Source organism: Numenius arquata, chromosome 1 (assembly GCF_964106895.1).
Source record: "Numenius arquata chromosome 1, bNumArq3.hap1.1, whole genome shotgun sequence".
Lineage (NCBI taxonomy): Eukaryota > Metazoa > Chordata > Aves > Charadriiformes > Scolopacidae > Numenius > Numenius arquata.
The window spans coordinates 62,687,404-62,831,582 of record NC_133576.1 but is presented as its reverse complement, the minus strand read 5'-3'; the positions used below and the strand labels follow the sequence as shown (position 1 = coordinate 62,831,582).

Below are 144,179 nucleotides of genomic sequence, written 5' to 3'. Positions count from 1 at the left end.
CATAACAACTGTACTTATTCACAAAAAAGCGACATCAGTCCAGTATCTTGAGTCAGTGTTCTAATTGGAGAAAAGCATAAGTATTTTGATCACAACTCCACCTTCCCTTCCCCCTCCCCAAAAGGGGAGATACTTAATGTTTTTAACATGTAAACTAACAGTTGATCTCATAAAAAAAAGGCTTATGCAAAACTTCTGAGTATTTAAAGTGCAAACCCTAAAGACAATGTCCTTGGAAAAAAAACCCCACAAAATTAAAGTGTAATAGACCAGATGAACCTTTTTAGGGTTAAGTGGTCTGTGATACAAATGTTATTGTGCACATTTCAAGACAGTCAGTTACCTGACATGCTGAGACCTCAATTTGCTTTGCTTTATTCTGGCTCATCAGTGATAATCAACATAATGTTAGCTTACTTGATTCTTCAAAGCTACATTCAAACAATGGAAAATCTTCCCAATATAGACAAACTGTTTAGGTTTATTCAGTGTGACTAAGTCTTCTCTAACAGAATGAAATGGGATGAAAGTCCAAGCAGAACTTTAAATTCATGGTGGACTATAGTTTTCTAGATGCAAAAAAGAAGTGAAAATGCTGACCAAAGTTTTATTCAAGTGCTCTTAAATACTTGGCTCAAACATCTCAGCAGGTAGTATCATTTATTTTTTTAAAGAAGGAGTGAAAAGAAATTGAGATTGAGAATTGTGCAGTTGATTTTTTTGCATGCTACTTATTTTTTTCTTATTTATTTTAAGTCTGTTTCAAGTGAAGAAGACTTTATTTTAATAACTTTTGAGTTGTGGGAAGCATACTGTGGTGGAGGTACAGTAAGCGTGAAAACCTGTAGTTAATTCTGTGCTTACTAACCTGATATCTCCTTATTGAGAAGGGTGAACTTGGGTTACTGAGGTGTAGTCATGCAGGTAGACTTGAATCCTGCAAAGTCTGAAGAACACAGTTAACTTTCGTGTACATATTTTAATGACTAACTTGCTATTTGTGCACATACCAAAGCAGACGAATAAGTCTTTGCCGAGTTTTACCTTTTATGTTTTTAATGGTACATATACAGGTTTTAAACAACTGTAAATTAGCTGCCTATAAGTGTTCTTTCTCACCACAAACAAGTCTATTTTCTCTGGCTTCGTAATCCAATGTTAAAATCACTTTGCTTTTACTGTTCTTCCATGTGAGATAAGGTGAAAATACTCAGGCGTGTATCCATGGGGTTATTAAGAATGAAACATAATGTTTTATGTACACAGTCCTCTTACCCTTTTTTAACCTTTGTATGTTTGAGTTTTCTTTACCTTGAAGCTAGAAAGTTTTCCACATCACTGAAATGTTTATGACTTAAGTTCTTTACCTGGTGAGTAAAAGCTTCAGAATATGCTTAAGTGTTTTCTTGAGTAACACGACTCAAAAATTGCAGTTTCCTATTTCACTACTGCCTATTGTGCTTGAAACATGAATTCACTTACAATATTTTTATAACACTGGTAGGAGCATCATGCACTATGGAAATGACTGACTTTATTTTTCTTGTTCCACAGGCGCCTTGGCAAAGAGGATAAACAGATTTTAATCCATTTTAGTTTGAATATTAAAAAAGAATCTAAAGACTTGAATAAATCCAGTAATTTAAAAGCTTTCACAATGATTCACATGAACAGCTGTTAAACCCACTATTAGTAACAAATTACTTGGAATGACTTAGAGTTAAATGTAATTTAATTCAGGTATCAGCTGAGATTCACAACAGTTGCTATAGTTGAGCCTATAAGCCCTCCGAAAGTGAAGACCCTCCCAGGGCTGGTTGTTACCAAACAAGAGCTTTTTACCCTAAGAATATGAATTAAATGAATTTTCTTGTTTCAGTTCATGTTTTTATGGTTGCAGAAGGGAAACTGAGCACACATGTCTTAAGGCAGTGAAATAATACCGTACACCTGCTGATCTAAGTCATGTTTTATTGATTACAGAAGTCAAAAGGGAGTGTACCTTCTTTAATGAATTGTATGGGTCATCTTACAGCCAAACAAGTAGGGGGAGGAGAGCCGTCCATTTTCTGGACTTTGATTTTTACCAGCAATTACAAGTGATTTAGTTACAAAGGTAAGAAAGATGATGTGCTATGCTTCAGGAGAACAAAGTGATGAAGATAAATGTCGGTCATCTGTAAATGTACATGAAGCACTATAAAAAGGTTCTTAAGCAGCAATGAGGGGTGAAATTTTTGCAAAGCCAACCAAGCACACAAGGGGGAACATGGGATCTAAGATATTTTTAGATGTCAATTGCTGTATTTATTGATGGGATTGTACAACAGAATGAACAGTTTCCGAAGCTGGGAAATGAAGGCTTAATGCCATGCTTCAGGGCCTTTTTCCTTTCCATTAAAGTCAGTGAGAATCATTTTCTTTCCTCTATGCTTTGTGAATTAGTTTTTTAACATCATTTTGGTCATCCAGTAAAATATTGGCTACAGGAAGCCGATGTGCTCAGGTGTTTAGCAGTATCATTGTAATTGAAATCCTGAAGTGCTTAGTGGGTGGGTCCCACTTAGCTTTAAACTATCAGAAAGATTAGGGCAGAAGGGAATGCATCCCCATATAAGACCTGAAGTGTTGTATCTTGTTTTGCTTTTCCTGTGTGATGTGGGCTTCCTCTGTAGGATCATTTGCAACTTTATTTATCTAGCTTTCCGTTATGGCAAGAGCATAAAATATTGTTTATGCTTTTGATTTTCTTGAATTTTATTACCGTATTTTTTCATTTTACTACAGTTCAATTGTTACAGATTATAAGAAAATTTTTGTATTTGTAGTGCTGTGTGGAATAAACGTTCTGTCAGCTTTCCTGAGCAAGACATCTTTCACTTGGTTGCCATGAATAAGTGTAGAACTGAATGCAGTTACCCTTCCAGCGGTCCCTTTCAGTCTTGTGTTCCTAAGCTCAACCTCTTCAAAGGCTGCAGTAATTACATCTTCCGATGGAAAAGAGAGAGGAGGAATTGCGATTCTCTGGGTCACAAGATCTCTAAACCACTGATCTATAATGCTCCAGATTCAAGTTTAATACGCGTGTTCCCCACTCAGCAAGCTGTGGAGAGTTGAATCTTTAGAGCTCAAACATTCTGCCTGCTTTCTGGGTGCATGCCCTTACAGTTTTGTATCTACCCAGAAGAGTGGAGCGGAGATAAACGAACTCGCTGACACTCAGCCCCGAATGTCTACAGAATCAGGGTAGAAGTGCTATCAGCCTAGGTAGTGCAGGGAAACGGTTGGAGGGCAGCTATTGTACGGTACCACAACCTCTCTGGTTTTGCAGTGATTCTAGGAGTCTGAGGGTCTAGATCTATGTAGCCAGGAAAGCCGTCACACTGTGCTGGAACATCTGAAGTAGCAACTCTGATCAGGAAGCAGAAAAGGTGGTAAGGGAGAAGAGAGGGTATGAGAACCGGGACCTAACAGAGGGGGCAGTACCAAGCAGAGTTAACGAGCTGCTTCTTCAGTCCCGGTTGCAGCTGAGTTAGATATATAGGCTGTTCTTGACTAGGGGAGTTAATACTTTTCCTTGGCTGCAGGAATTAGCGTACCTCCCAACCAAGTCATAATTCCCTTTTGGGAATTCTTCCCTCCTGAAACTGCTGCCCTCTTTTCCTCCCTAGATGTGCAGATGTGCAAACACACTGGTAGTATACTCCAGAACATGCTATTGTGGACAGCTAATGTCAAATATGTTTTGTGAGCATTAGCACGTAGGCCACTGATTAATTTTTGGGTGAGGAAATAGTCCCTTCATTAGGTTGTCCACCTAGTTTAAGTTAAGCATATGTTTACATGCCTTGGGGAATTAGGTTCAGTGTGTTGTAATAAAGTGTATGAGAACATAATGTAGCCTTATTTATTTTTTTATACTTTGGACTAAAATTTTCTTGGCAGAAGACCAGTAACAGATACTTGTTTTCATAAAACCTTTGTAAAACAAGAAACACCACTTGTAAATGCTGATACAATTATATATTAGGAAACATAGTAGTCCTAGTGCTGTCAAGTGACAGTGAGAGTCCTAGTGAGAATCCGATTATTATTTTTTCTCCTAAGCCAGCTAGCGCCATCTACTAAGTGCGTCTCAAACATTTCACCTTGAGTTCTGTAAGATAAGTGAGTGATCACAGTGATGCTGCGGGATTGGAAGATTCTTAAATTTCCATTTCATGTGCTTACATATAGGTAAGACCTCAAGACATGTTCAAGATCTAGATGAATTCTTTGCATTGAGACAGAACTGTATATGCTTAAAATGTCTGTCCAGAAATTATGCCTAAAATTTTCCAAATCTTTCAGTGAATCTTTTGCTCTACTAAGATATTCCATGTTTTTCCTCTACTTTTTTTTTTCTTTATTTAACAATATTCATTCCTTTAACTTTTCCTCATAAAGTTATGCTTTCTGAAGCTTTTAGCATTTTGATTGCTCTTCCAGATTAGCACTCAGGTAAATTTTTGCAGCTGTGGGTTTTATAAGTGACAAATTAGAAAGGCCATCTTCTACTAACAGACTGCCTTCTTAGTCCCAGATACAGAATTCCTTTGAACTAACATAAAAACTGAATTACTGGTTTTGCCAAAGTTGTATTTTGTTCACTAATGAATGATTTGTAATCCTTACAAATATTTTTTACTACTGCTGCTTAGTCAGGTCATTCTCCATTTTTGTACCAAGCCAAAAGCTGAAAGCTTTTGTTGCTACTTGTCCAATTGAAAATTGTCTTTATGGATCACTTCTAGCTGTATCCTCATTAATTAAGAATAGTCAGTGTTATACTTCACTGAAAGAGACAAGTTGCAACATATCTAGCCCATGAAGAGCGTAATACCTCTTCATACAATTTGAAAGATTTTTCTGCATTTTTAAAGTATGAAGAATGATTATCTTGCAAGCCTGATGAGGCAGCTATCTGCAAGAAGCTGTGTTGCAGAACGAATTGTTGTATCACTGTTTCTAAAGTGTTGCATGTATCATTTAGACCAGTGGCTGCTGCAAGCAATGGGGAATTAGTATTATATTAATAACCATGTTTGACAACCTGCCTTCATAATCTGTTTTTCACTGACTTTTCTTTTTTTTGGCCAACAATTATGTTCTCATCTGGAAAAATTAGACTAATGCAATTTTCCAAAAACTATTAACAAGACTTCTAATATTAAGATGGTTGTATATCCTAATTAAGTAGGACATGCCATCCAGAGACTAGCCACCTTGTGATGTGGTCGTGAAATGAGGTAGGTTTAGGCTGTATTCTTGAGTTGCAGAGCTCAGAGGAAGGCCTAGTTGCTTCAGGAAGCATAGAGCTTCACTCAGTAGGTGGCACTCTTGTCACTGAATCGCTACGAGCGTCTTCTGGGGTGGAGTCTGCATTGAGGCTTTTTAAAGTTGGTGGAAATATAGTAAACCCTTGCCCACTTGCAATTTTGGAATACGTTTAGCTGGGTGATAGTTGCTTCTTGAAGGACCTGACAAAAGGTGGAGACCTGCATGTTCATCTGCTTTTTCCAACTTCATCACGTAAAGAAATACAATAAAATACATTATCTAGAAGATCAAATTAGATACTTTTTTCCTGTGTGTTCAAGCCCATCTTTCTCTAAACATCCTGTTCTGTGTGTGACTTGAGGTACCTTAGAAAAGTATTATTTGATAGTCAGAAACTAAGGCTACAGCGACTACAAAATCTGGATCTTTACTCTTATATGGCATAGCTGATATGTTTTTCCAGCTGAACTCCTATATGTAACTCTTAACTAAAGTTAAGCACAACAATGATAAAAATATACCAAAATCATTAGACCATGTCACTGAGTTCCGTTTGTGAAAGCCATTGTGACTTCCTCAGAACTGTACAAAGTCCTCTGCAAGCCATGGATTTCACAAGTTCATATAATGATTCCCCTACATCCTTCAGAATAGCTACATGGCTACAGAATCTTTAGACTGAAACTTGTCACTGGTGGTTTTGGACTAAACTGAAGAATGAAGTATAAACATCTTTTTCACTGAAGATTTGTTGCAGAATAAATATCCTCAACCATCCAATAATCCAATTTGTACAAGGTCCCTAGGAATAGCAGAGCTGTATCTTTTAATTCTGGATATTTGTGACTTTCAAAAATATCTTCTGAAATTAGCGAAGTTCCTTGTTTTTTACTATGATAAGAGAAGTTAACAAATATCCTTTGTTCCATTTTTAGCTCTGTTATTGGTGTATTTCATTTGAATCCCTGTTAAATACAAGTTTGTATTAGCAGATTTATGTGGAAACATAAGCATTTAGATGTGCATCAACATTCAGCCAGCTTAAGACAGCAGTGTATCATGTTTTGGTTTTACAAAGATATATGTACTGGACCTGGTGGATGAGCACTTAGTGGTGTGATTAAGTTCAATCCTAAACTTTTAAAGCTTTGGCAGAGATGTTTTGATGAACTGAGACAAAACACCTGCCTCACCGCAGCTCTGCCCTTCCACTAGATTCTAACAAATCCAGTCATGCATCCTGCTATTTCCTTTTCTTCCCAAAACACTATTGAAAAAAATAATTTCCTTTACCAATTCAGTGAGTTCAACTCTGTGATACGTATGAATGTTCGTATATAAATGAGTCGATACTGTCCACTATTTGGTGACCAGAAGAGCAAAATATCTGAAAAAAAGTTTTTATCAAATGATGAAAGAAAAAAGCAAAGTTGGACTCTGTTCATGTCCATGTGGGAAAAACAAACAAACAAACAAACAAAAAACCCAGAAACAGATACTATAATTCATTAAAGAACATTCCATATCATTGGAGAATACATTATTAGGTAATGTTGTACCCTGTTTACCATAGCCTAAATGCAGCCTTCCTTTAGCATTTCAGTTTTCAGACCTACTTAAGCTTTGAAGTCATTGAGTAATTGTCACTTTAGCACCCTTTAATGATTTATAATCAAACATGGGGAAGAAGCCCAAACAAAGAAAACCCCTCCATTCAGTCTTCATTCAGTGCTCAGATTTGGATAGGAGAGGGGGAGGATGTTTGTTTTTTCACTCATTAACTCATCGAAATTTTCTGCATACTGGTTTAGTGAGAATGAATAGATCTTTTTATGCTGCATTTTGGTTTTCCATATCAAATGCTTCAAATTGTCACATTAATTAGCACAGACAAGCCTGCTTTTCATTCAATTCATCTATAGTTTGGCATACATATCCTTGTTTTATCACTACTTTCTTCTAATTTACATGATCACAAGTTTTTGAATTAATGTTGCTTAATAACAATTTGTTTTAAAAAAATTTATTGTAAGTAAATAGTTATTATTATACATTACTAAAGAGCTGCAGTGTGTGTACCTAAAAAGCTTGGTGAAGTACAAATATTTTTATGTTTTGCCAGGGGATGTTGGATCTCATCTCTTGTATCTCTTGTACTGCTGCTTATGGCTATATGATGGATTTTTTCTCCGTACCTTCTAAAATATGATTTATCTAAAAATATGAATTATCAAAGGGATTAAAAACTAGCTGGCTGGTTATTTTAGGGAGATTGACAAGGTTTTTAAAAATTGTCTGTATTTTCACTTGTTAATGCTTTCAACAACTGCAAGACAATAGGTGCAAAGTTTTTCAAATGTTTGAGGTAGAGCTAGCGTTTCCTATTTGTATTTGAGACAGAGAAAAGGTTGCTAATTTAAAACTGTTTCAAAATTGTTACAGTACAATATTCTTTTAAAGTAAAGGGAGAAAAAACACAGGAGAAAAGCTTTGAACAAGCTGTACTGATTTCTTGAACCACATGAAAATGTATTTTAAACTTTGCACTTAGCTGTTCAAAAACATTGGTTCAGTTTGATTTCTCCCAGTCATTGTTAGCTTCAATATTTTTTGCCTGGAAGAAAAATAAAATTTTATATTTAGAATGTAAGGCTTGGTTTCTGTTAATTTTCAGTGTCATCGGTTGTCACACATCTTTGGACATAAATCTTTCTCTTCCTGATTAAGTTTCCTTATGAAAAATACATAAATTGGGGTGGAGGAAGGAGAATCGTATGTAAACTTGCTAGCACTTTTCAAAGGTCAACGAATGATTTTCACATTAGGGTCCTTGGAGCAGTCATTTTCTGGGGTCATATACAGTTTCTAGGAGACTGCGAAGTGAGCAAACCAGGATAGGCTATGATGTACAGTATTTATGTAGAGAGAATTTCTAAATAGTTCTGTGCCTCAAATGGAAAAGTTTGAAAACCACTGATCTGAAATCATACTTTAAAAGGTGTTTTAATGCAGTTTCTCAGAAGTTGCTATGTGGATATTCTGCAGGAACGCTTACCATGTGTACCGAAGGCAGAAATGTACCAGAGATCCCGACACTGCCCTTGTTTTCCAAAAATATGATGCAAAGCCACTAGCACTTGAAAAGCCCAACTGGAGATCTTCAGCAACAACTAAATCAAGTGGCTTGGTTAGGCATGTGTATAGAGGCATCATGAAAATATGTTAAAATTTTTTCTTACCAGTGAAGTAGTGTCTTATCAAGAAATACTGTCGGTGTTGTATAACAAGAAGTTGTCTTTTTCAGTGTTGTCTTTTCTTCCCCTCCACCCTTCTATTTCAGTTCACGTGGCTGGACTTTGTACCCATTTACTGATAATAGGTGAGCAGCCATCTTTTTTGAAAACTAGAGGCAGAAACTGAAACAAATCCGTGCTGCAAGGTAAAATGCCCCTCCTGCCCCAAAGTATATAATTTATATATGATTTCATTGTAAACATTGAGGTCACATACAGTTGGAGTTCATGTTCTTTCACAGGTCAAAGCAAATTCTTTATTGCAGGAAATTAGCAATAAGCATAAGCTGCATAAGCAGTGTTGTCTTTTCCTCATTAACTTAATACATTGTCTTTTATATCAGAAAGAAAGAAAGGATTTTAATACTGTCTATTCTTGTCTGTAAAATCCTATGAACTATAGTGGCAAATTATTTTGTAACAAAATGTACTTTGTTATTAGGTATTGCAATGGAGTATAACATTCCCAGCTTACAATGGGTTAAGAAGGGTATAAGCTTTACTTGAATTGTGAAAGCATTGTGAACAAAAAAGCAAGCAGGGTGTTGGTGAACTAGAACATTTTCCAGCTATGCAACAGTGGTTTTTCTCTTACCACTTAAGATCTGGTTGTTTAAAAAGTAATGTTAAAAGTATGTGTAATTTTGATTACGGACTCTGTTTTAAGAATCAAATGGAAATGAATTGTTAAATAGTTTTGGAGGCGGTTAGGTTCTGAAATAAGCCTGTAGTTTTGAAGTGACTCTGGTTCGTGTGCAGTGTATGTAACCTGACAAAATCTTTGATTCAAAGGTGGAAGCGTGCAAGACAACTGTAACTTTTTAAGTGATATTAAATAAATCTAGTCTCTTCCTTTGTAATCTCATATACATCCAACCTGCTAAGTGGGGTAAACACGTCTACTGAGGGGATAGTCTTTATAAGAGGAATCACTGAGGCAGAGAGGTTGGCAAGTAATAATAAAGAGAAAAGGTAAGGAAAAAATCATCGCTTCTGAATAGGATGTGTCTGCCAGGCTTATACAGAAAGACTACATTTGGGCAACTACACTGAGACAAAAAGGAGGAAGATGAAAGAGGAGAAGCCTGTTTAACCAAGACAAGTGTTAAACAGAATCTGACCACACATAACGCTTGCTATGCAATTTTGTAATGACTTGTTAATAGTATGGATTCCATACATGCTGTTTTCTCACAAACATATTTTTTACTTCTGCCCTTAGGGTTGTCTATAGGTGGATTTTAGTAAATGCAGACCTGTGTTCAGTCCCTGTCAGACCTGACACTGAGGCTGCTTTAGTACCAGGAGAGTCACAGTCAGCAACAGGGAGCACTGCTGGCCAGAGGAAGAGCGTGTGTTGTGGGATGAGAAGAAGAGAGGAGGCAAGCAGTGAGATGAAGCAGCATCAAGAGTAGCAATGGTAGAGTGGCAGTGACAGTAGCAAGCCCTGGGCAAGCAGAATTGGAGGAGTTGAGCAGCTGCATCCAAGAGGTATTCAGCCCAAGTTTAGATCAATGGCATATTAATATGGGATTCTTGAGTTGGAAGGGATTTGGAATAGATAGGGCGTGGTTTAGAAACATATCTTCTTGATTCTATGGGAGAAAGTTTGGGGATGAGGAACAATGAAATAAAATTAGTTTAGAGTGAGAAGTTTAGGGTGAGAAGAGGGGAAGGAGGAAGAGAAGGCATTTGAGATGGATTGTTATGAAGTGCTTAACAAGAATTGTGGCTATGGCACTCTGCTGTGAAAGTACAAGTTTGAACTGCTTCACATTCACAGAGATAGTGAATTTCTCTCGTCCTGGACAAATGTTTTAAATTAAAAGGTCATGGTGTAAAAATGGTGTCTTCTTTCTTCTACCATGCTAAAGACTGAGTTGATCAGCCATTCTCATAAGGAAATCTTAGGGTGCAGGGATCAGTCAGACCTGTTTTCCTCTGATATTTGTCTTAAATTGGCCAGGTTGGCAGTTGTATGGTGTTCTATGCGAACATGTTTTCTGCAGGAATCTCTAGTATTACAAAATTTATTTAATTAGAAGTCAGTCAGTAAGCTAGAAGGCTACTTTACCCTCTTTCTTTGTTTCTTTTTTTTTTTTTTTTTTTTTTGTTAGTGTTTATACTCTGTGGTGCTGACTGAACTGGCAACTATGATGAAGAAAATTAAAAGCTGTTGACATGGATTAGTCATTTACAAAAGTTACTCTTAGCCACGTAAGAAGTGTCACGTCTCCATATAAGTTATTATAATTGGCAACTAGATATGTTGTCTATTATAGCAGATGTCTAATAATAGCAGTAAAGTATTAGTCCTGAAAAATGCGTGTTGGACAGAGAGAGCAATATGTTCTTTTTCACTGATGAACAGAATCCATTCTTTAAAAACTTATGGTGGTGTTGTACCTAAAGGCACAGAGTAAAGGAAAATGTCCGTTCTTAAAAACTTTTTGAAAGACATTATGATACGATTGAAAAAGCATGTTATTCACTTCATACTTGCAGCATGCTCCAGTCTAGGCCAAAAGATTATGAGATGCTTGGAGCTATAATAGAGAAACTGTTCAAATGTTAAAAGGAAGTTAATACTGGTATACCATAAGAAAATGGAAAAAATGCCTTTTTAGAATACTTTTTATATTTATTTATGCTCTTAAAATGTCATAGAAAATAAGGTGAAAATGAATGACTATGGTCTTGAGCTAATGATAATTTTCATTTTGTCTTGTTGGGATTTTGCCTCTTAGCTCCTATGTGCAAAGGGATGGTGTTGTGTTTTAACAGTAAGAATTTACAAGTTTCCTAGAGTCCCTATGAAAGAGAGAAAGAACAAACTAGAGAAAAAAAGAGAAGGGGAGGGAGAGGGAAGGAGGAGAAGAGGGAAGCAGCAGGAGTTTTCTACTCACAGGGCAGAAGGAACCTTGACACCTTGTGGCTTAAATTGCTGTTTTTCCTGTATTGCTGTAATATGATATATGCATTTCTACACTGTTTGTTCAAGACTTTTTTTTTTTTTTTTCTGTCAGACTCTAAGGACCCACTTCCTCTTCTTGTATTTTAGGCAGATATTTTTAGTCTTAGAATTATTTGCTGTTTCACATATCTTTCATTTTAAGACCTTCATTCTAACTGTGGTCTAATCCTATGATGTTTAAATTATGTCCATCAAATATTTTGCCAAGCTAAGTATATTCACGATTTTATTTTTTTTTCCTGATGGTGGAGTAAGTCAGTTATCCCTTTGTATGCTTACTGATATTAGTAAATTATCAAATCTTGGGAATTGGGATAAAAAGTTGGGTAATATGTATGCCTTATTTTGTAAATGTCTTTACCCTTTGGCTTGCACATGTTTTAGAAGATTCTGATATATGTAGTTTGTAGTCAGGCAGCTGTATAACCACTATGCAGTTCAGAATCCTTCTTTTCCTAATTGTACAAGTGTTCTTTCCACAATAAATATTTTCCTGGTTTGTAAGACCTCCTAATTTCATGATCCTTGCCTTTTGTTTTCAAATCTGTTTTCCAATAATTGTATTGGATTTTAAAGCTATTTTGTACTTTTAGTATTTACAGTGACTAATGATAGTGGAGTATGTCTGCATTAGAGCTGGTTAGAAAATGACTTACCATCTTACTTTCTGCCCCTCCTCCCCATTTCTGAAGCTTTTTTTTTTCACCATGTTAATTGGGGAAAAATAAAAATTATTGATCGATAATTATATTCCCTTTGTTCTAATTTTGTCTTAGGTCATTAAAAATGGGTGATTTTGGGGTGAATCTTTTAACCCTGTTCAAAATAACGAGTAAAAATGTCTCCTGGCTCAAAAGAACAACTTGGTTTGGTTTCACCTTGTGAATGATAAGCAGGCTACTTTTCTAGATGTAAAAGTAATGGAGAACAATTTCATTTTAAAAGTGCTACATTTAAAAAAGCTTTTTTTCTTTAAAATTCATTTTTTTCTCACTAGAAGGATTTTTTTCAAAAAAATTCCAAACAATTTGTCATGTGTTAATGACATATGTGCAGAATGAGAACATACCATTCCCTGAATATTAGTTGTACAACAGAAGTAATATAAACCCGTTCTCACTTTGTTTCAGAAACTGTAGAAAAGGAACTTGGTCTTCAATAAGCAGCTACACTCATTTATTTTAAGTGTCTGTTACTTGTACAAGTTAAGAGGAAGGGGAAGCTATTCATTTATGTCTTGTGAGCCTCCTTCTTACACCAGCAACACCATAAGTCAGCTGATCTCAAATTGAATTACTTTTTACTTAAAATGCTTTGTCATTTCTCTCCCTGGTAAAAGGTTCACTTTTAGAACTTAGATGGATTGGATCATAGCAAAGCAACTTTTGGCTATTGGTAATCAATGAAAGTAATTTGCTATTTCTCTCTTTTAATTTTAAATGTGGTGGGTTGGCCCTGGCTGACATCCAGGCACCCACACAGCTGCTTGCTCACTTTGTTCCCCTCCTCCCCAGTGAGATGGGGAGAGAAAACAGGAGGAACAGGAATGAGAAGACTCATGGGTTGAAATAAAGACAGGGAAATCACTTACTAGGTATTGTCATGGTCAAAACAACTTTGGAAATTAAACTTAAGTTATTGCCAGGTAGGATAAATATTTATTTTCTGCTTGCAATATTGGGAAACAACAGAAAAGGACAAACAATTAAATATGCAGAAAAACCACCTTTCCTCCCACTTTCACTGGCTCAACTTCAGATTCCTGTCTTTCACCTTCATTTCACACCTCCAATCCCGACATCTCCTCCTGCCGTGTTACTGCTGCAGATTGCACTCGGTCCCTTCAGTGAGGCAGTGAGTGGCACAGGAGGACAAAGTCAGCGGTCAGCCAGTTCCCTCTGCCACTCCTTGTTGCTCACTTTTTTCCTGTCCTCTGGTGTGGGGTTGCAGTCCCTTTGGGCACGTATCTGCTCCAGTGTGGAGCACCTCCTACTGCTCGGGCTTTGTTCCTGCCTCCTCCTCACTCTCTACCCGCCCCCCACCCCCTTCTCTCTGTGTTCCTTCTTCCCTAGTGTTTTTTGCCCTTTCTTAACTAAGTTTCCCCAAGGTGCCAGCAGCTTGGCTGATGGGCCCAGCTGGGTGCTGCCATAGGTCCATTGCAGAGCTGGCTGGAATGACTGTTTTTGGCCCAGGGCAGCCCCTGATCTCTTCCCACAGAGGCCCCCCCTTAAGCCCCCAGCTGCCAATACATTGACACCTGCATTCCAGTACATTACCATGAAAAAGTGGTGGTGTTTTCGGTAGCTTGGTAAATTGAGATAATCCGAATGCACATACAAGTGATACTTGGTTTTGATAAACATGGGAGGCATGTTTTTTTCTTATACTGTAATGCTTTTTCTAATACACCTTCTTTCTAATAGCGTTTCTGGGAAAGAATGCAAAGGTTGGACATAAGTAATAGTCCAGACACAACCATTTCCTCTCGATTAGTTTACTTACCTTCTAATACTGTGCTGTGCTCAGGCTCTGCAATGGGGCAGATCGAACAGCTCCTTATGGACAAATGAGAGGGCTGCTTGCAGTACCCATTTCTCCATCAAATGATCTGAGTATACCTATATCATATGATAAGTACACCATTACCCTCTCTTCTCCTACCCCTTATGTGACAGGACAAACGTGCATCACTGTCCTGTGATGAGAATGAATTTATCCCCTGTGGTGTGATGGGGGTCAGGAGAACAGGTGCACAGGAGAACAGGTAATACTTGAGCAGGTGCATTCCAGTGACATGACCAAAATGTACATGCACATTAACAGACTCTTGTCATATGTCAGGAGCTAAAGTGTTTTTTCTTCTGTGAAAAGGACCTCATGAAGGAAGGTAATAGGCTCTAGTAGTTACTGGCTGATCACAGGCTGTTTTGGTTGCCTTGTGTGTGTGTAGCCCTTAGGCAAGAGGGCAGCAGGGAGTATTCTGTGAACCACACAGTCAGGCTGAACTCACTGTCTGTTGGGTGGTCACCTCTGACAACACCTTCCTTGAAATATCATCTGGCTCAGGTAGCAGTGGGGAATGTAATTTCTATTCTGTCAGAACTCTGTCAGAGAGAAAGTTTATTCGTCTGATTGGACATGATTGTAACCTAGATACAGGGCTGGCTACAGCTGACTTCAATCAGAGAATTACCAATATTCCTATAAAATAATCCTTGCTGTTGTGTGTAATCACTCATATATCTTTTGTTTAAGAGTAATGAAAGAATAAAATATTTAAAATGGAATATTTGTCAGATTGCTATACAATCTAGAAAGGAAAAATACTTACATGCATCCCTTGGACCAAAATTTTGCAACTAAAACTCATGAAGAGTTGTCCATGGTTCTCAGATTTCAGTGGAATTACTTACAGACTAAGAAACTGTCACACAGTAGGGGTGGTAGCGCACATTATACTAATTGAAAAATGTAGTGGTTGTTCATTACACCAAGTTGGTTTTCATGTTTTATGCTGAACACATAAAACAAGCAACCCACCATCAAGGTGGGATTTATTTAATGTAAATTTATTCCTTTTGTATACATCTAGTCTAAACTAGGTGTTTAGGCTCTCTTTCTAGCCTGTGGAAAAAGATCATGAGCATCACTTCCAACATTTCATTATATCAATCTTAAGAAGAGATGAATCATCCTCTTGAGGTGCCTCTCTTCTTATTAATTAGAGAGGAAGCCTAGATAATTGTCTCTGACTAAATGCATAATTTTAAGATGAATAAATTCAGATGCATTGGTTTGACCATGAGTGCCTAGTTGATATGGGCCTTCTAGGCATTTAACTTCTACATGGGTAAAATTAATATTGGCTGAATGCAGCCTTTTCTCAAGTTTTGTATCTGATACGATCACCTGCATTGAGAGCCCTTGAGTGTTATCATAATGCAAGTATAAATCACAATAGAGGCGTTTTAAAAATAATAATCACACACTTTGAGAAAAAATTAATATAAATGCAACTTCTCTTTTCTTTAAATGAAACAACCCTTTGGAAATAGTATAACATACTGGATCATTTTATCGGTGTGCTACTTGCTAGCTTTATGTAGCAAAGACAAATTAACTAGCCATTTCACTGCAATTTCTCTGGTAAACCACTTTGACTAGAAAAGTGGTTGTAGATATAGGAAAATGCAATAATATTATGTTATAAAATGCAAAGCTTTGATCTTCACAGACTCCAGAGGATGCCAGTGGAGAGAAATGGGGTTTTGGGGGTTTTGAGGCATTTGGGGTTTTTTCCTGTTAGGTTAGATGTTTTCCTCTGATAGGCATTTTAAAACTACCTTTTCAGTGAAAAAGGCTTAGAAACTGCTTTCAAATTGAATGAAATTGAAATCTAGTGTTAAGTGGTTGGCCATTTGTCTTACTGTCCCTCAAAAGACTTAGATACTAACCTTCATAGCTGTGCACTATCCCTGTGAAGGCAGTGTATTGGCGGAGTTTAGAGTCTTATGTTCAGTGTTACACGTAATTAGACTTCTTTTTTTCCTTTTTAAACATTTTGTGGATTATGACTTCGAATATGAATGGAAACTCGGAAGTGTTTCCGAGTGTGGCTATAGTTAGGTGAAGGTGAAGAGTGTGCAACCAGTCACTGAGATGAAGCTATGCTTTATGTGTTGGTCCAATTCAAATGGACATAATGAAACTCTTCTGTTAATTCCATGTGTAAGACTCACTGTCCTGTAGAGCTATACAGTTTTTATCTGCTTGCTTATCACAAAAACAGAAGGACAAAGTTTTACTCTCACAAGTTCTTCTTCGTGTCCATATAACACTCTTGAAAAAGTATCAAAAATAGTCGTTTCACACATCATCCAGCTCTGGTATATCAAAAAAAAAAATCCTGATTTGACAGCTTTCAAAACTATTAATTAAGCTAGATATCATGGGTGGGTTTAGCTAAGCCCCCAAAGTATGTAAGCAAGTGTCATATTACATTGATCAATACAGCGATACAATGTTCTTATTCAAATAGGCATACACAGTAAAACAGAAACTTAATAATAGCATATGTCAACAGCTTTACACATGTCAATAAGCATCATGTAATATTTACTGAAGGTGGTATGGATTTCAGAAGTGAAGCTTTCTCATCTTTCTTTTCCATCAACATCTAATGCTAACTTATTATATATTTACACTAAACGCAAGAAGTATGCAGAGAGATACAGACCTAAAATCCTTGTGAAGTGGTGAACTGTAAAGACAGAGCAGACAGTGGCATCCTTCATACATGCTCACTGCATGTGCAATTACTGAACCTGAATGATTTCTTTTAATTGTTTAGAACACTTGCCTCTGATTTCAAGAAAGTGACACGACAGTCACTAGCAGTTACTCATGATTAGCTTTTCTTTTTTTTCATAGAATCAGTGAAATTCAGTGAAATCATAGAATTGTTTAAGTTGGGAGAGACCTTTAAGATCATCAAGTCCAACTGTTAACCTAACACTGGCAAGTCCACCACTATACCATGTCCTTCAGCACATCTACACACCTTTTAAACACCTCCAGGGATGGTGACTCAACCACTTCCCTGGGCAATCTGTTCCAATGCTTGACAACCCTTTCAGTGAAGAAATTTTTCCTAATATCCAATCTAAACCTTCCCTAGTGCAACTTGAGGCTGTTTCCTCTCATCTATTTTTTTTAAATGAAAAGATTTTTCTCTTTCAGTATGGTGCATAACAGGCAAATAGGATGACTGTCTGTGTATCTTGTGATTCTCCCTTATTATGTTGCTGACCCATATTCAAAATTAAATTCCTAATGAGCGTTTGGCTAACAGAAGGAATATTGTGAAACAGAAATAATGGAAAAGAGTATGTGCTCTAATATGTGTATGTAATTGTAATTGTAATATGTGTATGTAATTATACAGGGGTTTTATTACAAATAAAATAATGGCATTATATCACAAAAGATAATCTTATCTTGCATTCAGGTTATAACTTAGTACCGGAAATAATGTTTATTATTTATTTGTACTGCCATTAAGGTTTGTAATTTATTTGAGATGAAACTAGCAAGTTCTTGAGAGACCATTTTAAAAAGATGGTCTTGAACTTATGTCTGATGGAGGCTGTGTGGCTTCATCTCAATTTGATTCAGACCCTGTTATTAATCATACTTGAACAAGAAACATGATTATTTGTTCTGGTGTTTTCCCGGCTCGTGTTAAGTCAAATTTCTGTCTTAGAATGAGACAACTTTTAATAAATACATATTTTCATTTGTGTCCATAGTTACCCGAAGGTGCATATTGAAATCTAATGGCACTTTTCAGAAAAGCATTCTGGCTTTTTCACAGGCACAGATATCAGTTTACAGATACAGACAGACCCAGCCCTCTTTGCCCACACCATGAGAGGGCTGAATGCAAATCAGTTCCAACCTGGAAAACAAATAGTCATCCTAATCTGGCACTAAATCTGAAGTGCCTAACCAATAGGTAGGATGGAAGATTCCTGTGTCACTTGGGCTTTTCTAGACAAAAAAACCCCAACAACTAATAAGCATGTCAAATGTGCCTGGACCTGAGGAAACAGGAGGAGCACGTCTGACTCTGAGGGCTGGAGAGGACTCTGAGAAGGTATCTTAGCAGGGAGGAGGAGAAATAGCAAAATATTTTAAAATCAGCATTAAGAAATAGAGAGTTTACACTATTAATAAAAAATAAATATTAGAAGCAATCATATTACTGAGATTGAGCTACCAGCTACCAATTAGGATGCCATAACTGACTTTCTGCATGGTCTTAGCTTGTTGCAAATGCAAAGTAATGTTTGTTTATCTAAATGAATCAGCATTAGGAGCAGGCCAAAAGTGTATGGTTTTATTTCTCTTTTCATGGTCATATGACATGAAAGATGCAACAGACACAACGGACTCGTAAGAGAAGAATTAATTGAGATTTGAATGAATCTTAAGCTGATATCAGAAAATTATTAATAGTTTATTTAGTATATTAACATCTGTTAAATTTTAAAAACTTGCTTTTTTGTTTCTCATGATGAAAGCTGAGAAATTTTCTCTTTACAGAATCTTATGGAGGGCAGGGTTTTCTTCCAGTTTGTTTATTTAGAGTATGATTTTTATGACTCTTAGGAAAATTTTTTGAGTTCTGCCATTCAGTTAAGCAAAGTATATATTTTTATTTTCTTTTGCATACTGCTTAAGGATAGCACAGCATTTTTTAATGAGGTGAATATCTTTAAATGTTGCTTATTTCATCAGAAAATACTGTACCTTCAAGGATAAAGTATATTAAGCATTTTCTCAAAGGGTTCTATTATATTAAAAGAGTAAATAGCTTAATAGATATAAATAGCTTAATCAAACTGAATAAAAATGCTGGGATTATTGAGGGGTTTGAAAGAGTTTCATATCATCGTTCCTGTAAGAGAAGCACATGTCTGTAGTAATCAGGATAAGGATGAAATAACTAGCGATATCTTGAGCCAGTTGTCCCGGGGGGGATCCAACTCTGGCTTCTATATGATCTGCCAACCTTCTCTTAATGTAAAAAACTAAAAAGTGTTTGGTAAATCCATATGAAATATCAACAAATAGTAGATTATATCTATTATTTGTTTTCATCCATTTGTTCTTAAATAAAAAATATGTATTAGAATCCCAAGAATGTAATTTTATGGAATGTAGAAAAAGCAGGATATGTGTTTGTGTTCACCCACATGCATCTGCAGATGTGTGTATCGACACATCTATGTATGTATGCATGTATATATGTTCATATGCAGTGATTAAAGTACAGTAGTTTGAAATAACATGTATGAAATCCAAATTCTTACATGGCTCGCGGTAGCAGATTAAGCACTTTCTTAAATCTACTCAATTTAGCTGCAACTTTGGGAAGAATGGGGGTACTATTAGTCCTATTCTTTCACAGGGAAAGTGAAGCAGGAATTAAAGATTTCAGTTATGTGTCCTACAGGCAATTAAGAAAAAATGTTGCCACCTCCATCTAGAACATAAATCTTCAAAGCAAAAGCCTATTGCAGGGTGTTGTGGAAGTTAAAAAAAGAAAAGTAAATTGATTCAATGCAAAAAAAAAAAAATTAATTAGTTCAAAATGGACTAAAACAAATTCATGAAGCTAAAGAGGTCACGGGGACCTACTGAATGCAGTGTTCTCCTGTCTAAAATACCCTGAATACTGACTGCCAAAAGCTAGAAGGGCACACTAGGAGAAGAATATACTTGCCAAATTTCTTATGTTCTTTCCCTGAACATTTGGATTTGCTGCTGTTGGAGACGAAATACTAAGTTAAGTGAAAGCTTCATCTGATTTGGTGAAATCATTTTCATGTTAGGTCTGCATGCCTGTCTTTTCACTGTTAAAAACCCTGGAGTGACACAGACGAGCCTCGGCATTCTCAGAGCTTCATTCTTCTCACGTCCTTCCCTTTTTACTCCTCCGAATTTCTTTGCTGTTGTCCGTTCCACTCAATTTCATCCATCCAATTTTTCTTGCTTTCCAAGCACATCCCTTCAAGATGCATGAAAGTCTGCTGCAGAGAGAGAGTACACCAGAGAAATCAGAGTCATTGAGATGAATTTTTTTTTTCCTGTTTCCTTGTTGATTTCAATTCAGGGACATGATATCAGGTGGAGGCAAATTGCCCAATGTGTGAGAGTGTCTACAGATACTCCTTCAGACTGGAGGAGTATCTAACAATTGTGTGTCATAGTCATCTTTCAATAACATTTTTTTTTGTTGATTTGCAAAATGAGAAATAGAGCTACTAAATGAGACTAACTTCTTCAGGAGTAGATCCAGACAATAAGAGATTTTCAACCACTTTGCAAATGGCAATGATCCAGTTGATACTGGGCACAACTATTGTTAACTTTGCTGTATAGATTTATTTAAAAATATTATATGAAGAGGCTATATAATATATACAGAAGAAGATTTTAAATTTTGGCCAAGGTGATTAATTTTCTTAGGTATTTTGGTGAATAGGTTATTTTCCTGCTGATGTTATCTGTACACAGACTTGAAATTACTTTAAATTCAGATAAATTGTAGTCAGTTAATTTCTAAGATATTTCACTCATTCTTTTAGATTTCTTTCATTCTGGAAAATAAAATACAGCTACTACTCTGGTTTCCAACAGTAATTTTTCTCAGTAAAAGGAAAATTAATTTGCTTCATTCATTAGAGGCTAAAGACCTCACACATATTCAAAAGATGCTCTCCATAGCTCCATACTTTCTAATTAAAACACAGGATGTTTTGCTTGGACCAGTTGAATTAAACCTTGGAATTTCTGTTTGTAAAACTTACAAAACAGCCACTATTGTGCCTTTAAAATCATGGTTTTGTTAGTGGCAGGAGTATATATTTCTAGGTTTTAGTCAGACAACGTGAAGCCTACAGCAAAACTGAGGACACTCACTAATTCTGTGAAATAAATGTGCAGGTCTTGTGAGCATCCTTGCAACTCTAAATATAATGTCACCCTTTTCAACATCCCTATTAGCATGGGCCTTGAGACCCTCACACTCTGAACAGTGGAGGAGGCACATAAGATTCAGCAGCAGGTTGTTCCTATACTAAGGGGTCAGCGTGTTAGCTGTTCTCTTGCAATGCCTGGGAAGTAATTCACATGTATTTATCCTTTCAGGGAAGAAAGGTAGATCTACTGTGCAGATTAAAAGTCTGCACTGTGGGAGGTGCTACACAGGTTCATTAGTATGGTAATTTGATGAAGGGTTGGTTAGATGCATCCCACCAAGCAGAACTGTGTGTAGTGTTTCTGATACCCTCTACCTTTTCTCCTCATTTCAACCTACAATTCTCATTCCAGCTGGATCTCAAGCTTCCCTTTTTGCTCTTTATTCAAGTCAGTACAAGTTCTTCCAGTTCTGACTACTTCCTCTTATCTACGGATACTTTTACACACCACACCTCGCTAATTTATGAATCTGTTTCCCTTGATGTCTAGTCTCTTTGTACCAGCTCTTCCAGTTCTGGCTTCTTTATCTTCTCTCCACTTACTTTTATCTACCATAACTCACTGATTTACAAGTTTTTTTATTTCTTGACCTGCTGTCCTCATTCTCTCTGGAAATCCTAGTTTCTAGTTCCTTTTCCTACTCTTTCACTTTCAAATTTCTACATCAGACTTGGTTTTCTCCACTTTCCTTATTGTCCCAGCGAAATCCAGAATGCAGGTGTGACTCGTGCCTCATCTGCATTTGAAAAAGGCTCCCTTCACCCAGAAAAGATGGGAGTATTACCAGGGGCGAAAGAGACAGAGTCTCTGCTCTTTTTTGATGTGTATACCTGGCACAGTTCATCGCAGCCTAGAGGCACTCGATTTCAGCCAGAGCATAGTCAATGCAGTTTAAAACAGAGGTACAAGTCCTTCTTCAGGTAAAGTAACATTTATAGCATGCACATCTGCAAATAGACTGTGCTTTTATCATAAAAGTATCATATGTAGTATTGTGTACAATACATTCTTCCTGTTTTAAGTTGGATATAGCATGACCATTTTTTATAGAATATTGTGATATAATATCAAATATTTTTACATAATTTTGCTATAGCCCCTGATACTTAAAATGTTTGTGGAGAGCTTTTTTTTAAACAGTCCTTTGAATAATTTGGCAGTGCATCTCTTCACCCCCTTTGACACAATACTTATTCCTGTCATGAAACTTGAGCAGATTTTTTTTTCCCTTGCTGAAGAGAAATTCAGTGGCAGAATTGATTAACTTTTTTTTTTTTTGCAATGAACCTTGGAAGTTTTGGTCCTAAATGATTTCAATTTCTGTTCCTCAAATCACATTTATACCTAAAAAAAAAAAAAAAGTCCTTATTTGCTCTCGTGATTTATTGCTGCGTAGTGCATCTGTGTATGCAAAAACATTGTCACTGATGTTTTCACTAGTCCTTTGTTCGTCATTATTTAAAGGCTTCATCTGTATAAAGGTGTGGAAGGGAAGGTTAGCTATATACTAAAAGATGCATTTTTATTTTTAAAAAGTATGACAGAAAATAATGCAAAAAAAACCCTTTAAGAAAAAAACCAAATAAAAATATACAATCTAATTTTCCCTTCTACTATGCAATCCAGGGCAACAATAGGTCTAAATTAAATTAACAGTCAACTTAAAAAAAAAGGTCTTTGTCTATTATGTTTTCCACCTGTTCTTACACACCAGGAAGAAGATGCGACTCCTTTTATTTCTAATAATTTGCCAGTGTGCCATAAATAGTGTCAATACCCACCACGTTTCAAATCCCAATATGGTTTTACTGATGGCTGATGATCTTGGTATTGGAGACCTGGGATGTTATGGGAACAGAACTTTAAGGTATGATGATTTATTTGGGGGAGTCATAGTTTTATTTATTTGTTTGTTTGTTTGTATTTTAGGTTTTTAGATTTCTAAAGTTAAAAACCCCAAAAAAATTCAGTCTTTTGATTAACTTCTTTATAAGTAACCAAAGTTAGTAACCTTTCCAGAGAATAGGATGTTTGATCTTTGTTTTCTTTTCTTAATAAGAGAAAAAGACTTATCTGATGTATTTATCCTGCTGAAAAGTTGCATCATAAACAGAGAATTGAGCAACCAACCACATAAGGGTAGGTCTAGAGAAGCAAAGTATAATCAACAATTTTCTTTTAAAATATGCATGATGCAAATACTATGAATTAAGTGTATTTTGAAGCACTTGTGACTTAAGACAAGCTTGTCACTAACCAATTGTAGATAAAATGCTGATTTTTGCTCTTCATTTTTCTTTATGCTGTAGTCAATAAATTCATTAAAACAAATCATAGAATTGTAGAATCATAGAATGGTTTAGGTTGGAAGGGACCATAAAGATCATCTAGTTGCCTCCTACTAGAGCAGGTTGCTCAAAGTCCCATCCAGCCTGGCTTTGAACACTCCAAGGGGTGGGGCATCCACAACTTCTCTGGGCAACCTGTTCTAGTGCCTCACCACCCTCATAGTGAAAAATTTCTTCTTGATATCTAATCTAAATCTACCCTTTTCCAGTTTGAAGCTGGGTAATTCAGCAGTGTTCCCCAGTATTATCCTTACTACCAGCTTAGGTACAATGATTGTGTAAACAGCACAGGTTGTACCTAGTCATTGTGTTTCAGAGGTGCAAAGTCTTTGATCAAGTTAAATAAAATATTCCAACTAAAAGCACTGTTCTGTCAAATATTGTTCCTGCTGAAGTTAGTTGGAAGTAAAAACTCCTTGTAACTCAAACTCAACAAAAATCACTCAAGTTGCAGCTTCTAGTTTTAAACAGAAAAAAGTACATACAATACCAATGCTTGGATCAGTCCCCTTCCAAGGACCAGAACTGCTCCAGCAACTATGTTCTCAGATGCGACAATTCAGAATTAGCTCTTTGGAGTATGAAGAAATTTCATCATATTGCTGGTTATTAGTAGGTGATATTAGAGATAGCAAAGTAGTCTGTTGGAAAATTAATGTTTCTGACTATTCACACTTAGATGATGGGAGGACTACTATGCCTTGAGGTCATGGTCATTAATCTTCCAGGTCAGGGACGTATTAGAGCATGCTGCAGCTCCTGGCCAATCTGCATTCCTGGTTTTCTTTCTGCAGTACCACAGGCACAGAATTTCTTCCTGCAGGAACCAATTTTCATGTGCATGATGATCCAGGTCACAGACAAGTTTCTTATGCAGATACAGAAAATTGGATATGCCCCTGGATCTAATATTGCAGATATAGCCATGTCAGACACGTAAACATTGCTAATATAGAGCCTAACACAGTCATGACCATTGGAATCTCTCCTAATAACTGATACCGCTACACATTACCGGTAGCCAAAAAACTTTTGCTGGGGAAAGAGAGAAGTGACACCAAGTAGGGGGGAAGGCAGTGCAGCCTTTCTCCAGTCTCTCCTCTCCCCATTGCTGAAGGAGAAAAGCTATGTAATTAGCAGTTACAGTTCTGGGTCAAGGAATGTATTAAAAGGGATTGCAATACAACACATCCACATGTCACAGTTTAGTACTGGCCATGAAGAGTAAAGTGGGGAAAAAGATTTTTGGCACGATACCACAGTGTCTCAGTTCAGAGTTGACACCTAATGTAAATATATTTGACACGACAGAATTTAGACTTGCAACACCACCATGGTTTTGATAATTTGCATACAGTAAGTCTCAGCTTGATTTTCCTGATAGGAAAAAGGCTTCGGATGCCTTGATCTCACCATGCCCATTTCCAAATAATCATCTTTGTGTATACTTTTGTTTTTTCCCTGCATATATTTCTCTAGAACCCCTAATATTGACAGGCTTGCAGAGGAAGGAGTGACACTTACTCAGCATTTAGCAGCATCTCCACTTTGTACTCCAAGCAGGGCAGCTTTCCTGACAGGGCGATATCCTATCAGATCAGGTAAAATCTCATTACTTTATATATAAGTATCATCTTTTATTTGCAGTAAACCATATGCTTTTTTTCTCTTGCCTGTCTTGATATTTTATCATTACCAGGTTAGGTACTCATTTCAGTGATTAATCAAGCTCAGCATTTGAAATCTTCCATATATATGGGAAATTCTCACATTTCAGAAGTGTTAACACAAAAATAAAGTTTTTTATTGAGAAAAGTATTTTTTTTAAATACCAAAGAAAAAGTCTGAATGTGGTTATTTAATGGAAGGTGCAGCCAAATTCCATTGACTTCCTTCACTGTCCGAAAGACACAGTGGGCTCTTCGCCTGTCTCCCCAGTTACATTCAGGCTGCTCCTGGGGTTTTGGTAGGCAGCCTGAGTGTTGAACACCACAGAGATGCATCTAGAAAGACACAATTGAAGAACCAGTGTAAATTCTTCTGCTCAGATATTTCTGTTTCTACAAAACCTTTTGGTTTAGACAAATCGTTATTTTTTCGGGGGGGAGTGGGGGTGGGGGGTGGGGCGGTAAGGGGGGAGGACAGTTCATTAACATATTCCAGCAGCCCTTAAAGCTGGGAAGAAGAAAGCAAACAATCTCCCTTCTGTAAGTATTTTTATTCCAAATCTACCCATATACAGTGTTAAATATACTATGAATACATGCATTTAATAACTTCTCTTACTTTTAAAGTACCTGATCCAAAGCCCATTTGAGTCAGTAAAGATCCAGTCTGTTTATTTTAGTGTGCTGGGACTGAACCCCTCAGTGCTTAGCCATGCAACTTTAACATTCCCTTAACATCATTTTTAGCAAGGATCATTATACATTAATCAGATCACTTGTTCATTAGTGATAAAACATCCTGTCCTTGCTTCTGGGAATGAAAGCAAAGCAAGACTCTGGAGCCTACTTGATACGTTTGTGCTCATTCAAATCAAGTAACAAGCTTCTGCAAAAGTGCCAGCTAATATAACTTGCTAAATTTTCCATTACATTCAGCTGCAAAGGAAGATTTTATATACCTGTTACAGTTATATGGCTATTAATATTTACTGTAGGTAAAGCCACAGGTCATTTTCCATTATGATCCTTGTTCTTATTTCTGAAAAATTAGGATTTGAACTGATTTCTTTCTTAACTGGTCTGCTCTCAGTCATACTTAATCATTTCCATATAGGTTCAAAAATTGAGCTTTACTTAATTAAATTGTCAAATTGCTAAATAGAAACTTCTTAACAAACATCAGTGCAGCACTAGTAAAGGATTGTTATAGAGGATACTATAATCATGATGTGGAAAAAAATCTATTCCAAAATGCAATGTTTGATGAGACACAAACTCAGAGAAAGGTAACAATGAAAAAAAAATCATGGTACTGTACTTTCATTCTGGTAACTTAAGGGAATTGCATTGATTTCAGTTGCAATAGATCAAAGTACATTAAAATAAATATAAATAAATTTATAATAAATAAAATATAGATACACATAGATGAATAAAGCTACCTAACTGTTCATCAGTAAAGCTGGGGTAAAAAACTGAAGTCAACATTAGAAGGGTAGGTTAAGCTCTCTTTAATAAACCAGTCTAACGAGTCTTTTTCTCATGTAACCATAAGGGATACCTGAGGGGAGATTCTGGTTGTCTTCATCAGTCATGTAACTTTGGCACTGCAATCATCCAGTTGCATAATTCAGACTTCCTGGAGATACATCTGCACAGATTTGCATAGATATTCTGTGTTCTGTCTATCTATAGTTGGAGCCAGCTCTCATCTGGAATCCTAGTAATCTAATTTTCATGAACCTGAATTCTCAAGTTCCTCATCCTTAGTTTATAAGCTCAAGTTTGTGTTCCTCAGACTCTCAGTGCATGCTGTGCTTTATTTAGATGTTGTCTTGTTAGCTGATACCTGATGCTGCTTTAATCCAGTCTGTGTACATTGAGTCACATGTCTTCATGCCATTGGAGCACTGGTCTTCTCCCATCAAAGCTGAGTGCCTTAGCCACTCTGTTTCCAGAATCAGACTCTCTCTTGCTCTTTTTTGACCTCATGATATTTATATGCCCAACAGTAAAACTGCCCTACTTCAACTCCCTTCTCTCAAATAACCTTAAAGGCATGTAGAAAACTACATATGAAGAAAGTGCAAGTTCTGAGAGTAGAATTTGGGAGCGATCTTGCTTAGTCCACTGCTCCATTCCTTCCCTATGTACAAGAAAAATAAATTATGCAAGCTCAACTTTTTTCAGATATGCTATACCTTAGAACATCTACAGAAGGGTCTGCAGCTGTTTATGTGGTGGCTGGCCCCACAGTTATAAGCAGAAAATCTTTCCTCCACTTCTCAATTTCTAGTGTCAATACAGAAAAGACCTTGCTCAGCTATATGGGTGATTGTATCTGCCAGTTGCAACATTTAGTGTCTGGTGGCAATTATGTCACTGAAGTGATTCCACCTAAAGCAAAAAAAGTGCATGCAGAACGAATGAATGGAATTTTTTTCCCTATATTATCCAAATCTCATTCATTTTCATTGTATTTAGGAATGGCTGCCTTCTCACGAGTTGGTGTCTTCTTATTTTCTGCCTCTTCTGGAGGACTTCCTTCTGAAGAAATAACTTTTTCTGAACTCCTGAAGCAGAGAGGTTACGCAACAGCTCTAATAGGTAAAATTGCATACATACACAGCATTATTTTTCATTCATTTCAACAAAAGAACATTAGCTTTCCATGTAGGATACTAAGGGTCTGCATTAAGCTTTTTCCCCCAACAGCACAATGAGCTTATTTTTCCGGCACAAAGCTAAGCACGTTCCCATGCACATGTGGAACACTAATCAGGTAAGTATGTCTAATTCACTTGTGTAGTTATAGTCTCATTGTGCAACATACTGAAGAAACATGATGAACAAATTGAAAATCAGTCAAGCTCTTAAAAAGTTTTCAGTATAAGTAGTTTGATTGCAACAGAGAGACAATGAGGGATCAATTGCAGGGTACAAGTCAGCACAGTAATGGGATTCATTTCACCAGTTTTCAAATATCCATGAAGTAAGTAAAGTATTACCTGAGCTATCCATGTGAATTCTCTTCTTAGTCAACAGACAGAAATGGGCATTTCTAGGAAATTTTTCTCATCTAGTGGTAGATGTTTAATATAAAAATCTGTTTCTCTCTCATTATAAAGATAGTTCAGACAACTGAACTCCATCATAAATACCCAGTGATGGGTAAGATGAGTCTCACCAGATGAGTATTAAACAGAATTGGAATGAATATCATAAAGGTATAGCATTTAAATAATATGATTTTTTTGTTGTTGTTTTCCTGATTTGGCCACTGACTTATTCCACACTGCTTACATTTGAGATTTTTGTGAAATACAAATTGTACTACATAATGTACATTTCTGTACTGGAATTTCCAGCAGGTAGTTGTTTGTTTAGAGAACATCATACTGCAAAGTTACTACATTCTTTTAGAAGCTTGATGCACCCAATTTGATTTTAAATTGTAACAAAAGCTTGCAATTTAGAGAGTGATTTTTGTTTAAAAATGAAGCTGTTTAGCAAGGCTAACAATTCACACCACTTCAAAAAAAACCCCTGTATTATGGGTAACCAATGTTGATGTTCCTAACTAAAAAATCCTACTTGGCTATAGCCCAGTCTTAGAAAGTATAAAATACCTTCACACCCTGACAGATTCAAAATAGAAAAGAAGAAAATCTAACAGAAGTATATGTAGTGCAGGTGTATTTGAACCATAGTGCAAAAAAACTCATTCATAATTTGTCATTTTCATCATGAAGTTAATTCCTATTGCTCCATATTCAAGACTGCAAAAAAATCATTTTTCTGTTTTTAATAAGTACAGTAATACAAATACTCATTTTTTGGGGCTGACCTAGTTAATGTTCTTTTTTTAACTACTTTCACTGCAACATGACAGCTTGCCACTTACATCTCCAGAAGTTATCTCCATGATGCTTAATGAACTATTCTTCCAAGTGGCCTGAATGATAGCTATGAAACCATAAGATGTTATATTACCATATAATGAAGGCTTCCAAAAATCAAGAAGTGCATTAAAATTAAGGATAAAGTATATGTAAATGACAAAAAGAAAAATTATGTAGATTTGAAGACTAGATAGACAGACTCTGATTCCCAGCCAGCCCATTTGCTGCCTCTGCTGGTATTCTTATCACATCATATTGGTCTAGGTCAGGGAGTCTTTGCTTGGTTCAGTCTAACTCAGCAGTTCCCAAACAATTAATTGTCAAATGCTGCACCAGTGATGGATTGGCATAAGGGTAATTTGAAGTCTTTCAGTTCCTCAAGCCTGTACTGTCACTTTTTTTTTTTGCCAAGTTTCTTTCCTCTTTACTCTGTAAGGACATTTTTTTCTTTCCTAAATGCATTTTCCTTACTTTTTAATTTTTTTTTTCCCTCCTCTGAATATATGCTTCCTCTTGCTTGATACGTCCCTACATATATTTAGATATAAATCTATTTTATGTATACACTTTTTTACCTCATTTTTCTCTTTTGACACAAAGAAGGGGACATAAAATAGATCTGGCAGGAAGAGATGCAGTCAGAAGATCTGCAAGAAAACCAAGTTGTCTCAAAAAAGGCAGCTGCACTGAATATGTAATATTTCACCAGATAAGGATCCTGGAGAGTAGCAAGAAATGTTGATGTTTTGTAGGAAACAGCTATTCATAATACAAAATTCCACTGAAAGTAGATGGGTATTATTTTAACTACTGGTATATTCAATTACAATTGAGTAAAGATCAACTTTTCCTCACTACTGTTACCCAGAGTGTTGTCTGGCATCCACAGAAGTTTGAAGTCCACCTATGTAGCTTATCTCCAAAGTTTAAAATTCTAATGGATAAATCGGCACTGGTATCTTTCCTCCAGAATGAAGTGTTGTAGTATTTGGACACACCATCACAGTAGTGAGAAATACATGATTGGCTGAGTCTAGGAGGTAGGATTAATGGAACAGTTATTGATAGAACCACTTTAAATGTGACCTTATTAATAATAAATGTATCTATACTTTATATTATTATTGCTATATCTTATATAAATATGTTTCTTTGAGCACATAAAATATTTCTGTTTGCATCTTGCTCTGCATCCTGTATCTTACCATTTACCTGAAGAGCACAAAACCATACCAAAAGAAATATATGTCTATATAACTAAGTCTGCAGATTGCTCCTTTTTCAACTGTCTGAAGGAAAAGCAGAGGAAAAACATGGGTTTTTTCAGCCTTTCCAGCATTCTGGGTTCTGAAAAACTGAGTTCCAAACGAAGTTTCTTGGCAGAATAAGACTTACCTCTCACTTTCACTTGCCATTCATTGCTTTTGCTCTGCAGAAATCTTAATGGTGGCCAAAGGAGAGGGAAAAAGGCTAAGTCTCAAAATATTAAAGTACTCAAAATTTACAATTAGCAGCTTAAATTTCACTAAAAAGCTTGGTATAATCTGCCAAAATACATATGATGTTTGTATGAAACGTTCATACCACAAAGCTTCACTTGGCAAAGAGGTGAGAGCATTTTACACTGCTCTCAGATTCAGAAGGGCCCCAGAGTGTAAAGCACATTACAATAATGTGTTAAAATGGTAGCTCAAGGCGGGGGTTATTGTCACAAGGAATGAAAAAAAAACATGTATTGTGGTCTCAGTCATCACTTGCTTTTTCTGAGTAGCGCAGGATATATCAAATCCCTCAACCTCCTCAGCCTTTGAGTATAACAATTGTGCCTTTCAGTCACAGCTGCCAATATAATTTGAACCAGTACTTCTGTTGCTTTCTGTTGCACCAAACTAGGTGGGAGTGTTGATCTGCTTGAGGGTTGGAAGGCTCTACAGAGGGACCTGGACAGACTGGATCAATGGGCCAAGGCCAATGGGATGAGGTTTAATAAGGCCAAGTGCCCGGCCCTGCATTTCGGTCACAACAACGCCAGGCAACGCTACAGGCTTGGGGAAGAGTGGCTGGAAAGCTGCCCAGCAGAAAAGGACCTGGGGGTGTTGGTGGACAGCCGGCTTAACATGAGCCAGCAGTGTGCCCAGGTGGCCAAGAAGGCCAATGGCATCCTGGCCTGTATCAGGAATAGCGTGGCCAGCAGGAGTAGGGAAGTGATCGTGCCTCTGTACTTGGCGCTGGTGAGGCCTCACCTCGAGTGCTGTGTTCAGTTCTGGGCCCCTCACTACAGGAAGGACACTGAGCTGCTGCAGCATGTCCAGAGGAGAGCCACCAAGCTGATGAGGGGTCTAGAGAACAAGTCATATGAGGAGAGGCTGAGGGAACTGGGCATGTTTAGTTTGGAGGAGGCTGAGGGGGGACCTCATTGCCCTCTACAACTACCTGAAAGGAGGTTGTAGAGACGCGGGTGTTGGCCTCTTCTCCCAAGGGAATAATGACAGGACCAGAGGAAATGGTCTGAAGTTGCGGCAGCGGAGGATTAGATTAGCTATTAGGAAGAATTACTTTACTGAGAGAGTGGTCAGGCACTGGAACAGCCTGCCCAGGGAGGTGGTGGAGTCGCCATCCCTGGAAGTATTTAAGAAATGTGTAGACATGGTACTTCAGGGCATGCTCTAGTGCCCGAGATTGTTGGTTTGTGTCTGTTTGTGGGTGGTGTGGTGTGTGGTTGTGGGTGTTTGTTTTGGTTTGGTTTTGGTGTTTGGTGTTCTGGGATTTTTTGGTGGCTTTTTTTTTGTTTGTTTGTTTGTTTGGGGGTTTTTTGTGTGTTTTTGTTTGGTTGGTTGGTTTTTTTGTTGGTTGGACTCGATGATCTCAAAGGTCCCATCCAACCAAAAATATTCTGTGATTCTGTAATTTGTTGTGCTTGCTGAAACTCTTTCGATAAAAATAGATCCTATATTTTCCCCTGTCCTGATTTGTTGTTGTGAGATTCTTCTGTCCTGGCTTGAAATGTCTGGTTTTATTGAGATCCAGTTTGAACAAACTTCTTTATATCATGATAAATGACCTTGAAAGTATATTTAATTTGTTTGGGTTTCTTTTTCATATTTTTTTACTGAACTATAGGTGTATTAAGATTGACAAATAACAGCAAAAAATTAAAAATTAAAGTTTTAAGATCAGTTACATTCATGATTGTAAGCCTCTACCTTTATTTCAGTTATCTAACTTGATAAGAGTTGTTTCATGCTCACTTTGCTGCACATCTGGCTTTATGATTATTCCATAAAGACTGTCATGTAAACCTAAGAGAATACATTGAAGCTTTTATTTTCGAAAATCTGTGGGATTTACTGGGAATGAAATTCAGAGTTGCAGTCTTAGATAGCCCTTTATGGCACCATTTTAACATCTAAAAATTCAGTATAGGGGGCCTGCATTGCTCTTTTTGTAATTGGCCACAATAATGTTCACTGAACCATGTCAAAAGTTGTGAGTAGAGTCATTCTGCCCGTGGAAAGCAAAGTATACCACCTTGAGTGAGGGGACATCTGACAGTAAGAGGGGAAACTTCTGATGGGTTGAGAAAGCAGTAGTGGCCTTCATTTCTCTGGCATGTAAGCAGACCTGAAAATGCTTTTATACCTGATTCTGTGATACACAGAAGATATTTTTAACCTAAGACCATCAAGAGACATGTGAGGAGAACTGGACTCTTATCTAAGCATTCTATTAGGCTCAAGATTTCTGTGGTATTTTTCTCCACATTTGCTGGCAGGTGAACTCAGGCACATGACATTCCCATCCCATGCCCCAGTTCTGTCCTTTGTGAAAGAGAACTCATAACGAGCCTATTTTTTAGGTACTATTTCAAAAAATCAGAACTAACACCCATCTTCACCCTCCTTGGTACTCTAGTGCCCGCATTTGTCATTGCCAAAAGCAGAAATGCAGAATGAATATGCTGCTCTTTAGACCCAGGAGATGCTCAGAACTGCCTGCAAAGCTGGGATGGTTTGGGAAGGGGGAAAATACACACTACATATGTAGATAGTGAGGGAGATTGGCAACTTCAGAGATTTTGCAATCATTTACATAATAAATGCCTTCTTAATTTCACTATTGTTGACTAACTTCCTGCTTGTTACTCTTTTCTTTTTTTTTTTTTTAATTTAAACTTGTCAAAAGTGAATGATTTGCAAAAAATTTTCAGGAAGGATATTTCATAAGTCCATGTTGGCTCTTCATAAGAAAGGTGTAGATGCTACCAAATGGTATTTTCTTATGACTACTTAACTACACATGCATAAAGGCTTCATTTTCAAAATTAACTATCTGTTAGGGCTCTGTTGCTCTTCAGTGACCTGCTAGCCCACTCAGAATTTAATGGTCTCCATCAGGAGCTGTGCCAAACTATTTCTAACTAAAACGATGAGGCAGACATAAAGCAAAGTCTTTGATGATGGCATAAGAAAGATTAGTTAGAAAATAGGGATCCACACAATAAATGCTGGGGGTGGGGGGATATCAGTCAGATAGTGACAGTTTCATGTTTGAAATAGCACACATTATAAGTCTGATGATTTAACTACAAAAATACTCCCTGTCCTTTTCTCTTTGTAGGAAAGTGGCATCTTGGGATGAACTGTGAAAGCAGTAATGACTTCTGTCACCACCCCCTCAGTCATGGATTTGATTACTTTTATGGGCTTATTGTGACCAATTTTAGAGACTGCAAACCTGGCCAAGGCAGCGTATTTTTAAAAGGGGTTCAGAAATCCCTTGTCATCCCAATCCAAATCGCTGGAATCACCTTGGTCTCTTTGGCAATAGTACAGTACATCGGCCTCCTCAAAGTACCTTTCCAAGCATTGGGTTACTGCTTGTTAATAACTGCTATTTCACTTGCAGTTTTGATCTTTTTCTTTTATCATTTTCGACACATGAACTGCTTCTTAATGAGGGACTATCAGATCATCCAGCAACCACTATCCTATGAGAACCTTACTCACAGACTGACAAAGGAAGCCATACAGTTTATAGGAAGGTAGGTTTCTAACTGTGTTATAAGTTTATACTGGCATTTCACAATGACGATGCTTCTGAAAAAGTAGAAAAAAAAAAAGTGAACTTGTGGGTATGAGGAATATGTCATTATATGTAATTATCATTTTTTTTTTCCTTTAAAAGACCATTTAAGTTAATCTTTTTTTGTGAAAGTGACTTTTTTTTCTATCAGGTGTGTCATTATTTTCTCCATAAAAAATAAAATCCATTTATATTTACATGCTTAGGGAAAAAAATCAAAAATATCTAACTTTTTTAGGACTTCCATTCTTGAGAATTTCATGTCACTTGAAGTCTTTTGTGGTGTGACTAAATTATGTGAAAGTACAATGCAGAGTTATAATCTATGACTTGTCTAGAGTGGGAAACTGTTCTTCATCATTGATTTGAAGCATCTGTTATTTGGCATTCATAAGGACAATTTGTTTTCAGATACTGTCATTTTAGATGCCTTCACTTTTATTCCAGATTCACTTTGAAACTATATGATTTACAGAAGTTAGGAAATAAATGTGGGGGGTTTTTAAGTGATGATTTTGTAATAGATGTCACATTGGGTCACCTAAATATTGGATGTCCAAAATAATCCTAAGTCATTCTTCATTTTTGCAAAATTAGCTTTATTTTGGCATAATTGTCACCACAGGGCTTTTAATGGGATCAAAACCAAAAGTATACATTTGCATATTCTGAAATATAAATCAATATATTTGGAGCAAAAATATTTCATCCACTTAACTTCTTGAAAAAATATGCCAAGATATGTTTCCCAGTCATTTTTGAAACAGGTCACACCATTTCTAAAAATAGTTAATCATAAGTAAAAACATGTTCTAAGACATAAGTCATCCCTTAATTACTATTCTGAAAAGTATGTACCAGGTAGTTACTGTGAATACATTGACATGGTGTCATTGCTGAATGAAAACTTATACCAAAGAATCAGAAGCTAGGTTGTCTACAATTAACGACTGCATGAAATAGTCATCAGGACTGTTAGCAAGCAAAAATGTTTATCTAAAATCTTGATCTCATACTGCAATTTTTTTTATCCTTTCTATGATTATAAATATTTGATGTGGCCATCTCTACCCATCATACCAAAATAAAATGGTTTTTATAACAAATTTCTTTAAGTGAGTAAGTCTTCCCAACAATCAACATTCTCATGAGTATTTATAAATAAACTAAAACATCTTTATTTCCTCTTGGCAGTGGTGATGAAGATGCCTTCTCATCTACATTCAAATTAACATAGCAGTGAAGTACTTTGTTTACTACAAACATACACACATAATGCCCTATGAAAGTTGTTGAGCACTTATTTGCTTAGTGACCAAGCTTTTGGTGATTTTAAAAGGCTTTTGAGTACATTAACTATATGTTGGCAGATTCTTCCATGATTGTCAAGTATGTAATCTGCTTATAGTGATTCATAATTTTTTTTTATATCTCTGTATGTTTCATTGATTTCAGTGCAATGACAATAAATTGGTAGCCCCAAAACAGGTGAGTTCAAGATTGGAAATCAATGCCAGGAAACTAGTAGCTCTTTTAACTTTATTAATATTCATATTATGCACAATGTTATTATATAGCTTAGTCAGTGTTTAGAGCTGGCAAAACAATGTATCATCTAAGTCAGCATAGCTTTGTTGACTCAGCTGGAGGTAAGTGGCTTTACATCAGCTGAGCGCTTGGCCCCAGTCCTCAATGTAGTTTCCAGACAAAAGTCATGTTAAACTGAAGTCAAGGTTAATAACACATATTCGTAATTTACAATAAACTTTGCTACAGGAATGCTGCAATTATAGTGAGAATTATAATCCAGACAATTCAAAGTCAATGTTAAGTTAAAGAATATCCAAATGCATGAATGTATTGAGAAGCAATTAGGGCATTTGAGCAATCTTAACTGTGCCCTAAAGTGAATTCACATGTGAAGTATACGACCATAAAACTTGCTCCTGGGGATAGGAGTAATTAGATTATTATTCACTGAACTGATCTGTCCCATATATTAGTGTAAGCAACAAAATCAGTATTTGCTTTGACACACTGGTTCTGACATTATATAGTTCATACCTGTGAACTCCAGTGCACCAGTAGACCATAGCTTTTAAGACTAATCTACTGACTTTGGCCATTTGTATTTGAACAGCCGTCAAGAGGCAACCATGTTGCAGCAGCAAGGGCCACCAGGTATTTGGAAGCCATGGTTGCTCCTCAGCATCCTTGTTGTTCCACTTCTTTCAGCGAGCAGTCTCCCTCAACCCTCCTTTAGTTACATGTTTGACTCAACACTTGATTTGTCATACAGGCTTCTTTTGTTCAAATAATACAATAAGTAGCAAGCTCAGTCCTGTACACCAGTAATCCCTGTGCACAAGTATACCAGAGTACAATGCTGAATTTGAGAATTCAGAGTCATTCACCTTAACGGTTCTTAATACATTTTATCATCAAACTAAAAATCATCAGGAATCATACATGTTAATTGGTTAATTATCTTTACAATAAATATATGATGAAACTCCAATCTTCAACATCACTGGTACTTCCTATGTAGCCCTTTTATGCTATATTTATATAATATATATATGAATGTATGTATAGTTATATATATAAAACAATTAAAATGAAATTGTTTCGTCTATTTAAGTTTATTATACCTATTACCTATATTACCTTTATAAGTTCTTCAGAGTTCAGGCAATGGACTTCCTGACGTCATACTCTTTTCTAGCTATTTCTCAGTCATATTGTCAGCTTTATGACTTCTTGCCATGTGTATAGTAATTAGATTTTGTATTTTTCAAGTCTTCTTATAATCTATTCACAGCATATACTTATGTGCTGTTGTACTTACTTTGGTCTTTTTTTTGAGGGGTGGTATTATATTTGTTCTTCCTTAGCCTAGGATACGTGTATTACTTTTCATTTGTTCCTAGGTAGATTGAAAGAGAGTAAATACAATAGTCAATGCTCAAAAATGGCACTGGAGAAGAATATATACAATATACAAGTGTCAGATCCAGTGCTTGAAAACAAATACTAATATAGTTGCTCACCCTAATTGTAAGTGGGCAGGTAAGCTCCGTGTATGTTAATTCTAATTACTTTTTCCCAAGAGCAAATATGCAATATTGTAAACCCATCAGAACACTCCCTAGACATTACAGTATATTTGAAAGTCAAATAGATTCTAATTATTTCATGCTAAGTTCAGTGTGGTTGTCACTCATGTATCTTCAGCATGTCCTTTAATGACCAGCTGCACAGACAATCCAGATTTGGAAAATGCCAGAAACCTGTTTTTAGAACAAAAGTACTACTCTGTGATACCGAGTACTTCTCTGACAATTTTGGGTAGCTGATCACAATTAATAATTATTAAAAAAAAAAAATCCTAATGAAATCTAACTTCTGGAAAACAGTATTTGCATACAAACATGTTTATATTCAAAAGCTATGGTGAAGATGGTGTTGAACAATTTTCATGCAGATTTTTTTTTTTCAGTCATAGATTGCATAATCAGAATATTCAAAATTTTGTGATGATGGTTAATAATTTTTTTTAATTTTCTTTTTATCTAGTCTATTTCAGTCCTTGAATCACTGTTGCAACACATATTCAAATTTATTTCCATCTAATCTAGCAGACTGTGGTATAGAGTTTTTCCATTTATCACTAGATCTTAAGATCAGGCATTTGGCATGTACTGAATTTAGAGTTCTTAAATCAAGTATTTTTATGAATCCTGCAAGAAGATTCTTTGTATTTTACAGCAAAATACAAATTATAGAGAAGAGTTTGTGCATCTTTGTATACATATGATGTATATGTGCACGTATATTAAAAAAGGGTCATAACTTATAAGCCATAACAACTCTACTGGATCTTCATCCTTTTTTCTCAACCCTCTGCTTGTTCATTTTGAACAGAAGAGCTAACATATTTATTCCTATATTTTAGTATCATCTGAAAATGAAAGATTTTATTCATTTAAGAATGATTAAGGACCTAAATAGTTCTACGATAAGTGAAAGACTGCATTGTAAACGGAACATTTCTAAAAAGCAGTAGATGTGTAAACTGGCCTCCAAAGTTTTGTGGGGGAGAAGGACTTAGTAATGAATATAAACTGTAGTAGGCAAGAAAATATTTTCTTTTTCCCCATGCTTATGAGAATGTAATTTTTGAAGGGGAGAAAAAAGGTTATATACAAAGGACATAAAAGCACTTGTGAATTGTTTACCCTAAGCATTTAAAGGACGAAATAGGCATGACATTAGAGATGTCAAAAGTATCTTGGCTACTTGCATGGAAGAATCATTTCACAAATGCAACTATGGTAGAAACATATCCCACTTCTAATGTCTTCTAGAAAAGAGTAATATTTTCCATGTTTTTACATTTTTTCCCTTTCTCACTCCATTTGCAAAACCTTTTCTGATTTTGATAAGTTACTCTCAAGTGGTCTGGAGTCCTCTTTTCTGATTTTGAAAAATTTTGTAAATATGAGATTTGTGGTTTAAAGTGTGTCTTATAAAGAGTAAGAGAGAAATATTAATTAATGGATTCAGTCATGCTATCAAGAATTTTAGCACTGTTAATGGTTAGAACGAAAGAAAATCCAGCTTGTAGGACAAAGTCCTGCTTTGATAAAACTAAGCCATGGTTTACCTTTTCCTTCTGTAGGAACAAGGATTAATGAAGTACATTCAGCCAGTCCAGTCACAAAGAACACTAATTGCTGATCTAATTTGGTAGTAGAGGAAGGAGCCATGGGGAATAACCACTGAATTAATTTATCCACTGGGGGGGATATTGCATAAGAAGAATATTTTTATTAAGGGAGAGTTACAGGAGAGGAAAAGTTAGGTTTACATCTGACTGTATCAACACACTGTTACATATTTGTGCTGAAAATACATCTACAGATTATATACTTCAACATTTTTGTTTTCTTTCATTTTAGCTGTGTCTCTGGTGCACTGTGACTATGTGAAAATGACATATTCTCATTCAAGTCTTATTAAATCATATGTACTTATCCTTATAAGAAGTAATATATTTTACCCCTATATCTATATCAAATAGTTCTTTGCAGACTACTTCAATCTTATGAGTGAATTAGCTGGAATTTATAAGATTTTAGAGATTACAGAAACAATTCTTAACCAATTTTAACACAGCACACTGTTTGCCCAGCTCCGGCAAAGCCAAGTATATCTGCTTTCATAGTCAGCTGCTGTGAATCATAGTACCTTCACTGGTATATAGGGTGTAGTAGTCTAATGCGTTAAAAATATGTATTTAGGACAGACTGTGAGGATAATTTCATATCTAGCAAAAAAAAAATTGTTGTTCAGAAAGATCATACTTGTCCATTATGTTAAAGGTTAATTTAGAATTTATTGTGAAAAAATAAAACTGTGTCTGTGTTCCCATCTTATTTCCTGTATGGAATCATACTTGAAATCTTAGTTTGATTTGACAACGGCAGGCCATCAGATTCAGAGCCCACCTGTTTCTCTGGTGCAGTGTTCTTATATTGACATCACTGCACAGAAAAGCAAACAAAAGTACCCAAAGAGTCTTCAGTGCAATAAATGTTTAAAGCAAAATTGCAGGAAAAAAGTTAAAAGACCCATGTGTGAAGCACAAAGTCAGATTAGTTGTAATTTTCTTTCTTGCCCACTTTAAAGCTGTATTTGACAGCCCAAGCCTGAACTAAATCCTTGAGTAATGTAAAGACTCCTCACACTAAATAAGAAGAAAGTAGTACTATGCAATGCAGGGGAGTCACCAGCAAGGCAATGCATTTAGATGTTTTCAAGATCGGTTAAGCGCACATTCAAGAATGTCTTATGTCAAATGTGTGTAATCTCTCTGGCTACTCAGTAAATTGAAAAGACTGTGTGATTCATGTTGGATAAAATTTTTTACTATATTTGAGTGAGCGAACCTCAGATCTTTTGAAACTGAAGTTCCCTGTGTTTAAACTGTGTAAAAGATAGTGACAATGTATTTTTGAAGGAGCTGTTTACTGAAGTGGTTCAGGAGTTAAGCTGTTATTGTCAAATTTCTCTCCTACCTACTAGCTGATACTGTCATTCCATTTTCAAGGTCACGGTAAAGGTAGTCAGTTATGATTCTCCTCAAAGAGTTTTGGCAGGAGATAAATAGCTGCCCGTGATCTTTTATAGGATATTAATAGGTGAGACACTTCTCCACCTGACAGCAAGCTGTCAATCAGAACCTGTCAATTTGAGTTGTAAAGAAGAGAATGATGTAGTGCCCTTTCATATCAGTCATTGATTCAATGACTCTTCATGAAATTTAGATCTTTGTGTCAGTTCCATTTACAAAAAAAACCAAACAACACAACAACAAACCTGAGTTATTATCTCTTGAAAATAACATTTAAAGTGGAGGTTTTTGATACTCACTGGTAGCAATAGAGATAAACATTTAGAAGTATTTAGAAGTATGCACCATCTCTGTGATATTAGAACAAGGCAGTTTACATGATGAGTAAGTTGTGCCTGCACCATTATAAGTATAAAGTAGATTTTTGTGGTGTTTTCCCCTAGAATTTGTATATTACTCTAAATTCAGTGAACTGTGTTTAAGGAAAAAGTCAAAGATAATCCCATGCAGTAAAATATGCCGGTTGTAAACCAAAAATCAGCTGCCTTGAAGAAATGTTCTTTAATGAAAGGTCAGTGTTACGTTCATATATGTATGAAATATTGAACTTAAAAGTATACATCTTTTTTTTTATTTATTATTTGAAGTGCTGACATTTTCAGTCTTTTTAATTGACTTAGAAGCCTCATGTTATTTTTTGCTATAGTAATGAAAGGTTCTCACATATATGACCTCTCAAGTAGCAACAAACACAACTTCATGGAAAGTATCTTTTATCAAATATATTGTTTTCTCTTTATTTTTTTGAATCTGTGCTTTATAATACTAAGGTAATACAGGATACATGCACAAATATTTGAAGGCAATTCAAATAATTGTGTTTCCATTTTCCACATGAAAAACGTTTTATTTATTCTGTCATTTAAAAAAAAAAAAGGAGAAACTTTTTATGAAGATAAATTCCCAGTCAGAAACACACTTATCAAGTGAGTAATCTGGATAAATTTTTCCCATTTTGAGTTTATGTACTGCTGCCTATGCCAGTAAAAAAGAAAGCTTTAACCATGCAACTTGTGCAAAAACAGATCCAACCAAGGAGAGAGGAAAAATGGATCATAAATATATTAGATTAAACCTATTTATTTTTCTTTAAGAGTAAAATATTGATACCACATGAATCCCTTTTAATAAAAGACTTTATTTTCAGGTTCTAAAGGTTAAATTTTTATTTTTTTTTTCACTTTAAAGAAACAGTTTGTATGTGCATGTCTGTTTTGTTCCTTCCATTTTTAAAAAGTGGATGAATCAACTGCATGAGGAAATATATAGTCTCCCTTTGATGTTGATGTGAATCACAGGTATTATCCACCACAGATTGGTGAGGGAAAATATGGCAAATAAAACCAAAAATACTCTGTAATCAGCTATGTGCTTTAACATGAGATTCAGAGAAGTTTTCTGGGTAGTGCTTTTCTGATTCAACTGATATTTACAATATGCATCATGTACTACAAATGCTGTTACAGAGTATAGCAGTAAATTTGGCTAGTACTGCACAATTTTAAGTAAATTTCTTTAAATAATGCATAAGAAAAAGTTCTTACTTGAGCTGTGCTTTCACAGCCTGCTGGAATGTATCATAAATATCCTGTTGACAGATCACATGAACAGCAAAATTTGCAGAAAGTCTATTTATTGCAATCTTTCTTTTGTATCAGTTCAAGAAATAGACTGAAGATAATGGAGACTGTTCATTACTGTCAGAGGAAAAATATTTCTTTGTATTAGTATGTACTTTGAGATTACTTATATTTTGGTACAGCATGTTTGTAGTGTTATGTACTGATCACATGCATACACACACAGAGCATTAAACGGCAAGAGAATATTTGGTCATATACCTTAGTCCAGGATAAAGAAGGAGGAAAAGTACTAGTATACTTGATTTAACATAGTGAATGATAATATGGTATGTTTGACCCTGGTCCTCATAATAGTCTAATTGATCAGCTTCTATATGACCTTGTGAAGAAGATAGTTGTGTTTCACATATATGTGTAGTTATGAAGGTATAGTTTTGAACAACAATTTTATTCGGGCTTTTATATATGTACTAGTAAATTGAAGAGAGGTGCTTGTACCCAGAAACTGCTAGGTTCTTGGCTTTAACAAGTCCCCTTTCAATATATAACAAACAGTAATTAGATTTGGTTGATAATTTTTGCTTTCAATACAGCATACAGTTAAGGATGACACATACAAACTGTGTATGTGTATTCAGGATTACCCTGTAAATAGTTACAGTATTAGTTTTCCTCTTTTTTTTTTTTTTTTTTAGCTCTACTGTAGAAAGATTTCTTTGTATAAATTTTGTTACAAAATATACTAAGGGTTTGGGGTTTTGTTTTGTTTTGTTTTTTCCAGGAACACTGATGCACCATTTCTTCTTGTCCTTTCTTATCTCCATGTCCATACTGCTCTATATGCTTCAAAAAATTTCAGAGGAAAGAGCAAGCATGGTTTATATGGGGATGCAGTGGAAGAAATGGACTGGAGTGTAGGTATGTTACATGTATGTTACGTGTGCTTCTAACATCAGTGGAGGAAATTCATGTCCACCAAATGCAGCAATTTGGATGTCTACAGTATATCTGATGTGTACAGTGTGTCCTTTATACTTAGGGGAAAGAAACAGTAATTTCAAAAGCACAGTAATCTGATCTTTTGTAATATCTACTTTATGATTCAAATTATTGTGTCCTACAAATGCCTGCTCTCTTTGACTATGAAGGTAGTCCATACAGCATGGACTTAGCAGAGCTATGGACACCTTAACTATGGACATTTGAAGCAGAGTGGTTCAATCCAATTCCATGAGCTTCTGGGTGCCATCTGGGCTCTGCAGGTTGTCCTCATAAAAAAATATGCTAACTTGAAAAGTGACCACATGATACCGATAATTGATATGAAAATATTTTCAAATCAAGTGACTACAATATGCTCTATTAGCAAAAGTAATTTGCTAATTATTTTAGTGAGTTGTCTGAATTAGTGAAATCCCTCAGGTGAAGTCCACTTCTGTTCATGAAGAATAGTCAGACCCAAACAATTTGCCCTTCAGAGCCTTCTGTTCTCTCTGAGGATGGAGAGCAGTTGATCATTACATCTTTCCACAAGATTCCTTTATCTCTAGATGTATTGGAATGAATCTCTGATTCCAGAGATAGTCAGCCTGTGAAAACAACTAAGAGGTCATATATGAGAAGAATCATATTGGAGAATAGCAGTATTAGGAGCTAAAGATGAGCTTACATTCCTCTTTCCCATATACCCCAAGTCGATTGTGTTCCCAGTACAATTCAGTACAACTCAGTTCTTCAACAATTTTTCTTGAAGAATTGGCTTTCTTCAAGAAAATCTTGCTTCCTTATTAAATTGCTCTAAACAGATATTCAGCTTTGGTGCATACATATTTTTAAACCGTGCAGTGAAACATAATGTATATTCCTTTGCATATTTTGCATCAAGAGGTCTAGTTGCAGGAGAGAGGAAAAAAGGCATCACAGCACATTCAGTGATTTGTAATGTATTTAGTGCAGTATTTGTAAAAATGGGGAAAACCCTTGTGAGAAACTATGATACACCTATTAGGAAGGGTTTTCAATGTGGAAGGTAATTGGATTAAACAGAAAAAAACTCTTTTGTAAATCAGGTTTTGTAACGAAAGTGGATTTAATTCCAGTTGTATCACACCCTGTATCTTTATCACGTCTGTCAATTACACCCTGTATCTTTATCACGTCTGTCAATGGCCTCCAAGCATTTTGTCAATCAAGTGCTTGCATTAGATAAAAGTATGCATGTGTTGTCATTTCTGCTTGTATCCATGTTGTAGTAAGCTACTGAGCATTAGCTGGCCTTACTGTCTGTTTTTGATTTTACTGTTTCTTTTCTATTCCATGATAGTTAGCTTATCCCAGCCTTATTGGTCATTTGCTGCTGCGATTACATTTTGCTGCCTCCTTCAGGACAGTGGCTCCAGGGTTCAAACAGCAAGTTGGAAACCAAGGCAGCTGACATGCTGCTCATTCAGGCTATTTAATGATGCAGAGGTGGTAACAGATTGAAAACCACTATTCCCTTCCAGAATGAACACAGGCTTTTAGATGTGTCAAACAAACCAAACGGTAGGACAGAAGCATGTTGTTAAAAAAGCTTGGGATAAATCAGAAAGAAATTCAGCGGTGACAATTTCAAACAAACTCAGAGAGGAGATAGATGAGTTTCCTCATGTATTGTCCTTTAAAATCCATTGCAGGTGCATCAGGGGCAGCAGAGCTAGCTTAATCATGTCATAAACTAGTATACAAGTACCAAATTTTATTTCAGTTGGGGGTCTGGTTACGTGGTTTCACTTATGTCTTGTGAGACTTCTCTGTTGACAGATTTTATATTTGCTCCAAGAGGTAGAAAATATGTTTAGTCCCTCTGTTACTTTAATAGAATGATTAAAAAAAGATAGGGCTGACATTTCCAAAGGAGTGTGAAAGAATAATACAGTTTGGGTTTTTTGGTAGTTTTTTGTTTGTTGATTGTTTTGTTTGTTTGTTTGTTTGCGGTTTTGTTTGTTTGTTTGTTTTTTGGTTTGGTTTTTTTTGGGGGGGAGGGTGTTGGTTTTATTTTTGGGGGTTTTTTGTTTTGTTTTTTTGTTTTTTATTGAAGGGAGTACTTACTTCTATTAACCTCCACTGAAAATTCCAGGCTTAATGCATCAACTATGTAAACAAAGTAGATTTATTCACTGTACTGCTGATGTCAGTAACTAGTATTTTCTTGGAATGCCTCTGATAATGTTATAGTAGAAAAGTCAAACAAAATTGTCTGGAAAAGCTGAAAGAGTGAAAACTATAAGCTTTCCACAAAGGGAGTTTTCATCATTCGCTAGACAGAAATTAGTATTTATGCTTAGATGAATGTAACTTGCAAAAGCAATAAGAACGAAATAGCCCAAATAAAATAATATGCTGCACAACCTCCTAATTAAAGAAAACACAAGCATTGGAAGAAAAAATGAGTGTATGGAAAACTGCATTATAGTGCAACATCAGAAATGTCTGTCATCTGGTCGTAAAACAAACTTCAACTCAGTTCTAAAAGACACTTACAATGTGTTATCTGCTGAGTAGGAAATATTATGAAAACCCTGTTGTGGATGAGTAAAAAATAGAAAAAAAAGTAGAAGAGAAGTTAGAAGTAGAAGTAGAAATTCAGAGTGCCAGGTACCAGTGATGAAAAAGTTATATTCAAGATTAGACCATGAAATGCAAAAGAAATATTGTTCCTGATTTGAGAGATCAGCTGGAATCAGAAACAAGTCTTTAGCTGCCATTTGCAAGAGAAAAAGCAACAGCCTTTCTGCTAAGACAGAGAATTTCACTCAAACTGAGAATTCTAAATAGAAGACAATTACTCCATTTTCATTTGTTTACTTATTGAGAATCAATTACCTAATTGGACAATAATTCAGTTATAAGGCAATCTCCATGCTAGGAGGAGAAAAATCTATAAGACACGTGAATAAAATACTCCCTTGAATATTTTGTGTTTGTGACTTGTTAAACTGATACTGTATGATTACAGTCCATGTCAAAAATATGGAATACAAAGTCTCTGGATAAGCTTTGAGACAATGAATGTCTACTGCTTTTGCGTACTGATGTGCATATAACAGAATTGAATGTTTAAAGCATTCACAGTTATAATGTCACTGCATGTGACATGCCTAAGAGAGTTATTCTCTGGCTAATAACATTAATTTTCTTTCAATGTAAGCTAAGCACCTTATTAATGCTATTAATTATAATTCATATGAGAGCAGATGAAATAATCTTACAGGCTAAAAATGGAAAAAAGAAATGATGAATGAATTAATGCAATATTATCCTTTTCTTCCTTCCTCCCTTCTTCCCTTCCTTTATTCCTTCGCTCCTGATTGAGTATAGGAAGAAAAATGGACATGTTCAGAAATTGGTTTTGATGTAAATTGCATTACACTAATTTAGTCCAAAACAGATCACTGCAAAGAGTTTTGGAGCCCCCTATAGACTTGCATACAAGCTGTGTGAAGACACACTAATTTGACACCACTTTGCAAATGGCTGTTTGTTCTTCTGTTAACAGTAGGAAAAGTACTTATCAGTTCTTAATCCTTTGTGGAACAATCACAACTGAATGGTTTAGGTGTAAAAAAGTCTCAGAATTTTTAGTCTGGTGCAAGCGAGGTAACTCTAGAGTAGGGTCCTTGTATGGATATCTTTACTATGTGAATGTCCTGCAAGCTGAAAAAAAAATTAACTGGTGCTCTGCCATGATCTTTTGACCTGTCTTTGGATGAAGTTATACCAACAAAATATTACTATCACCTGATGTTAGTTAATTAGAAGAAAAGGAGTGGAAATAAATCCCAGTACATCTTACATGTAACTTGTGTTTGAAATACCTTAGAAATTTTGGTGGAGTTGTATATGAAGAGAGTCTCTGCCCAGTACAAGAGGGATATGGGCCTACTGTAAAGTGTCCAGCAAAGGGTCATGAAGATGATGCCATAACTGGTTGGCTGGATGAGGGGAGGGCAGCAGATATCATCTACCTTGACTTCAGCAAGGCTTTTGACACTGTCTCCCATAACATCCTCATTGGAAAACTAAGGAAGTGTGGGCTGGATGAGGGGACAGTGAGGTGGATTGAGAACTGGCTATGTGACAGGACCCAAAGGGTAATGGTTAATGGAACAGGCTCAAGCTGGAGGCCTGTAACAAGTGGTGGCCCCCAGGGGTCAATACTTGGTCCAGTCCTGTTCAACATATTCATCAGTGACCTGGACGAGGGGACAGAGTGTATCCTCAGCAAGTTTGCTGATGATACCAAACTGGGTGGGGTGGCTGACACCCCGGAGGGCCGTGCTGCCATCCAGAGAGACCTGGACAGGCTGGAGAGCTGGGCAAGGAAGAGCCTCATGAGGTTCAACAGGGAAAAGTGTAAGGTGCTACACCTGGGCAAGAAGAATGTCAGGCACCAATACAGGTTAGGTGTGGACCTGCTGGAGCCAAGCTCCGAAGAGAAAGATCTGGGGATCCTGATAGACAGCAAAATGACAATGAGCAAGCAATGTGCTCTTGTGGCCAGGAAGGCCAACGGAATCCTGGGCTGCATAGGGAAGAGTGTGGCTAGTAGGTCGAGGGAAGTCATTCTCCCCCTCTACTCTGCACTGGTGAGGCCACAACTGGAGTATTGCATCCAGTTCTGGGCTCCCCAATTCAAGAGGGATAGGGAACTACTGGAAAGAGTCCAGCGAAGGGCAACAAAGATGATTCAAGGATTGGAGCATCTCCCTTATGAAGAAAGGCTAAGAGAGCTGGGACTCTTTAGTCTGGAGAAGAGAAGGCTGAGGGGAGACCTTATTAATGCCTATAAGTATCTCAAGGGTGGGTTGAAGGAGGAGGGAGCCGGACTCTTTTCAGTGGTTCCCAGTGACAGGACAAGGGGCAACGGGCACAAGTTGGAACATAGGAGGTTCCACTCGAATATAAGAAAGAATTTCTTCACGGTGAGGGTGACAGAGCACTGGAACAGGCTGCCCAGGGAGGTTGTGGAGTCCCCTTCTTTGGAGATTTTCAAGACCCGCCTGGATGCAGTCCTGAGTAGCATTCTCTAAGCAATCCTGCTTCGGCAGGGGAGTTGGACTAGATGATCTATATGGTCCCTTCCAACTCTAAAAAAAAAAAAAAATTCAATTCAATGATTACGGGACTGGAGCATCTCTCCAATTGGAAAGACTGAGACAGCTGGGACTAGAGGTGTGTTCAGCCTGGAGAAGAGAAAGCTGAGGGAGGATCTTATTAATGTACATAAATACCTGAGAGGAGGGTGTAAAGATGATTGGGCCAGGCTCTTCTCATTGGTGCTCAGTGACAAGAATCAAGGGGCACAAACTGAAACACAAAACATGAGGAAAAACTTTTTTGCTCTGATGGTAACCAAACACTGGCACAGGTTGCTGAGAGAGGTGGTAGAGTCTCCTTTCTTGGACATATTCAAAAGCCATCTGGATGTGATCCTGGGCTCCAAGTGACTCTGCTTGAGCAGGGCAAGTTGGAAAAAGTGAACTCCAACCTCCTGGTCCTTTCCAACCTCAACCATTCTGTGATCTTGAAGAAAAAAATAAAGGTATTCATTAAAGTAAATTCATATTTTGAAAGAAAATCAGACATAACATTTGAAAATCAGTCTATAGGGACCAATGAACTCTTCACTGAAGCAAATAAAAGCAAGATAATCTCATGATGCTCTCCCTCCCTACTCCTCTCTCATGAGACCTCACCTGGGTACTGCATCCATCTCTGGGGTCCCCAGCAAAAGAAAGATATGGACCTGTTAGATCACGTCCAAAGGAGGACCACAAACCTTGGATATCTGAATAAATTGAACGTTACCTGAGGAACGTTTATGACTTGTCAAAGCATTTGTGATACTCTGCTACACAACTCTGTGGGGCGATATGTGGCCTATAATGAAATACAGCAAGGTAGAAATATAGTATACTTCATTGAGAAAGGCCAGATAGGGTTCAGTCTAGTAGGACTAACTGAAAATCAGACCACTTTTCACACTGTTTTTCTTTGATTCAGCTATGATCATGGTTAAGAATTGTCCATAAATGTGTATCATTACACAGTGCTTTCAAAGAGGAAGGGTAGGGCAAAAGCTCTGCCAAGTCAACTCCAGACCTTTGTGGAAACATCTAATTTGCTTGTTTCGTGTTTAGATTTCCCACTGTTGTAAAACAGATTATATCAATACATATGTGTAGGATTATGCTGTGGCTCTTAATTCATACAGTGCCTACATGTGAGATAATAAAAACCAAATGCTTACATGCCTTTAATCTGATGAACATGTGCATGTTTAAATAGATAATACCAGATATCCAGCTTTGGAGTCCTCAACAGAGGAAGGACATGGACCTGTTGGAACGGGTCCAGCGGAGGGCCACGAAGATGATCAGAGGGATGGAATACCTCCCTTATGAAGACAGGCTGAGAGAGCTGGGGTTGTTCAGCCTGGAGAAAAGAAGGCTCCGGGGAGACCTCATAGCAGCCTTCCAATATCTGAAGGGAGCCTACAGGAGAGCCGGAGAGGGACTCTTTGTCAGGAGATGTAGTGACAGGACAAGGGGTAATGGTTTTAAATTGGAAGAGGGGAGATTTAGATGAGATATTAGGAAGAAATTCTTTACTGTGAGGGTGGTGAAGCACTGGAACAGGTTGCCCAGGGAAGTTGTGGATGCCCCATCCCTGGAAGTGTTTAAGGCCAGGCTGGATGGGGCTTTGAGCAACCTGCTGTAGTGGAGGTGTCCCTGCCCATGGCAGTGGGGTTGCAACTAGATGATCTTTAAGGTCCTTTCCAACTCTAACCATTCTATGATTCTATGATTCTATAATACGCCATGTATGTGGATTCATCACATGCTCTACTTTTAACCTGTATTCAACTCTGGAGTGATGTGAATCAGGGGTCTAAGTGGGAACCATTCCAATTTAATATAAACCATTTTATTGACTCCTGTGGCTTTTTTCTCTGTTTTAGTAATAGATGTACCACTGCTTAATAATAGATGGAAAGAATGTTTTCAGAAACAAAACAAAAGCTACTTTTGGCAAATTGTAAAATATTTAGGAGACGAAAAACTGAACTAAGACTTTTTGTAAAATTCTTGTTCTGATGAAGATATAATAGTCTAAAGCATTCACAAAACAAAAAGAAGGTTCTAAATGTTACAGCCAAAGAATTCTTGAGAGTCTGAAGGATGTTACATTCCCCCAATTTTTCAGTTTTTATGTGACTTCATAATAGCATGTGATCTGGCTTCAGTTTCTTAGTAAAAGCATTTACTTTCTCATTTTATAATAATTATTTTAAACTTACCAGCCTATGAGGTCCTAAACTTGACTTACTAGTTTTATTACAAATAAAATATAATTTTAATATTTATTTCAAGTTGTTCTGCCCTGGCACTGTATTCCTAGATTTCTAAATTTTTTAAAATGTTCTTTCCTATATTGAGCAGTAGCTATTCTTCTGGGAAACAGCATAGAATTGGTAAGTTTCATCTGAAATCTGTCTCTTTTAAATATAATTGGCTGTTGTGAATTCTTACATCTTTATTTTACTTTACAGTGTAAAGTAAAATAAAGTGTTTACTTTCAACCCTGTTTAGAACCCTACTCTGTTAGGATCAATCTAAAAATGTACCATAAATCTTCTGAGAATTCTGAATTATGCTAAAAATCAAAATAATTGTTGATAATATGAAAGGAAAAAAAAACCCAAATTCCTATTGCTTTGAGAGAAAAGAATAAGCTATCCTTATTTTTTATTCTTTTTTTTTTTTCAGAAAAAAACAACTTGTATACAGAGATAAGCCTGATTTATCATGGTTTTTCACTTGATGTCATTTGTAACGGTGCAAAGCCAATTTAAAAGATAAGTAAAACAGAATAATGCCACATTATCAAAAGTGGTGGATAATCGGGCTCAGATCATTTTATCCAGCTATTATGAATGTGACATGAACTTCACTGAGCCCAAAAACTGGAGAGTGATACCTGATGCTAATGGTTCATTCCTTGACCTTGCTTTTCTGAGTTTATACTGGTATACGTCGCAAGTCTAGAAGATTTATTTTTAAACTGGTTTTGTTATCCTGAAAGATGTTCAGCCAGCTTCTCTGAGGAAGAAGATATTCAGGCAATACAGGCACTCAGCATTTCCCCACCCATTCTGCCATCCTGCTCTTGCCCTAACATTAAGAGACTGTTTCTTCAGCTAAGACAGTAGTTAAGCTCTTGAAGCACATTCACTCCTTAGGTCAGATCTGGGAAAATTGTCAGTAAGGGTGCAGATTAAAGTCATTTGTGGTTCTGCCTTTTATGATGTGGATGCTTTCCAGTTACAATCTGGGCTAAAACCCAAACTCATTTTATATGTCACTAAGCAGCAATGACTTTCAGTCACTACTGAATGGGACTGAATTTAAGAGGTGACTAAGTGATGAAAGACACCCATTTTGACTATGATAAGCCTCCTGAGCTACCTAATCCTCCTTAAGTTCAGTTTCCTTTTTCTTTATTGCATCTTTGTACACAGAAAAGCTCCTTCTTAGGACATTATTTACAAGATCACAAAGCACATCTTAAGCAGCCATTCCTACAGCATTTTTTAATCAATCAAGTTTAAATAATGTCTTAGTAATGCACAGTCCATGATGGAAAACTTCAGTGTAATGCAGCTTGTGGCAGTAGTGCTGTGGTGGTCAAAATTTGTTGCCAGCTGCTGAACGGGTTTCATTTGCATCTGATATCACAGGAATTAAATTGTCAGCACAAGATGTGTTAGTACATTGTGCATTTTACTTTAGAAAAATGTAATCATATGACTTTCAAAATTTTAAAGGCTTTCTATTAGTTGTGAACCTCTGAAAATTGGGTCTAATACATAAACAGTGAAATGACATCTAACATTGTGATCAAAATGCTCTAATCAGTGAAAAAATTAGCATTGCTCAGAAGTTCCAACTATTGATAGTACCAACCACTTGTCTAACCTTTGCCCATAAAGTTTAATTTCACAAATAAATGATATGGTTGAATTTTGCTCCTTGCTTAAATTGGGTGGGGAAAGTTGTTATCGGTGAGATTAAGAACACAGTAAAGATTTAAGCCAAAACTGACCTGGAGGAATGCAGTGATTTCCATGTATACTTGGATGAAGGTTGCAATGAAGAAACTGAATGGGGCTCACTTTATTCAGATTGTAGATAATCTCCAAAATACAGAGTGAGAAAGCAGTTTAAAGGAAGATACTAAAGATTTTGCTGGTGGAGTTCCTCTGCATAGCAAGCTTTTTAGCATAGCTACTGTGAAGCTGTTAAGAAGAATTGCATTTGCGCTGTCCCAGAGAAATTTTACAGGAATTTAGTAAGTCAGTCACCCAGAGCAAAGAATCAGGATGGCAGAGACATGATTTACAGCTCCCTTTGCTCGCTTTGGTGAAAGTGTCCCTTTCAGCACTCACTTACAAACATGACTTTGCCATCCTTTTTCTTCAACACTTGGACACTGAAAGCAATATCTGTCCAGGTATTTATAGAGCTTATTATCATGGTTTTAATAAAGGATGCAACTGAGCTAGTAGGTGAAGGATGTTGCAGGTAGAAGTTACATTGTGAAACAAAGGAGCAGAGAAACTAAAGATGTTAAGGATTTTCAATCTCAGCATTTAAACATTTCTGCCCACACATCTTCCTTGTACCTTCACATAGTTTTGTAGTGAATTGCTCAGTACCTTAATATAACTGATACAGTCCATGAATAAATTATACATTCATATGAACACACAGAAGGCACAAGTGAACATTGTTAGGCTATGAAGTCAAGTACTCAAAGATAGGGAAAATCAATCTTCCTATGCTTATGTCTTATGGTACAGTTTTTAAGCACATGTTTACATGCCATTTCTTTTCCCGTTGGAACTCTGTCTACTCATCACAGTGCCTTCTTAATGAGCAGCTACTTAACAGTAGGTGTATTCCTCATTGTTAAATATGAATTCTCATGTTTTATTTAGCACACACTATTGAAGTTCTGTTTTGAAGACAGATTTCTTTGACATCTCTCATCTTTTCTGTGGCATTACTTTGCTAGAGTATATAACAGATTCACAAATAAGCATTTTCACAAAGTCTTTGTAAGATAGGATGATCTCATTAATCTATTTCCCAGAAGAAAAAATGAGGCACAGAGATGATGTTCAGATTTACCTACAGAGGTATAGCTTTGCTGCCAGTCACTCACTAATCCAGCTCTTGAACTATAGTAAAGCATTAGGACTTTAATTTGACCGACATGGGAACCGGGAAGGGGGAAAGCAAGCCATTTATCCTTCAAGGTCTTGATCCATGCTGGAGGTGGGAAATGGTTAGAATGTGCACTGGGACTCAGGAATTCAGGTTTTCTTTGGGTCTTGGGGATTAAGTGGTATTTTTTAAGGATAATTAAATACCTTCATCAGCATGTGAACTATAATGATATGAACAGTTTCTGTGATGATTCGGGAAATGTCTTCCAGCCTTTTACTGATTTTTATAGCTGACTGCATCTCAATTTAACTGTAGAAGAAAACTAAAACTGACCATGTGCATTTCAGTTTCAGTAATGATACTGAGAATCCTAGAGGTTCTTTTAAAATCATCCCTGCTGTTTCTTGGAGAAAGACATGGAACTTTTTTATGCTTCTTTTGAAATGTATGTTAATTATTTTGAGACCATACTGTTAAAAAAGAGGGGAACGAATTCTCAGTGAAAACAGTAATCATATGATAAAGCTTATGACAATATCGATTCTGTGTTGTAAACTAGTGTTCATCAGCAGGCTGGTTCCTGTTAATGAATTGCCGTGTAGAAATTTCACACTGCTGAATCACAAGGCTGAAATTCCAGGTGGTAATAAGCTCTTATTGATGGGGTTGGTAGAACTGCCTTTTTATTGACTATGTTTTGGATTTTGTTTTTTTTTTTAATGGTACATCTGATTGCTAAAACAACCACACTATATAATAGGCAGGCTGGTAATAGTAACAAAAATCGTTATTCTTCTAGAAACCAGTTGTTTATTTTGCATTACAGAAAGCTTTTTATTGCACCAGCAGATAAATAATGAAATTTTTAAGGTTAGGGAAAGCACTAGAGTAATGATGCTGTGATTAGTGAAAGGCAGCCTGATGAAGCTGTAATTTTGCTGTTCTCCAGCTTTTTCCCTCACTACTTGATTCCGAAATAAGACATTTATGTTTCATTTTAGGGTACTATTTAGGAAAAACTGACACTGAATCTTTATTATGCTTTCTTACATTTTATATTTTAATGTTACTGTTTGGGGGGTTTTTTTGGTATATTTCATTTAGTGTACTCAAGGCATTTTTTACTATTTTGAATGATTTCTTTTTGTTTTCTCTTTCTTTTGGCTTAGTTCTTGTACTTTGTATACACGTTTCTCTTTTTAAATCATTCCCTCTCCTTACCCACCAGTGGAAGTTTCTTTATAACATTTCCTCATAAAGAGCACATTGTAGTAACCCTGAGAACACCCAACAGATTTTGTGCTACAGTAGTAAGCTCAATATCCAGAGGGACAGCTCTCCCCTAAGGGCTGAGATGCTTGCTTGAGATGATGAAAGGGAGACTTCAGGATAATCAAATCCCTACCTTAGACCATCACGAAGTACAGCTTCAGTGGATCTTGCGGCTTGCTGCTACCAAAAGAGGGGAGGCAGAGACCCTTCCCTCCCTTCCCTATCTTTTCCTAACCAGCTTCCAGGGAAAGCAGAAAGGAGGGGAAAGAGGAGAAGCATCTTCCTTTTTTTTTCAGAAAGCTGTCTGTTAGCATTTCTGAAGATGAGACTACCTTCCCTTTTGTTAGATTCTTTTCCTTCCCTAGATGTCAAAAGAGATCTTGGCTCATCCAGTAGTATACATATAAAAATATGGTTATGATGCAGTGGTCTAAAAACAGAGCCATAACACCAGGTTCCTCTCTCCTGTATTGATATGAACAGTTCCATCGAACTAAGTAGTCAGGATAACTTTAATATATTTCCATATATGCAGTACTAGTTTTATCTTCCTTTAAATAAATTTTTGATTTCCTGAGATGAGAGGTGCACATTCATCTAAGAGTCAAATCTAGCCTTCTTTTCTTGTCAGCTCCTCCTATATCACAAGCAGATAGTTTATTCCTTTTTTTTTTCTTTGCAGTTACTCTTTGTTAGTTCTTCCCAATGGATTGTCACAGGACATCACTCTGTATTTTTTTCCCTCCACTTGCTTGCTTTTCATTACTTGGCATCTCCTACAATGATCAAGCTGTTGATAATAGCTTATCGGAACATCATTATTCAAGCAGTTTTGGGAAAAATGTCGTACAATTGAGATAAAAAGGGTGATATCAATTTGAAATACTTTAATACTATGCCTCCTTGTGGAAGGTGTCTCTTTTTAGATGAGCTAACAGAACCTCTCTATTTAATTTAATCTTTCCTTTTAGATATAAATATTTCTCAGTTCCATGCAACTCGTATTAGTTATTCTTCCCTAAGAGTTGAAGACGGTATCTTCCTAAATCCAAAGCGAATGAGATTAAATAAAGAAGACAGGATCTTTATGTAGCAATTTAGAAGTGTTTCTAGTTGGCAGATACCCAGGTCATTCAAGTACTTCTATTTTTCAAAAAGAGGTGGTTTTTAGGGACTTGGTTGGAAAAGAAAAAGTTGTGGCTCAACTAAGCAAGATGATAAATAACCTGATAACTATCTGTTCTTTTTAAACGTGCTGGGATAGGTCTTCTGTTTGCATAGGATGATGTAACCTGACTTGAAGTCAACAACTATAGATGCTGTATGAAAAGTTTGTCATTCTTTAAAAAAAATGGCATCACAACCTTCCAAACAATCTGTATTTTCTGTTGATTTGTTTTTGATAAAAAGAAAAAAAAATAAGAAAAAAGAAATTAAACCTTTGTAACAAAAGTGTATACTTAGTTTCAAAGTTTAACCATAATGTCAGAAAGGTAGTGAACAATTGGTCCACCTGTCTACTGTGTGCAAGACAGTGCTAAGTGTGTGACTAGCAATAGCTGGCAAAGCAGAGGAGTAAAGCAGACGTGGCTGCCAGAAGCTTGCAGGCAGGGAGCAACACCATATAAGTGTCAAAAGCCCATTAACAGGAAAGCAGAGGGAAAACAAAAGCCAAAGGTAAGAATGATGTCTGTGCAGCTCAAAGTGGGCTGAAACGTCCCATCTGTCTCATGAAGTCCTGACTTCATGAGAAGCCGAGGCCCAAGTTTCCAACAAGATAAAATGATGTGATTCACGACAGAGTAAAACATAATGTAAGTTCCTCTATATCTATCATAATACATCCTACAGGATGAACTTTAAACATCTTAGCATGGTGTTAAGGGCCAAGTGCTGCTATGATGGCTCCTTTACCAATATTATTTTAATAAGGCACTAAATTGACAGGTGTCTTTATAAAAATACCTAAAACATTTCTATGGGACGTATCCTAAATGATCTTGGCAGCTTGGCAGTCAAGCCCCAAATCACAAATTTCTTAGTCCATTCACATTTCAACTTCTGTGTGTTTCTGCTGTAGTTCACCAACCAGTTGTTGCAATAACCCCCAGGTGCTGCTCATAACAAATAGATGGCCAAGTTAAAGGGAGCTTTGAGGACTTTCTTGGCAAAAAAATACAAGATAATTATATCACATTTCTCTCTCAGAATGTAAACTGATTTTCTGATGTGACATTTAATTACTTCCCTTGTTCCATATTACGTTTAGGAACCCATAGTAAGAGAGTAGAAAATAATTGTTTTAAATAGGAGGCACTGGAATAGTAAATACCAGGAAACGTATGCAAATGTCCTATCCTACTGTCATCATATTAAATTGTTAAATCTTGATAACAGTACAGTCAGTTGCTGAGTATAGCTAGCTATGCTTTTCTAGTGCCTTTGAGAACAGAAATCTATTTGCTGTTGTGTACTTACTTCTCTCTGTATGTGATAATGAAACATGTCTGTTACGGAACTATTCATGTGAAATGTGGAGATTTAAAGCCTTTCCTGTTCGAGGATGTCTATCTGTATACAACATTCATAGATTTGATATCAATAGGTTCAGAAAGAACTAGTCCTTTAAAAAAAATACATTAATAGGTAGGTACTAAACCTGTACCTGCCTCTTTATCCATAGAAATAGTATTATTCCCATAATTAAGAAATGTGCTGATTGGGGCTTTCCAGAAGTTATTCACCATCTGTGCTTTGGGGAGTTTACCTTGGCAATCACCCCTCTTTTCTGCAAATACTACCTATTGACAGTTAGATTAATTTTTTCCTTGTATCTATGTTAATATTTCAGCTTGTCTGTGGTGTTGCTCTGTCAATGTTCCTTTCACATCTCAAGTTTAGCCTTCAGATTTATCCTAAAAAACACATCTCACTGTGATCTTTGTATGCAGAGCAGAGCCCTCCAGAAATCTGTCTGGCCTTCAACAAGAAGTCTCATAATTCCTTTTTTGTAACTTTCCATTACAAACCAAATGACACATAGTATTTATATTGTTGAACTTTTGTAAACTCGGATTACTAACTATATTAGTAATTTCACGTCACATATTTGCTTATTCATGAGTAAGAATTAGGTAGAGAAAAGGCAAAGAAATGTGTCTGATGATCTCAGGGCCCTCCATGATCTCATGTCCCCACCATGTTTGGGGGCATCAAATATGTCTTGACCTAAGCAGAGACCTCAAGTATTTCCAAACCAATTTAAGATGAGAATGAAATATTTCGCTTTCCAGGCCTCAGACCAGAAAAAGGTAGATATCTCCTGTGCTACTGAATACTACTATGAAATTTGAACAAAAGCTCTTTCTGAATAGTCTGGGAACATTTTTTCAAGAGAATGAAATGATGATGAATTAAGGAATCAAAGTTCCATTTCATAGGATAGTGAGCAATCTTCTGAGCTAGTCATCTATGATCAATGAGGATGACCTGAAAAATTATTTGCCTTCCCTTCTGAAAGGATCCTCTGGAATTTAAATCAGCATAGATACTGTCATATTGAACACACACACATACCAGAAGGAAATAAAAAAAAGGTCAAGAAGGAGAACAAGTCATAAAAAAGCTGAATCATAAAGAAAGATTTGTGGCCTTCAATTTGTTTTTTGTTTTTTCCTAAGTTCAGAATGTCATCTAGAGAAGACAGATTGGAGTTTACATTCATTAGTGGAAAATTCCCTTGAGGACAATTTTCTCAGTCAGGCTTGCTTTCTTACTGGTATTAACAGTGTCTGTACAGAGATTCATTCACAACTAGCATGGTTTGGAGATGATGATTGCACAGTAGGCTTCAGGTGTCTAGTAGTACTTAGCCATAAAAGCCACTGAGTTGCCCAAAAGCAATTAGAGAAGTAGGTGAATGAGCAAGTATGCATGGTGATGGTCATGTCAAGGGGAAAAAAAAAGCATCTTCTGTTTTGGGGGTGAGTTAATGCACAGTTAATCTTTCATGTAAGATTAGATTTGCACAATTAAAATCAGAAAGCTGGGAAATGAAAAGGATGAAGATTTCATGAGGAATATTAATTCGATCTTGATAAAACTCCTCTTAACATTATGGTATATGAGTTACAGCAAATGTTTAAAACCTGCTCCCAAATTCAGCAAAGATTAAAAAGTTTGGCTGTTGAAATACAAGAAATGTTTAGGCTGTAATATCAACCAATTTTATCACAGTTCCAATAAATAAAATTGGAATAAAAGTTATAAAAATGAAACAAACACACTGGAAAATGCTTAAAAATTTCCAGAAAAGTGCAGAGGATTAAAATCTGGGGTTAAATTACTTGCCCTGTTTTAAATGTCATAATTCTTCATACTTAAATCTGACAAAATGTTGGAATTATGCATTTAAAACTGAGTCTGATGTTAATAAATGTTTAAACGTTTGAAGATATAGAGATTTTTGTTGAATAAATCACCATCAGCATATACTGGAATGATCAAACAGATGAAACATTAGATTCACCTGACAGTCTAATTCAAAAATTAATAGCATCCTTTGATTGTCATTACAATTTGCCTAGGTCTTACCTAAAGAAATCCCTTCCAAAATTTGAAAGAAGACATGGGAGACCTCCAAGTGGGGAACTAGACAGTGTCTTTTGCATTATGCATCTTAGTTGTATGTGTGAACTGGCATCTTATTCTCAGATGTGTGCAGAATAAAGATGAAAATTTACCCAAAAAGTTATCACAGATGTCATGCAAAATGCAAATGCAATGGACCCTCCTAAAATTGCATGACCATCTCTCATATTTTAGCATTTTAAGCAGGCTAAAAATTAAGATTTACATTAGAAATACATAGCCTTATGTTCAACAGATGTAAGGTCTAAAAGTGAATTTCAAGCAATGCATTTATTAACTAATTTAAATACTAATAAGGAGATAGCCACTGAATAGTTATACTTTTGACCTTTAATGATCCATCATTAGTGTTGTAGTACTGATGTAAATATGAAAACTTTTCCATACTGCATTGTCTATATTGATATTGCAGCTATACTTACAGGTCTTCACAACTTTCACAACCACGTCTTGACTTTATGATCCACATGTATTTGTATATATCTAAAATATCATCCCAACTTTCACATTTGCAAAATAATTTGAACCCTATATGAGTAAGAAAAATAAGAGATCTGGTACTAATTTCTAGGAAAAACTTATCTTATGCATAATTCTAAATCAAAATTTGGTTGATTTATTCATAGCTGCTAAGCAGTGCATACCTAATCTGCTGTGCACTATGCTGAAAATTTATCCTGAGGGTCTGAAAGACACATTATACTTATAAGACTGTATAAACAGTAACAAGCCAATTACAAGTTTACAATTACACGGCAATCCAAATCCAAACAGAAAACAAATTCATGCTGACACCAAAGTTGCTTCTTTTTTTTAAAAAAGACTGCCCTCCTCTGAGCCCTTACACTGATTGTACTTGTCTCACCCTGAGTCTAGGGGAATCCAACAGAAAAGTGTTTGATGTTCTACAGACTATCTGGACCTAACAGCTACTGATTTAAATGGTAACTCTACATAGTTAAATCTGGGGCAATTGCCTCACTTTACCTCATTGTGAGAAGAATTCAGAACTCTTGGGGCCAAATTCATTCATCTTAAGATAAGTAAGCTGCATATGAAAGTGCTTCTTTTGCTTCATTGACTTTAAAAAATGTTTATTGTAACTATGTCAGAAGTAGATGTGTACACTGTATGTAAATCCCACTCTCTATGTATCTACAACATTCACAGGTGGAGCTTGATTGTGCTAGCACTGGAGCTTCAGTGTAGGATTCATCAATCCTACCATGTTTTGAACTGCCAGTAGTGACAGGTCTGAACTGTCTCCCAAACTGGAGAGACACTATCCAGCAGAGTCAGCAAATCCTTCAGACTGGCTCTACAGTGGTGCCACAGACTGAATGCCCATCAGTTGCGTGAGTGCCTTAGGTGGATTCCTGGAGTCCGTCCTTGGGTTTAGTTTAATTTGAAAGGAATCGAGGTCATAAAATCTAAGAAGACTCTGCTGTGGGAATACAAATATATTAACGGCCCACAGTTGGATTTACTGCAAATGTGCACTCCTGATCCAAATTAAAACACTAGTATAGATGTGCTTTTTCAGAACCAGATGCTACTTGTTTGGCAGAATGTCCTGCTGACATTAAAGATCCCATTAAGCTATCGTAGTAGGAACTTAAGACGTTTGAGGCTCTGGCTTTGTGCTTTGGAGAAGACTTCATTGTAACTGTTCCCATAGCATAACTTTAAAAATAATGGTAGCACAGGAGGACTGATTCAAGACTTACCACTGAATCTACACTCCACTTTCTGCAGGATTAAATATTTTGTAATTAGTTATAAATTTAGGTTTTGTTCTGTTCAAACAGTTATGTTAAGTAGTATTCACTCTCACCTCTGATGTTCATATGCTAATGCTTCCTCTTTGCAGAATCACTCATCTTCTTAGTTGGATGTGTTCCGTTGGCTGGCTAGATAATGTGCCGTAACATCAACCTATTGCTTTGTCCCAGAATTTCCACTTTCCAGTGGTTGTGTTCTAGCTCTGCATGTTAAACAAGTTGCATGCAGAGTTTATGTACTGTTCACCATATGTGCATCCACTTCTTGTGTTGCTGTCAATGGATTTATTATTTTCCATCTTTACCTCAAGTGTTGTGCTCAATGACTAGGTCTGAAAGTGATAATTACTTCCCCACTGTAGAGACAAACTGATTTACATATTTATCAAGGGGAAAACTGGATGGCTCTGAGCATACCACAGAAACATTTGCATATTTATAACCTGAAATATACAAAAGCTAAAATTAAGATAGGGATGTCTTGGTCTTAGTTACTAAGCTTGTTTTTCTACAAAAGTTTTAGTTAGTGGGTTTTGTAATCAGATCAGTGCATTAAAGAGTGAAGTATCTTTTTTCATCACACAAAATCAACATAGAGATTAAAATAATTGTTATCTTGTGAATGATGGTGTGCAGAAGTTGCAAGATTAAATCTTAACCTTTGAGCCCTGAAGAGATGATGAACTCTGGAATTACCTTAATTTAACTCCTGTAGCAGGAAGAGGGTCTCAAGAGGTTTACTATGTGTGGCTATATAGCTGAGTGGCATCAATATCTTTTCTGGGAGGAATATAGGCTTTCAAATATTTATGCATGTAGGATTAATTTATAGGATTTTGTGCATTTATTCAAAGCACTCCTGGCTTGCCACTCACAGAGATGAATCTCTTCAGCTGGCTACAAGTTAGTTGTGATTCTGGTTGATGATGCTATTCCGAATATGCTTTAGGAAGCATGTCTTTACTGAGAAGGTGGTCAAACACTGGAACAGGCATCCTAAAGGGGTGTCTGGTGCCCCAAGCCAGTCTGTGGTTAAGAGACATTTAGAGAATGCCCTTAACAACATGCTTTAACTTTTGGTCAGCCCTGAAGTGGTCAGAGAGTTGAACTAGATGATCGTTGTAGATCCCTTCCCACTGAAATAGTCTATTCTATTATATTAGTATCTATAGGGAATTCTGAAACAGCAAATATTAAAAAAAAAAAAAAAAACAAAAACCAAAAAACCCAAAACCAAACAAACAAAAAAAAAACCCAAACAAAAAACCAAAAACCCATGAAAAGCCAAACTGTCTCTTTTAGGCAGAAATGTGATGGCTGATCTTCCTAGATCACTCTTTGTCCAATAATTGTCTCAAGCTCACTGTAAAATTCTGGATACAACAGAAAAGTCTGCTGGAGTGATGGAGTACGGACAAGAATGTTATATTTATAGGAATTCCCTTTATCGTCAACCATCTTGTCCTGAGACAGATCCTTAACCCTCCTTCTGGATCCTGCTGTTTCTTCAAATCTGGCAAACTGCTTTAAAGCTTTCCTGAGGAGTAGAGAGACTATTTTGTCCTAGTGTCTAGATTACACAGAGATACTCTATACTCTAGAGCTTTTTATTCATAATTTCAGAAAGATTCCAAATTATTTCAAGTTAATACAAATAACATTTCTGTCCTATTGACTTCAAATGACAGTAAGCTAATTTATGAATCAAATGCATTTGTTCATATGCTTGCTTGACTAAACCTTTGAACAATTTTCCGAATCACTAACACATTAGTAAACACATTGCTTTTCAATGTTTTTAGCTTGTTTTCAAATAAATACTAATTTTTTTATAAACCTTTATCTTAATGTAGATGAGTACAGTAGGAGTTTTACATGGTTTAAAATTCCACAAATTACATTCAGCACTAAAGAGGCTTGTTCAGCTGCCATTCGTGCTGTTAGAGAAGTTGAATAGTAGCATGACACTCTCAGTTCCCTTCTAAAGAATATAGTCAGTTGCACTTACCACTTTCACGTGGCTATCACTCCATTGAAATTGGCATTTTCACTTTTAAGAATGAAACAATTCTTTTTAATTTAATAGAGCTTGAAGCAAGAGAGTGGACAGCAGAATGTAGAGAGCAGCCCTCAGTATATTTTGGAGCAAACTTTGCTTAAATTTTGGAACATCGATGTGCTAATTAAAACAAGTAATATCTTAATACTTGTTCTGTATCTTAAAAAATCTGGTTTATATCTTAAAAAATACAAATGAAAGAAAAGTGTCCAATAATCTAATGGCTTTGTCTGCTACAATGTTAGCCACCTATGCTGGGGTATACATTCCTAGAATGGCAATAGTAGGAAAATATTGATCTGAAATTCTAGTTGCTAAATAGCTGCAGAAATTATGCAGCTCCTCCAGAGCTAGATTGATTTTTTTGTTCAGAAATGTTGTCTTTCCAAATCCGTTCTGTTCAAATCAGAAAAAATGTAAACGGTAGCATCCACAGAGATCAGTGCAGCTGTTAATTTTTTAGAACATGGCTTTCAAGTGAGTCTTTTCAGTCAAGAATCCTTCCATTTTTATTGATAATTTCCTACACTGGGGATAGAAAGTTATTTTTGCTTGAACAGAGCTACAGTTTTCCCAGTGTTTTAGTTTATTTATCCTACAGTTTAACATTCTGTATAAACTCTTTACATCCAAAAATTCTTTTAACATTTGTGTTGCTTTCTGCAACCAGCAATGGGACTCAAAGGGGACACTAAGCCAACTGAAGCCTCATTCTTGTAATTCAAGAAGGTAGGCTGTAATTGGAAGGTAGGTCAGATGAAACTCCTCCTTGTTCATTAACTGGCATTGCCTGGGAATGTTTATACATCAGTTTTATCTTAATTCTAAAGTCTCTGTGAAACCTATAGAAATAATTAGAGTGGAGGAGTTAGAGTAAAAAAGAAATTACATTGTTATAAGAAAACAGTAAAGGATGTTTTTTTCCTACTTTGTAGTATTTGCTTCCAAAAATGATAAAACTGCATGGGAAAGATATCTGTTCTTAGACATCCAGAATACATTCTTTTCATTTTTCTTCTTTATTGGTTACCATTTAGAAATGCTAATAAGTGAATGTATTGGTTGTGTTAACAGTAGCCACATCATTCAAATGTACTTTAATGAGGCTTATCTCCTAGTAGCACACATTTTATTGCTTATTTATAGTTTCCATTCTAGAAGGTGTCAGTGTTCAAGATGAAAATAGAAACTGAAGTTTTGCTTCATTTCTGTGAGTGCATTATGATTGCTATTCTCTCACAATAGTGTTACTTGAATTAACACTATTAGTCAATCTATACTGAAAAGTCTTGTTGTTTTTTGTAATTTGTTAATTAACCCTAATGTAGCCAATCCTCTTTGTGTTTAAAAATCCAAATGAAGGAAATGGAAGTTGTACCATTGAGTTCAACAAGCTTTGGATGACACTTCATTTTATTGGGATGTTTTTTCTAAAATGGGTAACATCTGAATGTCAGAATTATTTTTTTTCAGGCCAAGTCAAGCTACTCAACCTCATTTTGAAAAAAAGAAGTCATCATAATAATGACTGCTCTATTTAATTAATTGTGGTAGCTAGGCATTTTTCATTGCTTCTCATTTTTTCCCAGATTAATTAGAAAATCAAAATGCCCATTATTGAATGACAGCAGATGTCTCTGATCACCAGAGATCATTCAATGTGATGTACTGAGTGGAATTATTGTTTTATTTTCATTTTGTTTTATATACAGGGTGAATTTCACAAAGGAAAACCCTGTAGGTATAAAACCACATTTGTACATATCATTGCACATACAGTTCTTTGTGCAATCCCATTTATTATCATAGAACCATAAAATCATAGATCGATACACTTTGGAAGGGAACTCTGGAGGTCATGTGGCAGAATATCCACACATAATGTCTTAATTATGCTCCACTTTTTTATCGTCATTGCTACCTTACAAGGGATATTATAATTACTTAGCAAGCACTTTCTCCAGTCTCAGAAGCCAATGCGAAATTGCCTCTTTCTTTCCTGGCACTAAGTCCACCTCCTGCAGCAAAAGAATGGTGTGTCAGATGGATCTGCATGATTTTTCCTCAACTCACCAGTTTTAAAATGTCGCCTTTGTAACAGATTTTCCTCAGCTTTGTTGGGAAATTTAAACTCCCACAAGGTTTCAAAATTTACATAAACAAATTCTCCTACTCTTACAGTTCTTCTTTGCTCCTAGTTTACAAACAAGACTAACAGGTATCACTTATTTAACTGCTGATGTTCCTTTTTTCATGACCCAGTCATTTGAGCTGATGAGAAACGAAGACATTCAACTATTTTAACAAGGCCATTTTAGAATGCTATAACCTTAATAGACAAGTAGAAATAGTAGCAATAAGGTAGGGTAACTACTCCTTATCCAGCAAAAGAGCATAGCAGCAGAAATGATGATCTGAAAATCGTTAAAGGCTCTGTATTTCAAAAGTCTTATCTCATCCTCTTTGACACAATAATTGGGCATCAGCTGATGAATTAATTCTTGGTGGACAGGTAAGCAAATCAAAATTAACTTTCAAATTGGACCATTTTTGGATGTTTAAGTAAAAAGAATAAAGATAAAATGGTTGTGAAGACAGAATTATCTTTATATGCTCCCTAAAGAACAAGGTTAAAGCTTATTTTCAGGCTGATGTGAACTATATTCTTAAACTTTGGCCAGTTTCCAGGACCAATTATTGTAGATTCCTAATCAGTATAAAATTCACTAAAGCATGTTACGAAGAGAGGCTTCGCTCCCATTCATACAGAAACCCTCTTTAAAAACTCAGTCTAAATAGGTTTGAATGTAATTTATGTGCACTGCAAGGCTCTCCACAGTGCCAAGGTAGTGTAAGGAGCCCTTTGTGAAAATGAAACACGAGCCCACAGTGCCTTGGAGTTTCAGAGCATATCCACATGGATTCTTCTTTTAACTATATGCTCGTGTGTGCGTTTATTATCTTACACATTTTGAGTTTAGTCGATAACTGTTCTTATATGATGAGAAATTAGGGACTAATTAGTAAGTCTGATAATCATGGAAACAGAATGGTTCAAGTAGGTAGGGACCGTAGAGATCACCTAGTTGCAAGCCCCCTGCCGTGGCCAGGGACACCTTCCACTAGAGCAGGTTACTCATCAAAGGTCCATCCAACCTGGCCTTGAAAACTTCCAGGGATGGGGCAATCACAGCTTCCCTGGGCAACTTATTCCAGTGTCTCACCACCCTCATGGTGAAGAATTTCTTCCTAATATGTATTTTAAGTCTACCCTCTTTCAGTTTAAAACCATTACCCCTCGTCCTGTGACTACAGTCCCTTATAAAGAATCCCTCTAGACCTTTTCTGTAGGCCCCCTTTAAGTACTGGAAGGCTACTATAAGGTCTCCCTGGAACTTTCTCTTCTCCAGGCTGAACAACCCAAACTCTCTCAGCCTGCCTTCATAGCAGAGGTGCTCTATCCCTCTGATCATCTTTGTGGCCATCCTCTGGGCTTGTTCCTTCTTGTGTTGGGACCCCCAGAACTGGACACAGAACTTCATGTGGGGTCTCATAAGTATGGAGTAGAGGGCCAGAATCACCTCCCTTCACCTGATGGCCATGCTTCTTTTGATGCAGCTGAGGAGACGATTGGCTTTCTGGGCTGTGAGTGCATATTGCTGGCTCATGTTGAGCTTCTCATCAACCAACACCCCCAAGTCCTTCTCTTCAGGGCTGCTTTCAAGCCATTTTCTGCCCAGCCTGTATTTGTGCTTGCAATTGCACTGACCCAGGTGCAGGACCTTGCACTTGACCTTGTTGAACTTCCTGAGGTTCTCACAGGCCTATTTCTCAAGCCTGTCCAGGTCCCTTTGAATGGCATTCTTCCCTCCAGTATGTCAACCACATCACACAGCTTGGTGTCATTGGCAAACTTGCTGAGGGTGCACTCAATCCCACTGTCCATGTGGCCAACAAAGATGTTAAACAACACCAGTCTCAGTACTGACCCCTGAGGAACACCACTCATCACTGGTTGCCAGTTGGTCATCAAGCCATTGACTGCAAATCTTTGAGTGCAACCACCCAACCAGCTCTTTATCCACCAAGTGGTCCATCTATCAAATCCACGTGTCTCCAATTCAGAGACAAGGATGTTGTGCGGGACAGTGTCAAATGCCTTGCACAAGTCTGGGTAGTTTACGTCTGTTGCTCTGCCCTTATCCACCAACAGCCTCCAGAGGTACTCCATATAATAACTTTTTTTTCTTAGAATGTCTTATTCTAACACTCACACTGAAATTTTTGCTATGCTGCCCCTATACGTTGGTAGGCAGCAAAGCTTTAGCCCCAAACTACTAGCTCTGTTCTGCATGCTGCGACTCTTTCAAATATCCTCAGTGGTTTGAATCTTCTTGCTGAGGGGTTTCCTGGTTGAGAGCAACTGCTTCCAAAGGTCACTGGCTTTTTTGGATCAGCCTTTTTCTCTGATGTGCACAAATCTTCTAATTTTATACTTCAAGAAACCCTGCAGCAGTCAAATCATGGTCCTGATTGCAGCAAGCCTTGTGCAATTTTCCACTACTGTATGTTGCATGGTGCCGATTGCTATGTATAATAATGTTTATATGGAAAGTGATCTTGAAAAGGCATAAGAACAAAAATATTTGTATGTGCCAAGGCTAATGAAAAATCCACTCAAAGACATAAAAGCTTTTCTTTCTTTTTGTTTTTCTTTTTTTTTTTTTTTTTTTTTCCAGGGCAGGTTCTAGATGTGCTGGAGAAATATAATCTGAGCAATAATACTCTTGTGTACTTTACGTCTGACCAAGGGGCTCATGTTGAAGAAATCTCCAGTTCTGGAGAAGTCCATGGAGGACACAATGGAATATATAAAGGTGAACACTCTCTGATTATTTTTGAAAATTTTGCCAGAAGCTTTGCCAGAAGCTATCTTCTTTGTTTTATTCCAAAACTGTAATGTATTCTATGGCCAAGAAGGTCAAAACTTTATTCCTTAATAGTAAGCTTTTCATTACTTTAATTCTAAATTGTAACATAGGCTGTAAATATACAGTCTTTACTTGTCAAATACTGTGTCTCAACCAGAGTACATGCTCAGCTCTGTGGAGTTCTTAGACTAGCAAATACACTCTTGAAATGGCCAGAGATATGGCTTTGGAAGGGTCATAGTACATATAGTACTTTACTGTCATGGCTGGATAGAAGAATAAAGAGGAAAAAAAGGTGGTTTGTGAGCCATTAGAAGTCATGAATGAGAGCTAAATACCACGGAGTGAGTAGGATCACACAAAGCAAAGATAGAGAGAAGATGGGAGAATGAGCAACAGAGTTCAGTGTATTCATTACCGAAAAAGTAGAAAACGGAAGTTAGGTTTAAAAAGAAAAATGTGAAACTGGATTAAGTTTGAGATGGGCAAGTTCTGCAACAGCCAGAAGACAAGATTTCAAGCAGAAAAGTCTGAGCTGGAGAAAAGAGTTTTGAAAATAATGCATAACACTTACTGAATTGAATTCTGATTTGGAAACAGAGAGACTTCAGTTAAAACGACAGAGTTTAGTTGTATTCTTTTAGTGCAGGTCTTGAGAATATTAGTAGTTCAAAGGCTGTTTATTCTGCGGATACTTAAAATGTCTTTAAAGTCTACCTTATTGCAATACACTTTCTCCTGCTGTTATCACACAATACTGAAAGATACAGCTTTTGTTGCAATATGGTGACCTTGTAGAAAGATTGGCCTTCCTCGTTTTGTCCATTCCCATATCCCTGGCATGGCAAACCCTTCAGTCAGCAGGAATGTAATACACCACTGGATAACAGACAGCATTGTCAAATATGAAATAAAGAATTCCCTCCAACAAAGTACAGAAAACAGTGTTTTCCATTGTGCAAGTGATGGGCACACAGCACCAGGAAAATTAATGTCAAAATGTTTTTAAAAATCTTCAATCTTACTGAAATAGGGTAAGAATGCTTGGTTTTATTATTTTTCATGAAATGCAGTGAATATTTTTGTCCCTTTACCAGAGAGAAAGTTCTTTTCATTCTTTCACTAAGAAGTGGCTGCGTAATTTGTTTTCCCCTCATATTTCATGGGACAAAATCAAATAAATCCAGCAGTTTTCGGAAAGTCATTTACCAAGCCTGAAACTTTTAATTGAAGAGAGAAAGTAAATTGCCTTTGGGTATGACTTTTTAAAAAACTAGTGTTGCAGAATTACAAAATCATATAGTAGTTGAGTCTGGAAGGCACTTCCCAAGGTCTGCTGTTCTAGCCCTTGCAGAGCAAGGTCAGCTAGAGCAGGTTGCTCAGGGCTGTGTCCATTCAAGTTATGAAAATCTCCAGTAATGGAGACTCCACAGCCTCTCTGGCCAACGTGCTCCATAAAAAAGCTTTTTCTTAAGTTTAAATGGGATTTCCGGTGTTTCAATTTGTGCCAATTGGCTCTTGCCCTGTCACTGGGCACCACTGAAAAGAGCCTGTCTCCGTTCTCTTTATTCAGGTAAATCCCTGTATCCATACAGATGGATAAGATCCCACAGCGCCTTTTCTTCTCCATGTGAACAGTTACAGCCTTTTCTTCTCCAACCGAACAGTTACAGTTACTCCTCATATGTCAAATGCTCCAACCGCTTAATCATTTTCATAGCTGTCCTTTGAACTCAATCCAGTATGTCCATGTCTCTTCTAGTACTGGGGAGCTCTGCACTTCGACCCAGCACTCCAGGTGTGTCTCACCAGTGCTGAGCAGAGGATAAGGATAACCACCCTCAACTTGCTGGAAAATTTCTCGCTAATGCAGCCCAGGATGCTGTCGGCCCTCCTTGCCACAAGGACACATTGCTGCCTCGTGTTTAGGTAGTTGTCCAACAGGACCCCCAGGTCCTTCTCTGCAAAGCTGCTTTCTGCCAGTAAGCCCCTAGCCTGTGCTGGTGCTAGAGGTTATTCCTCTGCAGATACAGGACTCAGCATTTCCCTTTGCTGAACTTCATGAGGTACCTTATGGCCCATTTCTCCAGCTGTGGATTAGCCACAGCAAAATAGCCTCTCAGCAAAATTGCAAAAAAGAAGAAATATAGATATATGCAGTAAACAATAACAATACAGTGAGGTTTCAAGTAAGAAGGCTCCACAGTTTTTAGTCAGTAGATATCTGTCTGAGAAATGATGCTTATATTTTAAGAGAGCTCTGAAGGCAGTGCTTCACAAGCAAAACAAGAAATGCTAAAGTCATAAGGTTACAAACTATCAGACTGGTCCCCTTCGACTAACACCAGAGTGAAATGTATCTTGAACTTTATGATTTAGGTCTTACATAGTGATTTAAGTAACTAAGGAACCATATGGTTATGTATCTGCAGCTGTAGGCACAGCCTGAGGTGTTTTAGAAGCTCTAAAAAATATTTGCTTTCTAGAATACCAGACAAAAGATACAGGATAAATGATGAGGAGAAAAAAAAGAAAAACACATTGAGGAATATGCTTTCCTGGAGAACTTTGATTGAATGATGTGTTTTTTACAAGCCTTGCAAAATTTTGTATTCATACTTAGGGAATGGAGAACAATTTGAAATAGATCTTACATGAACTAATAAAAAATCTGATTGATAGGGTTACTTGGGGATTGATTGGGCTTCTTATTTTAAAAATTAATTATGTGGTTTACAGTTACCACCTATACTATGCTGGCAAATGTTGTAATATACTATGGGAGAGAAGATAATCACTGTACAAGTAAAAAAATAATTATTGTATCAGAGACATTCTTAATAAGTTAAAAAAAGTATTAAAATACCTATACAATCAGTTGAATACAGTTTTACCATTTTAAAATACTATGAAATCTGTTTTATCTTTCCTCTCTCTATCTCTGTATCAGTCCTCAATTTAACAGGTATATTTACGCATCATTTTAAAAAAGGGCAGAAGTGGAAGTGATCAATTAATTGCGTAATTATCCATTTTCATACATAAAAATTATTCATATTAACAGTCATGTACAATGAGATGTGTCATTGGCCTGTACATCTCTGGCAGACTTAATGAAAACCAGACCCGTGAAGCCCGAAGTCTCAGGCACTGATGTAGCCATGTGCCTCACAAAGCAAAAGGATGGTCTCTACGCTGCTCGTGCTCATGTGTGCATGCACTAGGAATGTGCTTCATCTGATGAGCAGTTGACAAAACTGGGAGACATGCACGTCCTTTCTCTCTGTCTCCTCCAAACAATCTCTGCTACTTACCTTCTGTGTATGAGCACTGCATGAATGTGAATATGAATCAAGCCACTTAACCTTCTTGTCAGAGCTGGAGCAGTATGCTCAGCAATAATTGGTTCTGCTCTAAAATCAAAAGCTCTCAACAGATCTCTGCAATTTGAGCTCACTAATTTGTCTTGATATCCAGCCAAATGAGCACCAATAATAAAATTTATGAGGAGTTTGGAGAGTTAGGCTAGCACTGCAAGACTGAAAGCAAAGAGGGGAAATTGCTATTTGCAGGTTTTATTACTGTGGATTCTGACTGTGGAACAGTCACCATAAATTTGGATAGCTCTTGAAATTAGAAACCAGAGCTAACATAGTGTTTAACTAGTTGCTGTCATACACAGTCTGGTTTATGTCTTCAGTATCCTTTTTTAGAAGACATTATATAGTAATACTACATACTACAGGTCCTGCTTGACTAACCTGATCTCCATCTATGACAATGTGACCTGCTTAGTAGATGAGGGAAAGGCTGTGGATGTTGTCTACCTAGACTTTAATAAAGCCTTTGACACCTTTTCCCACAGCATTCTCCTGGAGAAACTGACTACTCATGGCTTGGACAGCTGTACTTTTCACTAGGTAAAAAACTGACTGGATAGCCAGGCCCAAAGAATGGTGGTGAATAGAATTAAATCCAGTTGGCAGCCAGTTGTGAATGGTGTTCCCCAGGGCTCAGTATTGTTTAATACCTCAGTTCTGTTTAATATCTTTATCAATGACATGGATGAGGGGTTCGAGTGCACCCTCAGTAGGTTTGCAGACAACAACAAATTGGGTAGCAGTGTTGATCTGCTTGAGGGTAGGATGGCTCTACAGAGGGATCTGGGCAGGCTGGATCATTGGGCTGAGGCCGATGGGATGAGGTTCAACAAGGCCAAGTCCCAGGTCCTGCACTTGGGTCACAACAACCCCATGCAACGCTACAGGCTTGGGGAGGAGTGGGTGGAAAACTGCCTGGCAGAAAAGGCCCTGGGGGTGCTGGCTGACAGCGGGCTGAATAGGAGCCAGCAGTGTGCCCAGGTGGCCGAGAAGGCCAAAAACATCCTGGCCTGTATCAGGAGTAGTGTGGCCAGCAGGACTAGGGAAGTGATTGTCCCCATGTACTCGTCACTGGTGAGGCCACACCTTGAATAGTGTTCAGTTTTGGGCCTCTTGCTACAAGAAAGACACTGGGGTGCTGGAATGTATTCAAAGAGCAACAAAGATGGTGAAGGGTCTAGAGCACAAGTCTTATGAGGAGCAGCTGAGGGAACAGGGGTTGTTTAGCCTGGAGAAAAGAGAGACCTTATCGCTCTGTACAACTACCTGAAAGGAGGTCTCTTTTCCCAAGTAACAGGTCATAAGACAACAGGAAATGGCCTCAAGTTGCACTAGGAGAGGTTTATATTAGATATTTGAAAAAAATTCTTCACTGAAAGAGTTATCAGGCATTGGAACAGGCTGCTCAGGGAAGTGGTTAAGTCATCATCCCTGGAGGTAGATGTGGCACTTAGGGACATAGTTTAGTGGTGGACTTAGAAGTGTTATATTTAAGGTTGGATTTGATGATCTTAAAGGTCTTTTGCAACAATTCTGTGAATCTGTAAATTTTGAAGTGATGGATCAAAATCATGGCCTCTCTTTTCAGTGGTCTTGACAGTTATCAGGATCAGAAGTCTTGGAGGAAGGTGCAGGAGCTGTGTATTGAATAAAGATCCCTAAGAAGATTTCCTCCTAATCCGAGATAGTATGACCTTGGTTTAAGATGTGAATCCTGACAATTTAGATTCTACAAAGAGTTTTACCATTAAGTATAAAAATTTTCATCATATAAAGATGAAAATTCACTTTGAGTCTTTCTAAATTGTTAGCATAGCCTAAATCCTTCAGAAATTAAATCCACAATATAAGAAAGAATGATTTCATTCACTATTTTGAAATGGGGCAGTTGCAAATTTCGTGGAACATCTCCTGGAACTTTAATAGTTTCCTCACTGATATAGCATAAAGGAGGGAAAACTTATTATACCATCCCTAGCTTACCTTTGCTTTGTATACTTTTTATGGGCCTCTTTCCCTTTAACACCTTGTTCAGAAAAGAATTATCAGTGTCTCTCATCAATCTTAACTGATCAGTTTTTCCTTGTCCTTAATTTCTTGTTGTTTTTTTTTCTGTGAACTATTTCTAATTGTGCAATATGTTCTATTAAAATGACTACAAATATTGCATTTGGGGTTTTGCCATGAAGTATCACTACTTGTTTATATACTTTCTTTTCAATATTATCCATTTCATCCTGTAGAAATCATCTTACAGATGTGCATTAAGCATTAGTCTTTGCATAGGTCCTTTTTCTTAAGCATGCAGTGGAGGTTATGGTATGAGTAACTAAGAACATAGACCCTAGTTCAGTTATTTTTTTCTCTAATCTTTATTGTACTGCAAATATTTTTACAGAATTTGAACTTTCATCTTGTTTCCTGTTCATCCAACTTGGTGTGAAGTCCGTTATCTGTTTTTCTGAATGTGATCAACCTGTGATGCTTTGTGTCATACATGGATTTTTCCATTCTGCAGCTCACTCCCCTACCAAAACTGAAATAAATATATTAAAATAATAAGGAACTTTAATAGAGAGTACCATCAAGGTAGCTTACTATTGACATTTTTGCAAAGTGTCAGACTGTTTGTTTTATCTCTTTGTTTCCTGCCTGTTAGTCAGATTTTGATTCATGACAACCTTCTGTCTCCTAACCCATGATTAATGTTCCAGAAACTTTTCCTGAAGGTCCTTGTCAAAGATCTTTCAAAGGTTTAAATCTAAATAGAGCCTCTAAACCAAGAAAACAGTGGCTGTTTTGGTAAGATTTTCTTCCCAACAACTCAAGACCTTCCTACCTGAAGGATTCCTGAGTGCATACATGATATATATTTTTCCTGGCTACTTAGTGTTTTGATCAGAAACTGCTCAGAGAAATGATCAGTTTCTATCAGAAAACTAGTAATTCCTGTGGATTTATTAGGCCAATTGGTCCTTTGGGTCCTTTGGGCCTATTAGTTCCTTTGTAAACTTCTGGTTAATTATATATTTTTATGAAAAATCTTTGTTTCTATGTATTTTCCTATTTAGCTTGTTCATACTGTATGACTCAATGCTTTTTCATATATTGGCATATGAGTTGTATATGACGTATCATTTATAACCTCTAAATTATTTACAAAAAATATTTATTATGACTTATAACATGCAAATTACGGTCCTTTTTATCCTGTTACTTTTAACATTTTCAGATTGAAATATGGAAACTATTGTCTTTAACTGAAGTCTCTTCTTAAAACTTTCTATGCAATTTCTCCAGCAATTTTTTTCTCTATTCTGTGACATTTCTCTGTTAAAATGTATGGAACTTTGAGATATTGGTTTTGTATGTGGTATCCAGGATATCTGCACTGATTTTTGCTTAGGTGTTTTTAGGCATTCTCTCAATTGAATAAACAAGCAGCTTAAGATGACTGGTCTAAACAACGCCATTATAGTCTTCTTTGGTACCCTGAGATATTGAATCTAATTATTTTGTGGTAATTTTTATTTAGTTGCTTAGTGACTCATTTCTTGAATTAGCTTCAGTGTGTTACAAAATATGTCTCTCCTGTTACATACTTTATAACAGTAAACCGTTAGGCATTAAAAACTTCTCTCCACACTTTTTCTTATTGTACTATTTCACTGGTACGTATGGAGACAATGGAAGTCCTCCCTCGTTATCACTTGTTGATATCTATCCCACTCTGTTACATATGGGATTTTCTATGGAGTGTCCTTGCATCTCTTACTACTATTACTGTCAGCTTCTTTGGATATGTAGCTAAATATATTTTGCCTGTATCTTGGACCTGCACATTAGAAACATTGTCTTTCTTTGTATTTATGAAGCATTTAACACAATGCATACAGGCACTTGGCTACTGTCATGTTGCTAGAGTGGGTCATGAGTTCTGCTGCTAATGGAAATGGAGTCAAATGCTGATAATGGCAAACCATTTGAACACCATTCATTTTAAGTGCTCTGTGTCTTAGAAATAGGTATATACATAGTTACTTTGTTAATATCTATGAAAAATAATAATGAATGTTTCTTAAGGATTTAGACTCTGATTTTTTAAACCTACTACAGATCCGTGAGAGCTAAACAAGGACTCGAGGAAATAATTACCCAATATTTTATTGAAATTTATTATTTTTATACAATTTCATATACTGCAATGATAAGTTCATTCAGCATGTTTCTTGAAGCTATTAGTAAATCATTTCCTATCTGTAAGCCACAGAGAAATAAAGCTGACCATTACTTTGGACTCAGGAACTATGCTATTGCATATTTAGTGACATTAGTTGGAGTTTCACTTTTGACTTTAATGAGAGCAGGAATTGATCGTTTTTTCAAAAGTACTGTATTTTTATATTCTCTCTGAAGTGATCCGAGTTTTTAAATAATCAACCCATCTTGTAATTTTGACTGAAACAGAAAATATCCTGAGACCATTTTACTTGATTGGAAAAAGATCAGATGAAAAGATGTCCAAATGAGCTATGTCTATTAAATTCACCTGTACCAGAACAGATCAGGTTTAAAATTAACAAAAAGAGTACATGAAAGAGATTGAAAATCAGTAAAGAGTAAGCTCGCCATTGAAAATAAATTTTTGTTTGATCATTTTATAAGGTAAGTAATAGTAACCGGTTTGGTTGTCTATAAACTTCCTTGTAGTTGTCTATCATTCAACAGAATAAATCGGGTTTGGAGGCTTTTTTTTAGAAGAATATAAGAAGGAACAAAAGGGTAGTATGGTTATAATCCAAGTGATCTAAGAAAGTTATTTTAAATAATTTTCGTCACTCATCATTCAAAATATTAATAGTGATAGACCACAGAGTTCCCCTTTATATATCATCCTTTGTAAAAGCTCTATTCCCAGAGTTAGGTAATAGCAGTCAATTTAAATCAGAGGGATAAAAAAAAAGAGATATTCTTTTAGCTAAGATTTGAAATGCAGTTTAAATGGAAATTTGACATCATGTTGTGGGTGACTGCAGAGAGTTATGTCTATACTTTGCCTGCTCTTGCAGATTTTTCAGGAAAGGTGAATGGAGTCTATTGTTCAATATAACACTGAAGGGTGCAACTACTCAGAAAGCATAGATAGCTAAGTATGAAAATGCAGCCTGGGGTGTTTTATGCTGTTTTAAGAACATTTTTAGAAGAATTTAGCAGAACAAAAATAATATATAGCTAGGCTGCCTAGTTTGCCAGGCATACGGACTACTAGGTTGCTACCTTTTAGGTTTCAGTGTTGTCAAATCCAAGCAAAATACAAAACTAATGACTCATATCCTGAAATATCAAGATATTTTATTTGTAAATAATGACATTTTGTGGATTTTTTATTTTCCTTCTAATTCTAATTTTATTTTGGAGGTTTGCTTCATGTTTCAAGCATTGGTAGTGAAAAAATTTACTTTTTAAGGAAAAAAGAATACAGATAGCTTGAACAACACTTAACAGCTAGAGTTTTAAAGGCAATGTATATCAAGGGATTTGTAATCATATAATGGCTTTAAGTAACTGTAGTGATGTCACTAAACAGTGTTCTAATAAAGATGAACACCAAGTAGGCATAGATAATAGAAGCCAGTCTTGAAGCCAGACCTGTAACTCCTGCCCTGGTTCCCTGCTATTCCTAACCTCCAGAGATATCAAAAAATTATGCTCCAATTAGTCTTTTGAAAGGAAAACAGCAGTCACTTCTTCATAGACGTAAGTGAGGAGATAGCCCTGCTGTGAAGTCCATTTTGCTTTTTGTACCTCACAGCAGGAAGGCAGAGTTTTCTGAGTGCTCCCTTTGTGCTTGGGTAATGTGCAAGTTTTCTGTCCTGTTCTGCAGTGATTCAAGGAAATTGAAATGAACTAGAAGCTGTGAAAGTGATCTGATATCTAGGTTGTAAGAATTGCAACATGTGTGGGAATGGGATTCACCACTTACTTACCTTGAAATTACTCTGTCTTCAGATTACACAGGAGGCAACAGTGAAATGAGAATTTATTTAAACAATCCAATCCAGCTAGCATAGTTACTAGGTTCAGACAGGTATACAGAAATAAAAGGAACCTCACACTAAAGCTATGGTATAGATTAGCTCTTAGAATTTTCTGTCTGTCCATACTGTCCAACAACAAGTTGCTGTGATGTGTACACAGCACTAGGATCTGGCACTTGTACTAAATCCTCTCCCTGGTATAACTGTTCACTGAAAAATATCTTAATTTAAGGATATCCGTAATTTTATGTCCTTATACTTTACTTGTATTTTTATTCAGATTTAACTACTCCCACTCAACAGGACTTTCTGTGAACCATAGTTCAGCCAGGGTATTTATCTTGACACTTTCCTGCTAGATAACACATAATCTCTACCAAACTTTTAAATTCCTAATGACGGTTGTACATGGATAGAGTCATCTTTTCTTCAGAAGATGCACATAGTCTATTGACATCAACCATATTAACAACTGATCAGCATACTGTTTGGTGAACACATCCTTCTGCTAGGTGACAGGAGTTTTAAATCTCACCAAATAACACCTTTATAAACTCAAATCTACATTTTGTTTAGATTTTTGTTTTGAAAATCATATTTTTTAAAAGAATGTAAAGAAAAATGATACATACATCTCATTCCTGAGTTTTAGAATAGGTAGCCATGTGCTTTATCGTGAGAATGAAATTGAATTTGTCCCTGTGACAAAAGTAAAGTTTTAAGACTGCTTTAAAAGACAGATAATCTTTTTGAGGTCTGAACTTGGCACTGTTTTCCAAAAAATACTTACGCAAAGATTGTTGTTTGACGTAATGTTGGATATTAGAAAGTCTAAGTTTTCTGATGTCAGATTAGATAAATATGTATCCTGGACTATTCAATATTATGAATTCTGATCAAGCTCATGAAAATAGTAGGCAAAAATCTGATATAATCTGATATAACCAAGGCTCGTGAGCTAGTTTTTTTTTCAGCCACAAGACTGTGTATTTATATATAGAAGGTAAAGATCGATGCAAAAGAGAGTTTTATGTCTTGAAGTTGCCACTTGCATTTATAAACAGTGAAAAACCTGTAGAAAACCTTATTGAGCAGTGAAAGCCCTGTAGAGAAACAGGTGGATTCTGAATCCCCCAATGCTGAAATACAAAAGATAATTGAGGAGTCAGTAAGATAGACAAAATGTACGGCAAGGCATGGGCTTGACACCGAAGATAATAACATCTATGTGGTGTTTTGAAGGTCTGAGAGGCTGAGGAGACAGAACTATTGAAGTATTTTGTTGTAATATTTTGTATTTTTATGGGCTTTTTTACTTGAAAAATGGAGATACAGGAAAAATAGCCTCACTAGTTTTGTTTGAACCATGAATTACTGTTTGATTCAATCAGTGGCAGGGGTTCAACACACATATTCCTTTTCTTTCAGACATTTCTATTATATAATGCAATCTCAATTTAGTTGTAAATGCCTGGCCCAGACCATGTAAAGGACTAACCAGATCCAAACCCCATCTGTTTACCAGAAATATTTTTTCCAAATGATGCATTGATTTCAAAGATCAGCCTGAAGTGTTATACATAGTCGCATGACTGTGTAATACATTAATAATAGTACTTGTGATTGCTCTTCATATAGAGTTGTGTCAATCATATATTAAGTAATGGTAGAAATATTGTCATAGAATAAATGTATTGCCCATTTGCAAAGATGCTGGGAGGACTGGACTGTGATGGATATTGTAAAAACAAAAGAAATGGCTGCACTGTAGCATTGAATGCAACCAGCTGATAGTACATTTGATGCAACTGCGTTGGTTTAGAAGTCAAGAAGGTCTTCACAGCATCCTGAGATCTACCATCACTGCAGTGAATTTCTTCCTAATGCATTGAATTGGAGAATTCAGTAACATACTTAAATTAGTACTTTCTTCTATTTAAAATCATTAAGCACCATTTTAGATAAAATATCATACATCTTCTCTGGGTTTATACCTCAGACATCTAAGCTTCTATCTACCTTAGTTTACTTTTGATACCTGGTTGGGTTTTTTTTGTTATATCTTCACATAACTATGTAGTACACTATCTAGACCAAATTCTATATGAAGATTCCTGAAAGATGTGTTTTTATCTCTTACAGTTGTTATTTAAATTTGTTTGTAAAATAAATAAATTTTATAAGCTCTAACACATATTAGTAGGTTTACTGTGAGAAAGGTAATGATTGTAGGTGGAAAATCTAAACCTAGCAAATTAAAAATAAAATACATTTAATGAAGAGGTTCTAGCTAGACAGAATGTTTAAAGTTTGGAAAAGGAACCTTGCGAGGGAGGGTGTGTATTTTTCTAAGGAGAAATTGATTTCTTAGCAAATGAAACTTTCATTTTTCAGGGGGAAAATCAACAAACTGGGAAGGAGGTATTCGTGTGCCAGGGCTGCTCCGTTGGCCTGGAGTGATACAGGCTGGTGCCCATATGGATGAGCCAACAAGTAACATGGATATATTTCCTACCATAGTCAAACTTGCTGAGGCAGAGCTACCCTCTGACAGGTATGCTCGGTATTTAGAGAAGGTCTCATGAGTGTTTTATACATTCTGGTGATGTCTATTAACATAAAGGTGAGAAGGGAAAGAAAAAAATAGATTTTAAAAGCACTTTTTTGTCATTACTTACAGTAATATGTTGTTTCTTTTCATATTGAGATACTGATATATTTTACAGAAATGTTGTATGTAAATGCAGCTTAACTTGCAGAACAAGCAACAAGAAAATAAGAGAATACCACCAAGAGCAACATCCTGTCAAATCAGGCCTAGAATTATTTACTAAAAGAAAAAAATGAATGTATCAAAAATGCTCTGTTCTGTCTGAGTGAACGTGGTAGAAAAAAGAATTGCAAGTGTAAATTGTTTTAAACTTTACGAGCTCAACCTTGGCCTGCTTAGTATAACAAAACACTTCAAAATGCCAACTAGGCTTTTCTCACAGATTTTTTTGTTCTCTAACAAGTGGGTGAAAATAATCTCTTACAGAGCTTTGCAGCCTGATAAGAAAACCCACTGGATTTTGAAAATTCATAAGATGCTTTATTGACACTCCTACACCCCTGTGCTTCATCTTGTTTAGGAGATGCCCAGTCTTAGCAGCAAGGTGCCTCCACCTCCACTCTGTTGCCATCCAATAAGCGGGGAAACCTGCTGATATGCATATGCTTTGAACACATCTATCACGCACAAACAGCTTTTGAGCACAAAGTATCCAGAATCCACATGGGGAAAACCAGTGGTGAGCAGAGACAATCTGCTAATGATGATTCATTGAGTTCTTGAAGGAAATGGCAGGGCAGGACATGTGCAAGACACGAAAAATTAGCCAGGATGGTCCCGAGAGATCCCCTACAAGCAGTAACTCTGTCTAACCTAAGTGGTTCAGATTGTTCTTAATGTGGGCAGATCTTATGCACTTTGTTTTCATGTTGCCTGAGTGAAGACTAAGCACCAATGTTTTATTTTTCTCTCTCTGATAGAAATCCCAATATAAATGTGTAACTTCCACTTGCAAGTTGCTCCACTCTGATTCTTCCGTGCAGATTAGATACCATAATTATGTCTCGATGATAGGTCATGGACTACCTTGAAGAATTTTTGATCCAGCTGCTGAATTCCTTTCACTCCATTGAATTCTTCTTGAGAAATAAGAGAAAATACTACAATTAGAATTCAATTACTGGAAGGCAGTAGGTTAAAAGGGAAAGGAGGAGGTATTTCCTTAAAGAAGAACAGTGAGTCATCAGAAAGAAGTCTCATGTATCCCCCTGAAACCAGCAGTTGTGGGAATGCAAGAGTCCTGGAGATATATTACTGGAGACATCCTTTTCCCCATCCACAGGCTGTAAAACACAAACTGTACAATAGACATGCATGTGTCCTGCTCTCAGCTTGATAGTGAGCAGGACAGTGTAGGGGCGAGAAAAGAGTGCATTATTGAGGCAGAAAACACAACAAACTGAAAGTGGGAAAAACTCTAAATCAATGGACCCCCACAGACAGGGATGAACCCAGAAAGCAGAGTTATCACACAGCATAGCTTTAGGAATTCCAGGAGGGTTTCCTGCTCATCCTTTAAGAAGTGTCCTACTCAGAATGGTGCTGTTGCATACAACTGTTGCCAACACAGCTCATGGCTTAAAAAAGTGGAGTTAGTATCTGTCTTGTAGTAGTTACAATAATGTGAAAAGGGGTTTACATGGTAATGAAAATTAACATAGACATTTTAAAACTTTTAAAAAGTTTCAGAAAAGTTTTTATGTGATGTTGCTCAAAATGCTACAAAACTAATTACCTACTGATATGTGTATCAGCAAAAAGTAATTTCATATAAAAATTCTTGTAAAATTTGTAATTCACACCAGGTCAAAAATGCAGATTGTGATTTCTCCCCTGCCAGCTGATTCCAGAAATTCAAAGGCTTAATTTATGGAAACATTTAGATGCCTTGCTTATTTTATAACTCCATTTTGATGTAAATTGACTGACTTTGCAAAGCATGATCAGAATTGTTCAGAAGCATTTGGAGAATTTATATATGTATAAATTTCTCTGTTTTCTCTGTGTGTCCATGTGTAGTTGATAAACACATATTTAAACACAGTTCATTTTCAACTTTGAAATTACTACTTTGGTTTTAAATTCTGGCACACATAATTTGGTGGACAGAGTTCTTACCGTTACTTCCAGTGATGGAACACATTTATTTCATATAACACAGCATATATTTCTCTTGTTTTAGGGTTACTTTGGTCAGACTGCTCCCAAACAGCTTGATCAGATATACCTGGAGGACTGTGTTGTAGCAATTTATTCACAGATGTCTGGTCCCTTTCTCAGAAAAAAAAAAAAAAAAAAGGGGGAAAAAGAAAAAAGATGGGTTTAGGAAACAACCATTCCTAATGGCAAAATGCAACATTAATGTTTCCTTAAATAATTTAAAAATCAAAGGGGAAGAGCACCTGAAGGTTTTTCTCTGAATTGACCAACTGGAGGTGGCCATTCAGATTTATTTTTTAAGAAGCTGAAACATAGAGTTATAATATCTTCTCAGTAAAGTGAGGCTTGGGTTATTGTTCTGATTTTGAAATGCTTTCTTACTCAGAATTATTGATGGATATGATCTGATGCCCTTACTTCAAGGAAAAATTACCCGATCCAAGCATGAATTTCTCTTCCATTACTGTAATGCATATTTAAATGCAGTGCGCTGGCATCCAGGAAACAGTAAGTAGACTTGCCTGTTCACATTTTAAATATTTCATATAATTTTTATTGCAGCTTGAAAAGAATCAAGGAAAAGCCTTGGGCTATAGTAACAAATAAATTGTTTAAAATATGTAGCCTTTTTCCTTCTTTTTCACTTTTCTTTTTGTTAGAATGCACCTATTCACCATTTTGCTGTTTGACATTAGTTTGTTGCTATGCATTAATATTACATATCAGTACAATACTGAGATCTATGGTATCTGAAACCTTTTTCTGTATACTTGCCTGAGAGCGAGTTCTGTGGTACAGAATGAAGTAGTCAAGGTTAAGTGTTACATCTTCCTAAAAACATACAAGTAATAGGATGACTTGCTGAATAACAGCACAAGTATGATGTCAGCCTGGCTATTTTTATTATTGGGATAGCAAAGTATAGGAGAATCACCGAGTCAAAGTCATAATTATCCAATAAATGAATACAGTATTATAGGGTACTTTTTCGTGTTTTCCATGAACAACATAATTCCACTTTGTAGGAAAGCATTTCCCGCTGATTTGCTTCTTTTTAACTAACAGCTCGCTGTTTCTAGTAGCAACTTCCACATTAACCATTCTGTTTCCCTTTCTAAAAAAAACTCTGTGCTGAATGTAGTCAAACACACGTTTGTCTAGTCTCAGTTGACACTGAGGAGGAGACCTTATAGCAACCTTCCAGTACTTAAAGGGAACCTACAGAAAAGGTGGAGAGGGACTCTTTGTCAAGGAGCGTAGCAATAGGACAGGGTAACAGTTTTAAACTGAAAGAGGGGAGATTTAGATTAGGTATCAGGAAGAAACTCTTTTCTGTGAGGGTGGTGAGACACTGGAACAGGTTGCACAGGCAAGCTGTGGATGACCCATCCCTGGAAGTGTTCAAAGCCAGGTTGAATGGGGCTTTGAGCAACCAGGTCTCATGGAAGGTGTGGAACTAGATGATCTTTAAGGTCCCTTCCAACCCAAACCATTCTATGATTCTATGATAGCCAGATATTCTCTCTACTCTATTTTGGTACCCCTGACAGTGCTCAACAATGTCTTTTTCTTACTTGTCCAGTCTCAGATCTTCAAAAATGCCTTTTCCACGTAGACAATGCAATCATATTTGTTTATTTGTTTGCTGTTTATCTCTCTCCCATGTGTTATTGTTGCGTAGAGACAAATATACTTGCATTACAGTTGTATGCACCTGATGGTATTTTAGTATGTGAAAATGAACACAAATAAAGTAGAAATATAATGCAATGCTTTTTGTTTTTGTTTTTCCTGGAGAGGCAATTATTTCAAATACTTAATTCAAAACATTAAAGAGCTTTTGACTAGCAGCAAAGAACTAAATTAGAAGTATCCTATAGCAATAGTTCATTCCCTTTACTTAGGAAAACCTCCAAGAAAGAGAATGAGGCCAGACTCATTCATTAAAGACAGACTAGAAAGCTGGAAAATTTTGCAACATTCACTTAACCTCAGCATGCTCCTATTATCAGTTACAAGGCTGTAAGTCTTCAGGGGTTGGATATAGACTGATCATTCCTGACTCTAGATGGATTCCATGTCTAACGTGCTTTATGGCGTAAGTACCACATTCTTCCATAAGCAAACACATTTTCCAGTATCCAGAAATGATTTTAGGATCTCTAGTCTTTTAGTCACACCTTGCCAATGACTGTAGTCAGGCGAATGGCATTTAATTCACAGAGGGTCTCCAGCTGCATATGCTTAATGTTCTTAAGGATAGTCTTGAAGAGGTGATATTCCTTATCTAAGAAAAACTAGGAAATTCTTGAAAAAAAATGTCATCAAGGAACCGTTGTCTCTTTCTGGGTACTGTAAATGGTCTTTTAGACCAGGAAAGGCTTTTGTTGTTCTTGATCTGTGTTCCCTATATAGTTAACTAGGTTGACTAGAGGTACTTTGGAATTGTGTAAAAACATACCACCTGAAGATTATGCCTGTACATACAGGTCAAATGCTGCCCAGCTCTGCCTCCCAGTATAGTTGAGGTTCAGCGGAAGAAACCATGATAGTGTGAAATTAATAACCCCAGACATATTCAGCATCTTCTGCACTGCTCTGGTGATGGGCCCTTATTAGAAGTGCCCAATTGTTGTAGTCTGGGACTACATTATAGATTGCTGATCCCTTCATTAAATTTGCAGTTTCTATTCATTTTAAAGATGCATTTTTTGAAGAAAAAAACAGCAACAGCTAGAAATTCATAGAAAAGAAAGCTTAAACTGCTAAGGAAAATGTTATTTATTTATTTATTTCATAACAAAAATACAATCCATTCCAAATAAAGACTAAAGGTGCATGTATTGCATATATGCACTTATTAATGCATATATTCTCATATTTCTTACTCTATTTATTTTCTGAGAGGTCTTAGTTTGTATGTCAGCTTCAGCTTGCATCTTCCACTTTTTTTCCTAGATACTCAAAGTGTAGGATTAGCTTTGATCCTAAGGGAAAATGCATATATCAGGAAACAAGAGGGAAGCAAAAGTTCAGTTTAGTCATTTGGTACCTTGTTGCTTTCATTGCTCCACAGTTCCCTTAGTAACTATCTTTGCCATTGTTTGATTTCCACTGTGCTTCAGTCTGAAAAAAAAACTAATTTTGGTTTATTTTTTCACTCTTAGGCTATATATATGAAACAGGTAAATTTAGTGTATGAGAAATTTATAGTTCTTACATACCTTTCCCTTGCTTGCAAGTTTCTGAAGTCTGACTTAGAGCTGTGTTTCTCACATCATCCAGGGAAGGTCAATAACTTCAGAGTAAACAATTACCATTTTACATTTATATATTTAGAAGCTAAGTATTCCTCATAACCAAATCAATACACATCTTCATTAAGATATATTAGTTAGGTCAGTTACTGCATTCACAATGTACTTTCCCCTTCATCAGCCCTTTGAAGGAGCATTTAGATGATGTGTGCTATGTAATGGTCTTCTCAACCAATACTTCAAAATTTAAGCCTTACGCTTTCTAGAGGGACATTAGAAAAAGAATCTCTCTTTCCTCCACACTCCTTTTCTTTCTCAGCCACAGAAAATAAGCTAACACCATTTTCTTCTTAATTTCTGTTTGATTCACTTACATTTTGCCTGATACTAAGAAATAATGCACTTTAATCTTCACATTCTAAATTAAAAAAGGAATGTAATATTAGGCAATTTTCTTTGCTGGTGAATCATATCTTGCTCTCACAGACTCGTGCATGCTGACACTTGTTATCAGTGCCTTGGAAACAGCCATGACTTAGTCCTTGGAGGATGATTTCCTGTTGTTTTGAAACCTTAGAAATATGTGTAATTTAATTGATCTGTTAAAAATATGGAGAGGAAGACATGCTAAAACAGAGTCAGCAAAGTACTGTGGTCTCCCATTATCAAGTCTTATTCTACACAGCTGCCTGGTGTACCATAAAAGTACCAAGATATGAAAGCATCACCTTTGGACAAAAAAATCCTGAAACTTTTCTTTCTGCCTAGTGAGGTATAATTGTTTAGGGTTTTTTAATCATTAAACATTTACATGTAAAACACAACAGACATAGGATTTGCCTTTACTTTCTTGAGCTGAGCCACCCAAAGTTTTATGCAGCTTTTGTTAGTTGTGTATGTCAGATTATGCTTTGGCCTAATTTAATCCTGATCACATGTTCTGATAGTGCAACTAGACCAGTACTTGTGTATTTGTTAAAATTATAATTTAGCATAAGTGAATACTACAAAACTATCAAGACCTCTGTCTCCAGAACATTACTGGCATGTGAATCAGTACTATTAAAAATGCATTGCTATGACAACTTCATTATAAGGAGAGAATTCATCAGATAAAGAGCAAATCTACAGTTGAATGGAACTACTGCATCTTTCAGGCTCCTTTGTGTGCAAAATTTTCATCTCGTAAGGAGGATATATATTGTAATCCTGTGTAATAAACTGAAAAATGTAATGCAATGCAGTCTGTACTATAAAGTAATAATAATCTTCACAGTATTTTGGTACTACTAATAAAAATTTACTAATGTTCCTGATAAATGCTAGAGTGAATTTACTAGCAGCATGTCACCTTTTCTATTTCAAAATGGATTTCATTATTCAGTGGAAAATGTCATTCAGTAAACAGAAGAAAAAGAGACTTGCTATGGCAAGTTAAATTGAAGCACAGTAGACAATAGGATCAAAATAGCTTATCATGCAAATGTAATGACTTTTAAAGACAGTAGAAGTTCACTGAAAAATTTCACATAGAAATTTTCCACTTTACCTAACTTAGCAAATAGGATACGTTTCGGTTAGTGTATTCTGAGTTTCTTGTATGTTGTGATCTGCTGCAATTACTGAAAACAGTTCAATCAAATTCACCAACAAGGGATTTTTTTTTTCTATATTATTGTATAATTCATAGCTATTGAGATTCCTGACTGTTGCAATGTCCTCCAGCATCCAACTTTATACAGTATTTCATGAGAGATATTTTGTTCTTTGACTAGGGATGAGGGGATCTTGCTAGTCACGCATTTAGCCTTTTCTGCAGTATCAGCTGTTACAGGTTAAAAACAAACAAAAAGATAATGAGAGCTGAATATTTTCTGTTTTGTAGCTTTCAGACTGTGTATGCAGGATAAATTTATAGAATAGGGTTTTTCTTTGAGAGGTTCCTCCAGGTTCTGTTTGACTAAAGACATTGGAGTCATAATAAAGCAGGAAAAATCTGCTCAGAAGGGCCATTTTGTAACAACTTCTGGTTTGGACAGGTATAGCCTTTCTTGTGAAATGGAATTAAAACATGACATATTTCTGAATAAACGAAAGTACAAAGAGGAATACCTTGCACTTTTCCTTGCCTCTCAAAAGTTGATATGTATTCCTTAAGGTGTCTTAAGGATTACTTTATTAATTAAGAGGACTTGCATTATTTACAGTGTGATTCTTAGGTTCCTTTTTTGTAATATCAGATTGAGTTTAATAGTTAAAAACTGTAAACTGAATGCATATGCTTAAAGAACGCTTAGTTGTGAACAAAAATTTGTTCTGAGAAAGAGGGAGTGAAGTAGACAGAGTCTAGGTAGTTAGCAAAAACTGGGAAACCTCTATGAAGCTCTATAGAACCAGCTTAAAACTCTTTTTTTCTACAGTCAACTGCTCAGTGTGAGGGTAGGTGAGGTTACCGGTTGTCAGTAGCAAATAAAAATGCATTAATTTGTATGTGAGAAATATTTTGTAGTGTAAGTGGTGTCAACATACTTCTATTTGAAAATGCCAACTCTTTCTTGTTCAGTCCTCTTAGAGCATTTAAGAAATATAAATCATTCAGACATCTGTGAAGTTAACAGTTCTGTTTTCTCTAAAGTAGAAAGCATTAGAAATATTGCTAAATATTTGGTATGTTAGAGATATCTCTAAATATTTCTTCTACTTTCTCTAATATAAAAAATAAATTTCTATTCATAAATTCTTTGCAGCCTCATAAGTGGGTTTCTCACCCTCTTTCTCATTACTTTCTTAGTAATAAGAGAGCAATTTTTCATTGTATTCTTTGCCATATGGTGAATGAATGCTATGGTAACTTCATATGTAAACTATGGGATGTGCTTGTCGTACCCAGTAGACCCATTGACAGAAGCCATGCTCTTACCTAGCTTTTTCCTATTCTTTTGCTTGCTTCCCTGAGGAGCTTTTTTCATTTACTGTTTACTTGCTTTCTCTGTGGTGAACAAAGGACGTAGAGGATGCTGTTACAGATTAGTAAGGTTTCACATTGACCCTGAGAATGCCAGCAGTTATAGTTACTTGCTTTCATGCCTTAGTAATATAAAGGAAGGCAAATTTAATAGAAGTTTGATCCAGGACCTTCTTCTTTTGCACATCTTCAAAAAAAAAAAAAGAGATAATACTACCGTGTGACTATGAGAGATATCAAGGAAACATTTTGTTTTCTAAAAAGAAATATCTTTTTTTTAATCAAATCTTATTACACCAACCTCATATCTTTCTTCAGAAAAGAACAGATGGGAAAGGAGAAGAAAGAAAGAATAAACATTTGAAGGAGTAAGATTTACCTATTGTCACAAATGTTTTTGCTTTCTAGCTAGAAAGAATAGACTTATTTAGTCATATTAAAATTGATGTAGGAACACTTTTGTCTGAGAGAGCCATTCCCCCAGTCAAAGACCGTGGTAAATGTCCTTTGACATTGACATACACACAGACTTTCAGTGATCATATCATAGTGCTTTTTCTCATATAAAAATAGCAACCATAACATACTGGTCTATTGAATCCAACATATCCTGACCTAAATTAGTAATGTTCTTAGTGAACAGAGAAAGGTTGACAGGTTTCAGTGATCATAGAAAGGCAAAGGCATTTAAAGTAGCTAATTCAGTATTATTTAGACTTCAGCTTGAATGGCTTGCTGTCAGATATTGTGTCATGCACTTGTGACAGTACAAAAGAAAAATCTTATGGATTTTTTTTCTGTGTACTCCACAGCTAACACTTAAATAGAAAAAAAAATCTGAGTTAGAACAATGGTCTGATAGTTTTTTATCTATTTAAAAAGTTAGCAGTAGTCAAAACAAATATAAATAACAACTATGTAAAAGAATAAATAAAAATACACTGCAACTTTCAAAAATGAATTTCAGCTTACCAAGTAACATGAAAAGTGGGTCTTTAAGAATTTCTGGAGCATAACACTTCCAAAAATATCTTTACTTTACTGTTGGACTTGAGCCTGCAGCATTCTGCATGTTACATTCAGAACATAACGCTGATTCATCCTAATTTTAAAATCAGATTCAAATGGCATATGTTGTCTTAGGCAATGTTCTTCAGGGGAAGTAGTTAATGCATGCACAACCCACATAGGATATTTTGTGTGGCACAGCCTCTGACATCCTATTACTCCTAGAAAATAAAGCAAAGTGTTTGTTTATTAGAGAAATTCCCTGGAAACCTGACAGTCAAGAGCAAGATGACTTCTCAGTATGCTATAAAAGACCATGTCATGAAAAGCAGAAGAAATAATTATAGAAGAAAACAGTGGGTACTTGGAGGGAGGGTGCACTTGGACAATATTATGCTGGAGGCCAGTGTGTGTCTATGGATGATATGCACTCTGTACTGTATAGGTGCTTCTGAATGTAAGTCTTGATCAGTACTTTGGAAAGGCAACACAACCAGAAATATTCAATAATCAGTGTAAATGATGGGTGATGGGAAAGGACGAAACAGCCTTGGGTTGTGCCAGGGGAGGTTTGGGATGGATTTTGGGAAAGAGTTCTTCACGGAAGTGGTTATCAGACACTGGAGCAGGCTGCCCAGGGAGGTGGTTGAGTCGCCATTCCTGGAGGTATTTAGAAGACGGGTAGACTTGGTGCATGGGTACATGATTTTGTGGTGGTTTTGGCAGGGTTAGGTTAATGGTTGAACTCAATGATCTCAACGATCCTTTCCGACCTAGATGATTCTATGATTCTATGCTTCTAAATGTCCTCTGCCTGAGAAAAGCTTGTGTCCCGGTACAAACAGTGACTTTCCTATTGACTTCAGAGTAATTTTTATTTGGTCTCAAACTATTAGAGGACACATAAGGCATTACATTTTTCAAGCAGCTTTTGTTAAGACATTCAGACTTCCCTAAAACTAAAAGGTAGAAAAAATCACAGCTTTTTAAACTTGTTTCTTGGTTTGTTGTTCTTAGTAGAGAAATTCTGTAGGTGGATTTGTGTAAAAGCTTTTTGAAACCAAAAGAGGCTGCACTTCACTAGTAATTTTTGCCATAGTTGTTTCAATGATGTCTTAGTAGCAAGGCAAAGTCCATGAAGTAGTACAGAACAAGTTCCTACAGATTATGATATTTTTCAAATGTATTTATTATGCCAAGTTTTACCCAATAATTTATTGAAAATAATTATTCAGCTGCAGTTCATTCATGTTCAGCAGAATAATGAATATAATGCATATATTTTTATTGACTCCATGGTCTCTTAGATGGGGAACTCTAGTGCAAACATGTGAGACTCACTCACTCACTCACTCACTGACTCAGTCAACCCTCTTCAACATTGGCATTTTAAAGCAAAATTGGTTTCTAGCATTCATAGTAGGAGGGGGAAATTAGAAATAGTGGTGCAGTCACAACATTAAAAGTCAACAAGACCATAAAAAACCCCATGAAGATCATTATACTTCAGTACTTAGAATTAGCACTAGTGCAATAAAGAAGGGGTGACCTTTTTAGTGTTAGGAAATGTTAGTCCTCCATAAGATAATTTTATCATTACCAAGTATGCACTTATTTTTTATTTATAACCTGTTACCTGTCTGTGGTACATTAATTTTTAAATGATATGATATCACAGAAGCAAGCTTCTCAATTATCTCACTTGCTCAGTGAGAAGGGTAGAGTCTTTAAGGCTCAATAGAGTCTTCAAGAATAACTTAATTGTATTATCTGGGCTCTCTTCAATACCATAGTATGATGTACAAACAAAGAATCACTCTGTAGCTCTGATCCATCCACACGGTCGTGTTCAGTGACAAGTGGAGATTGAATCTCAGTCCTAAAAGCATTATAGTTATCTTAGCGAGAGTTCATATCCTTATAGCAAACAACTTAGCCAGCCAAGCTTTATAGTCTGGGCTCAACAATGTCTTGATCTAATGTGCTGCTGCTGGTTCCAAACCAAATGTAGTTCTCTCCTCTAGCCCTTTCTTATAGAATTGTCATTTTGGAAGGTTTGAGCTCATTCACAGCTTTTTCTTTTTTTGCTTAACAGAAAAAGTGCCACCCCCAATTCCAAACTCTACTTTGTATCTTCCAAAAAGCCACACTGTTAATTAATCATTTGGTGGAGCTGCTAAAACACTACCATGATACATATATGCAAAGTTAAGTAGAGAGAGGGATTAGCAAAGTATAGTCTCATGAAGATTTTGCTACTGCTAACTTTATAAATAGATAGAAAATTATCAGACAATTGTTCTAACTCAAATTAAGATTTTGAGCCTAGCTCTACAAAAGTATGAGGTAGAAATGCTAAAGAAGACATTGTGAGTAAATAAATCTACCTGAGTGAAGAATTACTTTTTCTCTAAAAATGGTATCTCAACACTCTGTGCCTTCTTTGCCTCGGTCTTTAGCAGTGGAGTAGGGTGTCCCCCGAGGACCCAGACCCCTGAGCTAGCAGTTAGGGGCGGGGAGTAGGATGAGGCCCCCATAATTCTAAGGGAGATGGTGAGGGACTTGCTCCAGAACCTCGACATAAACAAGTCTATGGGCCCAGATGGGATTCACCCGAGGGTTCTGAGGGAGCTGGCAGAAGTGCTTGCAGAGCCACTTTCCATCATCTACCAACAGTCGTGGCAAACTGGGGAGGTCCCAGCCGACTGGCGCCTAGCAAATGTGACGCCCATCCACAAGAAGGGTCGGAAGGATGATCCAGGGAACTACAGGCCTGTCAGTCTGACCTCGGTGCCTGGGAAGGTGATGGAACAGATCATCCTGAGTGCCATTATGCAACACGTGAAGGATGCCCAGGTGATCAGGCCCAGCCAGCACGGGTTCATGAGGGCAGGTCCTGCTTGACAAACCTGATCTCCTTCTATGACAAAGTGACTCGCTTGATGGATGAAGGAAAGGCTGTGGATGTTATCTACCTAGACTTTAGCAAGGCCTTTGATACAGTGTCCCACAGTATTCTGCTGGAGAAACTGGATGCTCATGGCTTAGATGGGTATACTCTCTGCTGGGTTAAAAACTGGCTGGAGGGCTGGGCCCAGAGAGTGGTGGTGAATGGAATGAAGTCCAGGTGGTGACCGGTCACGAGTGGTGTCCCACAGGGCTCGGTACTGGGGCCGGTTCTCTTCAACATCTTTATCAATGATCTGGACGAGGGGATCGAGTGCACCCTCAGTAAGTTTGCAGATGACACCAAGTTGGGTGGCAGTGTTGATCTGCTGGAGGGTAGAGAGGCTTTGCAGAGGGACCTAGACAGGCTGGCTGGATGGGCTGAGACCAACGGAATGAGGTTCAACAAGGCCAAGTGCCAGGTCCTGCACTTGGGTCACAGCAACCCCAGGCAGCGCTATAGGCTTGGGGAAGAATGGCTGGAGAGCTGCCTGGCAGAAAAGGACCTGGGGGTGTTGGTCGACTGTCGGCTGAACATGAGCCGGCAGTGTGCCCAGGTGGCCAAAAAGGCCAACAGCATCCTGGCCTGTATCAAGAACAGTGTAGTGAGTAGGACCCGAGAGGTGATCGTCCCCCTGTACTCGGCACTGGTGAGACCCCACCTCGAGTACTGCGTCCAGTTTTGGGCCCCCTACCACAGGAAAGACATTGAGGTGCTGGAGCAGGTCCAGAGAAGGGCAACGAAGCTGGTGAGGGGTCTGGAGCACAAGTCTTACGAGGAGAGGCTGAGGGAGCTGGGGTTGTTCAGTCTGGGGAAGAGGAGACTGAGGGGAGACCTTATCGCTCTCTACAACTACCTGAAAGGAGGCTGTAGAGAGGCGGGGGTCGGTCTCTTCTCCCAAGTTACAGATGATAGGACAAGAGGCAATGGCCTCAAGTTACGCCAGGGGAAGTTCAGGTTAGATATTAGGAAATATTTCTTTACTGAAAGGGTTGTCAGGCATTGGAATGGGCTGCCCAGGGAGGTGGTTGAGGCACCATCCCTGGAGGTATTCAAGAGAGGAGTTGACATGGTGCTTGGGAATATGAATTAGTGTTGGGTGGTGTGGTGGTGTGTGTGGTTTGTTTGTGGGTGTTGTGTGTTTTTTGTTTTTTGTGGTTTTGTTTTTGTTTTTTTTTTTTTTTTGCATTGGTTGGACTAGATGATCTTAAAAGGTCCCTTCCAACCTAGGTGATTCTGTGATTCTGTGATTCTGTTTCGTTTGAATACATTTTTCTCCAATTCTAGAAGGCTGTGGAAAATGTTACAATTTGGGCTTATTATTTCCGCATGGTCACGGTGACTTAGAACTGCAAATCCTTTAGCCCAACTAGGGTCTAGGTCCACTCTTTTTCCTACAGCTGGCCATGGAGGCACTTTCGTGCCCTTTCTTTACTTCTCTTCATCTCTCAAATTATCCCAACATTCAGCCCAGCAGCTGTTACTTTCTTTTTCATAGACGTGGTTATGTTGTACTAAGGGAAAATGCAATTCCTGCCTATAGTGTGTAGACTATGGATATTAGGGCATATATATAAAAATGGAATTTGCTGTAGCATTTCCCTCTCTGTTTTATGCAGCATACCCAATGTAGAAGCTAAAACAATGCTTTTTGCATGAAAGCTCATCCCATTTTTTTATCTGCATCAAGTGCACTATACGATATCATGTTTTTATTGCTGATTTCTCAAAGCCTAAGACCCAGACGTAATTTTGATTCAGAAGTATTATATAAAAGTTTAAATTTATGAGTTGCACCTATAGAGAATGATACTGACAGTTCTATAATACTGAGTGGTAAATGGCTTGTAGCATTGTAGTGCTTGTTTATAGTTGACAATGATTTTGGGCTACTGAAAACAATGCAGTTGCTACTAAAGCCAATTTTCAGCAGTAGCCAGAGGCTCTAAAAGCATATATCTTTATGATTCAGAAACGACTGTAGCCCATGAGTGTTCAGGTCAGTTTTCAAAAAGCAACTTAGAAGAAAGCCAAAGATAAGCAAAACTTCTTTTTATTTTCCAGAAAAAATCAGTTTCATCAGGAAGGACTATTTGCATGTATGCCATGAAGGCATGAGTTTATGCATGAGTATGTGGAGAAACATATGTTTCACAAAAGCGAAGATGGTTTGAGTTGTGCAGTGAGAGGGACTTTTTGCCATAAAGGCTCGGAATTTGTTAAAAAATCTAAATATCATCTGCAAGAATTCATCCTAACAGAGCTGGTCAGCGTAAGAAGGTTAAAGCTAGAATCAACTGAATGAAGGAGAGAAGAAAATGTAGCTGTTGTTTCATGCTGAGATGAAGGGTTTGAATAGCTGATTTTTTTTTTTAAACAAATATAGAAAGCACATAGAATTCTGTTTGGAGTCCTGTTTGCAATGGCCACTTTTAAATTTTGAAGGAAAAATTTGAGACTTCATGCACTGTTTTGTTTCTCATTCTCTATTTTTATCTTCTAGTGTGGAAAAAAGTAATATTTAGTTTATCTTTAGTTGTAGAAAATGCAGTGTGATACTTGAAATATGGATTACAATGAAATGAAATCCATCATGAAAAATGGATTGTGATACTTAACATATTTGGAATATGAAATTTGAGTTTTTCAAAATTAGCAACATTTACAGGTTTTTTTACAACTAAAATTATTCTATTGAATATCGTACTTCAACAGTTTGCAGGTTTATCCTTCTGAAAAATCTTAGAGAGTCCATTAATAGTCTTATATTAGCACAAGAGTAAGTACTGAGGACAAATGTCTGACTGTAGTTTCACCGTCAATGGTAATATAATCATTCAGTGGATAGGAAAACAACTGGGAATTGCAAAAAAATTGTACAAGAATACAGGTTGTTCGTTCATCTGCTTCAGTTCATTCAGCTCTGCCCTAGCAGGGCTGCTAGGTCATTTAGAAGTCCTGGGGATCTGAGGAATGCCAAGTAACTCCAAACACCAGGACTATATAGTTGCAAGAAAAGGTTCTTTGAAAAACATGCTGGTGTTCACAATGAAGCTGTTAATAATCAAGAAAAGGTGCTAAGTAATGTTTTAACTGGATTTTGGAACTTGATAATAAATGCAATGCCTGTAGCTCCTGAGGTTTTTCAAAGGCCTCTTTTTTCCCCCTTTCATATGCCAAAATTTTTCAGGTGGTCTCCATTTAGTAAGTGTTATAATTTCTACCAGTGCTTTTAAATAGTTACAGCATACTGAGTTTTGGCCAAAAAAAAAAAGAAGAAAAAAAGAAAGTTATGAGAACCACTCATATTTTACAGAATATTTTTGAGTACATATCGTCCAAAGCTTTTAGTCCAATTTTAAGTAAACATGAGAAGTGTTCATGAAAGATTTTGAAGATTGAAATTATGCAAAAGTCAACATACTGCTTTGTCTCTTTAACACAGCTTAAACATTAAATGCTTTATAAATTGTTATCTTGTAATCAAGTGAAAAAATTAAGTATAAATTATTTGAATGCTGCAAATGATTATTCCATTAGTCGATAGTCCTCAAACTTAGAATGCTGGCAAATGATTACAACTAGCAAGAATAGTGTCTACATGCAAAACTGACTGAGTATTCCGTGCTAAGTATTTCTTCATGTTGTCAATCTTGATATATAAAGTCATTCTTTCATAGAGAAGCATTATTGCCATGGCATGAAAAAGTGAGCAACAGGTTCGTACCTCATCAACATGTGAACCTCAGTGCTTGGCTGAGCCCATCAATGCAGTCTCTGCCTAGACACACAAGACAAACATCCCATGACAATTATGCTTGGTCCTTCCTAACCAGTTTCAAGCTATTTATTCACTTTGCGGGCTAAACTGACCTCAGATATATCCTTACCACTATCCAGATTTTGTGTTTTGGTTGCTTCATATTCTGATTCTGTTCTCAATGTGTATGAGAACACATTGTGTCTCGAGCAGGGAAAGGAGCACCTTCAGGAAGGCTTGAATCATCTGCGTTCTTCATCACCCGAGGATCTACATGGTTGTATAATATGTCTGTGTAGGGGCGTCTTATTTGTCCTCTGATAACTTTTGATCTATTCATGGGGAGACAGTTGTGGAAGCAGACAAACTTTTTTACATTTAAGTTTTTGGTCTTTTTACTTAGATATACAAGAAGAAAAAAGTGATCCAAAGTTCTGAGGTTAAAACTAGGCAAACCTGTGAGATTCAGCAAGACAGGAAAATCTTTCAAAGTGAAGGTGAGGATATGGGTGATAGAAAAATTGTTTACCAAGTCCATCTGCCTGGATTGATTTCCATTTGAATTCACCTTGATTGGGAGATTTCCTAATCTCTGATCCTAACTGAATTTCAGGTTCCTTTTTATGTCTACACAGCCTAAGTGCCAGGACCTCAGTTAGGAATACTGACTCAGCATCAGTAAAGAAACAGAGTTTAAGCTTGAGCATGCTCAGTGTGAATGCCAGCCAGTTAGAGACATCTTTGGTAGCATAAGAGAAAGTTAAGAAACCATGTAAACATTGCCTGAATTTGTCCTGTTTCATTAATGACTAGACTGAGGTTGTGATAAATATCTGTCAGTGTGCAATGCACTACAGTATGAAGGAGTATGGATTACAGTAAACCACTGCTGGATGCTAAAACAAACCTGTTTTACAACTCAAAATCATTTGTGTAATCCATTTTCTTTTCTGTTGCAACAGATGAGGAATGTGTGTATGGTTACATGCCTCGTGGAGAATAGCATAAAAATGCATAGGAGAAGGAGCCACAGCAGCGAATACAGTAGGAAAACATTTCCTGGTGTTTCCTGCTACCGTTACTATTGTCACAGATCTTTAAAGAGCATTTTGACAAAGAAACCAGCTAAAATTCAGAGATGAAGACTGAATTTGCAGAACTATAAATTAAAAATTGAATGTAAGATTCAAAAGCCAAAAAACAACTACCAGTATGCAGATGTTTGTATTTCACAATATCCTTTGGGTGCTGTCATCACTCTTAACTGCAGTGAGGAGGGAGGGCATATATAAAATTTATATCTTCTCATGTAATGCCAAAAGCATTTGGCATTTTGAGGAAGTACAGTGTGTAACTGAATGACTTTAGACTGCAAGCTGGTTTATATTTATTTATATTTGTTCCTAAAATAATGGGTTAAAGCCTTAAACTAAACCATAATCTATGGGAACGTACTTGTAGATCAGTAAAAAGATGTAGGATTTTATGCTCAAGGGTGAGGATGTCTTTGTTTAACTCATCTTTGTAATTGTCTTGTATAACAGAGCTATTATAGTGCCACAATAAATGCTAACAAATGTTGGATTAAGTTTTTGACCTAAGTGCCCTCTTCAAAGATACTTTGAGGCATGCTAGAATTATTACATTGAACTATACAGTTAGTTAAAAATAGGATATCAAGCCAAAGACAGCAAACCTTGTCTCTACCACCTCCCTCACAGCAGGGGTCTACGTACCCCCCTTCAACTGTACTTCAGAGACTGGAGGGAAAAAAAAAAAAGATAATTCATTTTGCCACTCATATTATAGGGAAAAACCTCAAAAAACCCCCACCCTTCATGGTCCATGAAAGTGACTGGCTAGAAGTTTTAAGTTAGGATCTGGTTTATAGTCATTTAGCACTGCCTTAAATCCTAGCAATTTTGTCTTTTTTACACATAAAAGTGTAAGGAGATATAACACAGAGAATGAAGGACAATAACTGGAGTTCCCAGCTCCATTGCTGCTTTCTTCTAGCTTGAGATGAACTCACTCCGGGGCTTATTACATCTCAGTTGAGCATTCTGGACATTGTGTTGGGCTATTCTGTGCTGCTTAATCTCTCCAGCAGGCTCAAGAGGTGGGAAAGGCTTTGTTCAAATGTTGCACTGAGGTCCATGCACCACACGGCTCAAAACCACCTGGACTTACCTGGGCATGCTAGGCAGTATGTCATGTATACATATCCATGTACATGACAGAAGAAGAAAAGTCAACAAGATTTTACCAATGGGAACTTGAGTAACTGAGGAATTTATGTTTGGAGTAGGAGGATGTTGCTAAGCAGACAGGAGTTTAATATTCAGGGAGCTAAGATATAAATGCTGAACACTGATTTTTCTAGAAGCTAGAGTTGTCTAGTGAACAAGACACTTGGTAAAACTTGATTCAGTTTTCTTCTTCCAATAGACATTGAGACAACATTAAATAAATCACTCACAGTGTATCCAACCGTATCAGCATAGCAAACAAATAAAACAGTTTTTATTAACTATTTTATTAAGTAGCAGCAAAGATAAATGAAAAAATCATTTACTCAATTTTTTTTTTTTCGCAAATAGTTTGAAGTAGGAGATTTGATGGGAGTTGAATAGCACCTGCAGATCCCTGCTTAAACAATTAGTTGAGCATACAGCAACTTCAGTCACAGATTACATTGTACTTTGCTGAATTTAAGCATGAGGTTATTATTTGTATTCTTAAACTAAGGTAGAAATACTTTGTTGAACTGAAGGCAAAGAAGATGAAATCATACTTTCAGTAAATTCACAGGGATTTTAACATTCATTTCAGTGGACTACAACTCTATAAAAGGTGTAGAAATGGAATTTAGAATAGACAATGCAGCAGTTAATTGCGGGATGGAGCAACACAAACAAGCTTGGTGGATGCCACATTCCTGGATTTGTTCAAGGCTGGGTTGGATGGGGTTTTAGCAACCTGGTCTACCAGAAGGTGTCCCTGCCCATGGCAAGGGGTTTGGAACTAGATGGTCCCTTCCAACTCTAACCATTCTATGGTCTATGATTCTATGAACTCTGAGACAATCATGTGCACCAAAATCTTTATTTAAACTTCAGCAAAAGTTTGTGAAGGATTTGTATTTGAAAAAGTTAGTAGATAGAACACTAAATGAAAGGAGTGTGCCAATAAAATGTCTTTGTCTTCCGCAATAAAGGAAGTGAATGATAGTAGCACAGAAGTTACAATAGAAGACACCATCCATCAAGAGAGCTCTTGAAAACACACATTGTAGGGAACAATTGTGCAGTGGCAGGGGGATGAATTAGATGACAAAAAGAAAATTCATTTGAAATATCTGAAATGAGCTTTTTTTCTTATTTGTGACAGCTGGAACAGAGGAAACTGCATACATTTATATGAGAAAGATACAGACATCGCATAAGCAGAGTCAATGCAGATGTACTGTGACTAGTGATCATATTTCAAAGGTCATTGAATGATCATTAAGGATGAGTAAGACTCATTAAAAAAAAGTATACAGAAGTAATGTATATGAACAAGGGAGGCTAACCTCTACAAATTTTCTGGCCACATCAGCTAAATATGTAGGTTTTTACATGTACTTGAGAGGACGAGATGTTTGACCCACTATCTATGAACAGTGTGGGAACTTTCATAAGCAGCAGCACCTTGTGGATAGATATTTGATCTTAGAAAGCAAAATTAAAGATGGACTAGAGAATGCTGGAAAGACAAGAAGTTCAACTCTCTAACTTGGGCTGATGAAAAGTGATTCCAACAAAACTGTAAGTGACTGCAGCACTTGTAGTGCTTTTACTGGAAGAGCAATGTCTTCCAGCACCCACACAGAGTGAGCAGAGATTAGTGCTGATAAAAGGGTCCATCCAACTAGGCAAAGTGGTGATTCAGGTTCAAGGTCCATCCAGGGAGTCCAGTCAAGAGCAGGAGATGGGAGAATAGCAGAGCTGGAAGAAAGGCTACAACATAGGGCCATCCAGAGACAGGGCTGGGAACTGGTACTCCTGAAGCACTGCTCAGGCAGGGGTTGATGGCCTCGGGCTGAGCTGAAGTGGGAATCCTGGTCCATGGGCAGGGTGCATGGATGGGGAACCATCCTAGGCCTGGGCAGGGCTAGTGAGGCTCTATAGTGTCCTTAAGGCTCTTGACACCTCAGATTTTTAGCAAATTCTGAGGATGGTGATGGCAAGGTGTAGGTGTCTACAGTGTAAACATTTACAGCTGAGCTAACCTGAGCTAATCAGTGTCATCAAAAGATCAAGCTTCTCTCACAAGCTTCTTCTCACCCTGAAGCAGTCTTTTAGGACAGGTAAGAAGATCAGTATAGGCTGGTAACTAGCTTTCACAAAGACCTCCACGTTGCAGTGATCCAAAATAAGGTGACATGACCAGATTGTCAAATTGCATACTAAGAAGCAGCATAGTGATGAGCAATAAATCCTACTCAGTACTTTGAATTTAAAATTAGAAATGACTTGCCACCTATTTCACAATGTGAAAAAAGTTAATATTTTGCTAAGTGTCAGTAATGGCACTATGGGAGTCTCTTGAAGATGGCTGGGAATTTTAAGATCATGTCTTAATTAATGTCATTTTTCTTTTAAATCAGCAGAGGTTCAAATAAGGACCTGTCTACAAATATGCAATACCTAAGATAGCCTTGTTAGACTGTGTAGTAAATTACAAAGAGTCAACTGTAGTAAAAAATGGCATCAGTGTTGTGAAAGAACTGAAAAGAATGGCCAGAAAAGAAAAATATGGATGAAATACAGGTTCTGATTTGAGTTACAGTGACATAAAGATCTTTAAAATCTAATTAAGAAAGTGCCACTTGCTTTCCTTTTAACACAAGACTGAAACAGTCATTTACCTTGTCTGTTAGCTATCAGCTCTCTGAGAATCTTTTTATTCTTTCGCAAAGGTAAATATTTTTGGTGATTGGGGCAGCTTTTAATGTGGAGGCATAGATGTCCTTCTCCCAAATCACTTTATAAACTTCATTAAGTCTCATTAAACCTCATTCCTTGTCACCAGCCTTTGTCTTAATAGCAACATTAGTGGCAATGTAGTCTATTAGAGAAATTGTACAGAAACTTCTAACACCTTGAATACTGTGTTCACTTTTGGGCCCCTCACTACAAGAAAGACATTGAGGTGCTGGAGAGTGTCCAAAGAAGGGCAACAAAGCTGGTGAGGTGTCTCGAACACAAGTCTTATGAAGAGGGGCTGAGGGAACTGGGGATGTTTGGCCTGGAGAAAAGTAGGCTCAGGGGAGACCTTATAACTCTCTACAACTATGTCAAAAGAGGTTGTAGCGAAGTGGATGTTGGTCTCTTCTCCGAAGTCATGAGTGGAAACAGCCTCAGGTTGCACCAGGGAAGGTTTAGATTAGATATTAGGAAAAATTTCTTCACTGAAAGGGTTGTCAAACATTGGAACAGGCTGCCCAGAGAAGTAGTTGAGTCACCATCCCTGGAGGTATTTAAGAGACATGTAGATGTGGTGCTTAGGGACATGGTTTAGTGGTGGACTTGGCAGTGCTAAGTTAATGATTGGACTTGATCTTAAAGGTCCTTTCCAACCTAAGTGATTTTATGATTCTATAACAGTAAGTAACAAGTTTCCATGGATACATAGACATATCTTTTACTCATATTTACGCATTTGCATGTTATTACAGCAAAAATTTTTCTTGAGATTTCCTCAACAGTAGAAGACAAGTGCTGCAGACCACTTTTCTGATTTTGAGGGTCAGCATGTATGAAAAACAATGAAGTGTCAGTGTGATGTGGATTTGTGTCTGTTCTCCACTGATTCAGCTACACAGTTTCATGAAAGACTTAAGTAACATCAATTATGTAATTCAGAATATGTAAGTCTTGGAAGAAAATTTACTTTTCCTTTGGTAATAACTCATGAGTCTTCAGGTTACTTACATCACATTTTTGTTGGATAAAGAGCAACCATTTTCTCTCCTCTGAACTATGTCCTTTTAGTCCGATTTCTTCCTTTTCCCATGTGTTTATTCCCCTTTCCTTCCCCATTTCTGAGCTTCTGTTCTCACTGATAGTGAAACTCTTTTTGGTCCCCTTAATTGATCAAACCCTTGTATCAGTCTTTCCCTTCTGCAACTGCAGAAGCTGTAATAAACTCTGATCCTCATGATGGTTTTCCAATCATTTGCCTTTTCTGTTTTTTAGTCTCCTAAGTTCCTTCACTTCCAGTGTTCTCCAGAGAAGTGTGTTATCTTACAAGGTTTTTTTGTTTGTTTATTTTTTGGGGTGTGTGTGTGTTTTAAGTTCTTTTTGGCTTCTTTCTTTACTCATGTTTTTCTTCTTCGATAATATCGAGAAGACATACCTTTTTGCATTGTATCAAACATCTGAGTCACTCATTATTGTTTCTTGCTGAAGTCTATTGCGATCTTTTCTTTTACTTGATTATTGAACATATTTTGTTTCCCCTGCTTCCTATCTTGCTTTGGGAGTATCATCTTCACTTTTCATTTGCGTCCTTGTTTCTTGTTTTTTTTTTTTTTTCTCTCTGATCTTGCCCATTTCTTGGAGGCATCCCAAATGGTTTCCCAATTCCCTAATTTGTGTTCAGTGTTTCAACCACAACAGCTGGAGGAAGCAGAACAAGCATCAAGTGTCATTTACCTTAACTATCTCATTAAGTATTTTAATTTGCTATCTTGATCCTTATATCAGAGCAGCTGCAGGTGAATTTGGGTGACACAGTATGGGCATATCATTTGGTAAGTGTGAAATAATGGAACTACCGAAGGAAAGAAGAGCATTTTTTCCTTGAACAGACACCATGAAACTTTTTATATCAAGCTCAGTAAAATTGACCTAATCAACTGATACACATTTCTGCTAACAATATTTTGGGTAGGAAAATCTTTCTCTTGACAAGCATGACAAATACTGTTACAGTATTTTCTTGCCTCTGCTCTGCTCTGTGACAGTGGCAGCCAAGTTATTGTTAGGCTCAGGCAGAGCTATTTATACCCTGGGACTTGCAGTGCTCTACTCCGTTACCATCATGCCCCTACTTACTCTGGGAGAGAGGGACAAATAAAGGGAAAAAATATATATTAAATCCTCACCTTTTTAAAAAAATATTTACAGTATTCCTAATCTTAGTAAGAACATAAACCAAATTTCCTAGTGCAGTTGGTTAAGTTGAAATTAAACAAGAGACCTTCTTTCTGGTGTTTTTGTTTTGTTTTGTTTTGTTTTTTTCTTATTTGCACTTCCCTTTCTCCTGGTTTAGATTGCAAACTAGGAATGGCTGCAGCATGGAAGGCACAAGCCAAACCTCCTCTATACCATTGCAATGAACGATTCCTTATTAAAAGAAAACAAACCAAAACACTCCAAATAAACAAAACCCAAAAAACCCTCTGATTATTTTGTTTACTTCATGCATGACTAAACAGAGTTTACTAGCCAAGTTACTTTGTATTAATTGAGTGACAGTTCTGAAGTAACCTTCAGTCAAAACAATTCTGACCTCTCCATTTAAGTCCTATATAAGGAACAGCTAAAATGTATTCATTTGCAGCCCCTGGAGACCCTTCTTTGTTCTTGTTTTTAATAGGAAGGAGATTTTAGCAGGTTATACCACTTCAGAAGGGTAAAGCCTATTTTTCACTATGCAGCACATACGCATTCCTTAAAGCTGGAAATTAGGAGGAGAGAGTCAAGGTTCTTTCCCTTTTCCATCGCTTACTGTCATCTGGAGAATAGCTGAAGATCTCTACATCCATCTTGTATACCACCAAGACGAGAAAATATTCCCATTGCTTTCCTAAAACTCTTCTCCTCAAACTCAAGCACTCGTGCTGACTAGAGAACTGTGAAATGAAGTTTGTTTTTTGCATACCTGACAAACTGCAGAATTTCTCTGAAATACCTTAACCTTGAACAGGTCCGTGTGAAAACAGAAAATAAAAATAGACTTCTAGAAATTTTCTTAGGTATAAATTTATATAAGAATCCCTGCTGATCATCTTTAGGAGAACATGCTGGGATATGTACTTTTGGTGTTTAGGTTTAATTCAGGATTTTGAGGGATTTCTGCATTGTTTGAACATATGCTCATTAGTCACATTAATCTGCACCACAGACCTTCAGTAAACTTGTACTTTCCATTTCTTCAAATGTGTTAGTTCCAAATGATAGTCTCATAAGAACCTTAATGAAATAGGGTTAAACTTTTCTATACCCCCAAAGACTCAATTTCCAGCTGAAACACTGGATATTATGAGATCCCCAAGCTATCAGGTGATATCCTTTTTTAGTTCTAATTGGCTTAATGCCTGCACAATTTTTCCAGCTTTAGGATGCGAATTCCTATTTACTTTCAGCTATTTGCCCCAAAGTTTAACACCTTTTTTAACATTTTGCTAGTTTCAGATTCTGGTAAACACATGCATTTTCTAACAGTGGGACAAAAACAGTTGTCATATGTTTCAGATACTAAACTACACATACTATAGTCTTTACAATGAAACCAAAATTCTTTCACTCACATTTTTTTTAATATTTAGGGGTGACTGATACTGAGATTTTTGCACCATATCACTTAGAAATAGTTACTTTCTTTAACTCCTTTTTTCACTCTGACAAAAGGAACCTCTTCGCTATGTCATTTATGCTTAACTGATTCAAGGTAAAACAAAAAATATATTCTTAGAAGATTTCCTGAGTATCCAAATAGCTTTCTAAAAGTAAAAAAAAAAAAAAAAATAAAAAAAAATTCAACTATCTGAAATAGCTGCAAAGAAGTATAATTCGCCTTTGTCCTCAACTTTTAAAAATAAAACAAATGAGTATTCAGTATTCTTTGGCAGTGCACAAAATTCTAGGCTACTATTTCTACTTCTCATTTTTAAAGTAACTGTATAGTTATTTCTTTGGTTTTAGATATTCTTCTTGCTATTTAAAGTCTAAACACACTATCAGTTTTCAGATTAATGATTTGGAATACTTTATTAGCATTTTGTGTGTCAAAGGATTTTTTGACATCCAAATTTTGAAAAATGTCTGGAGAAAATAATTTATAAACAAATTCCTGGGGACAGTTTTGGTTTTGGTTGTTTCAAACTTGTCTGAAAATATTTGCAGAAGTTGCTTAGGACTTTCTTTGCATCTTTGTCTCGTACATTTGCTCGGTATCAGGAAAATTGCTGTCTGAATCTTACAGGTCTGTTCATTTCACTCAGAATGATTGTATCCACTTTATGTAAGACATTAATGATTGTCCTCAATTTATTTTCAGTTACTAAAATGCATTTTTGAAGGACGGAAAGAAAAAAAGGCAAACCACAATCCTGAATAGGTTTCTCTTTGGTTTTTTTTGCCATCTTTGTTTCTTAAGTGTGTTGCTCTCCTAGTTCTTAACTCTATCTCTTAATGACTCCAATGGAAAACCAGTATATGCAAATTAATACTATTTCTCTAAAAGCAAGTAAAATAAGACTTTTCTGTTTTCAAAGACTTTTGCATATAGGTTCGAAATGACCTGTAGTTTTTTCGTGTGCCAACATTATCTTCTGTCTTTAGTATGGCATCAACTGCTGCTTGGATGAACTAAAAATTTCATGGACCATTCAGCAAGTAAATGGATTATTAAAACAAATCTTTAGAAAGTGTCTGAATTGTGTACATCTAATTACTATGGATAGAATTTTTTTCCAGGGCAACATGTATTCTTCCATGTTGCCGTTAACTAAGATTTCTGAACATGAGGCATAACATTGCATTATAGCACTTCCTGTTTTAGCAGAATAGTTTCTCTACTCACAGATTCTTCCCATTGAGACTTTCTTCAACAAGAAAACACTGTAAATGATCAATCAATTCTTTTTGAAGATGATGAAAAAAATTCAGGAAAATATTTTTGTTATATGCTATCATTCAGCAGATAATCTTTACTTTTGAATTCAGTGGAAGCTGCTCATACCACAGCACTTTAGATAATAAGGTCAGTCATGAGATTTCTGTCTTGACTTCAGCAGCCTAAGCATGGTTTCACTATGTTTTATATTTTCCTCCAGCAGTTGTTCAGTTATTAGTTATCCACCAATGTGCAGTACTTTCTGTTTTCACTTAACACTGCAGTTACTATCCTTAAGATTTTAAAATCCCTGCTGCTACTGGCTTTTTTCATGGTTTTAGCTCAAGTACTGTATGTTCTGCACTGTTCTTTGTGCAAGCCTCTTCTAGCAACATAAACTAACATTACATCTTCAAATATCACTCAGTTGTTCTCCACCTACACTGGGACATAATGTCCTGTTTTCTAACTGGTGTAACAATATAACATCATAAGATATCAAATAAGTATCTAAAACAATAAAAATTTTCACTGAAAGAGCAATAAAGTTACAAATTCTAAAACTCAAATAGCAGATTTTTATTAGCTGTTTGAGAAATGCACGGTCATGAAAACAATATGTATATTTTCTTTATAGTAAACAAATAGGATTCTTTATGTGCTATATATAGTTCTACAAGAATTTAGCTACTGAAACCTTTTCTAAATTGTTAAATTATTGAAGAGGAGAATATATAGACATAAGTGATATCAACTTTACATAACGTTAAGAGAGAACCTAACAATTCTAAATGATTCTAAAGATAGAGGAAGCGGGAAGAAAGGATTCAATCTAACAATGAGTTATCTGAAAAATGTCATTTTCAAGTATGTTGCAGTTTTCATCTGCTACTCTGTATAAATGAAGAAGAGCTGGTGTGAGTTAGAATGGGGGAGCTGACAATGGGTACAGAGCACACTCAAGATTCAGGAAAAGTCTGTGGGCAATTTCCATCTGTATGCTATGCTCAAAAGGTTACCCCCAAAGGCATCTGAAGTCAAGGAGAGACCAGCTCCCTAATTTACAGTGAAGAACACACTTGTTTAACTTGTTCTTCTACAGAAAGAAGAAACAAAATAATCTAAACAAAGGAGAAGACAGTAGCAGCAAACCTATTAAGCTACTGTCATAGATTAAATGCAGTAAAAATGAGGTCCAGACAATAACACAGCAATAGCTTCTATTGACTTCAAGAACTACTTATCAGAAAACACCATTTAACCATCAGTGATTAAGAACAGTGCTATTATAAGACAAATGACATCCATATCCAGTCTGTCACTTCATTTTGGAAATATTAATATATCTTACTGAGAGACTTTGATTTAATCTCACAGTTGCTACCTGTCTTTTGGAGCTGCAGTTATCTGTATGAGTATGAGAAGATAAATAGCTGGGTGAAGCTAAAACAGATGAGGAGTCTGTTAGGGAGATAGAACTCTGAACAATTATATTCATAGCAGACTAGTTTGAACTAATTGCAACCTGTTTTAATTTGAGACTATTTATATGTACAACTTCTGTAGCTTTTGTTTTTCTTAACATGTAAAGGAAAGAGGTATTCTGAGAGATGAATAGGTAAAACTGTTGGACAATTGAGAGAGCTGGAGAATTGCAGGGCAAATGGATGCTAAATAAAGTAGCTGTGAAGACTGGGACAGGATCTTGAAGGGTGCTGAAGGCTTAGGACTTGCCTGCTATTTTAGAAGGGACCTGATATACTTGACTGTGGGGGAGCCCTGACAATTTTACAACTAACTTCACTGAGGAAGAGACATATAGTTATCTTTTTATATAAAGAGAGTTTACTATCCAGATGCTTTGCGGAACAAAGGTATCATTAATTACTGAGATATTAACTTGATCCTTGTAGTTAACCCTCTGACAAAATGAGGTTTTATATCAACCAAGAGAGACTGGGAGAGAGCTCTTTTTAATATTGAGCCTTATACAGTTCATCAGCTTTACAGATTAGAAGTCTGACAACACTTTATGTCTCCTAGTATATTACACTGGCTACTCCACAGTCACAGCCACCGACAGATATGCTTTAGTTTTTATAATGCTTAGGAAATTGGTGGTTAAAGTCTGCACTGCTGTTCCTCCAGCACCACATGAAGTTCCAGATCCTTGCTGAAACATCACTGCAGTGCAACAGATGAACATTGCACAATAACAGACTTTGTGCTCCCAGAGCTTAGTGTTTTGCGCAGTATGATCATGATATTGTATAGCTGCATAACTCATATACTAGCATCAGCTCTTCAAAACACTAGCAAGGTGATTCAGACATGATGGGATGTCACACATGCCCTGTCACCAACCCCACACATGGTTTTGCAACATGCTGTATGTTCTGTATATAGACAAACCTGAACAGTTCCTTATTCTGTGGGGAAAAAAAGTCCTGGTACAACTTCCTTTTTCCCATGTCTTACCTATAAGAGCTGCTTGTACTGACTTGCATTAATTCAGAATCCTCAACTTTATATTGCTATCTGTAAGCCCTTGAACTGGCCTGGTGCTACAGTGCCCAACACCAAAAAAAGTTGGCTAAAATATCTTCTCAATGTCATTCAGCACAAGTATACCATGAAAGATAGAAGTGTGGTAAGACAGCCTGACCACAAAGTTCTTTTGTGCATGGCCTTACTGGAATTTCTTTTAGTTGACATTTTAATAGCTATATAAATTTTTTTCTGCTCTTCTTCTGTCAGTGTGTTATAGTGCCCTGAGTCAAATTCTCAGGTGGGGCAAATATTGCATGGTCTACAAAGGCACATAGTGCGCTAATTACTAAAGCCCTTTGGCTTTCTCTACTCTTCATTGTCCAATGTGCCAATTAAACACTTTTAAAAAGCCTGAAGGAATGCTTAGTATAGGATTACATACCTTCCAAGAATGTAAATTCTAAGTCTCAGTAAATGAGAGGCATATTTCTGCTCTCGGAAACGTTCCATGCATAAGTTCAAAGAAATTTAAGGGGGAGTTTTAGATTTTGTTTGTTTCTTTGTTTGTTTGTTTGTTTTAATTCTGAGAAAACACCAAAGAATTCAAGTATCAAGCCAACCTTTCAAAATGTTATTGGAAAGACAGATGAAGGAATGCTGCCTTTCCTTTCCTTTCCTTTCCTTTCCTTTCCTTTTTTCCTTTCCTTTCCTTTCCTTTCCTTTCCTTTCCTTTCCTTTCCTTTCCTTTCCTTTCCTTTCCTTTCCTTTCCTTTCCTTTCCTTTCCTTTCCTTTCCTTTCCTTTCCTTTCCTTTCCTTTCCTTTCCTTTCCTTTCCTTTCCTTTCCTTTCCTTTCCTTTCCTTTCCTTTCCTTTCCTTTCCTTTCCTTTCCTTTCCTTTCCTTTCCTTTCCTTTCCTTTCCTTTCCTTTCCTTTCCTTTCCTTTCCTTTCCTTTCCTTTCCTTTCCTTTCCCTTTTCCCCAGTAAGACTGTTCCATGGCTGCTGTCACAGCCAGAGCCTTTTAAAGCCTCCTATGTCCTATTGTCTGTGCCAGCAAGTCACTCACAGCCTTTAGAGCTCCTTCCCCTTTGCTGACTTCCAAGCAGCATTCAGAAGGCTCTCCCAGTCTAATGTGTATCATAACCACTACCCCTCTGACCCTGATTTAAGTGCAGACTAAGTGAACTGGAAGTCTGCTGGCTCTGTCATTGAATTTGTTCCTAGAGGTAAAATCTCTTATAATGTGAAAAATGGTGTGGGATAGAAGAAGCTGTAAAGAATCTTAAGGTCACCTACTGTCCTTTAAATTCATGATATAGACTAGAACTGCACCCTGTGACTCTTTAGTCCACTGAAACATTTCTTTCTTTAAACCTGTTTTTATCTTTGAAACTTGAGTTGATATAGTTACAGCATAGCATGTACCAGTTCATCTCTGCCCTTCCCACAATTTTCAGTGCTTTCCATTCTCTTGGACTGATGAATTGATTAATGAATATTAAACACTGTCTTGCACATAAATCTGTGACAATCTGTTACTAGATTAACAAGCTTTCTGTGAATTTAACAAAATACCAAGAAGAGTTTTTCCCCCAGTATTTAAAAAAAATGAGGTTATGCAAAAAATATTTGTCACAATAGGGTGCTGAGGAATGTAGATTAGTGATGAATATGTATTTCTGATGTCTGTATACACTCAAGTGGGTAGGTAGTCTGACATCATAGACCTCAGCTGTTTAGTATCCTACTTTTGTTAAGAATAAAGTACAGAATTTTGACTCTAATTATTCTCTTGTCCATTTCCGGAGAACTGTAATCTTCCCTGACCATGGGAGGACAGTGTGCTTCCCTGGAAGTGTCTGTCTGTTCCTGCCTTCCCTGTCTGTTCTGTGATACTTGTGGAAAATAGGAGCTATTTTTAGTTTACTCCTTTCTTGTTAAGTATTTTCAGATTTTCCAGTGTACCTTCTGTTCAAGAGTGCTTCTTGAAGGAACCAATTGATATCTGCTTAATCTTAATTGAAATAATTAGTATTTCTAAACAGTAAAAATACTGACTGAAGTTACACTAGTGCAGACAGTTTATTTTCTCTACTAGCAGATTAAGCTGAAAGAGAATGACCAATCTATAAATGAAGATCTTTGTTTCCCATTTTACAAAGCAGAATATCATCTAAAAATTGCACTACTATAACAGTTACGTACTTCTGGAGAAAAAAATTGAAGCCTAAGACAGGAATTTAGCATCCATTACAGTTTTTCATGTCATCACATTTAATAAAATGAGAAGGTCTGTCTCCAGGTGTTTGCAATGAAAGCATGTGGCAGAGGCTAATAGGTTAATGCAACAAAGAGAGTAAGAGAGGAAAAGGCAAAAATGAAATTATTTTGATTAGCAAAATGAGAAGCAGACATTGCCCAACAGTGTCCAGATATCATCAAGGGGCAAAGGTACATTTTAACAAGTCTTGAAGAAGACAGTGCAATGGCTTAGTAAATATTTATGCAAATCTTCTTGACACTGTTTATGTAAAATGTAGAGTTCTTTTAAGTCTTCTATGATTTAGTTAATCAGAATTTTTCCAAGGGAATGAAATGATCATAATTTTTTCATAAATATGTGTAGCATGAAAATTGCCATGTTTTGCTTATTTTTGTTTTGCTCGATTTTGTTTTACTCTTTCATTATATTGCAGTTCCTGTACAGAGTGAGGTTGCACTGAGACTGATTTCCCGTGGTGTAAATTAGAGTTTCATAAGACTAGGAGACTTTTAGTTTGTCATTTTACCACCAGCTGTTTTGTGTCTGTAAATTGCAGGTGAATCTGTCTGGAAAGTCTTCTTCTTCACTCCGAACTTCAGTCCTGAAGGCTCCAATGGTTGCTACGATTCCCACGTTTGCTTCTGCCATGGAGGATTCATCACACGGCATGATCCCCCACTGCTCTTCGATCTTTCCAGAGACCCTGAAGAGAAAGTCCCACTGACTCCAGAAACAGAGAGCCATTTCTATGAAATCCTCAGGGTCATACATCTAGCAGTAGACAACCACACCAGATCCCTGCATGCTGTTCCTAACCAGCTATCATGGGACAACATTCTCTGGAAGCCATGGCTTCAGCCATGCTGCTCATCTCTCTTTCAGTCTTGCTACTGTGACTATGACTCAGAAGGGAACCTGCCAGAGGTGCACTCAGTATAGACAAGCTGTAATTCTTTTCAGGAAACTGGAACAAGAGAGTGTGGGTAGCTGACTTGAACCACTGCAGTACTAGCCTTCAAAAGGTTTTGGTATGCTGGAGGACCTGTCTTTAAATGCATCATTGCAGTAGAAAAGAATTTCAGTCAATAAAATGTGCCAAGAGAAGGGGGCAAGATACACCTTTTCTGTCTTTATGATACAAGAATCAGTATGAAGCCCATGTTGCCGTCCTCATCTACAAGTGGGTAGGGTGTAGAGGTTTTCTAGATGAGAACGTTTTCTAGATTTTCAGCTTTTTTCTTACTAAGCATGGAATTTACCTATAGTTTATGTCAATTACAACCACTAAATGCACACTTTCCTGTCCTTTTTGCTAAGTGTTATCTGCCGTTAATAGGACTTAGCACCAAGTAGAAATAGAGAGATAACAGTGGAGAGGTCCACCTGTGATTATAATTTGATAATTGATAGATAAAGAGCAGACCTGTAACAGCATCTCTATCAACAAGCGTCATGGATATGAAATCATAAACAGATTGCCAACAATCTAACATTGCATGTGCCACAAAAATCTAGAGAGCTATGTAGTGGAAGACCTTGCGTCTACATTAAAATGGAGCTCCCTAGCTAGTGTTCTATTGCATGGCAGCAACCTTTGTTTCAAAAGGAACCCACTTCAAGTGTGCCAGTTTTATGCCTGAGTGTGTACCATAATTCTCCATACATATATATTCAAGCCCCCCAAAAACCCACAAATCCTTCAGTCCCTGATATAGACACACACTTATGGTCATAGCCCAGTTGCCAAAATGAAAGATTTGGTCCATATTTGATATCCGAGTTCCTAATTCACATGATGCTACAAAGATATCTTTCACTATCTACCATACCTATTCTTCCAGTGATGAATGTATTGTGCATCACAAATAAATGAAATTTTGTCTTCCTTTAAACATCTTTGCCGTTGTTTAAACTCTCTGAATAGGATCTATCATTTTCTGGGGAGAAACTTGGGCTTGAGCACTTAAAGCCAAATATAACTGTGTCTCAGTTCTTAGCAAGGCCTTGGGGAATCTGCAGTACTTCAGGCCTAATTTCTGTATCCGTTTTTATCTGCATCTTATTCAGGCACATTTTCTTTCCACTCTATAGGCAGGCAAACTATTTTCTTTGGCAGATTGTACCAGAGGAGAACCTATCAGCAAAATACTAAAATGATTTGATGTCTGATAATAGAAGGTGACTTGCTCCTTATCAGAAAACACTAGTTAATTCCAATGTTACAATGTATTAAAATCCATTTGGTGGTATTAGCACATCACTAATGCAAAAGTGATCTGTGATGATAGCGATGCAACAGCTTCAGTCAGCCAACATTAAGGTTGTGACCTGGTTCTTGGGAGCTATTGAAGCCTGTCCTATAAAAATGTATTGTGATATATGGTATATTTCTCTGTCTGGAAAACCTAGGCTTTGTTTGATATTTCTGCTGCAGTTTCATTCAAAATTTCATTGTCCACAATATCCAGATGGCTGTCCTGGGAAATGTACTCTTCCCTTGAAGTCCTATTTTTGATATTTCACCTTGTTGTTCATGATTGTGTATCTTAAGTACGTGCTTTGCAAGCTGTCTGTAGGCAGCAAAGTCCTGTGCATGCTGATAAAGTTACTCTGTTCAGGTATTTCCCTGATAACCTCAGGACTGTTTATATTGTACCTGGAGAGTTGTCAGATGGCCATTCATGTGGCATAATTCCCTCTTTGCTTTATTTAATCACTGATGCCCACAGTTAGAAAACAAGTACTCTTCTGCAGTGATCAGTGTCTGTCTCTTGACATCACGGCAGGATGCATACATCCCAAATTTTTGGTCCGCACCATGTGGCCCAAGTGAGGCACAGTGCTGGTGCCTGCGTGCCTCTCCCTGCAGTGGGTGGGCAGCCTGGGTTGCAGCCAGAGTGCTGGCTGCTCCAGCACCGAGTACCATGGCGTGGGGGGAGCCTCTCTCCAGCTCCTGCAGCTCTGCTGCCGCTTACACAAAACTTTGCAAGCAAATATGCCCACTGAAGCATATGGGAGAAAATATGTTGTATGTTAGGTATACAGCAGTAACTCAGACAAGGTGTTTGATGTCATCAGATCTGTTTTGTTCACACAATTGCTGGGCTGTGACCTTGACAGGAATCTCAATTTATATTCTCAAGGACATCCACATCTACTTCTTTTCATCGGGAAGATGCTGTGTTGCTATTATTTCTTGTCTTTCTGCAGGTGCAAGAATTGTTTGTTGTGTTAGGCACAGCACCTGTTCTGTGCTGCCTGACTAAGGTATTAAAAATGATAATTTTTCTATTGCTCTGATTTCTTCTTGCCTGAATATGGCCTTTCTTTTATACCCTCCTTTCTTAAAAAATCCACACCCCTCAAATACTTTTCCACCTATTTCTTTACCACTCAATCGTCCCGTTTGCTTGTCATATTGATTGTGATGGCTATTTTGCCCTAATCAATCAGAAAATGAAAAGTAGTCTTTGTGAAAAGATTTGACTTTTAGATCTCCTTGACTCTGCTAACCTCCTACTTATTTAAGGTCTAGCAAGGATTAACTTTGCATTATGAAATCTAAGAAATTAAATTTTACCCAAGACACCCTGCATAATAAAAGTTATTTCTTGTTTGTGGCACAAGCTTATTATTTTTCAAAATATAATTTAGTACAACATTTAATATTTTGACTTAGGCAGTAAAATCTGAAATCCATTTTTACAATTGTTCCTTCAAGAAAGATTCTATTAAGAATAGGGCAGTATTTTTCATACTCTATGTTAATGCCATTTCATTTAATGCCTAAAATAAACCATCCCTGTATTGCAAATGTATTGTACCTTTCAGTACTGTACCTTTTGTTCTGGAAATGGCATTACCAGATCATGGTAATTAGTCTTGTTTATCTGCAAAATAAAATGAGAAGTACAATACAACATTTTTGTAACGGCATTGCCTGTTCTAACCAGGAAAAGTTTTGTTTTTCACAACAGGTTATTGGTGGGATATACCTGATTCACAATTTATTAACAAAGAAGGTTCAAGGAGAATGTGCTGCTCTGGTACTTTGAAACTGACTTTCAATCTATCATTTAACGAGCACTGGTATTGTAACATGGTGCCTGTTTGTAGTATATGTCAGTTTAAACTGGGAGTCAAGCTTCAGAGGGAAGTGTACTCCTTTAAAGTATTATTTAACAGTATCACATCCTAGTTTGTCACAGAATCCCTGTATGGCCCAGAGCAAGCCATTTAACTCTGTTTCTCTGTTCCTTCTTTGTGCCCAAAGAAGGATAACAGTATTTCTCTAACTGTTGGGAATACTGAACTAACAAAAAATACTGAAAGTGGTAAGCTGGTAAAGGTGCATTTCTAGTCAATAAGGCACAGGAGCTGGAAAACTAGTATGTAGAAGATTCCCCTATACTAGGACTATAAGATACCCTTAACTTGCAGGTAGGTTCTGTGCTTACTGTTTAGCACGTGGGATCGGGGCTTGGAGGAGAGAGAACAGATGACTAAAAAAGATGCACACTGGGGATTCAGAGAAATATATTAGTCACATTTTTCCAATTATATTTATTCTCTCTTTTAGCAGACATAGGAGACTACATGGAATTATTTAAATAATATTTTCCCCTCAAGGACTGAGTGTCACAGGTTCCTAGCTCTTAAAAATAGAGATAGCCTGACTTGCCTCAAATTATTGTGTCAGAAAAAGAAAAAAAAAACCAAACAAACCAGAAAAAAAGGAAACTATGAGTCTTTAGAGATAGGTGTCAGCTCACTGAAATCCAATTGAAGGTTTGCAGAGAACTACGTGAATATGGTCCGTATTCCTCACAGTTCAGTGAGAATCATCACTTGCCAGCAATAGTTTATTTCACGTTGTAGTAATGTGAGACCTGGGTGTTCGAATGTGTGGACAGTGTAGAAAATTTCACATAAGATGTTACCTGACATAAGACAAAATGGAAAAGAAAGAAAAAGAGGGCAAGCATAGCTACAAAAATCCTATATTCTAGTAGAGTGTATTAAAGCATAGGAGGTTTTGATTCACATTAAGACATGATAGTTCTGTGTATAAGACAGACCTTTTCATCTTCTCTGTCATTTCTCTTTCCTCTGGCATTGCCTGTCCAGCATCTGAAATATACTCTGAGGAGCAAACTTTCAAGAGGAGTCCAGACAGCCAGCGTACACTACACGCAGAGTGGCCAGTCATGTGGGCAGCAGGAAAGGCTGGCATAGAAAACTCTGCACTGGGAACCACCAGGGAACAGATGGTTTCTGGGGGTTATCTCCAACCTGAAGACAGAGGTCTACAAATTGCTGGTTCCTCTGACTCTGTCAGGGACTGCAGGTGACCAGGAGGAATGAAGGATGCCTCTGCAGCTGACTGAACTGCAGTGTATTCTGCAGCAGCATACTTCAGTGTTAGACTGTCAGGTGGAAATTTGCTGGATGGAGGACCCCTTACCTCTGAGTAAATACACCAAGCAGGCTACTCCTGAATCATCATTCAAGAGGTAACAGATCTTAATCTTAATCTCTGGGTCTAAGACAGCAACAGTCACGCATTTGACTCAGTTGTGGACCAGAAGACCTGAGCCAGGCTCTAGGGACTCCCAGTTTTACAGGGTGCTAAAACTGCAAATAATTCAGGGAGTCTTGGAAATGCTCTGATAGATCATACGGCTTTTCCAAAACATTTTGATGTTCTTGGTAGATTTTATTTGTATCAAAACTAATAAAAATCTGTCTACAACTTCATCCACATGGCAAACAAAGGATGCTGCAAATTGTTCTCAAGACTACCTACAATAGCTTTAACCTGCTGGTTCAGTACTGAGAGCAGTGAGCTTGTGCCAACAACAGGTTTGGTGACTGAAGGTTTCTTGTGCATATGGAAAGACGCTGAATTCCAGAATCCCGCTGAAGCTTGCAGTATACTGACTAGGAAGATAAAAACTGGCTTGATTATCCTCACATCTCTAATTGCACTGTCAAAGTTCCGAAACATTGCAGACCTTGCAGGATGTGGATTATAGGCCCTGCAATGCTTATAGAGCATCTCCTGAATACTTAAAAAGCATTCCTCTAATATAAATCATGCTGGATTCCTTATGTAGATTAATGTTAGTCTTATTTATAAAAGAATGGTGCCACAGGTGTTTTCCTTGAAAAAGAAAAGTATTTTTGAAGAGAACAGATTCAGCTCAGTTACAAAAAACCTTCCAACATTATTTATTCTACAGTTATCAAATAATAAAACATTTTATCCAGACAATATTTTATTGTACCTGATTTTTGTGAAAAATACTGTGAAGTAGTTAAAATTATAAGGCAAGCCTCTTCATTGTGACACTTATTTTAAGAGAATTTGATATGAGATTGCTTTGGGTAGCAATATTTATTACAAAAGATTTGAACAAAGCATCTCAAAAGCCTTCTGGACTCAAGTTGGGTTGTAAGAGAATAACTTTGGTTTAATATGCTCTTCATTGCTTACAAATAAAAAAACAAGCTATGAAGGAAAAAAAATTCCAACTTTAAATATGGTTTGCCTGTGCTGATAGTGATAAAAAGAATACTAGAAGTTTGTACCATGTGTGAGAACTTCTTTCAATTTTTTCCTTATTTTTATCTTATGTGGTATATCTCCTCCTGCCAAAAGGCAAAATATTCAGACTTAGGAAATTGTGCTGATTGGTTTGTAATTGTTAACCTTACACTGTCATATGTAATGCATTGGGAAGTAACTGTTTAATACTACTGTCCAGAGAATTTTTTAAGCTCCAGGGAGATTGTTAGAATAGGAATTTTATATCTGAACACCTCCCTGTCTAAAACACATGAAAAGCACAGTCATCCAGTGACATGTGATCACTCACCAATCTTTTATAATGCATATCATTCTGCAAAAGGAGCTGCTTCATCCCCCATCCTTCTCCTCTGTGATGCTTACTAAAAATAAAAGGAAATCCCCTCTGATACTAAGATTATGCTGCTGAATGACAACCCTCTGACTATCTTTCAACAAAATTCATTCACAAGAGACCATTCCTAGGAGCTAGATCGTATTCTGCCCATTCTGAAAATTAATGATAATGATATGATTAGGTATTTAAGAAACATGCAGACATGGCACTTCAGGGCATGCTCTAGTGCCCAAGATTGTTGGTTTGTGTCTGTTTGTGGGTGGGGTGTGGTGTGGTTGTGCTGGGTGTTGTGTTCTGGGATTTTTTGGGTGTGGGTTTTTTTGTTTGGTTGGTTGGTTTTGTTTGTTTGTTTGGTTGGTGTTTTTGTTTGTTTGTTTGTTTGTTTGTTTTTTGTTGTTGGTTGGACTCGATGATCTCAAAGGTCCCATCCAACCAAAAATATTCTGTGATTCTGTGATAAAAGTCTTTTGCTAGAGCTCAGGCAGCTGTATTAATGTACAATAAATGAATGCTGCAGACAGTTTTGCCCATAAGTTTTTAAGGACTCAGTACCAGACTATGTAAAGGGATGCCATCTTCGTATTATAACCCCATGCTCAGTTTCAGGTTTCTCCTGTGTTTCTCCTCTTTGCCCTCCAGACGCAAGTTGGGGAATGCAGCTTCACTTTAAAAAGTTGGCTTGGCAGATTTACCTAACTGCTTTATGAAAATGTAAACCCTTTCTTTGCATGAGAGGTTGTTATACCATAGGATGAATCAAGGTGATAGTCCATTGAGATCCAGACTGTGGCCTTCACAGATTAAAGGCAAAGTCCAGATCTTAATGAACATTCACCTTGATCTAACGGTATAACAACCTCTTTTCATGCAAAGAAACAGTTTGCATCCATAAAACTGTCTTAGGTAAACCCATGCAAAAGCAGCAACATCGTAGGAGTCTCTGGAGGAATTGTATCTCACTAAGACAAGGTTCCTCTTATCTCTTGAAAGCAATGCAAACTGGAGCAGAATTTTTGCTATTCATTGAAATCTTGCTGCCAATAAATCTCTTCTGATCAGAGACTCATAAGACACCAACTGTCTAATATAAGCTGTGGCTTAAACTTTTATCCAATTGATTCTCAGGGCACTGAAACTTCAGCTTTCCTGAAAGGAGCCTGACAAAGCCAAAGGAATACATAATCAGGAAAGAGGTAGAATAAGGAAGCCTTTTAGGGGATGCAGAGTATGTTTGCAGAATGAAACAGAATGAGAAGGCATGCTTTCCATCTTCTGATGCTTGCTATAGGCTCCAGCTATGATCTCATTCCGTACTGACTGGCCTTGCTCTGCTGGTGGAGAAGGTACACAACCAGTGGACCACATGGACACGGGCAACGCCACACAGTGTCTAATTTTTTTATTTTATTTTATTTTATTTTAAAAAGAAGACTGTGAAGTTCATCAGAGCATGTATCTACAAGCTAATTTGGACGAAGCAAGAGTGTTATCAGGAGGTTGAGAGATGAAATCAAGATCTAGGAAAGTGTACAGGCTGAGAATGAAAAATTCACTCTTCCTCTTCTGCTTGAGACTGTGGCACTGAGTAATAAACAATTTCAAATCCAGGGAATCAGGAAGAGGGTAATATTCCCTAGCGGTAAGGGCACTCACCCGGCTTGTGATGACAGCTTTGCTATGAAACTTCAAGACTGATTAAGTATTTTTAATCACATGAGATACACAGATTGCCTCTGGAGCAGAGAGGGACATACCTTATGGCTACAAAGTCACTTTCTGTCGCTGTTACTCACTCCCTGACCCAGTGAGTCTAGGAGTCTTTCCTGCAGAGCAGCAAAGCTTGTACAGGTAGAGCAGAAAGTGTGTTATGCTTCTCCTTGCCCACCCTCGTCTCACACGCAGCCAGATGCTTAGGGATGCTTTGTTTTTACTGCATGTTCCATCTAGAAAAATGTTGAAGAGGGAAGGCCTAAAAGAATTATCTTTTTTGATCCTAGAGTTTGAAAGAAAACAATACTTGTGCAGGAAGGACCTCATTCTTGCATTGCCAGGAGTGCCCTGAAAGTAGTCGGATGTCATAGGGAGGATATATTCACTGGCTGCAGAAGGATTTAGAAATCACTGTAGACAGAAGTGTAGTTGTAGGTCAGGGATTTATCTTATTTAAGTTCATACACTTATAATGAAGATATCTAGAGCTGAACTTGCCTCCATTTCCACCTAGGGGAGAGAAAAACAAGATGTGTCTAGCCTAGCTTATATGACTATGTGAAGATTATATCAGTAATACCTAAGAATCTTCTCTTTGTTTTGCTTTTTCATAGATAAACAAACAAACAAACAAACAAAAGGCATAAATAACCAGGATAAATAGCATAAATCTCAAGACATCTGTGTTTAGAGTGTTGAATCCCATTTGTCTCCTGGAGTCTTTAAAATCTTTTTTAAAAAGTGAGCAGGTATGAAATTTTCAACAGTACCCAAATGGAGATTTTCACAATCAGAATCTTGCCACTAAATGCCTTAAAGCACTTTTTTAATGGCTAAGCTTCTTTGCTTGTTTTGTTGATTGTTTTTTGGCTCTGACCTTCAGGTCTTCTTGGCTATACCATGCTCTGCAAAGCAGTGAAAGAAAATCCTATTGAAAGTATTTAAAAGAAGTGTTATCATTATACAGGTCAGGCAATTTGTTTTTAAGGTCATATTAATCATTTTGTATGCCAACATTTTAATTATTTTACTAGGGTGAGATATTTCAATTAGAATAGAGTTTTGCCAACAGTAAATTAAGATCTTTTCCAATTTACATTTTCTGTTAACATCAATTATGATTGAAGAAAGAACTTGACTCGTAGAATACCGCTTAACGTCTGGAAAAACGTCATGACATTTAATATACAGCTGTCATTCTCTACTTTAGTGAATGTTTACTTGCCATGCTAAAACATTTACATTGTTATATTCATATTGTACATTTGCCATCATCTTGTATCTTCAGAAATACTTCCTAGACAAGCAAACAAATAAACTACTCTGAATTATGCATGAAAAATTATTTTAGGGCTCCATCTGCTAAGCATTTTTTAGAGTTTGTTTCTTAAGTTAAAAATGTTTATTCTGCATTATATTGGGTATAAAACTAGATGCAGCACCTTAATGGATTTTATTTCTTAATATTCTGCAATACCACATGACGAAGTACATATCTAGTAAGAATGCAAGAAGGAAGATCCTAGTTTAGCAGGCATTTGAACATAGGCTTGCAATTTAGCTGTCTTTATCATCCCACTATGTTCAGGAACTTTGCTGAGAGCCAAACATGCTTCACCAACAGGAGACACACAGACTGAGTCATGTATAGTATTTTACTCTTATTGTCAATATCTTTGATTTACTCTAAGCCAAAAATCCTGTATATGTTTTAAATACCAGGTGTTTCCAGCATTTCCTATTCCATGATTTCAGGCTGTGTCCATCAGATACTTGTAAACTTTCCTCCAGCCTTGCTCTTTCTTGGAAATACAATGCAAGCTAATATTTTTTTTGAGTTCAACAGCCAGTTACTTCTGTTACTAGGATACTGTTTACCATAAAGATCATGATGTAGAATGCACTGGCTAAAAAAGATAATAAAAAGCTAGTAGAACAATGAAAAGCTTTCAGAGGGGATAAATCCAAAGGCACTGAGGGTCAACTACTATCCAGCTATAAAATGTGCCTTTTCACTTGCATCACAAGAAGCGGCACTGAATCTGTTAGATTCCGCTGTTAAAAACAAAGGACCAAAAAATTTAAATGGGAGATGAAAGAGGCATTTTTCACACAGAGCTAGAAACAAGCTAAACCCAGCATTAACTAGGATCACATTGGCTTATGGCTCTATAGAAATAAAACACTGTTGGCAGGACAGAAAATCATGAAAGACAGAAGAACTGGATGCAAGAATGAGGTATATGAATTAGACAAGTAACCAAAGAAAGATATAAGAAAAGAATAATAATAATAAAAAGTACTCCAGCTCCGCTGACCTTCATAAGCAGAACAGAGAGGAAAACATGAAATTAAAAAATCTAGACAAGAATAAGAAAGCACATTTACAATTATTGCTCTGGGTGATTCATTAGGGAGAAACACTTCTCATTGAAATGAGTAGGGAAAGGCAGATGCTTGGCTTATCCTGTAATATTATACTTGGCTGGGAAGATCTATTGAATTTAGACACCTATGAAGCAATATCATTGGGTGTATAGTGGAGGAAGTCCCTCTAAATGTCTACTTTTCAGACATCTATATAGTGCAGTAATGTTCTAGAACCTTTGAATGTTTCTAGAAGTAGGTCAGATTTGTGTTAATTGCAAGCAATGAAATCAAACACGTAGGTTTCCCCTCCAGGTGTGCTGAAATAGAAGATTTCAAGGCTAATTTTAGAGGAAAAAGCAATCCAGAAGTAGTGGTTTTGAAGTTGTTGGAGATCTGGGACAGAGGATATCTTCCAGTGTCAGCAACAACATTTATGATAAATCTTTTTTTATTCCCTGAATAAAATGAAATTAACATTTACGTGTGATTTCACCAGAGTATTTTGGTCAATACTATAATAGGCCAAATAATCAGACAGACAAAATAAATATTGAGAGCAGATAAAACATGATTTCTTAATTTAAGAAACATGATCACTGGCTGTACGGATGAAGAAATTATTCTTTACTTCACCTACATTCAAAATATTTTATGTTTGGACAAGTCTCTTATTTTCATTTGCTTCTATGTTTTCTGAATGAAAGACATTAACAGGAACCAACTCGGATTTGTTTGACTAAATGCTCTTATCTGAAAATGTAATATGTACATGTGTTTCCAACTTTGTTTAAAACACATCTATGCTTAGGGACATGTAAGTTTGTTTTGTTATGAATCACTAAGTCATTAATTCTGCATTCTCGTTTCTCTCCCCAACTTTTAACTGTGCTCTTTACCTGCTTCCATTACAATGTAACATCATGATCCTAAGTACTATCAAATGACATGTCAATATAATGCCAAAGAAAATGCAAATACTAATAATTACTACTACAAGTACTACCAGTACTACTACTACTAAATAAGATTCTAAAGCCTGTTAAAAGGTAGCTCCCAAAAGGAACAGTGAACAACATCTCTTAGCAGCACAAATTAACCCTTGTTCAGTTCTGTGCTGACAAGGTTAAGCAGCAGCTGGGTAAGCTCAGTAAAAATGCTCTTTCTACCTACATTAGCTACACTGAAATCTGAAGTACAGTCGTACCCAAAACTGAAGTAATTTGATGTTAGCTAAATATCTGATTCAGATCTACAGCACACACTTTTCTCTTTGCATTAATACTATTGCATTAATAAGCATACATTTCCCCACACATTTTTATGAATTATTAGCACTATCTCTACTAAAGAGAACAGACAATGTAGTAAGATAGAATATATCCAAGAAATTATATATCCAAAGGATGATGCAGGTTTCCTCTGATGGAAAGGAGAGAGAACTGTCTAAATGGGCTGTGATCCAGATTGTTTGTTTCTCTTTCTAAGAATTCCTAATTCGCAGAAGAACACAATACAGAAATTAGCAAGGCATCCTCCAGAAAAATGAGAAGAGAAAGAGGTATTTCTAAAGATTTTAGTGTGTTAATCTTTCTGGAACATAAAGTAGTAAAAAAGAAAGAGTGCAGAGTTGAAGCGGCAGACTCTCCATCCTTATGCATTATTAATTGTCTGAACAAAAGTAACATGTACATGTCAACATTCATTAGAAAATTCAAAGCACATTAATCTATTTAAGGACTGTGATATTATGAATTTTACCCAATGTAACTGATTGCTTAGGAGAGAAAATTTGCAATTTTTAGTGGACTGTCTACAAGTTCCACTAATCACTTTTGTTGAAAATCACACCTAGTGATCACAAATTAGTATGGTTCCTTTATCTGTGTTTCAATATTAATTTGCATTTGTTTTTGCATAATTGAAATTAATTGGAATAAATGTGTATCAAAGAGTTAAAAAGTCAGTAACCTGATTTCAGCTGAAAGATTAATTTCAGTTTCACAGAAATGTTTGTCTATATTTTTCTTCTATTTTTGTCTTGTGATCTCATTTTACAGTATATGACAGCTATCATCTGGTCGTAAACCATCATTGTGAAAGCCTAGAACACAGCAAACAGAGGATTTATTCAAATTCCATGTTAAAATAAGAAAAGGGATTAACATAATACTTACTAAGATGTAAATGATTGATAGCTGACCAATTCATGGACACATACCGTTGCCCATACTGAGTACATTATGTGGCATGAAGATACTGTCATTTGAAAGGTGGCCATGATACTTACAGAAAGCAATTTTTCAGTTCATCACGCATCACATGACCCGTAGGATTTCTGAGTATCTCTCTTGTTAATTCACACACAAGAAAGCGCTTTGGCTAAATGTCCCAAAACTCTAACAATTTGTTTTTATTTGGGTACATAATGCAAGATCTAATTCCAGTTATTTCTGCCCGGAATAATACCAGTGCTGAAGCATGTGCAGGACAATGCAAAGGATGGCGCTGTACAGAGATTATGTTTCTGCATAGCAATTTCCCTCCTCTTGCAGTACAGTCAGCAGCACTCTAAAAGTTAGTATAGCAGCTGGCAGAAACATCCCAGCGTGGTGATTGTGGTGGTGTTTTCAATGTATTCGGTCAGTTCTGCAAACCTGATTGTTTAAATTCAGCAATTATTTGATTTTGATGTTGGGATTGTTTTTTCTTTTTTATCTCCTCTCCTTTTTTTTTACTTCTTCCCCCCCCCCCCCCCCCCCGAATCCTAAAGTTCTAATAAGGGCTAACACAAATCCAGAAGCCATTTTCAAGTTCATATCTTCCATGTTCAGATCCTTACCCAGCCATGAACAATGTAGATGATTGATGTATCTTGAAGTGAAGAGCTTTTTTGTCATTGTCACTTTGATTGGCCAGAAATGATTCCTAAGTGCAGTATTTGAAAAGACTCTCAGTCTTCAAATGAAAGTGTAGGAGGGGGTGAGAATGGTGTGACAGAAAAGCTTTTCTGTGTAAAAAATATCCATCAATTTTTTGTCCTTTTTACACCATTGCAAATTTTGCTCATTTCCGTCATCAACAAGCACTGTTTTCTAAAGAAGAGATGAACACTGTTACCAACTTTAAGAAGTGAGTAACAGGAGATATTCAGGGTGGAAATTCAGGGAATTGGGAGAATGAGGTTCACGAGTAAGGTTTAATTACTGCTGTAAAAGATGCACCCATGGAATTAAGTGAAACTGCAGCGAAGCTCCCTTACCTGGTGGACACCTCTAAAACACCCTTAAGTAATTTTAATTTTGTATAAGTCCTCTCCTCTCCTCTCCTCTCCTCTCCTCTCCTCTCCTCTCCTCTCCTCTCCTCTCCTCTCCTCTCCTCTCCTCTCCTCTCCTCTCCTCTCCTCTCCTCTCCTCTTCTTTTTCAAGTATGCTTTAATCAGGTGAAGTACTGTTAAACTCACAGCCATGTAGTGATATTGATTGATTTTAAATCTTCCACTATACTGACATTCCTCTACAATATATCGCCCAGATTTAAGAGAGGAAAAGTAAGAAAGCTGAGGTGGAGGTGGCAAAGGACATATGTGCAGAGGAAGGGATTGGATAGCCATCATTAGAGAGGCAGCATACAAGCTGAGTGAGGAGAAGACCTAACAGATGAAGTGTTGAAGGTGAGGGGAAGAAAGACTTGAAGGTATCATCAAAGTACCTGAACAAAATAGCAAATGCACCCGAGATATAAAGCCACAGTATCAACAAAGATACTCTTTTCACCAAACTAGAAAGCAGAGTAAAATCTCAGCCCTACAAAGTAAAGTGATATTTCAATCAGTCCTTTGAATGACACTTTTTATTAATAAACTTGGACTACATGGTTTCCCTGGCTACATAGGCTTCTTATCATTCAAGGGTATATGATGAAAATATATAGTGGTTCAAGATGACTGCATGCAATGAGAGCCACTAAACACTAAACAGGAAAAAAATTTGAGGAAAAGCTCTAGAGATTTCCATACAATAAGGATTGTCTAATTTATTTAAACTAATTTATTATTAGGAGCCTTTTGAAAGCAGGTACTGAATCCATTGTCAGTTCTCATCTTTTTCTCAGTGTCCTTGTATCAGCAAGATTAAATAATACTGACAGTTAAAAAGCCTTGGTTTAACTTGCATAGATGTATCTGGAGATCCATGCCAAACTTGAGTTCATTTAGAGACGTTGCTTGACAACCTGATCCTTTGAACTCAATCTGTACTTGATCTTGCACCTCTACGTTGCCATGGCTCCCAGATAAAACAATGTAAGTATTTTACCCTAAAGGCACACCAACAACTAACTTACTGCAAAGAGGTCTCCTTGGTTGTGCTTTCAGTTCTGGAATACTGATGTACAAACTCTCCCCATGCACAAGCATGCACATCATTAAGTTTCCTTTACAAACTTTCACAATATCCTTTGGAAAAAGAAAAAAAAAAGAAAAAAAAAAGAAAAAAAAAAGGATATAACTTGAATCTCTAAAATTCCTTTAAAATTATTGTTATGATCTCTACCCTGTTAACCTTTATGATCTCATTTTCCACAGTTACTGTTAAATTGCTTCCTGCAAAGTGCCAGAACAGGTGACAGTGACAATATGTTCTTCATTTTACCCATGGTATCAATGGGTAAAAATGATTCTAATAAGTCTTCACCAAGAATTATGATCCCGTAAGAAAATATCACACCTATTTTTCTGTAAAAGATAAGAATGGTAAAGTGCATACCACTGTCACACAGAATTAAGTGCTCTTTGAAATATCATAAACAAAATACAAAATAAAATAAACATACAAATTATGTTTTAGGAATTTAGGAACATAAATGGATTCTTAATGTAAACAGTTTTTCTTCACAGAAAAAAATAAATTTAAAGTGTAGCAGAAAAACATTTTTCTATGAAAAGCTGGAGCTGCAGGAGGTGATTGAAAGCTTTGCAATGCCGAGTGATACTTGTAAAGGCATGATTGTTAGTTATAGAATATTCATTTTAAATTATTTTTCAAATGTTTACCACACTAGTTTAGATTCAAACTGTGAGATATGTAGTCTTGGTGGGAAACATTTCCCAGAAATCACAATATTTTCAAAGAACTATCTGTAGTGAAACAGAATATTCATCTGAAGGTGGGCAAGATATGAATATGGTACTAGGGGGTCACATTGACTTGGTGAATTTTATTTTTGTTATGAAATGTTTGATTGTGTAATTATAGAGGAAAAAAGGATGAAATAAAACTTGTTGAACTTTTTTTAAATCATTAATGAAATATTTTGACAAAATTATTTTTCTTCCTTGAGCTATTCCTTTCCCTTTTCCTTCTTTTTGCCTTCTCCCTTTTTTTTTTTTTTTTTGTCAGGAGATTTTTTTTAAAGATTATCCGGATTTGGATTTTTTTCCCTTCTCTTTTCTTTTTTGAGATAAACATGAACATATTTTAATGAAACTTTTACTTTTTGACTAATCTTCCATTAGTAGAAAGTGTAAGAACAATTTTGCTCGTAAGTCAGTGTTGTCATTTCCCTGTTTTCTGTAAGGCACTGCTCTTGTGTATGTCCTGAAAGCTTTATTGCAAGTTAAAAGGAAGGATGTACATTTGATGTCTACAATCAGGGATATAAATCCATATATCAACTCATAAGTAAGAGGAGGTCATTTTTCAAATACTAAGTACTACCAGCTATCTGTGACTTAACTCTGAGAGCTAGATACAATATGTTTTGCTACCAGATATAATATTTTGTTGTGATGCAATATTATTTAAAAAGACATTTCCTAGCCAGCTTAGATTTTTCTTCTCCAAGGAATAGCAAGCTTTGTCTGAACTAAAGGGTGTGGGGTTTTATGTGATATTTATTACTGCTCTCTGAGTATTCCCTGCCTTCTGTCCATCACTTTTAGAAGAATATTGTGGAGCCTGCCTTTTTTTAAAAGTGTTTGAAGCATACATTATTTAAGTGTTCAAGACACGTTATCATTTCAGTCAACATTTCAGTAGCGCACTCTGTTACTGCCAGAGAACAGATAGGTCCCATTCAGCTCAGTGTTAGATAACAGATGCTTGAACGAGATTACAGAAGCAGAGTAAAACCATATAGCAAAGAAATTAGTCTCTATCATATGTAGCACTTTTACCACATCTATATCTTTGAATTTATAGTGTGTGCAACGGCCTCTCACATAAAAGGTACAAGATAACAACAAACTGTATTCTTCTTCCTGGAGAAGTTCATCAGATATCGTACTGATTCCTAATGATGAGAAAGAAGGGACTGTGCAGGAAGTTTTTTCTTAGATTTCTGAGAATTTTTTTCCTGTGTTGGAATGCAAGTCTTCTGGCTATAATACTGAAACAATAAAGATGAAGTTCCGAATTGAACTGTTAACTATTCTGCTTACTACAATACATCTGATCTTGTAGAGACCTTCTGAAATTCAATTGTTTATCAGTCTGTGTGAGTTCCTTGCATCCATTTAATTCTAATTTTCTTTTTTTTTGGCTGTTGATATTGTTTAAAACAGTTTATTATGTATAATCTACTGCCCACATCAATACTGATATACTTAGCATTAATCTGTGTTGTGTTGCAAGAGCTCTGACTCTCCTGCCTCCTCACCATAAGCTTCTTTGCCATCAGTCAAACCATCATGACATATCACTTATATTTTTCCATTACTTCAGACCTGATGCACAGGATCCCCTTCTTATAAATGGAACAGTAGGAGATCTAGAACTGCCACCCCTCAGCGTCATGTGGTTAAACAATAACTTGCGATGGGGCTATTTCTTCAGCCTGAAAGTCAGTCTTGTGCCTTCTAGTCCTTTCAACCTTCACGCACTTCCCCTGCCCTTTCTCTTCTTTTTTTCTTTTTTTCCTAACAGTAGGTTAGTTTTGGACTCTTTCCCCAACAGAGCTGTATTTCTGGGGCATTTTGCTGTCCCCCTGCCACCCCAGTACTCGAGCTCCAGGAATCTCTGACCCATTCACCTTCCCAAGCTTTTGACTTTATTGGTGTAATCCCTCATGTGTTCCAAGTGACACCTCATATGACAGGGCAGAAGAATAGGAGGGAGGGTAGGGAAGAAGAAGGTGGCTTTGAAGGTAACAGAATTTTTCTGGTTTGCCCTATCATCTCCTTGTAAAAGATTGATGCCTCTGACCCTTTCCCATGGCTGCCTGCCACCTCCTCAGTGGAAGAGGAATAGTTTGCAAAAGGTCTTCGTTTGGATATGTATTGCTTACAGACTGAAGAGAGACCAAAATATTTCTCAGTGGCAGGGTCTTAAAGTACTGGAGGTTGGAGTTTTTCAGAATCAGAATCAGAATCAGAATCGTAGTGGTTGGAAGGGACCTCAGAGATCATCGAGTCCAACCAACAGTAAAAAAAAAAACAAAAACAAAAACAAACAAACAAAAAAACCCCCAAAAAAACCAAAAAACAAAAACACCACAAACAAAACCACCACCCACCACCTGAACACACAACAACAACAACCAAACCAAAAACCATCACCCACCCACACAGCACCCCACCACAAACCAGTAATCTTGGACACTAGAGCATGCCCTGAAGAACCATGTCTACACGTTTCTTAAATACCTCCAGGGATGGTGACTCCACCACCTCCCTGGGCAGCCCATTCCAATGCCTGATAACCCTTTCAGTAAAGAAATGTTTCCTAATATCCAACCTGAACTTCCCCTGGCGCAACTTGAAGCCATTACCCCTTGTCCTATCATCTGTGACTTGGGAGAAGAGACCGACCCCCGTCTCTCTACAGCCTCCTTTCAGGTACTTGTACAGAACAATAAGGTCTCCCCTCAGTCTCCTCTTCCCCAGACTGAACAACCCCAGCTCCCTCAGCCTCTCCTCGTAAGACTTGTGCTCCAGACCCCTCACCAGCTTCGTTGCCCTTCTCTGGACCCGCTCCAGCACCTCAATGTCCCTCTTGTGGTAGGGGGCCCAAAACTGGACACAGTACTCGAGGTGGGGTCTCACCAGTGCCGAGTACAGGGGGACGATCACCTCTCGGTCCCTACTTGCCACACTGTTCTTGATACAGGCCAGGATGCTGTTGGCCTTCTTAGCCACCTGGGCACACTGCCGGCTCATGTTCAGCCGACAGTCGACCAACACCCCCAGGTCCTTTTCTGCCGGGCAGCTCTCCAGCCACTCTGCCCCCAGCCTATAGCGCTGCCTGGGGTTGTTGTGACCGAAGTGCAGGACCTGGCACTTGGCCTTGTTAAACCTCATCCCGTTGGTCTCGGCCCATCGATCCAGCCTGTCGAGATCTCTCTGCAGAGCCTCTCTACCCTCCAGCAGATCAACACTGCCACCCAGCTTGGTGTCGTCTGCGAACTTACTGAGGGTGCACTCGATCCCCTCGTCCAGATCATTGATAAAGATGTTGAAGAGAATTGGCCCCAGTACCGAGCCCTGCGGGACACCACTCGTGACTGGACGCCAGCTGGATTTAACTCCATTCACCACCACTCTCTGGGTCCGGCCCTTCAGCCAGTTTCCATCACAAGGAGCAGGCCAGCAGAAGCCAAATTGCATTATTCAATGTAATCACATCCCGAGAATTGGTGACTTCAAAGTGTCGTGTTAGACTGAGAAGACCTGGTATATATTCTAGAGGGTATTTGTGTTGCTTTATAAAACTTTGATCCTATGTTTGAAGGGAGATCAACCAAGTTAACCAAAGTATGAGAAACCTGAAAATGAGGACAGGAAAATTAGGAAGTGGCTTAAATATAGCCAAGAGGGAATAAAGAAAGAGTACTGGCTGAGGAAGACAGTAAAATACCTCCTGAAACGTAGGAGTATAAAATGCCAACTGTATTTTCTTCCCAAAGGAGAAGAATGAATTCAGACAGTAAGGGTGTCAACCCCATGCCTGTGGTGGGTCAGGAACCCTATATAGCAGTTAGGGGTTGTATTTAACTCCCCTTTCCTCAAAAGAACAGTGTGGAATGGAATCTGTGATAATGAGAACTTTAATTACTAATTGTTTCTTATTTCAGTGGGCTGCACTTAGCCCATTACTCTGGGACAAGTGTGTTGTGACAGTCATAATTGTATTGGTGGTAAGCTTAACACAGGGGGCAAACTAGATTTTCTGATAAAAGATGCCAGACAGAGAAGAATAATTTTCCAGATGTCAGAGGGGAGACCTTTACCCACTGAATGCAAATTTTATTGGAAGTTTGATCTCAGTGAGAACGATGTACTTGTATGAAAAACTGAAGAAGCCACAAGCAAAGAGGATTTAACATATACAGAATATCTAGACACCTTGTTTCAAATAAATGGAGGCTTGGAGCTTTATCTTAAGGTTATATGGTTTGTCACTGGAAGTGCTCAAACTAAACAACTGAGTGCACAGCAGCTACTAGGAATTTGTATCCACAAGGTGCTAGTTTACATTTAAAATCAGTGCAAAATGAGAAGAGTATAAAAAATCAGATGCTTGAATGGTAGCCTGGAAATGGATGGCAGACTGCAGATGGGAGAGTATGCTGAAACAGAATGCTTGGATATTGCTAGTGTCTCCAGTGCTTTTGAACTATTTAAACACCTGTGTCATCTGTTGTCTGAACAGTAGGAGATGCCTGCGATGTTGCAGCTCAGATTTCCAGTGGATACAAAAAGTTGTGAAATGTAAGATGAGTCTAAGTGAGCTGGAGCTTGATTATATTCAGAGAATAACTATTTACCCACATACATACTTATGAAATGATGCTGCCAGACAGCAAGCAAACAAATTCTCAGTCAGGGATCGCAGACAACTAGATCCTGATGCCTCTGGAGCTGAATCTAACCAGAGGTCTCTGCAGAGACATGACTTTTCTGCATTGCCACATTTCCTTCTCACTGCAAAATTAGTTGTTTTTTTACAAAAAAGCTTTTAAGAATCTCAAAAGGAGAACACAGATCTTTCTAATAGTGAAGACTGGTTTGAATGATAAAAAAAAGAAAAAATTGGGTCCATGTGGTGTTGCCTGCCATTGTTCTAGCTGGGAAGGAGATGTTCTGATATCAGGAGTTAGTAACTGCTATGAAGGATGCTGTGGTGGCTCCATTTCTGTCTATCACTCTATTATTAAAAAAAATTGATAAAAACCTGGGTTAACAATTGTTCAAAATAAAACCTAACATATTTTTGTTTCCCTCCAGCAGGTAATATATTCTGTATGCAAAATGTGGCTTTTCAGAGGTGGGGGTGTGTGGGGTGTGTGTTGTTTTTTGTTTGTTTGGTTGTTGTTGCTGTTTTTCAGTCAAGGGAGCACCCATCTGCAATGAATGTGATTTTTGCCTGCATGCTTGGATTTCAGATTACAAAACCGATATTTTGAGATATCTGTCAGCTTTTTCACACCATAGAATCACAGAATCACAGAATCTTCTTGGTTGGAAGGGACCTTTGAGATCATCGAGTCCAACCAACAAAACAAACAAACAAACAAAAATGAAAAGAAAAGAAAACAAAACAAAAAACCCACAACACCAAACACCAAAACCAGAACAAAACAAACACCCACAACCACACACCACACCCACCCACAAACAGACACAAACCAACAATCTCGGGCACTAGAGCATGCCCTGAAGTGCCATGTCTACACATTTCTTAAATACCTCCAGGGATGGCGACTCCACCACCTCCCTGGGCAGGCTCTTCCAGTGCCTGACCACTCTCTCAGTAAAGTGATTCTTCCTAATAGCTAATCTAAACCTCCCCTGCCGCAACTTCAGACCATTTCCTCTGGTCCTGCCATTATTTGCTTGGGAGAAGAGGCCAACACCCACTTCTCTAAAACCTCCTTTCAGGTAGTTGTAGAGGGCAATGAGGTCCCCCCTCAGCCTCCTCTTCTCCAAACTAAACATGCCCAGTTCCCTCAGCCTCTCCTCATATGACTTGTTCTCTAGACCCCTCACCAGCTTGGTGGCTCTCCTCTGGACACGCTGCAGCAGCTCAATGTCCTTCCTGTAGTGAGGGGCCCAGAACTGAACACAATACTCGAGGTGAGGCCTCACTGGTGCAGAGTACAGAGGCACGATCACTTCCCTACTCCTGCTGGCCACGCTATTCCTGATACAGGCCAGGGTGCCGCTGGCCTTCTTGGCCACCTGGGCATCATGGCTGGCTCATGTTAAGCCGTCAAAAAAAAGTCAAAAAAACCATCAAAAGCTCTGTCTCCTTGCTTATCTCACATGGCAAATTAATACCAAATCCTTTACTAGATGTACTTAATTCAAATAGTCTCGATGTGAGAATCTTCCTTTAATTATGTCAGATATATCCAATATTCCCAAACTAGGTGGTAGGATGCAGTATACTAACTTACAATAAAAACTCAAAGAATGCTTCTGATGAAGCAACTGAAAATTTGTGGAAATTAATTTAAAAACACAGATTAAATCTTTCTTGTGAATTGTTAAATAGATATTAATGTTGGTCTGTGTGGACACACTCATCTAATCATGGTAATACAATAGCACGTATAATACGATCTTTACAAGACAGAAAAAGTGTCCCAGAATCCTGTGGCCTCTTGGAGCCAGATACAGTAAAAATTCAAGAAAGACTTTGTTGTAATACATTTTTAGCTGCCACTTTTCACTGGTCTTTCTTGGTTTAGGTGCTTATCTAATACTTTTTCTAGTATAGCACATCTGATTTTGTCTTTACAGCATTCGAAGAAAGTTATAAGGAAGTTGCCTTATTTGAAGGAAAATATGGATATAAAACTGTATGGATATTGACTGTATTGCTTTAATTTTGAGCTATTCTTTTGGTAGTATTTTGGAGGGGTAGTAAGAAGAAAAAATCAGTTTTAATTTTGGTAATTTTACAGAACACAGTCATACAGCTCAAGAAGCAAGAGCTGTACAAAGGCAACTATGTAGTAATGAACTTTTCCTGTTTGACATGTTTCCCTGTTGAAGACAGAAGGCCCAATACCTCAGAGAGATTTGGGCACTGAAAAGTCAGCTAATTTCGATTAAATCATAATTTCATCAATTTCAGTCCATGGAACTTTAGCATCTAAATTCCTTTAGGGATCTGGGTCAAAGAGTCTCAACATGTTTAATATCTACTTTCAGCCACACATATCAACACCTATGACATGTCTCTGTGATAAACTTATTCAACTGCAAAGGAATCATAATTTTGCTTTATGATATTACTATGGAAGTGGCTTATCTTAAATAAACAGAAAACTTCATTAAGTCATAGATGTTAATTTTGATCATATATGATTTAATGATGCTATCACAGAATCACAGACTGGTTGAGGTGGGAAGGGACCTCCAGAGGTCATCTGGTCCAACCTCCTGCTCAAGCAGTGCCACCTAGACCTGGTTGCTCAGACGGCTTTTGAATATCTCCAAGGTGGGAGACGACTCAACCTCCCTGGGCAACCTGTGCCAGTGCTCGGTCACCATCACAGGAAAAAAGTGTTTTCTGCTTCTCATATGGAGCCTCCTGTGTTTCCATTTTGTGCCCATTGCCTCTGGTCACCACCACCAATGTGCCTGTTGTCACTGGGCACCACTGAAAAGAGCCTGGCTATACACATATATTCTATCTGCCTATACACATATATTCTTCCACACATAAATGTACTTTTGAAGACACACATCTACCCAGAATTATTATTCTCAGATTTATGCTTCTCGCTACATATCTTGTTTGGCGTTATCACTGTAAGTAATACAGTTGTCTTAACTGGATATTTTAGAGTTTTTGTTATGGCAAGTATAAATGAAAACCAGTTCTGATTTTATTCTTATATGCTTCATGTTTCCCATTTTCTCTAAGTAATTTTGCCCAGTATAATATTAATTCTGGTTCTGCAGATGTGCCCTGGAATTTGAGTTATGTTCCACCAAATGAAAAAGATATACTTCTATTCTAGAGTTCAGTTTGCCTAAATAGGTGCCAGCTGAAGTAATTCATCACCTCTACTCTAGGGCCTCTGATTCCTGGACAAGAAAGAACAATTCAAGCTGTTTTTTAATGCAGCTTCTGTATTAACAGTCTAGACAGTGGAATAAGAGTCAGGTGCCTCTAAAGGACTGCACATAAATTCTTTCTCTTGACAAAACTGTAAAATTTTGTTTACCACTAGATCTAATCTCTGTGTATTTTTTTTTTTGCTTCCTGTTCATGTGACTATAACAGTTTACTTCCTACTATGAAATAACTGCAGCTACTTTTTTCTGCATCTTGCCATGTCCTGATCTCTGTAGGCATTTGTACCTCTGTTTATAGTCATGTTCCTGTGTTCACTAGCTTTTGTCTGTGATGGATTTTATGGAACAAACTGTTGGTTGAAACAACCACAGCTGAATTTCCATAAAGCGTAAATTTATACTTACATCTTTTTCATAAGTATCACTCATCCCAGGCATTAATTTGTATATTGCACTTCATGACTTTAAGGTGTTTGTTCTCTATTTGTCCTCACAGATTTCTCTTCTACTTTTCATTGGTCATATATTTAGAAAAAAGAACTATAGCACATAATAAAGAGCAACAGCTGCAATGGCAACAGTGGCAACAACACCAATTTTACCTGCCATGCCTATAATAATATATAAGATTGACACAGATGTGTTACTTGCAAAGTGCCAGCTGCTGGCACTTCTTTTCTTGTTGACGATAAGCAAACAAAAAAGAAATAAAACAGATTATTTCTGTGACACACCACTTACTCCATAGATATTTCAGCAAATGTAAGGGCACATTTCATAGCTGAATATATTTTACCCTTGGATACATTCAATTTGTATTCATTTTAGAATTTACTCTGTTAATTAGAAAAGGTTATAAGATTAATAAGTAGTCATTGCTAATGTATGCAATGGACTATAAGCTTCAGTTGATGTTTTTTCCCAAAGAGGCATTAGAGATTAGTTCATACAAATCATAGTGAGCTGTATATCCTATCTTTCAAAGCTGGTCTTTATCGCTATGTTGCTTTATAATCTCTGAATCATTTCTAAAATCCCTGCCAGAAAAACCAAAAAAAACCCAGCAAACCCTACTCTACCAACATAAAATGATACATTGGAATTTCAAACACTTTTATAAAAGAATTTATTTTCAAGGAATTCTTTGTAGATGTGAAATGAGATAGCTTAAAAACACACAGAAAATACTACAGCTTGTGAAAAGATCCTTATTTATTAAGAAAATGTGTCAGTGGGCAGTTTACTTTCCCGGCTTCCAGGGCATTAAACTGAGCATTACCGTGTGCTCCAACCCCAGCCTACATCATCTCAACCCCCTTTTTCCAAAAGGGAAAAAAAGGAAGACCCAGGGAACTACAGGCCAGTCAGTCTCACCTCTGTGGCCAGTAAGTTCATGGACCAGATAGTCCTGGAATCTCTGCTAAGGCACATGGAAAATAAGGAGGTGATTGGTGACAGACAACATGGCTTCACCAGGGGCAAGTCATGCCTGACAAATTTGGTGGCATTTTACGGCATTGGCACAGCATTAGTAGACAAGGGCAGAGCAACAGATGTCATCTGCCTGGACTTATGCAAAGCATTCAACACTGTCCCACATGACATCCTGGTCTCAAAATTGGAAAGTCATGGATTTGATGGATGGACCACTTGGTGGATAAGGAACTGGCTGGATGGCTGCACTCAACGGCTCAATGTCCAAGTGGAAGCCAGTGGCAAGTGGTGTTCCTCAGGGGTCGGTAGTGGGACCAGTGCTGTTTAACATCCTTGTTGGTGACATGGACAGTGGGATAGAGTGCACCCTCAGCAAGTTTGCCAACACCAGGCAGTGTGGCATGGTCGACATGCTGGAGGGACGGGATGCCATCCAGAGGGACCTGTACAGGCTTGAGAAGTGTGCCCGTGTAAACTTCATGAAGTTCAACAAGGCCAAGTGCAAGGTCCTGCACCTGAGACATGGCAATCCCAGGCACAAATACAGGTTGGGCAGAGAATGGCTGGAGAGCAACCCTGAGGAGAAGGACTTGGGGGTGTTGGTGGGTGGGAAGCTCGACATGAGTTGACAACGTGCTCTGGCAGCCCAGAAAGCCAATCACATCCTGATCTGCACCAAAAGAAGCATGGCCAGCAGGTCAAGGGAAGTGATTCTGCCCCTCTACTCTGCTCTCATGAGATCCCACAGGGAGTACTGAGTCCAGCTTTGGAGTCCTCAACACAGGAAGGACCAGCGGAGGGCCACGAAGATGATCAGAGGGCTGGAGCACCTCTCATATGAAGACAGGCTGGGAGAGCTGGGGTTTTTCGGTCTGGAGAAGAGAACTCACTGGGAAGACCTTATAGCAGCCTTCCAATACCTGGAGAGGGCCTACAGGAGAGATGGGAGGGACTCTTTATCAGGGAGTGTAGCGATAGGACAAGGGGTAATGGTTTTAAATTGGAGGTGGGGAGATTTAGATTAGATAGTAGAAATAAATTCTTTAGTGTGAGGGTGGTGAGACACTGGAACAGGTTGCCCAGAGAAGCTGTGGATGTCCCATCCCTGGAAGTGTCCAAGGCCAGGCTGGATGGGGCTTTGAGCCACCTGGTCTAGTGGGAGGTGTCTCTGCCCATGGCAGGGGGGTTGGAACTCGATGATCTTTAAGGTCTCTTCCAACTTTAACCATTCTATATTTCTATGATTCTGTGATTTTTGAGACTCGTGATGATGATGCAGAAGGGCAAGGTCCTTTCTGCAGTTGAGCAAGATCACAGTGCCAATACTCCAGCTGACAGGAAAGAAGGCCAGCCAGTGTCCTGTTCTTTGTGACCACCCAGAGCAGGGGTTCATTGTAGTGTGGTGTCAGCGTGGCCTCTAGATAGGTGATTAGTGAAGATACTCCTCCTTGGACAGGTTTCCTGATCAGATCATTCTAAGGCTACTAAGGTCAAGCATTTCTTGATGCTGGAAAGTGATGCATCCACTACACCTTATATTCCTAATCATTTTATTACTGGTTTACTGAACTAATCAGTCTTCTTTCTGTATTGACCTTTCCCCACTTAAGTTTGGAGGAAAATACTCCAAGATGATTTTGTCATCCACCTTCTTGGTGGATGACAAAATCCTATGGACAGAAAGGACAGGTCAGATTTTAGGTATATCTGGACTCTTCTCATATGTCAGTCATAGTTCAGCCTCTTTAGTTTATCATGACGTTTTCTTGGGCTGCCATTATTGGAAAAACTTACAACTTTTCTCAGTTTTTATAAATACAGAGCTAGAATATAGCTCAGAAGATCATCTGCTCCCTCTATTACTTGTAAATTATCAAAGGATTTTGTCTGACATTTTTTTAAAACCGAAAAAAAAAATAATCTAAGCCTATCCTTCCCCATGAAACATGTTGATTTCTATGTATAAACATTATTCAGACTTTAAAAAAAATGGAAATGTCCACATGCAGACACTTAAACATAGGTGTCATAGATAATATGAATCCCAACTTGCAAATCAGCTGCTTCAGGAAATGAAATATATATGATTATGTCCTTTAGTACTCTCCCTCAAAGCTTTGTTAAATTTGTTACTGTCGAGAGAGTGTCTAACGGGCATCACAAGAACTATGAGTATTGCATGATTCAGGATTAATTTTAGATGAATTTTTCAGTTTTAAAAAGTTGTAGTAATTTTTGGAATGTTTGCAATACATATCTTGCACAATATTGTGGAAACTGTAGGATATTAGTTGCAGAAAATACATGAGCTTTTTATTTAAAAATCTTATTTGAAGGGAAAAAGTCTGTAGGAGTCTTAAGAAAATATATTCAGCCAAAAAATGTTTTCTACATAACTCAGATTTACCTTTAATTCTTTTAGTGCTTTGATATCATGGAGTTAACTGAGTTAAGGAAATGAACACTAGTGACAAAAAAGTCAAACAAATATTTACTTAATAAATGTCATTTGATACACAGTTTAGCTCCTGTAATTGGTATACCTTATATTTCATATTAGTAAATACAAGGAATATTGAAGGCAAGGGAAAAATTCTGTCTTAGGCAACTGAAAGATTCTGTGGACCAATATTTAAATTAAACTCAGAAAAAATTTTATTTGCACATTCACCCATCCTTTTAGGCTGTCTATTGTCTTTTTTCACTGATAATAAAAACTGTATTTTTCCATACTTTTTTTTTTCTGTACTTTTTTTTGTATTCTTGTACTTTTTTGTGCAAACTATTGTGAAATATAAGCTCAGCAATGTATGAACACATTTTCAGAAATTCAGGCAATGTTACACATATACTTCTATGTCCCTTTTAAACAAAACACTGTCCATCTTCTGAAGGCATGAAAATCTATGTGCATTGTGATCCCTTAAGTGTACCTGCAACTTAACATGTAAAAATAGCCTATATTACAAATATGTCATAGTTCTTTATTATGCCATAACATCTTACTGGTTTATATAAATACAGATGATAAAACTGTTATATTAGAAATTAAATACTAATACACAATACACTTTCAAAACACAAGCCTCAAAATGCAGTTCCTATTTCATTTTTAGTGCTCAGCTGAAAATCTTCACAACTTCAAAATAAATTGAACAGCTACTAGACATTATTGTTTATGACTAAAGTCTATCTACATTAGTCTGTGCAGACATAACAGTTAATAGACAGATTTTGCAATACAGTTTTGAAGCATCCAAACCAATTTTGATATGTTTAGTCCTTCTGAAGTGTTATGTCACTGGGAACATTTAATGAACAAGGACAAGGAGCTTTTTAATTGTGATCTAAACTTCCACAGATTTCAGCGGGAACATACAAAAATGATCATTTAGAAGAGATTTTATGCAATGCTTAAAGGTTTATTTGTACACTTGATTACAATGTGTTTACATAGTCATTTAAATAAAAACTTTCCATTTTGTATTGCAACACATCTTAAATCATCTAACTAGAACATTAGTGAGTTTACTAGCGGTTGAGACACATGAAGTTATTTAAAAAGTTTTTCACAGTTATGAGGATAATCAAATTATGCCCCAAAATTTGATTGACTGTTTTTAAGAACCTTTATTTGCAGTAAACACCATCATATTCTTGTTACCTTTGCTTCATTTCCCTTTTGTTCTTATACTCCCTTAATTGTTTGCATCTACTTACTTTTTTTGTCAAATGTCTTGCTGGATTACCAACCCTACAACAGGAGTATCCCTATCTCCTTCCTCTTCCCACATGTCAAATCAGCAAGAGAGCTGTAAATCATCACCAGAGTAAAACCCAAAAGTTCTCACAAAAGCAAAGTTTCATAAAAAAAGTGTGCATTTATCAAGCTTAAAATGTTAAAAAAGTCTTGGGTTGAGAGAACTTTTTCTGGTTTTAAGGCAGAGCTGCAAAGGAGGCTCACTCACTAGGACTATTTGCTCCTGTCTGGGAGCAGTGGGTTGGGGAGCCCCTGGCAGCTGCTAAGTGACATTGATGGTCTTGTCAAGTCTACAAGCAGAATGAGTGGAAAACAACATCAGTATTAGAGGACGGCTCTAGCAGTATCAAGAAATCTTCTGGCTTGCTAGAAATTTGTGAATGTTTCCTAAACATGGAGCTGGGTGGATGACATTTTTTTCCATGTATCTTGTATGACATTGATAATCCTACATCAGTCATTCTCACTTCAGGCTTTCAGTTTTCTTCACAGCATCCTGCCTGAAAATATACTTAAAAACTGTAAGCTGTTTTCTGTTTGAATATTTCACATGTCCTCATCAACGGTCTAACATAAGTTAGACCTAGTGTAATTGACCTGATCTGTATATGTAATACCCAGCTGGCATATTCCAGATACTTTCCTGTCTATCTCTTACCGTGTGTGCAAGATAAACCTAATGCTGCCTGATTTATTTCTTCTCTGCTTCTAAATTACATTGGTTTTACTCTAAAATTATGTTTGGAAAAGAGGACACTCAGACTATTGAGCTCTTGTGCAGGTTTTAGGAGGAGCCTAGAGAATGGACATCTACGTAATCATCAGCTTTAACCACTGTCAGTGTCTGGTCAGGTGAGTAGTTTTCACTACAATGATCGACCCACTTTATTTGTCTTTCACAAATGGGCTATGAAGAACAGCATTATCAGGTGTCCATTTTCCCAGATATTACTGGTCAATATCACCACAAGCCGTGCAGTTATAGAGGATTAAAATCTCTTCCCAGATTATTTAAAAAAATCAGCAAGCCCTCAATAGCTTGCTGAATGACCATACTTTAAATTTAGCATCTTTTAGAAAAGCTCTGATATTAGTACTCTGAAAACAGAGGTTCAAGTCAGTGGATAACTGCCTGAACCTGCACAGGAATGCACCGATTATTTTCAGTGCTTATGAGCCACAGGCAGAAGAACCCAATCCTTACAATATGAACATCCTTTCTGGAGATTATGCATACGTGTAATGTCATCTGAAGAAGCCACCTTCTTTCTTTCTAGTTTGACTAGACTTTTATTATTTTTTAAACCACATCTCTGGGGAAGAACAACCAATCTGAGACATTATGAAGAGTAAAATGAGCTCCCTTCCCTTCTTCCATTGACAGCAAAAAGGGAAAAAATAAAGCAGAAACCAGGACTTTGTCACTTGTTCCTCCATCATCTACCTGTCTGGCAGGAAGAAGAGAAATCCTTAACTACCCAGACCCCTAACAAATGCTTATATACAGAGACTCTGCAAAAGCTGAAAGAGGACTGAGGCACAGACCAGCATCCCAGCCTAATTAGGAGTGATGTTAAAGAATCCCAGACACTACGTGAGAAACAAACTTAAAGGAGGAACAGAATTACTGGGTTCATGCTGGAAAGAACAATATTGATCCTGAGATTTAGGGGCAGAATTAACTGTTGGGCGAGGACTGAACACATGTGGGTTCGTTAAAGATTTTTGTCTCTCTTTTGCTCACACACACATACACACTTTTTCAGTCTAGGTACCAATTGTTTCTATTTCATAGTGCTGTTTGTTTTGCTCTGGCCCCAGCAGATGTTTAAGATTATGAAACATAGGAATTTGGTCTTCTCTTTAGATGAGCTCACTGAATCTTAATGTCTCATATTTTCATGTGATTACAGAAGAGTTCTGATAAAAGAGAATTAATATCTGGGAAAGATACAAAACCCAAAAAACGCATTACCTGTCTTTATATAACAGAAAACCACTGCATATATATTTACCTATATAAAATGTTTCTGCCAGAGGTATTTAAAATTATTATTTATTCTTCTCTTTAATTTCATAAAAATCTTCCCATACCAACTCATTATAGACTTGTAAGTAGAAGCTGACAATGAAAGCTTGACTTGGTCCGCCATGAGGCAGTATGCTCTAGCTAGAGTACTTGTTCTTGGGAATCTATAAATGTCAAGACTGTTAACTATTTCACTGTTCATCAAAGCATGTCAGAAAAGAGAGAGTTTTGTTCTCTGAAGAGGTGCTCAATCAACTGTGAGTGGCAGCTCCTTTTCGTGCTATGAATTTATGGGTTTGGGAAGTGTACTTTATTTACTTTTTTTCCACAGTGCAGAAGCCCAGCAGTGCTCTGCAAGGCATCTGGCAGGATATGCCTCTGCTGTAATGAGGGCAGGTTTTAGACACCATTACTCAAACTGTTGCCCACTTGAGCTCAAACACAGACACGGGCTGCCCCTCAGGAGACACACATCTGGAGCTGGACAGCTGTTCATGGCTGGTAGCCCACAACTGGCTGGTGTGCTTAGGCCCACCCTTGCATTTTTGGACATGACTATACTTCTTTTGGGGGAAGCCATGACAGGTAGGAAGCTTAACAAGGCAACACAGTTTTCTGGTATCAGTGTCAGGCATTTCAACTTAGGGCAAATCAAGAGTCAAGACAGGGCATATAAACATTTTTCAGATACTGCTGAAGTCCTCAACCAGCCATTTCTGATAAGGGAGGTTTGTGAATAATACTTGCCTGTTGCCCTCATTTAATAACTGTGCTAAACCAAAGTGCTAAGGTCGGAAAAATATGATGGCTAAGTACTTTGAAAATGTGACTTTCAAACAGTTGAAGAGCAATCATGAGCAGGTTCTTGTAGTTTGTCAAAGGACCAGCAAATCTCTACACAAGATACTTATGGTGCTTTAGGAACGAAAATGGTCAAATATGTCATTAAGAGATGTATAATGTGTACTGAATAGTGTGCTACTGTAGTCTGTAGCTTATGCACATACTCAGCATGCAAATAGTATAATTAGTTAATGAGAAAATACATGTTGGAAGATGACAACCAATGTGAAATGAATAATGTACTGCATAAAGAACTGCTTACTTGTGTGAAGAGGAATTGTAGTCTCAATTATTTATATTGGACTGCTGACCAAGGAGATCCAATTTTGTGCTGTTTGATCACAGTGCTATGTATAGGTTTGTTAACCACCATAAATGCCCGGCAGATAAAGAAATCTGACTGACAAAAGCAATATCACTCTGACCAAGCACTAAATGAATGTGTTCTCTTAAGAAGATAGAGTTAGATGTAAACTCTGGACCAGACAGCTGTGGCCAGGGAAAAAGCACCTGCACCCAGTATGACACGTGTAGGGCGGAGATGTTGAAATGTCCTGGAAAGATGACAGTGGCCAGTGGGGCAGAGCAGCCACTCGCTGGTCAGAGAAGAGAGTCCCATAAGGACTGACCAACAGCAACAATTTACATGTGGTCTCTTTTTTTGTTTTTAAGTAGCTCTTCCTTTTCTCATGAACAAACAACATACCCTTATACCAGAAGCCTCTTATGGCTCTTTCTACTGAGTCATGCCCATGGGTGAGCTCACACGCTGTTCCTCTGGAGCAGAAGGAGTAAAATCATTCTGGCCCTACCCATACACCTACAAGTGCCCAGTTCTTCACTTTGGCAGTGTATCAGGGAACTGCATCATTCAGTTTCAAACAGGCTAAATGCTAGCACTTCTTGTTGGAGGGTGTTGCACAGCTTTCTATAAGCTTTATCTTGGAGGTTTCACACTGGCCAGCATTCCCATTATGTCTTTTCTATGCCCATCCCCACAACAATTCCTGCAACATACCTTTTGCATAGTGCCACCCAGACAAAACAATCCCCTTATGCAATTGAAAGAATTCAGTTTCTTTCTGTGCCAGGGACCATGAAAGAATATTAGGAACAGGTGGCTGTAGCCAAAGTCCTAGATTTTGCTTTATTATTTGTGTACATTTACAGCCTTCCTATGTGACAGTCTCATTCAGCCGGTGCTACAGGCAATCTCTGTCTGTACCTAAAAATATCTTTAACAGCTGCACGTAGGGAACAATCACGGGGGAAGGAAAAGAAGCATACAAAAGCAAAAGGCAACTTAGAAACGAATTGGAACCAGAGGAATTGAAGACTGGGGTTCTTTTATTACCTAAAAGGACACTTATTTTGAGGAGCATGCAGAGTTTGCTTTTACTGATGCTATTTTTGTTGATATTTTGTCGGTTGCCATTGTTTGC

The 144,179-nt window shown here is 37.1% G+C and overlaps 1 protein-coding gene across 1 annotated transcript; it reads left to right on the top strand.

Annotated features, from left to right (window-relative positions):
- The first annotated feature begins 22,826 nt into the window (after positions 1 to 22,826).
- Positions 22,827 to 111,580, top strand: STS (steroid sulfatase). Its single transcript, XM_074149419.1, has 9 exons — positions 22,827 to 22,999; positions 24,960 to 25,081; positions 27,632 to 27,754; positions 33,667 to 34,090; positions 42,692 to 42,828; positions 67,685 to 67,822; positions 79,689 to 79,848; positions 82,451 to 82,572; positions 111,198 to 111,580. Exons 1-9 carry the CDS (start codon positions 22,854 to 22,856, stop codon positions 111,578 to 111,580), a joined length of 1,755 nt encoding a protein of 584 aa, XP_074005520.1. The 5' UTR covers positions 22,827 to 22,853.
- Positions 111,581 to 144,179: the final 32,599 nt, after the last annotated feature.

Excerpts from the sequence above, each read along its gene's own strand:
- STS (XM_074149419.1), top strand. The coding sequence starts at position 22,854 with ATGCGACTCCTTTTATTTCTAATAATTTGCCAGTGTGCCATAAATAGT. Across the intron at positions 23,000-24,959 it reads TATGGGAACAGAACTTTAAG|AACCCCTAATATTGACAGGC; the intron begins GTATGATGATTT and ends ATATTTCTCTAG. Across the intron at positions 82,573-111,197 it reads GCGCTGGCATCCAGGAAACA|GTGAATCTGTCTGGAAAGTC; the intron begins GTAAGTAGACTT and ends TGTAAATTGCAG.